General features: G+C 37.8%; 2 protein-coding genes across 6 annotated transcripts in view; one reads left to right on the plus strand and one right to left on the minus strand.

Moving 5' to 3' along the window:
• Positions 1 to 19,699: 19,699 nt before the first annotated feature.
• Positions 19,700 to 92,034, plus strand: NEK7 (NIMA related kinase 7). Of its 5 annotated transcripts, none has more exons than XM_039329548.1 (10): positions 19,707 to 19,805; positions 27,793 to 27,878; positions 35,149 to 35,289; positions 51,933 to 51,995; positions 54,686 to 54,796; positions 65,619 to 65,727; positions 66,531 to 66,638; positions 74,089 to 74,183; positions 78,765 to 78,878; positions 87,710 to 92,034. In XM_039329548.1, the coding sequence occupies exons 2-10, from the start codon at positions 27,822 to 27,824 to the stop codon at positions 87,818 to 87,820; spliced, it is 909 nt and encodes a 302-aa protein (XP_039185482.1). In that variant the 5' UTR covers positions 19,707 to 19,805; positions 27,793 to 27,821; the 3' UTR covers positions 87,821 to 92,034. The 5 variants fall into 5 exon arrangements, with proteins under 5 accessions (XP_039185486.1, XP_039185482.1, XP_039185483.1 ...); XM_039329549.1 differs by having other exon boundaries at positions 19,746 to 19,801; XM_039329550.1 differs by lacking the exon at positions 19,707 to 19,805 and adding an exon at positions 19,814 to 20,157.
• Positions 92,035 to 139,378: 47,344 nt separating this feature from the next.
• The window catches only part of LOC120301888 (arylacetamide deacetylase-like 4), a 9,922-nt gene continuing 5,121 nt past the window's right edge, over positions 139,379 to 144,179 (minus strand). The window contains exons 3-4 of the mRNA XM_039329635.1: positions 142,439 to 142,502; positions 139,379 to 140,289 (exon numbers count right to left, since the gene is read on the minus strand). Coding sequence (XP_039185569.1) covers positions 139,515 to 140,289; positions 142,439 to 142,502 — 839 coding nt within the window. The 3' untranslated portion in view covers positions 139,379 to 139,514. The remainder of the gene's footprint in view (positions 140,290 to 142,438; positions 142,503 to 144,179) is intronic.

Consider the following 144,179-nt stretch of genomic DNA (forward strand, 5'->3'; position numbering starts at 1 on the left):
TACCTAATGACTGGGATTGCCCAGGTGTTGATTGCCTTTATGGTATTTCCTCCATTGAGTTTGGACTTTAAGATCTTCTTCACTCTCTTGATGTATTCACCTCTAATCTTTTTCTTGACTTCAGTGTGCTTGATGTTGTCAGCTTGAAGGATACCCAAGTATTTGTAGTACTCTTCCTCATCCAGACTCTTAATGTTATTTTCGTGGGGCATCTTGATTCCTTCAGTTTTCACTATTTTTCCTTGTTTGATAGTAAGTGTGGCACATTTGTCCAAGCCAAACTCCATTACAATATCTTGGCTATATATACGGACAGTGTTGAGCAGCGATTCTATTTCAGATGATGTTTTTCCATACAGCTTCAGATCATCCATGTAAAGGAGGTGGGATAGTCTGCAGATGTTTTTGATGTTTGATAGCCATGTCCTGAGTTATTCAGTATTGTTGACAGAGGAAACAGTGCAATAACAAATAGTAATGGTGATAATGAATCTCCTTGAAATATTCCTCTCTTGATATTAACCTCTCCCAGCTTCTCACCATTGATCTGCAACTGTGTCTTCCATTGTGCCATCGATCTTTGCACAAATTTTCTGATGTTTCTACTGACTCCTGTTATTTCTAGGCACTTGATTATCCAGTCATGTGGCAGAGAGTCAAATGCCTTTTTGTAGTCAATCCATGCCACATTCAGGTTGGTCTTCCTTCTCTTGCAGTTTTCCAAGATCATTTTGTCTATTAGGAGTTGATCTTTTGTTCCTCTGCTATTGGGGCGGTTTCCTTTCTGCTCAGGTGGAAAGAGATTGTTTTCAACTAGATGCTGTTGTACTGCATCAGCTACCACACCAGTTAGTAATTTGAAAGTTGTTGGTAAGCAGGTAATTGGCCTGTAGTTACCTGGTGTTGCCCCTCTTGCTGGATTTTTCATTATTAGGTAGGTTTTCCCAGTTGTTAGCCACTTTTCAATTTCTCCTCCTTGTAGTATATTGTTGAATTGCTTGGCAATGAGTGGGTGTATAACAGTTAGATGTTTCAACCAAAACCCATGCAGTTCATCTTCACCTGGTGCTGACCAATTTTTGATTTTCTTTGCTCTTTTTTCTACCATTTTTGTTGTTATTACTAGTTCTTTCATTTCAACTTCTGTTTTATTTGCATCCACCTCTTTTAACCAAGCCGCATCCTTGTTGTATTTCTTTGGGTTATCCCATATCTGCTTCCAGAACTGCACTGTTTCTTCCTTGTCAGGTACTGACTGATTCCTTGCAGTTTCTCCATTGATGGATTGGTAGAAACGTTTCTGATTGGATTGAAATTGGAGGTTCTGCCTATAGTTTGCAATTCGAGCTTCATATCTACTGATTTTCCTGGCTATAGCTGTTATTTGTTGCTTTATTATTTCCAGTGCTTCCTTGATCTTCCTTGTTTCTAAGTGGTATTTCTTGATTAGGTATTCTTTGGTCTTCTTGTTCTTCAGCTTCTTTTCTTTCATCTGTTCTAGCTTGCTTGCATGTGATCTTAACTTGCTGATCTTATTTTCTAGTCTAACCTTCCATTTTTGTGGTGCACTGTTTGTTTGTTTTTCTTTTTTGTTGATTTTACATCCCAGGTATTCTGTTATAACTGCAGCTGTGCTGTACATTAATTGGTTTGTTTCTTGCAGTGAATTGGTGCTTATACTTGCTATTGCAGTATTTGCATCTTTTAATGCTTGTGCTAGCTGTTTCTTTGGAACAAGCTTCAATGCAGGCAGCCTTATTCTGTTGTTTTTGTGCTGTTCTAGATGCTCAATTATTCTTTGTTTCAATTCTTTTATTTCTTTAGTTAGAGGGTTTTGTTCTTCCTGAGGAAGAGGTGCCTGGTTTCCAAATGAGAACAGTTGTATATCTCTACTGGATTCTTTCACTGCCAACTCCCCCTGGTTTGCCTCTACATTCTGAATTACTTCTTGTAAGGCTTTGATTTCTTTGCCCTGGGTAAACCTTTGCAGTTCGTCTAATTCTGTTTCTGTAAATACTTTATTTCGTGTTATAAATCGGCGTTGATCTGCTAGTCTCTGTTCTGTTATTTCTGATTCTGGATGTTGTTCTTTCCAGAATTGGTGCATTCGTTTTAGATATCCTCGTCTTGTTGGACTTGATCTGTAGTAACAGATCATTATTTCTTTGTTTTCCATCACTGTGTATCTGCGACGGGTAAACACCTTTTCTTCCAGTAGTTCTGCAGCTGCTGGCCCTGGTTGCTCAGCCAACAGTCCTGAGTCCTGTAACCCATTTTTCACCAGATATCCAGGAACTCCAATATCTAGTGCGGACCTTGTTAACCCGGGCGACGTCCGAGCCGGTATGGCATTCTGAAATTTACGTCTCACCATATTTTTTATGGGAGAGACACTCTTTGTCTGACTCCTCTGATGAGACCTGTCCAGTATGGTTGAACCTCTGGCATAGCTCTCATCTTCCTCAGAGTACACAAGCCCCACAACCACGTCAAGGTAGTGCCTCACTGGGGGCCTCACTTTATTATTATTATTATTATTATTATCATTATTATTATTATTAGTATTATGTTGATAAAAATATAAAAATAACTCTGTCATTATTTACTTTTGATAGAAAGCATGTTTTTGAAATGATCAATGGTATTAAACCTGCTAAAACGTTTTGTAAAAAATGTGGGACATAGAAGGTTAGAGAAAACACAATTACTTCACTTAAAAGTAAATAACCATGAAACCTTTTTTTTTACTATTTTTTGTGGAAGTCAAGATATCTCTTTTTGTCCTTATGTTATTACCAAATACTTCTTTCTGAATAAATGTTCTGAATGTATTGAAAAATGCATATCCAGAACAATCTTGTCTCTTTTGTTCTAAAGTTTTCTCCTACTAGTGAAATGGATTCCAATTAAAATTCTTCTCACCAGAAATATTTTAAGATTTTTACCCACTTTTATTACATCTGTACTTCTCTGAAAGATGATCTGATATTGAACTGTAGTGATGCTCTTGCCCAAAGTGCTACTGTCAAAACATGTGCTGTGAAATAATCATTTTTGCTTTCTTAAAATAACTTTTTATGGAAGGAAAAAGATAACACAAAAAGGAAGCTTGCAAATGAAGAACATAAAGTTCTAAACCTCTCTTTAAAAACTTAGTGAATGGGGTAAACAGTGCAAGGCATGATAAAAAAGTTGTTCTAGAAGTAGACCGAATTTGACAATTTAAATTCTCACCAATATCATACCTTTCTGTCATTTATTCTACCCTCCTAATGTCCTGTCACAAGATGAAGTTCTTCATTATCCCAATAAGGAACTACAAATTAATATTTTAGGCAGTGAAGAATAGGATGTTAAAGAACTCAACATGCATACTGTTGAAAGAAAAATCTTCATCAGGGTCCAGTCCAAGTCAGGAATAATCAAAATGGAGACTGCTTTAGAAAGAAGGTTGTAGTTTATTGATGAGGAGAGCCAGACAGAAAGATGGCTCTGGAAAAACTAACTACATGGAACAGAGTAGTGGGCTTTTATACCTTCTGGGGTTCTTGAGGTTGTTTCCTGTTCCTGTTTGAGGCTTTTTATTTCCTGTGTCATGTATTTTGACCTGAGTCTGAGTGTGCCCTTTTGGTATTGGTGGATTAATCCTATTATGTCTCCTGTCCTTAGAATTTGGGTGGGGATATGTAGATTTTAGGTGTCTTTGTCTTCCTGGCTCCAACCTTCCTGAATGGATTATTGAATTTGCATTTCTAAAAGCTGGCCTCTGCCTGGGGGCTTGGGCTGATTTCTGGGGGCTGGTTTCTATCTTTTTAAAGATCTTCTCCATTATTCCTTTGGGGAAATATATTCTGCCTTTTTAATATTTTCCAAAATATTTCTTTCTCTGGATTCTTCCAACAATACCAACCAAGACGCAGACTGCAGTACATTTTAAGCATGTATTTGTGTGTGTGTGTGTGTGTGTGTATGTGTGTGTGTGTGTGTGTGTGTGTGTGTGTGAATGTGTGTTTTCATGAAATAATGATAAGGCAGAAGGAGAGATGAGGAAAAAAACCCAGAGAAATAAGGAATTTGAAGGTGGTGACTTCCATGGAAGAAATGGTGAACTGAAGACAGCTCTGCTAAAAGCAGAGCCAATGACAGTGATAAGAGTAAAGATAAATACAGGTACTTCATAATTCCTCTACAGACAAGGAGAGGACTTGAGATCACCCACAGGTGCTTCAGATAGTTATTTCTCATGAGAAGGCAATGATCTCATAGTCAGTGCTTTGAAAAGGACACTGGGTTCACATCCTTCCTTTTCTAATCACCTTAGGAAATTGCTTGTTAAATGCCTTTTTACTGTTAAAAACACTCGGTGAGCTTCCTTCAATCCTTAGTGAATGATATTTTAAATATAAATTTAAGGACTTTTTTATATATAAACAGCAAAAAAGTGATTACAACTTTGATTTTTGGAAAGTTGCTAATTGATTTAAGGTCCAAATGGATTGTCCCAAAGGTGCTTTTTTTTCAGGAGGCATGTGGACTTTCTTGTGTTTCTTTTCAAGACATTTCGCTTCTCATCCAAGAAGCTTCTTCGGCTCTGACTAGCTGGTGGGGATTGAAAAGATTTATATTGCTTGCAGACAGATGGTCATTTGCATTCCTTTAGAGAGTCATTGAAACCATTTTTGGAGGTTTGCCTGTGTCCTCAGGGTAACCTGAGAAGTGCAAATGTGTGTGGCTGCAGGATGTTTTCTGCCTGTGTCCCTTCTCTGTTGCAAATAGGCACAGGCTTTCAACGACTCTCTAAAGGAATGCAAATGACCATCTGTCTGCAAGCAATATAAATCCTTCCCACTATCTAGTCAGAGCTGAAGAAGCTTCTTGGATGAGAAGTGAAACAAACCTCTTCAAAAGAAACACAAGAAAGTCCAGTTGTCTCCTGAAAAAAGCACCATTGGGACAACCATACTTGGATGATTGAGAATCTCCATAGACCTTCAGATGGATTTCAAATACATTTTTGGAAATATAAGACTCTTCCCCCTAGGAAAATGTTTTTGTTTTGAATTTTTAAAACACACACACAATAGTATGCAATTTTGAAGGTTGGACATAGAGAGAACTAGAAGAAACCTCAATATTACAATTAAAGGAGAACATGTAAATTTGATTTATTAATAAAAAATAGAGCAAAATAGTTTAACATTGGACATACTGAAGGATATTTTTGAAAAATGGACACAGAAGTTAATCTTAAAAGTATCTGCCTTTATATGTGACTGGGTTTAAAAGATGTTATGGGATGGAATGTGCCATTCCTAGACTGTTTGCTCATGGTTACTCATATCTGGTAGGCCTATTGCAACCTGCTCTCCACGGGATTGTCCTTGAAGTTACAACTGGTCAGTATGTGCAGTGTTGTGAGCCACTTGCTTTGCCCATATTGGAAATCTGTTGTGCAAGCTGCAAAGGCTCCCGTTATCTTTCCAGATGCAATGCACTGGGTTTCATCTTTAAAGCTTACGTGGCACAGGGACAGATTATTTGAAGATTATCTCCCTGAGGGTATCTGCTTATTCCACCATGTTGGACACAGCGGGCACTTTCTATGTTATTTCCCTTGAATGTTGCCATTTAGTGAGACTGAGGAAGTATGCTTTTCAGGAGTGGCCTTTGCCCTGTGGGACATTGTTCTACCTGAGACCTGGCTGGCCGTGCCTCTCTTAAGCTTCTGGAAAGTCATAAATATGCAGCTTGCGAATGGCTGAGTTGGATGTGTCAGAGGAGGATGCCACGTTTCGTTGTTTGGTTTTTACTGTTGGTTGGTGCTTATTGCTGTTGTGATCTGCCCAGAGTTGTGCTTTCTAACATGGGCGGCCATATAAATCTTTTAAATAAGTAAGCTGATGCGATTAATTAGTAGTCTTATGTAAGCAGAGAAATTATATTCACATATCCCTTCTAAAAGTAACCGGTCTGGCTCTCTAAAAGAGTCCAAACTTCAGAAGGCATGTAGCTTGTAGCTTTGACATCTCTGAATGACATAAAATCATTTTTTGCTTGTGTTTTGCCTTGTGTACAATGTTTCTTTCCCCCCTTCCTTTGAGATGTATTTGTCAGAAAAGGGCAGAACAAGATGTGCATCTAGAAGAAATGGTTGAATTTGGAAATTAAGGCAAATTATCTTAATCTATACCTGGTTTATATTTACATCTCTATTTACATATCTGAAAAAACATTCTTTGCCTGATGCTAATTTGTTCCATAAAAATGAAAGGCATAGTATCAGTATAAGGTAACTTTTTCCAAAGAGCTAGCCCCTAGAATTTCAAAATATTTAATAGGATCAGGTTGGAGAAGGTCAACAGCATCTATGATTTTTCTCTGTGTTAAAACAGAGAAACAGGCGAGATGGTGTGCATGGCAAGGCAAACAGAAAAGGGTGGGGCTTGCATTGTAAGCTATCTGTACCATCTTGCCTGAAATAAGAGATTGATATCTAGGACCACCACCTTGCCTAATATAAGGCTGATATAAAGGATTGGAAGAAAGAATGTGACAGTCAAGAGACAATGTGCCCCCTGAATGAGCTGCCAGGATATTCAGACTCATCAAGAACAATAATCTTGTGGAAAATGGAAGGACTCTTACGAATTCCAGAGGGTTTTAGCAGAGAGATTTATTGTGCAGGTTCAGAAGCAATAGCAACCAGCAATTCTGAACCCGGAGGGCGGGTTCAGACTTCAGTTTTATACTTTCTTTTTCTCAGGAACAAAGGAATACACATTGTAATACATTAGGTTCGTTTCTCACGGGTATACAATGGAGAGTTTGCTACATATATTGTATCCAAGTGCAATGCACATTAGGTTAGTTACATACTGCTAACACAGCACTATTCCAGTAATTATGCAGACACATCATTATTCTAGTGATTGTTAACTTTTCCACATTAATAAGATTATGAAATGAATGGAAACAGTGTTTTCTTATCTGGAGAAAAGCAAACATGTTTTGTATTCAGTTTTCTGCCATTGTTAATTTCAACTATCTGTTTCTGGGCATGTTCTAGATTCAGCAGCAGGATTATCAAAACTTCACCCATAGTGTGTGCAGGAATAAATATTTTTACAATTCAATTCAACTGCACTCAGGAGCTTGTAGAAGAAGAATCAAGGACAAAGTTTGGATGGAGACGTTACTCTAATAATTCATCAATTTGCTTAAAATACTTTCAAGTTACTAATAGTAGAATACTTCTGAATATAATCAATCCTGAAACTATATCCATTTTTACAATATTTACCTTCCTCCATAATTCCTTGGATTTTTTTTACCATTTGTTTATTTCAAACTGTGACCACAGCTATCAATTCCATTTTTTTCTGAATTCATGTCCAAAATATCAATTAATAAACTGTTACTATATTATGCTTATTATTCCTTTATAAAAATTTGTGCAAGATGGACAATCAAAGGTAATATTGTCTGTTGTCTCTGTGCTAATGCTGCTATCAAAATGTTGGCATCAACATTGAACAAGGGATTTGGGAAATTGTTTGTATAATGAGCTGAATTTTTATTTGCCTTTAAAGTTGGGGTTATATAAGCCTGAGCAAGGAAATCTGGGGAAGTTTTGTTCAAAAAAGCATCATTATAAACAATGTCAGTCCTTTGAAGTAGCAAAATCAGGAAACGGATATTTCTAGTACTCTTAGAATGCACTTTAATATGGTTGGATAATGTAAATCCTGAAAGCCTGTTGAAGCCCTTCCTTACTTCAGCTTATACCTAATGCTCTAAGGCAGAGTTATGTGAGGTTTCTCACCCACATTTTGAATTTTCCCACTACTCAAATATTTTTTCTCTAATAACTCAGCCTTATCTTCCCTCCTTTGCTGAGTCAAGCCAACATTCTATCACATACACTATTGGAACAAAAAAATCAGTAAAAGTCTTATACAATAATAGGAAAACCATCTGAGCCAGAAGCCTTCATTTTTCAAAGATAATAATAATAGTAGTAGTAGTAGTAGTAGTAGTAGTAGTAGTAGTAGTAGTAGTAGTAATAATAATAATAATAATAATAATAATAATAATGAATGCCATACCTGCTCGGACGTCGCCCGGGTTAACAAGGTCCGCACTAGATATTGGAGTTCCTGGATATCTGGTGAAAAATGGGTTACAGGACTCAGGACTGTTGGCTGAGCAACCAGGGCCAGCAGCTGCAGAACTACTGGAAGAAAAGGTGTTTACCCGTCGCAGATACACAGTGATGGAAAACAAAGAAATAATGATCTGTTACTACAGATCAAGTCCAACAAGACGAGGATATCTAAAACGAATGCACCAGTTCTGGAAAGAACAACATCCAGAATCAGAAATAACAGAACAGAGACTAGCAGATCAACGCCGATTTATAACACGAAATAAAGTATTTACAGAAACAGAATTGGACGAACTGCAAAGGTTTACCCAGGGCAAAGAAATCAAAGCCTTACAAGAAGTAATTCAGAATGTAGAGGCAAACCAGGGGGAGTTGGCAGTGAAAGAATCCAGTAGAGATATACAACTGTTCTCATTTGGAAACCAGGCACCTCTTCCTCAGGAAGAACAAAACCCTCTAACTAAAGAAATAAAAGAATTGAAACAAAGAATAACTGAGCATCTAGAACAGCACAAAAACAACAGAATAAGGCTGCCTGCATTGAAGCTTGTTCCAAAGAAACAGCTAGCACAAGCATTAAAAGATGCAAATACTGCAATAGCAAGTATAAGCACCAATTCACTGCAAGAAACAAACCAACTAATGTACAGCACAGCTGCAGTTATAACAGAATACCTGGGATGTAAAATCAACAAAAAAGAAAAACAAACAAACAGTGCACCACAAAAATGGAAGGTTAGACTAGAAAATAAGATCAGCAAGTTAAGATCACATGCAAGCAAGCTAGAACAGATGAAAGAAAAGAAGCTGAAGAACAAGAAGACCAAAGAATACCTAATCAAGAAATACCACTTAGAAACAAGGAAGATCAAGGAAGCACTGGAAATAATAAAGCAACAAATAACAGCTATAGCCAGGAAAATCAGTAGATATGAAGCTCGAATTGCAAACTATAGGCAGAACCTCCAATTTCAATCCAATCAGAAACGTTTCTACCAATCCATCAATGGAGAAACTGCAAGGAATCAGTCAGTACCTGACAAGGAAGAAACAGTGCAATTCTGGAAGCAGATATGGGATAACCCAAAGAAATACAACAAGGATGCGGCTTGGTTAAAAGAGGTGGATGCAAATAAAACAGAAGTTGAAATGAAAGAACTAGTAATAACAACAAAAATGGTAGAAAAAAGAGCAAAGAAAATCAAAAATTGGTCAGCACCAGGTGAAGATGAACTGCATGGGTTTTGGTTGAAACATCTAACTGTTATACACCCACTCATTGCCAAGCAGTTCAACAATATACTACAAGGAGGAGAAATTGAAAAGTGGCTAACAACTGGGAAAACCTACCTAATAATGAAAAATCCAGCAAAAGGGGCAACACCAGATAACTACAGGCCAATTACCTGTTTACCAACAACTTTCAAATTACTAACTGGTGTGGTAGCTGATGCAGTACAACAGCATCTAGTTGAAAACAATCTCTTTCCACCTGAGCAGAAAGGAAACCGCCCCAATAGCAGAGGAACAAAAGATCAACTCCTAATAGACAAAATGATCTTGGAAAACTGCAAGAGAAGGAAGACCAACCTGAATGTGGCATGGATTGACTACAAAAAGGCATTTGACTCTCTGCCACATGATTGGATAATCAAGTGCCTAGAAATAACAGGAGTCAGTAGAAACATCAGAAAATTTGTGCAAAGATCGATGGCACAATGGAAGACACAGTTGCAGATCAATGGTGAGAAAGCTGGGAGAGGTTAATATCAAGAGAGGAATATTTCAAGGAGATTCATTATCACCATTACTATTTGTTATTGCACTGTTTCCTCTGTCAACAATACTGAATAACTCAGGACATGGCTATCAAACATCAAAAACATCTGCTAGACTATCCCACCTCCTTTACATGGATGATCTGAAGCTGTATGGAAAAACATCATCTGAAATAGAATCGCTGCTCAACACTGTCCGTATATATAGCCAAGATATTGTAATGGAGTTTGGCTTGGACAAATGTGCCACACTTACTATCAAACAAGGAAAAATAGTGAAAACTGAAGGAATCAAGATGCCCCACGAAAATAACATTAAGAGTCTGGATGAGGAAGAGTACTACAAATACTTGGGTATCCTTCAAGCTGACAACATCAAGCACACTGAAGTCAAGAAAAAGATTAGAGGTGAATACATCAAGAGAGTGAAGAAGATCTTAAAGTCCAAACTCAATGGAGGAAATACCATAAAGGCAATCAACACCTGGGCAATCCCAGTCATTAGGTACACAGCTGGAATAGTGGACTGGACTCAAGCAGAACTAAAAGCAATGGATAGGCAGACCAGAAAAATAATGACAATGAATCATGCCCTTCATCCACGCAGTGACATTGATAGACTTTATCTACCAAGGCAAATAGGTGGGCGTGGAATGCTACAAGTACATCAGATGGTTGAAGAAGAAAAAATGGCTTTGGAAGAATATCTGAAGAACAATGATGAAGATGCACTGAAATTAGTATATCAGGAAGGCTTACTAACTACTGGAGAGACCAAACTGGCCTACAAGAAAGACCAAATGAAGAACAGAATAGAGGCATGGGAAGACAAAGCACTACATGGCCAATACATGAAAAAAATAGCTGGGAAAGCAGATAATAACCTGGCAATGGCTAAGAGCAGGAAAATTGAAGAAAGAGACCGAGGGACTAATTCTGGCTGCACAAGACCAAGCCTTAAGGACAAATGCATACAAAGTCAAAATTGAGAAGACAGCAACAGACAGTAAGTGCCGCCTATGCAAAGAAGCTGAAGAAACAGTGGACCACTTGGTAAGCTGTTGCAAGAAGATTGCACAGACTGATTACAAGCAGCGGCATGACAAAGTAGCAACAATGGTGCATTGGAAGATCTGCAAAAAATATCATTTGCCTGTAAGCAAAAACTGGTGGGATCATAAAATAGAGAAAGTCATAGAAAATGATAAAATTAAACTGCTCTGGGACTTCAGAATTCAAACAGACAAGCACCTGCAACATAACACCCCAGACTTAACAATTGTCGATAAGAAAGACAAAAAAGTCTGGATAGTGGACGTGGCAGTGCCTGGAGATAGCAGAATAGAAGAGAAAGAACTAGAAGAGACCTGTGAAAAGCAAGCAAGCAATAGTAGGCTCCTTGGGTGCAATCCCAAAACAACTGGAGCACCACTTGAACACCATTGGCATTGACAAATTCGCTATTAGTCAATTGCAAAAGGCGGCCTTATTAGGAACTGCTTCCATCCTGCGACGATAGCTGTAATACCATCAAACATCCACATCTGCCTATCCCAGGTCCTGGGTAAGGACTCGATAGGTAGACAAAATGCCAAATCCAGTCTGAACATCTGGCTGACTGTGCGATGAATGATAATAATAATATACTACAAGGAGGAGAAATTGAAAAGTGGCTAACAACTGGGAAAACCTACCTAATAATGAAAAATCCAGCAAAAGAGGCAACACCAGGTAACTACAGGCCAATTACCTGCTTACCAACAACTTTCAAATTACTAACTGGTGTGGTAGCTGATGCAGTACAACAGCATCTAGTTGAAAACAATCTCTTTCCACCTGAGCAGAAAGGAAACCGCCCCAATAGCAGAGGAACAAAAGATCAACTCCTAATAGACAAAATGATCTTGGAAAACTGCAAAAGAAGGAAGACCAACCTGAATGTGGCATGGATTGACTACAAAAAGGCATTTGACTCTCTGCCACATGATTGGATAATAAAGTGCCTAGAAATAACAGGAGTCAGTAGAAACATTAGAAAATTTGTGCAAAGATCGATGGCACAATGGAAGACACAGTTGCAGATCAATGGTGAGAGGCTGGGAGAGATTAATATCAAGAGAGGAATATTTCAAGGAGATTCATTATCACCATTACTATTTGTTATTGCACTGTTTCCTCTGTCAACAATACTGAATAACTCAGGACATGGCTATCAAACATCAAAAACATCTGCCAGACTATCCCACCTCCTTTATATGGATGATCTGAAGCTGTATGGAAAAACATCATCTGAAATAGAATCGCTGCTCAACACTGTCCGTATATATAGCCAAGATATTGTAATGGAGTTTGGCTTGGACAAATGTGCCACACTTACTATCAAACAAGGAAAAATAGTGAAAACTGAAGGAATCAAGATGCCCCACGAAAATAACATTAAGAGTCTGGATGAGGAAGAGTACTACAAATACTTGGGTATCCTTCAAGCTGACAACATCAAGCACACTGAAGTCAAGAAAAAGATTAGAGGTGAATACATCAAGAGAGTGAAGAAGATCTTAAAGTCCAAACTCAATGGAGGAAATACCATAAAGGCAATCAACACCTGGGCAATCCCAGTCATTAGGTACACAGCTGGAATAGTGGACTGGACTCAAGCAGAACTAAAAGCAATGGATAGGCAGACCAGAAAAATAATGACAATGAATCATGCCCTTCATCCACGCAGTGACATTGATAGACTTTATCTACCAAGGCAAATAGGTGGGCGTGGAATGCTACAAGTACATCAGATGGTTGAAGAAGAAAAAATGGCTTTGGAAGAATATCTGAAGAACAATGATGAAGATGCACTGAAATTAGTATATCAGGAAGGCTTACTAACTACTGGAGAGACCAAACTGGCCTACAAGAAAGACCAAATGAAGAACAGAATAGAGGCATGGGAAGACAAAGCACTACATGGCCAATACATGAAAAAAATAGCTGGGAAAGCAGATAATAATAAAACCTGGCAATGGCTAAGAGCAGGAAAATTGAAGAAAGAGACCGAGGGACTAATTCTGGCTGCACAAGACCAAGCCTTAAGGACAAATGCATACAAAGTCAAAATTGAGAAGACAGCAACAGACAGTAAGTGCCGCCTATGCAAAGAAGCTGAAGAAACAGTGGACCACTTGGTAAGCTGTTGCAAGAAGATTGCACAGACTGATTACAAGCAGCGGCATGACAAAGTAGCAACAATGGTGCATTGGAAGATCTGCAAAAAATATCATTTGCCTGTAAGCAAAAACTGGTGGGATCATAAAATAGAGAAAGTCATAGAAAATGATAAAATTAAACTGCTCTGGGACTTCAGAATTCAAACAGACAAGCACCTGCAACATAACACCCCAGACTTAACAATTGTCGATAAGAAAGACAAAAAAGTCTGGATAGTGGATGTGGCAGTGCCTGGAGATAGCAGAATAGAAGAGAAAGAACTGGAGAAGATAACAAAATACAAAGACCTACAAATAGAAATAGAAAGACTGTGGCAAAAGCAAGCAAGGGTAGTACCAATAGTCATAGGTTCCTTGGGTGCAATCCCAAAACAACTGGAGCACCACTTGAACACCATTGGCATTGACAAATTCGCTATTAGTCAATTGCAAAAGGCGGCCTTATTAGGAACTGCTTCCATCCTGCGACGATATCTGTAATACCATCAAACATCCACATCTGCCTATCCCAGGTCCTGGGTAAGGACTCGATAGGTAGACAAAATGCCAAATCCAGTCTGAACATTTGGCTGACTGTGCGATGATCGATAATAATAATAATAATAATAATGTTGGAAGTTACCTTGGAGGTCATCTAGTCCAACCCCCTGCTCAGGCAGCAAACCCTATACCATATTGGACAAATGGCTGTCCAGGTTCTTCTTAAAAACTTCCAGTGTTGGAGCATTCACCGCTTCTGGAGCCAGATTGTTCCACTGGTTAATTGTTCTGTCAGGAAGTTTCTCCTTAGTTCTAGGTTGCTTCTCTCTTTGGTTAGTTTCCACCCGTTGCTTCTTGTCCTGCCTTCAGGCGCTTTGGAAAATAGCTTGACTCCCTCTTCTTTGTGGCAGCCCCTGAGATATTGGAACACTGCTATCATGTCCCCCCTCATCCCTCTCTTCATGAAACTAGACATACCCAATTCCAGCAACTGTTTTTTATATGTTTTAGCCTCCATCCCCGTATCATCTTTGTTGCTCTTCTCTGTACTCTTTCTAGAGTCTCAACATCTTAATAGTGATTATTACTTATTGAAGATACAGGAGCCATTAAAGTAACAGAACATTTAATAATGCTGTTAAAGAACAGAAGATACATTCAGTGATACATCAACTGACAGCATCCTTTAAAATCCAGTACTATACTCCATTTATTGGTGCTAATAAAACTGCACAAATGGTGAATATTGAATTTCTGTATTGAACTACAGCCAACAGATCCAACAAAATACAAAAACAAGAGTCGAATGATCTTCATAAAAATATCATATTATCTTCTGCTCAGAAACATATTTTCTTCCTCTATTCATTCAGCTGATTCATTATCTTGGTCCTGAGCAACTGTTCAAGGTCAAATGAATTTATAGTTATTGAATAGATAGAGAAGTGAAGTTGTCTGGCAACTAAACAGTTTATAATGCTATAAACATCTCAGTAGAAACAGAATAATATCTTGTTCATTTAAAAAAAGATGTTTGGAGTATATTGAAAAAGCTACCTAACTTTACCTATTGTTTTAGGTCTGTAAATAATATGCAACTTTCATAAATCTCTGGATAACAATTACGGTAAGATAGATGGCAGGTGTTGTGTCCTGGGCCTGATGAGGAAACTCAGCAGGCTCAGAATTGTTGCAAATGGTCCTGGGCATTCTAAAAGCTGCCTGGGACCAGACAGAGCAGCGCCAGCCTTGTGTGCATGCGCAAGGTGCGAAGAAAGAAGAACTCTTATTGGTTCACTCTGTCCGGGGTTCAAACCCTATAAAAAGGCCTGCATGCCTTTTGCTTTTGCTTGGAGTTGGAGTAGAAGAATAAAGCATTATTAGTTGTCACCATGTGTCTTCATCATTCGCACGCGAACGACGGACTCAACAGCAGGGATATTTATGGCCAAAATATTTCTACCCAGGAAAGCTACATGCATAGCTTAATTTCCACAAAGGGAATATGGCTGGATTCATATCTTGCATTAAGGCATAATGGGTCTCATTTTGTTTTGGCTTAACATCATTATGATTTACAAACTGTATGTTCAGAAATGGCATGTTGTATGAATTCAGCCAATTTTGATGGTTAAACAAATTATGTCTTAGAGCTAAGCTCCTGATTCCGTTCTAGACTCCAAAAGGCAGAACACTGAGGTTTCCTATTATGTAAAACTACTGTAGAGAAAAAATTATTTTACTGCTATAAATTACTCACAAGTATTTTATAGTAAAAATTAGATAAAACTCTTCCATTGACACTGCTATGATTTTGCATAAATGACTGTAACTGTAAAGTTCAAAAGGGGCTGTCCACTAGTAGTTTCATGTTCTGTATCCACTTGGAATGTCAGTTTTATTCTATTCTATTCTATTCTATTCTATTCTATTCTATTCTATTCTATTCTATTCTATTATATATTATAAATCAGCTATTACCTGAATGAAGCATGTACATATTAAAATATAATAAAATTACCTATAGAATGTGTCCATTTATTTAATGTTTTTTTCTATTATAATTTAAAAGACATTTGGTTTTATATAATCAGAAATTCAATATTGAAATGTTATAAACAATAAACCAGGCAAAGCAATAAGATCCTCAGTAATAACAACAGTCACATAACAGGAGACAGAGCTCACTCAAACTAGGAGTCATTACGGTAAAACGAATTACAGACATAGAAAGGTATTTGCCTGCTGTCAAAAAGATCATAATGCAGTGAGCAGGTGAACTTTTGAAATAGGACATCACTATTAAAAAAGTTCTTTCTTTTGTCTCTCTCTACTTTACCACATTCTCTAGGGCAGAGATCCTTGCTCTAGATAGATTTCAAGGAGGTTTATGCATTTGGATGGGGAAAAAATTATAACTTTGTTTTCACTAAGCACTAGCAGAAATTTAGCTTGCCTTGTTATTGATTTAATGCATTAATAAAACATTTATATTACTATATTATATATTGGTTATTTTAAAATATTTCAATTACTGTACTTGAACATCACTTGATTTTCTTTGTAATAAATATCTATGTATTTCATGCATTTAAATACATAAGAAGTGGCTTGAAGATTTTGTCAGATTCTCAAAGACAATCATGGAGAAATGACAAAAAATCTCACTGACCAAGTAGAAACATGTGAGAGGAGATGTCCTTTTAAGTAATCTGAGCCTCAGCCACTTAAGTCCTTATAGGATAGCACAAATATTTTCCACAGCCCTCCCCCTTCAAAATGTAACGGAAACTGGTGGGCTGCAATGTAGCACCTTGTGATTGCACTGGCCAATCCAGTTACTAGTTCATCTGCTCTGTTTTGAAGTAATTGAGGTTTTTGAAACCATTGGCAGCCACAATCTCAATTCAGCATATTGCAATAATCCAGTTAGAAGTCATTGGAGTGTTTTGCAAGGATGCCTCTATCCAGGTGGAGTTGTGGCTGGTGTAGCAGTCTAAACTGGCACACAAACACAGTCACTGAGACGACAGTGACGAGTCCAGAAATAAGTACGTAATAATAGCCTTGCTGGATCAAGTCAAGAGTCATCTTAGTTCAGTGTTTTGTTTCTTGTAATGACTAATCATCTTAAGACCAGCAGTATCTTTGGGAGAGGCAGGCAAGGGAGGGGCAGTGTAATAATAATAATAATAATAATAATAATAATAATAATAATAATAAAAAAAATAAAGTTGGAAGGGACCTTGGAGGTCATCGAATCCAACCCCTGCTCAGGCAGGAAACTCTACACCATTTTTGACAAATGGCTGTCCAATCTCTTCTTAAAAACTTCCAGTGTTGGAGCATTCACTGCTTCTGGAGGCAAGTTGTTCCACTGGTTAATTGTTCTGTCAGGAAGTTTCTCCTTAGTTCTAGGTTGCTTCTCCCCTTGATTAGTTTCCATCCGTTGCTTCTTGTCCTGCCTTCAGGCGCTTTGGAGAATAGATAGAGAATAGTGTAGATAGAATGATACTTGCATACATATGAAATGGGAGCAGCTTGCAGTGCAATGGGACATTGTTTACATCCTTTTGATGAACATAGCAAGGTCCTGTGAACACTCACATTCCAGAAGGCTAGATCTCTCCCATAAATTTATCCAATCCCCTTTTGAAAAATTCTATGAGCAAAACGTCTTGTTTTACTGTTGGGAACAAACAGCAGTTCCAACAATGTGATTTTCACCAAGGAAGCAAGCATCTTTCTGGGTGGTGATATTTACAGATGGTCCTCGGCTTACCACAATTTGTTTAGTGACCATTCAAACTTACAATGACACTGAAAAAAGTGACTTAGGACCATTTTTCACACTTACGACCTTTGCAGCATCCCCACAGTCGTGTGACCAGAATTCAGCAGCTTGGCAACTGACTCATATTTATGACGGTTGCAGTGCCCCAGAGTCAAGTGATCACCTTTGGCAACCTTCTCGCAAGCAAAGTGAATGGGGTAGCCAGATTCACTTAACAACCATGTTACTAACAGAAATGCAGTGATTCACTTAGCAACTGTGGCAAGAAAGGTTGTAAAATGGGGCAAAACCCGTTTAACAAATGTCTCACTTAGCAACATAAATTTTGGGCTCAATTGTGGTCGTAAGTCAAGGACTATCTGTATAAAAAGTTTAGTAAGAGGTTTGGGGAACTCTGCACATTTCATTGAAAAAACATCTCTGAAACTCTCATAATTGTTTGTAACATCTAATGGAAAATGGAATTCAGTATCTAGAGAATCACAGAAAAATGGATCTGGGTATTTTTATTGGTCTATAGAAGTAAGATTCCACAAGCTTGGCCACGTACGCATGTACGCATCAGGCAGGAACCTCTTTGAATCCTCTATGACAGTTCCTCACAGATGAGCCAAAAGCAAAGAAAGCTCTTCCACGGGAATGTTTTTTTTTATGTAATGTGAGAAGTACAATCATAAAGTAAGTTCTCCAATTAGCCAGGTACCCTTCTCATATCTGGTGAAATAGTGAGGAATTTAAAACACGCATCTCTTATTTATTGTATTTTTTCAGCAAAATAAATACAACAAATGAGAGATGCATGTTTCTAATATATATTTCCTTATTCCATTACTAATGAAGCTAAAATATAACAGTTGGCACATTATAAAGATATAATTCCCTTCCATAGTTGTTTAATATTAGTATTCCTGTTTAGCAGAAAAATGCAGCATTAACCTATCTCTTAAAATTATGGCTACACTGCCATTATTCAGTTTTCTGAACTGAAGTAATAAGATAAAGGCCACATTAGATTCATAGATATATACAGTTTGCAAAAGTATTTGAACTCCTCCAGTAGACAGAAATAGAGGTGTTTTTCTTGGTCTTTGTATCCTTGAACTCATCACACAAAATATTTCACAAATGTCTGAAGAGGAAGGAGATTTTATGCATTTGTATGAATGTAATTCAAAGGCTCTAGCTAGCAGTTTGGGGAAAATAGATATAATATTGTATAACTAGATGTCAGATCCATAGGGATGTAGCCTTTTCTTCTGCCTCCTTCAAGTTAAGTACTACATTTACATTTTAAGCAAAGATATGTAAGTATACCAGCAGAGGAATAAAACAGGGACAGCTGTTTTTGTCCCTTACACATAATTCTAAGAAAGACAATAAAATTCCTGAAGCAAAACAAATCAAGATGTAAAATTGGTTTTAATGTTTTGGTTTTAACCTTTTGTAACTGTAAGCTACCCAGAATTGCCCTATGATGACATGGGTGACTAATAAATTTTATAAATAAATAAATTTTACAGAAAACTAGTCATAAGGAAGTAGTCCCCATGCTTAGAAATCCTTTAAACCATTTTACTAGGCTGTGATATGCAGATAAGGATTTTAATTAGAATGATTGTAACCGATACTTGATATGTAACACCGTTGTCAATGAGCAAAATTATATGTAAACAGCATACACATGATTTTTTTGCCTAGGCTTGTGTGCTTTGTGTTTTTTTTTTTTTACCCAATCAGTTCCTTGCTATAAATCGTTTCTAAATGTGAAAGAGAGTTGTTGAAAGTCCAGGGTTTTACTGAAGACATTTCCAATTTTCATTTGTATAAAATCAAAAACTGGAAGAGGTCATATTAGGTCATCCAGCCCAAGTTCTCCGCGCAGTGGAAGCTTCCAGATTCAATCCTCTAGTGAAGCTCCGCAAACGGAACCCAGCCTCTTCCTTGATGAAGCATTCATGATAAATTCTGAATTACGTAACGATTACAAGCAATGTCAGGCTCAGAAAAGGAAATAAAACACCACTGCTGGCCCTTAAGAGGGATCTGCGGGAAAAAAAAAAAAACCGCACGGTCGGACGGCTACAATCTATGAACGCGTCTCTTTCAGATAAAAAACAAAACAAAACCCAAAGTTCAGTTCTCGACATAAGAACTTTCCGGGCTTTGAAAAAGCTTCTGCTTCCGTAGCTGCCAAGCCGGTGCCGGGGAATTTTTTTAGCCCACGGTCGCCCCTCCCCAAACGCCACTCCTGGGCCGACCCAGCGCGCGAGTCCCGGGCGTCCCGTGACGCGTGCGCTCTGCTCAGCCTCCCCGGCTCCTCCTCCGCGACTCGTCCCCGCTGGTGCTCTTCGCCGCTTTTCGGGCAGTAGGTAGTTTCTCCTCGCTTGCCTTTTCTTTGAGACGGTGGCCCAGCTTTCCTCGCTCACGTGGTGGCCGCCGGGAGGGGAGGGTCTGTTTGCTGGTTTTCTTTCTGGCTGAAAAGAGGGGGAGACCGCCTCGCGCGAGGCGAGAACCGGTGCAGCTTTCCTTTCCTCCCTTTTTCTCTTCTCTCATCCTTCCTTCAGCCCCAGATCGGCAGCACTCTCAGGAAGGACTTCCTGCGAGCGCAGCCGGCTGGGGGACGCTAGCTTGAAAAGCAAGAAAGTGCCGGGCTGGTGTTGGTTTTCGGCTTGGCAAGAGAACGAGAACAGCCAGCCAGTTAATGAGAACTATTACTAAGTAGTAAGTAGCTAGTAAGTAAACTAGTAAGTAAAGTACGCGAATGGGTATCCTCTCCAGATTTGTTGGGGACGGCATCCGCAACCGACTTCCTGGAAGCGGAGTTCGTTAGCGAGAACGTAGCCCAGCCCGAATTTGGTTCTTGCTCTCGATCTATCCTGGTTTTTAAGGCAAGGCGTAGGCCTTAGACCGGCTTCAGTATTTAACCCAGACTGATTAGGCTTAAGCTAGCAGAGAGATGAGTTTTTCCAGTGAATGTGGTGCCAGGTTTTGCAAGCCTAGATTAGTTTATCCAGGAACGAACCCCGCTGAAGTCCGTGGGAATTTGATTTCTGAGTTCTAGGCAGTTTCGAAAGTGTTGCACTGAACACACATATTGTATCTTGCAAACAATTGCCAGTGGATCCAGCATAGTTTGTGTTTGTCAAAAGTGGGGTATGGGGGAGACCGAGGAGGAGGAGATATTTTAGTTAGTTAGTTAGACCTCTTAGTTAGACCTCTTATAAAATTCTCAGGCCCTTTACTAAAGGAATGAAAAGGAGATGACGTTTGTGATAAAATTTCCTGGGGTATTAAGTTGATCCATGGGCGTAAACATGAACTACATTTGGAGAAACTTTTACTTCTAAAGGGAAAGTTAAGTTTTCAGTCCACTTAGCGGAAGCTGCTACTTATCTCCCCCTCCCCTTACAAATATATTTTTATTTAGTTTGGATTGAGATATGTCTTAGTAAATGGCTGGAGAGGTCAGTAGCATTGCTTGAAACTGCTTAAGTCAGTGATTCTCAACCTTTTTAATGCCGTGATCCCCAACCGGTCGTAAGTCGAGGACTACCCAACTGGTCGTAAGTTGAGGACTACCCAACCGGTCGTAAGTCAAGGACTTTCCCTGCCTGGGAGCACCACGCATGCGTGGTGCCGCCCCCTGCACCGGCCAAGGTGTAGCTGGCAAGCGGCAGACACGGCGCAGACCAACCACCGACTGGGCCACCAGCTGGCCCAGCCCAAGGGAGGTAAGGCACCTGCCGGGCCCCACGCACGCCAGCAACCCTCCCTGCGCCCGCCAGCCTCCCACCCCTGGCCCTCTTTTACTTACATTTTTAGTAGTTGCTCAGCAGGGAGGGGTGGAAACTTCCAGACAGCTCGCCTTCGCTGCAGACAACTTGCAGCACCGTTTGCAGACTGGGATTTTTGGCGGGCTCAGCAGGGCAGAGACAGCCTGGACAATTCCTATTGGCTTTTGAAAGCCAATAGAATTAGACTCTATTCAAGAGAGTCTATTGGCTTTCAAAAGCCAATAGAATAAAAGGGAGTAGCACAGCTAAGGAACAGGGGAAAAAAATGGCAGACTGCGTTGTTTGGCGACCCCCGTGAAATGGTCATTTGACCCCAAATGGGGTCTCGACCCACAGGTTGAGAACCGCTGGCTTAAGTGTTTAGAGCAATTAAGAAAAGAGCCTACTTGCCTGAGCCAGTATTTTGCTGATTTCTGGCTCATTAACACTGTAGAGTTTATGCAATCTGTGCCTTTCTCTTGTCTGTGCTAATTGAAGTATTTAGCTTAAACAAATTTTTGGGAGATGAATTACTACCCTAATGAGTCCTGACAGATACCAACCAGTCTTCTTGGAAGAAACAAATAATGGATGACATTGACTCCCCCCCCCCCAAATCTATGCTAAGCTTGGTTGAAACCTGGAAAGAAGTCAAGCAGAGAATTTTAGATTTTGATTTATCAAAAAAAAAAAATCATTTCTCACCTCTGCTACAATGTTAACAGAGTCCCATTTTACAATCCCCCAGTATCTGTATCATTTAGTGGTTTTATCTCACAGGAGGGCCTTTATATTGTCAGATTTGGATGCTCTTAACTCTGTGGTCCTGATGGAAAGATACAATAGTATTCCTTATGAAGAGTATTGGTGTCTCTCCTCAGACTTCGAAATTGAGACAGCAGCACACCTGCTTCTGAAATACCATATCTATCATTTTTTGGAGGGCAGAGTTAATCTCCCCTCTAATTACAACTATCCAGGCTACTCTCATATGGCAGTTGTATGCTACTTACATGTGTGTAAAATGAATGCTGATGTTTTTACCATCATTATGTCCACAAGGTGTTTCTGGACCTGATTGATATATCTTGTGCAGGCATGAATATTTTTTTCCTATTTAAAATTGGATGGAATATAATGCACTTTTAATTTCTGTTTGGTGTATAACTATATATTTTAATAAAATTTCTCTGCCTCTAAAAGTCCATATTAATAATTAAATTCTTTTAGATTGTAGAACATTCTGAAATGTAATTTTAAGAGTTGCTTTTTCAGCATATAAAATTCAAACAAGACCTCTCTCTCTCTCTCTCTCTCTCTCTCTCTCTCTCTCTCTCTCCAGAACACACATTGGTCTAAATCAGTGAAAATGAATGGGTTTTTGAAAGCACCTGTATTGAACATAGTGCAGGGAAGATGGAAAATGTTATGGATCATAATATCTAACGTTTCTAAGAAACCCTAGGATTCTTTAGTATAGCGTTTGTGTGTGATGGAGAGAGGATGGAAACACACACACACACACACACACACACTGACATGGACATGCATGAACACACTTAAATGTACAAGTTGTTATTAAGATGTGTGCTGCTTGCATCAGTTACAATTATTTTGAGATTAAAAGCAAAAGGAAATAACTACTGTGGAACAGTTTTCTGGTAATGTTTCAAACACAGTGCAAAGGGCTTAAGGACTGTTGTGTAGAGAATTACAAGGTGAAAATAAGAAATGTTGGTGAAAAATGTCTAGGAAAGATTATTTGTACTATAATTTAACTTACATTATTTATAGCACTTTAAAAAAGCTTTCAGTGTTAGAAGTGCAACTATTATGTCAGTAATATTGCTATGTGATATTCTGTTGGATAGACCTTTTTGGATTTCTGGCTTGGCTTTAATGAGGAGCTGTAGAAATGCGTTTTTGTTGTTATCATTCTTTGCAACATTTTTTTATATCCTCCATAGTGTTTTCACATTTAATGTTACTTCAGATCTACATGACCTGAGGTAATACTATTGGGGAAAAAATTATAGCTAATAAAATGTAGTCATTTTTTTTCATTTTACTCAATGCTGACTTTCAATCATAGCTTCTTCTTGAACAAATGGATAATAAAGAATTATCTTCATGGCTTTTAAAATGTGACTTTTAAAAATTGTCATTTCATGCTGCTACTGGCAGAATGTTCTTATTGTTTGAACAGAACTCTCAAATCCTTCTCCAAAAGCTTCAGATGCCCATTTGGTAACAAGACTGGCAGGATAAAAACATTGTCACTGCCTTTTTTTCTTATTTGGGAAAAATATTTCCTCTTATTGCTTCCAATGAGAAGAAATATATTTGGGCCAACTGTCAAGCTGATCTAAATGTTTAATGCCTTTGGGGCTCTGGAAATAGGAGAAACTCCACTGGGAACCCGTCCATAGGATTTAAATCTGGGCAAATCTGTATATGTACTTAACCTTTTATTATTTTATAGTCGCATGTTTCAGAAAAAAATGCATGCAAATCTACAATCCTTAGAAGGATTGGCAGTACCAACTTGCTCTTGTGGAATTTACATGAGCGTTACCAATTTACATTGGATTTACCTCAGAAAGTTTGTTACAGAATTACATGTCTGCTTACTTTTGAGAGGATCTCCTTTATTTATTTATGTATGAGAATGAGTAGACATGAATTCTTATTTCTAGTATGTTTACAGTGCTTCTCTGGCAATAACAATGTTCTCTGGGACTTTTTAAAAATTTCAATAAGATTTTTTTGTGATTAAATAGATGATAGATTACATTTACAGCTGTTTTTTTTTTTTTTTGCTTGACCCTGAGTTCTTTTGAGAAATTCATTTCCTACGGAACCTCCTATTGCTGAATAGTCCTGACCAGTAGTTCTCAACCTTTTTAATGCCCAACCGGTCGTAAGTCGAGGACTACTCAACCGGTCGTAAGTCGAGGACTACTCAACTGGTGCAGCACCGTTTGCAGAATGGGGCTTTTGGCGGGCTCAGCAGGGCAGAGGCAGCCTAGACGATTCCTATTGGCTTTTGAAAGCCAATAGAATTAGACTCTATTCAAGAGAGTCTATTCTATTGGCTTTCAAAAGCCAATAGAATAAAAGGGAGTAGCACAGCTAAGGAAAAGGGGGAAAAAAATGGCGGACTGCGTTGTTTGGTGACCCCCGTGAAATGATCGTTCGACCCCAAATGGGGTCCCGACCCACAGGTTGAGAACCACTGGTCCTGACCTCTTGGCCTTTCTTAAGGCATTAAAGAGTAGGATGTTCCCTCAGGCATTTGGGCTGGGAACTTAAGTCCATCAGTATTAGTAAATTTGTTCTGGTTTTTATCAATTGAAATGAAATGATTTTTAGAAATCAAGCACGTGTTATATTATCAGTACTATTTTAAATGAGTAGTTTTGGATGTTTTATATTTTGTGTATTGTTTATTTTTTAATCCTTCATGTGTCATCCAGAGTCATTGCTATGAAATTGGTTGCTGCATAAATTGTTTAAATAAAATCAATAAATAATTCAAGGAGTGCTTTTACTAGTGGAATGCTGTTAGTGATGATGATGGCCAGCTCTTCTTCCCCTCCTGTGCTTTAAATCCAGCATCTATTCTGAAACTTTTATGGAAAATCAAACTATTTTTCATGGGAACTGACTCCTGTGCATTTTTGTAGCTGAAAGATGCTAGTATTATGAAAGCTTTCACAAATTCTGTAATGAGTAAGAAAACCAGTAGCTCTCCAGAAATTGCTGACTACACCTAGTATCCTTCTGCATTGGCTATGCTAGCTGAAGCTGTTGGGAGTTGTAGCTCATCAGTATCTGGAGGATGGTATATTTCATGCATTTTTTAAAAGCACGATATCTTTGTTTTCTGAAACTCCAGTTTGCTTCTCATCCCTGTAATTCCCTTCTTCGGTTGCTTGAATGCAAATGAATTCTGTAGAAAAATTATGAGACAACTAGAGGAGATGCTCAATTACTATGGTGGCTTGTTCTATTGATTTTTAACATTTGGATTTGAGGAGTCATCCTATAGTTGACTGATGTTGGCTGATATGGCTGATGTTGAAAAGCCAGGCATGATTGTACCTTGTTGATACATTGATATAAAACCAAAAAGAAACACCAGGATTGTGACCAGACTGGGAAATTACAGGTAGTCCTTAATTTACACCCATTCATTTAGTGAGCATTCAAAATTGCAACAGCGCTGAAAAAAGTGACTTATGACTGTTTTTTCACACTTATGACTGTTGCAGCATTGGGTCGTGTGTGTGTGTGTCCTGTGATAAAAATTCAGCTGCCTGGCAACTGGCATGTATTTATGACGTTGCAGTGTCCTGGGTTCATGCAATCACCTTTTGCAACCTTCTGACAAGCAAAGTCAATGGGGAAGCCAGATTCATTAAACAACTGTCTTGCTTAGCAACATAAATTTTGGGCTCAGTTGTCCTAAGTCAAGGACTACCTGTAAATATTCCATGAAAAACAATGGTGATTGATGTTTGTATTCAGAGCTATCTGCTGGTGAGGGGTATGGAATTAAGGGGGCAAATGATGAAAGCAGAGTTGCTCTGTTTGACACAAACCCCACCCCCTTTGCACAGTCCATTCAGACCCCCTTCATTTTTGTCAATTTTGTTATGTTGCAGCCTGATTCTACAGTTGTTGAAATTCATTTTTTTTCTCATTAATCTATACTCAGTACCCCATAATGACAAAGCGAAAATAGAATTTTAGAACTGTCTGTGTATTAATTAAAAAGAAAAAAACCTGATATATTTATCTAAATAAATATTTAGATCCTTTGCAACAACATTGAAATTTAGTTCAGGTGCCCCCCATTTCTCTTGATCTATGCTGATACGTTTCTATACCTTGAGTGGAGTCCACCTGTGGTAAATTAAATTGATTGGACATGATTTGGAAATCAGCTGACAATGGATACTGTAGCAGAGCAAAAGCCATGTAGTCAAAGGAACTGCCTACAGAGCTCAGAGACAGGATTACTGCAAGGCACAGATCTGGGGAAGGCTACGATGAAATTTCTGCTGCACTGAAGGTTCCTAAGAGCACAGTGGCCTCCATAATTCTCAAATGGAAGAAGTTTGGCACAACCAGGACTCTTCTAAGAACTTGTTGCCCAATCAAACTGAACAATTGGGGAGAAAGGCTTTAATAAGAGAGGTGACCAAGAACCTGATGGCCACTCTTATTGAGTTCCAGAGTTCCTGTGTGGAGATGGGACAGAGTTCCAGAAGGAAAACCATCATTGCAGCAATCTGGGCTTTATGGCAGAGTGGCTAGACGGAAGCCTCTCCTCAGTGCAAAACATATGAAAGCCCCCTTGTAGTTTGGAAAAAAGCAACTGAAGGACTTCAGACTGTGAGGAACAAGATTCTCTGGTCTGATGAAACCAAGATTGAACTGTTTGGCCTCAATTCTAAATGTTATGTCTGGAGAAACCGGGCACCGCTCATCACCTGGCCAATATCATCCCAACAGTGAAGCATAGTGGTGGCAGCATCATGCTGTGGAGGTCTTTTTTAGCAGCAGGGGCAGGGAGACTGGTCAGGGTTGAGGGAAAGCTGAATGGAGCAAAGTACATGGATATCCTTAATGAAAACATGTTCCACAGCGCTCAGGACCTTAGGCTGGGCCAAAAGTTTACTTTCCTAAGCACAAAGCCAAGACAACACAAGAGTGGCTTAGGAACAACTCTGTGAATGTCCTAGAGTGGCCCAGCCAGAGCCCTGACTTGAGCCCTATTGAACATCTCTGGAGGGACCTGAAAATGACTCTCTACTGATGGTCGCCATCCAATCTGGCTGAGCTTGAGAGGATTTGCAAGGGAGAATGGCAGAAAATCCCCCAATCCAGGTGTGCAAAGCTTGTGGTGTCATACCCCAAAAGACTCTAGGCTGTAATTGCTGCCAGAGGTGCTTCAACAAAGTACTGAATGAAGGGTTTGAGTACTTACGCAATGGGATATTTCAATTTTTCCTTTTTAATAAATTTACAGACATTTCTAAAATTCTGTTTTCACTTTGTCATGGGGTACTGAGTGTGGATTACTGAGAAGAAAAATGAATTTCAACAACTGTAGAATCAGGCTGCAGCATAACAAAAGTGAAAGGGGTCTGAATACTTTCTGAATGCACTGTATATATAGTATATATAGTACTGTATGTATAGCACAATGATGGTTTAATCATTATGATGAATGCCTTGGATCCTGCAGATGTCTCTGTAGTTACAAAAAGATTATATAGATCACATTGTGAGCCACCAGCTTTCATCTGTAGAAAATGAAAAGAAAAGGGCACAGATATTTAAATATGAGCTTGGGCTAAAGGTTACATGCAAAAGATCACTTGATGTTGCTTTGGCTGACTGAACTTGTTCGTCCTGTATGTAAACACATTGACACATTGACTTCACTATTCTTTCTGTGGTTTCCTCTTTTATCACTACTGTGATTATAATCCTTTGCTCATGTTAACCCTGTAAAGTGTCTCATAAAAATGCAAGGAAAAATCTGTTTTCATTGTATCCTGTTTTAATACAGGTTATTCAAAAGGATTGTGATTCGAAATAATGGATGAACAATCACAGGGCCTCCCAGGTCCTCCTGTGTCTCAATTTCAACCACAGGTAAGCTAATCTAGATAATCTAGTACAAGTAGATAGTCAGGAGTACATTAATATTAAAAGAACTGTTATTGTATAGACTGAAAGGTCTTTTGAATGCCAATTTTATTACCGTATCTATTCCAGAATCTGATTCTGATTCCCTTTTCTGGAACCATGGAAACATGGATGGGAGAACATGGACAGGGCTAAATGGGGTAATGAAGAATACTGTCAAAAAAAAGGGGGGGGGGAGAAGAAAAGAACAATGCAAAATTGAAGCCTTTTATCAAAATTTTAATTCATCCAATAACAGAGATCCCTGGAAGCAGTGGTGGAATTCAGCCGGTTTGCACCACTATGGCAGAACTGGTAGCCCAGAATGGACTTCTGGAAGTGGCATCCACACAGAGAAATGGTTGTTCACCTATTTGAATCTCACCACTGCCTGGAAGGATTATATTACTAAAACTAATCACAATAAAAGTATCACTTTTGATACACTTTTATTTTTTTAAGCCAAATTTAAATAATTCTCCTGAAACTAGCAATTATCTTAATAGAAATTACACAAATTTTATATTTTCAAGAAGTATTTCCTTGCCTTAAAATTAAATCTCTGATGCTATTTTCTTTTATTTTTTTGTTTTGGATGAAAACTTAAGTGTGTAATCGCAGTTAACTGCTTCATTTTTTTCTTTGGATCTAGTGATCTTATCTATACCACAGCTCCAGCAACAATGTCCATAATGTGAGAGCTGTGGCTCGTGAGGTGGGAACCCATGGTTCCCAGGCAAGAGAGGAGCATTCTGTAAATATATCACAATTGTTAGTCTAAGGCAGGGGTAGGCAACCCAAAACACTCAAAAAGCCACTTGGACCCGTTTCCCACCAAAAACAAAACACTGGGAGCCGCAAAACCCTTTTGATATCTAAAATGGAAGATAACACTGCATATATCCTTTTTTACCTTTATTATAGGTGTGTGTATGTGTGTGTGTGTGTGTGTGTGTATGTGTATATGTGTGTGTGTGTGTGTGTATATATATACACATATACACATACATACACACACACACACACACACACACACACACACACACATTAAAAATAAAAGTAAAAATATGACTCTTGGGAATATCCATACTATTAAAACAATGATCACCAAGAGAATGCTTTAAGAGAATAAAATTACATACACACACAGGTAAAAAAAGGATATATGCAGTGTTATCTTCATTTTAGATGTCAAAAGGGTCTCTCTCTCCTCCCTCTCTATCTGCCCTTGGTCTGCCACTCCTCTTCCCCCACTCTCTCTCTCTCCCTCTCTCTCTCTTTCTCTCTCTCTCTTTCTCCCCCCCTCCTATCTGCTGCTCACCTGGCAAGCTTCAAGCTGTTGTCCAACAACCTCCGGGGTAGGCAACCTCATCTCTTTTATGACTCATGGACTTCAACTCCCAGAATTCCTGAGTCAGCCTAGCTGGGCTAGCTAGCTCTCTCCTGCCATTCCTGCTTCCTGCTTCCTTCAGAGACGCAGCAAAGGGAGGAGCTCCGCCCAGAAAGCTTTTCAGCTCCTCAGAGAACCCTGTGAGTGCACTCTCTTTTACACACACACACACAAAACACACACACACACACACACACACACACACACACACACACCCAGAGAGAAAGAGAGAAGCAGGGAAGTGCAATTGCCTCTCTCTGTCTCTGTCTCTCTCTGCAAAGGCAGAGGAGGCTGGGAGCCACAGGGGAAGGCTCAAAGAGCCGCATGCGGCTCCGGAGCCGCAGGTTGCCGACCTGTGGTCTAAGGCCATTAAGGGAGCTGACAAATACATTGTTGTTGTGAGCTGCCCAGATTTGTGTTCTAGGATGGATGGTCATACACAGGGTTTTTTTTTCTCATAGAACGCCCAGAACGGAGTTCCGGCACCTTTTTTGGATGGAACCTTCTAGGGTAGGCAAGGCGGGTTGTATGACGTGTGTGAGTTCCGGCACTTTTTTTTTTAGAAAAAAAAAGCACTGGCCATACAGACCTTTTAAATAAAGTAAGTTTATTTGGAAGGGCAGATGGAAAAAACTCCTTGAGAAAATACACAAGTCTCTCTGATGCCTTTACATTACTGTGGGCTTTCTATCTGTTTGGTAAGAATTCATTCTTGTCTGCAGTGAAGATTCTCATTTAGCTGAGCATTGTCTGTGAGTATTCTGCCAAATTAAGCTGAGAAATTGTAGTAAGATTACACAGCTGGAGATTGATGATTTATAGCTCAATCTGGTTGTAAAGCTAATAGTTTATCGGTGGAAGAACCAGGTTATGAAGAAAAGGGATTTTTGCCACAATGATGTTTCCAAGGAAAAATCACAATAAGAATAACCCAACCTTATTCTTTGTCTATCTTCTCTACTTCACAATTTTTTTTTTTTAGGAAAAATCCTTTAACGTATTCCTATAGCTGACTATTGCCTATCTGCTAAAGTGGATAGGAATAGATTTACTTGCATTTGTTCAAAGGTATTTTGGTTTCTAGTGATACGTTCTCATGTTAGTATTCAGCCAGGCTCCAGAATTGCTTCAAACCTTGGGAATTATTGTTGTATTTTGAGAAGAATAGAAATGCACAAGTGGGTTCAAGTTGCTCACAGTAGTGTAACAAAAACATTTTTACCTTCAGTTTGTTTTGCAAGTGAGTATTTCTGCCAGCTCCCCACCCCCATCCCTCATATTGAAAGTGACATAGAAATTTCATTTTTCAACAATCTAAGCTTCAAGAGTATATCTGAACAGGACAATTCTTTAAAGGGCTCCAGGACTGGTGAAGATAAATGCGATGAAAGAAAAACTATTTTAATATACAGTTGCAATAATAACCTCTTCAGGGGTAGAGTGTGATTAAACATCTGCAAGGGATGATGTGGCTTGTGACTTGTGCTTCAGAGCAGAATGTTAAATCATAAATTTGAAGACTGTCCTTGCTCTGTGATTTGTGACAGGGTTTGTATCAGATGTTGGCACCTCAGCTGACTGAAAAAAAACCCCTGTATCATGTTTGAATAATACCAGAGATAAAAATAAATAAATAAAGAATAAAGAATCAGAGCAACAAAATAGTGTAATTAGGAGAAAGGCAGTGTGCAAGGTGATTTTTAGATAATGTGCTATAGTGTAACTGGTATCCCTGCAGCATTTTTTCATAGTCCCAAGGGAAACTTACATGTTGGAACCCTTTTCTATTGTCCTAAAAGAGAAAATGTACTATGTTAGGTCCACAGAATGTTAAGTCAGTGTAAAATAGTGCAGCTATAAATAATTGAAAGTAATGGTTAACAAAGCAAAGTTGCCTCTTGGATTTTGGAAATCATTAGCAAGAATGTGCTTCTCTTTCTCTTTTGCAAGCATCATTTTCAAGCATTCATAAAAGTGTCGGCCCTGCTATTGTTGGAAGAATGGACCTCCATTGTGGTGGAATGCAACTGTTTAATTAAAATGTTGAAACCGGGTCTATAGCTGCAGTTCTTTAGTAAGGATTGGGAAAGGCTGTTGACAGGCACCAAATTCAACAAAGAAGTTGAATTTGGACTGAAAATACAGTTTACATAGTGGTTATGTTTCCTTCCGTATAAGTATAATGTGACAATATGTGCTTCTTGGTATGTGATGGATGCTTGTTTGATTATGCTTTGGATGGCATTTTGCAAATTTTTATCTCTTTGTATGCCGTACCAGGCAAATCATACTGTCTACTGAAAAAGGAAAGGAGGGAAGAATTGATGTCAAAAGAGGCAAAGAGAATGAGAGTTTGTCCCCCCAGTCTGTTAACTCTCATCTCATTCACAAATTATGGATTTATTTTGAATACAGGAATGAGTTAAAATAGGTCATTTTAGTTCAGTATATGAATTTCTGCTTTATTTGAAAAAAAAATCAGAATCCCCTTGTTAGATACTATAAAAAATACTGCCATTTTTTTTTAAAAAAATGCCTGGTTATAATGCAGTCTAATCATTGCTATATAATATGTTCTCTGACCAACTGATGGCCCTATTATCCATGAGTTTATTCCTTTTCCAAATTCCTTTATGTCTGGAAGGGAGTCCCGCTATATAGTTGGAGATGTGCAGCTATGTTGCTTCTCATGTCAGGTCTCTGTGTCTGAATTGTATGACAGAACAAGGGAGCAGATGAGACAAGCTGTCAGTCAGCCACACTGCCCTTTGAAGGAAGACCACTGGGGTTGGGTGGGCAGAGAAGATGCTGCAAATGGGCTGTGAAGTTTACATACAGTGCCCACTGTTAAACAGATTACCTCTAATGAAGTGTCTAATGCTCAGGCTATCTCAGTCTAATTCTCAGTGGCAGTTCATCTCTCCACTGCCAAAAAAACCCACCACCCTCTGGCCCTCTCTCGCCACTCTGACCGCCAAACACAGAGAGGTGCCCGGTCTTAATAAAGCCAGACAGTGTGTGATCTGACATGCAAATGTAGGTCATTGCATATGTAAATGTGTGATTACAAACCTGCATGCCAAAACACATTAGGGAGACTTTGCTCTCAGCATGCGGCTGTCACACTGCCTTAGTAGTTCATGCTAATGTTTGTCAAGTTGCTGTGCAGACAGAGGATGCAATTCGCTATTCCAATTTTGAAATATAAGCTGGTTAAATAACCACAGAAATACTCCAAACTTAATGAAGCTACATTCTGTTTCTCTGTAGCCTGAGCATTTGAATAATAAGAGAGAGTTTCCCCAACTTTGAATGTTTTCCTCTAACTGCTAAAGCTGAACTCATTAAGCCTGCATAGGCACTCGGAGTATATTTTTCCTGCATTGGTATACTGCCATTCCTATCTCCATATTTGGATTCTGCTTCATCTGGTGAATATTTTTGATTGTGGGGCTGACTAACCAATGAGTCAAAAGTCTAAGTTGATTTTTAGTAGCTGCTGGAATTTTAAGGAGAGTATTTCTGTTCCCAAATCATTTTGAGTTGGTATGCTGTTCAAATATAAATTCTAGAAATGAGACAGTTGTTGTCCTCCTCCAGATCTTTTTGTTGTTCTTGTTATTTCAGTTTAGACTATTGTATTTAGTGCATAAATCTGTAAAACTTTAATTTAGAAACATTGTACAGTATAACAGAGCAAAATACAGTCTGGAATATTAAATTACTCATTGTCTTGCCTTGTATATATAACATGTCAGCTGTGTATTAATCAAGTGTGAGTCTGTTTAAATAGTAAATTGTAAAAGAACATCAAGAATGGAAGTGGAGGAAAACTGTAGATTCTAATACTGTGTTCATCTTCTTGATTTTGTTTAAAGCAGTACAGTAAGGGGTGCTTAATTGATCTCTTTCGAAATGTTTTCACACAGGTTCTGATTGTGATTCAGTACATATTCTTCCCTGTATTTGCATCAGTAATGAATTAAACTTTTAGTTTTTCTCTGGAGTAATGAAATGCCATGCTGGATTCCATGTCTCCTTCATATTTTCTGCTTCATCTGCCGTAGCCCAGAGGAAGCTTTGTTTTCTCTCTAGGAGTTGTCTTCTGAATGTAACACCTATATGAACAATATTAAACTGACCGATAAACCAACGTAGAATATATATATATATGTGTTCCTCTCAATTCACACAAGTGTGTGTGTATACACAAACACAGACACATATATTATACATATATGCATATAATATAGACACGGGCCAAGGAGATTTTTAGAAGAAATATCCAAGCCAGGTATATGTCTGGCACCCTCAAATATTTTGGAGTTCATTTTCCACTAAGACCACCCTACATGGCAAATAGCAAGGAATAGTAGCTGAAAAGATTAAGAGGCACTTTTACCTTTCATTGTCCTTAAGTATAATGGGTAGTTATCAAAAATAGATTTTAATCAAATCATAGAGCTGGAAAGGACTTTAGAGGCATCTAGTCAAACCCCTTGTATAGTGCAGGAACCACTAGAACAGTTTTTAAAAACATGGTGACATAGCCTTGGTTTGAAGACCTCCAATTAATGAGAACTTACCACTTCATATGGTGCCTTGTACTGGCTAACAATTCCTACATTCTTATCAAATACTTGAGCAGCCATGTAACATAACTGGGCTGAGAGAGACTGACTTGAGGTTATCCAGTGAACTCCATGATTTATTTGGCACTTGTACTCCCTTCCCCTGCATCTGTTCAGAAACATTATCCTTGCCTCTTAACGACTTTGAAGACCAAAGCTAGTTGCTTAAACTGAACCTGGAAGTATGCTGTAAGTATCAAACCTTCCATTGGTAACATAGACCTGTTTGTCAGTTTTAAAAAGATGGATATTTAAAGTTTCTAACTTTGCAGAAATGGCAAAAATTTCTGCTTATTTGAAGGATCATACACAAGAAAGATATATTATTGTATGGAGAAGATGGATAGATTATATTCAGAAAAAATATGGGACTATAAAGTTTCATTTATTTTATGAGTAAATTTCATAGTAACTGTTGTAGAGATTTGTTTATATGACTTAATTTAAGGGGAGTTAAAGGTTAAGTATGATTTTTTTTTCTCTTTTATTTTCTTTTTTATTATTGTTAACTTTCTTAATAATAACCCTGTATTCTGCTCTGGGAAGTGAGGGGGGGAGGGTTGAGGGTGGGTGGGTGGGTGAGTGGGTGGGTAATGATAATATAGACATGGTAAATGTTTGGGCATTTCCCCTATGCTGCGTTCATGTGTGTGAGAGGGATGAGAGGGGAGGAAGGAGTAGGGAGGAAGTAGGATGGTTAGAGGAGAAGGGGAGGGGAAGGGAGTAGGAGGGGAGGAGAGAAAGAGGAGGGAAGTGGGGAAGGATTAGAGAGGGTGGACGCAGCCTGGGGGCAATGGGCAAGCGGTACCAATGGTTAGGAATTTAATTGTATTTTGTATCAATAAATGGAAAATAAAAACCTTTAAAAAAAGATGGAGGGAATTGTAGATCTTTAAGTGGGAAATTACTGGCACTTAGAATTCATTTTTAAAATTAGATATATTATCTCAAGTTTGTATAATATTCCCATTTCTCAAGTGAGCATTTCAAACTCAGAACAAACATTGCTTAATTTTTTTTCAAGCACCCACTTGAATATAGCTGCCAATAAAGAGTATTTCCTTGTTCCTGCCACTACATGCAAGTTTATCTTTCCATGGATATCTTCTCCCACATTTATTTTTCAAGAGTTAATATTCTGAACAATAGTTCTATTGGGGGTGATAAAAGAAAGTTTATTTACCGTAAATGTTTGTTTTTGTTTCCTGGACTGCAGAAAGCCTTACGACCTGATATGGGCTATAATACTTTAGCCAATTTTCGGATAGAAAAGAAGATTGGGCGTGGACAATTTAGCGAAGTCTACAGAGCTACATGCTTGTTGGATGGTGTGCCAGTAGCTTTAAAAAAAGTTCAGGTAAGCATCTTTAGGAAGTGAAAAAAAAATCTCTTGTCAATTCTAACATGGCTGCTTAAATATTATTTCATAGAATATAGAACATAGAATAAAAGAGTTGGAAGGGGCCTTGGAGGCCATCTAGCTCAATCCCCTGCTTGAGAGGAGTTTATACCGTTTCAGGCAAATGGCTGTCCAGTCTCTCCTTGAAAGCCTCCAATGATGGGGCATCCACAACTTCTGAAAGCAAGCCATTTAATTGTTCTTTCCAAATTTTATCACTTAGAGTCAGTTCTGCTTGAATTACAAATGCTTCATAAACAGTAAACAAACAAGTAAACAAACAAGTAAACAAACAAAAAAAAACCTGTTAGGTTTCCGAAACAATGTTGTGAAAAGAATAGTGGTTTCATAAAATGATTATCAGCAAAGACCTTCCGTTTTTAAGAAGCAGTTGAGTTCTCAGCATTAAATATTTTCAGTTGTAACATTCATAACATTTTATAATGGAATTAACAAAAAATTACACTTTTCTATGGAACTTTTCCAGTTCATGTGGCTTTTCTTTGCAGCTGCCACACACAAAAAAGATACAGCTGCTTTAAGAGCTATGTCTGTGCTCCTGCTGCTCAAAGCAAGAATCCAAAGCATTAGAGATGCCTAGAAATTATATCTCGGCTCAACATCATGTACAACCATTGTGAGAATTTCTACCTGCCATGAGAACATTTTATTATTCCTGTGTTCATTGTGCGGCTGTTGCAGTCTAGTAATCTTGCTTTATTCTCGCTAATATTGTTTAGAAAACGAGATCTAATGAATACTTGTAGCAGATCTGAAATAGATAGAAAAGAAGGATACAGTCTTCTTATAATAAAGCCAGGCTATGGATTAAAATAAGAAATTGACCCTTCCACACTGCTGTCTGACTTTCTGCTGATAACCATTATGTTTTGTGGTACTAAGGCATTGGTCTCAATAAAATTTTCTTCAACATATTTGCAGTTACAGACTAAAGCAAATTAAGCAAGATTTGTAGAGAATCAAGCCTAAGATTGTTAGAACAGGTCCTTGCACTACCAAATATATAGTTAAAGGTAAAGATAAAGCCTTTTCTCCTAGATAAGAAGATTGCGTGGATATGTAGGTTAAGAGGGTGAGAGAGAACAAAAGCACAATGATTCCCACCTACTTATTCCAACTTTTAGGTTGCTTTTTCCACCCTTTCTACTTAATATTTACAAAGTATTGTCAGTGTTTCTTTCTTTTGTGCTTTGTATTCATTCCCCCCCCCCAAGCCCCATGTGCTGTCATACTGTGACAGATCATGATAGAATCTAGACAGAATGTTTATATAGCTTACTCTCACTATTTTTCTAGGCCAGTTTATTTAATAAAGACTATTCACTTCTTAAATGGATTGTTAGCCCAGCGACCGCATCAGGAAATCTGTAGATCCATAGACCATTCTTAAGGCTTAATTTTAATCATTTTGGGGTAGGTTATGTTTTGAAGTCTCTTTCTCCTTTTCCTTCCTTTTTTAAAGTTTAAAGACCAACTTAAATAAACCCTTTTTATTGAGGTGTAACAGAAAATGGGAAAGAGGAGAACGCACAATACAGTAGTGTTAAATCATTCCATAAATAAGTCAAAAACCAGTGTTGTAGTTTACTAACCAATTTTTAAGTTTAGAAGCTTAGCAGGATTGTGAATTGCCCAGTAACAACAATAACAACAACAACAAAAGTTTTAGATCTGTTGCTCTCTGTACACTACGGCAGTTTTTAGTACAGTATGCTTGGTCTACCCAGGAACTTCGCCAGAAACTCTCTTGTATTTTACATCTTAGGGAATTCAGTGTTTTCTTGCATTTACTTCCATATTTTTGTCAGAAAATACCAACAAAAGGTTGCTTTTATCCTGGAGCAAAATTATTTATTTTATGTCAGGGGTGTCAAACTGCCGGCCCACGGGCCAGATGTGTCACATGGAAGCTGCGCCCACCCCATCGTTGGCAATGGCAAAAACGGAACGATACGTTGCGCGACATCATGTGACGTCACAAATTCGACATGTCTGTTTTATGTTGTTAATCAATTGCCTCTTGAGGATTGCATTGATTTTAAGAAAGATAATCTTAATTTCATAAAGTTAAATACCTCGCCATTTTATTTTAATGTTTGGCAACTATGTTATTGTTTATGTATCTCTAGCAATTCCAAGGGGTTAGCTACATCACTTTTCATTCTTATTAGATTGTGCCATCTTCCTTAAAAAAACCTAATTAATATTGTTTAATTTTAAAATTCTAATATTTACATTGTTAAAGATTGAATTGTAGCTTATATGTTTTAATAAAAAGGCCATTGCTCTTTGAATTAAATACCTGTGACTTTACAGGAGTGTTATAATTGCTTCTATGTAAGGTGTTCCAAATGATGTATATATAGATTAATTGATTTACATTCTATGTCTTCAAAGATTGAGGCTTAAATTAGTTCATTGGATTAAGAAAAGTAAATTTTGAATTTAAGAAATACTTCAGAACAGTGATTCTCAACCTTTTTATACCTGCGACCCCGGCCATAAGGACGCGCCCCATGCGCGGCGCGGTGCACATGCGCGGTGCCATCAGCTGAGGGGAAAAATGGCGGATTGCGTTGTTTGGCGACCCCTGTGAAATGGTCGTTCGACCCCAAATGGGGTCGCGACCCACAGGTTGAGAACCGCTGCTTTAGAACTACTTCTAACTACAGTACAATGTGTTGCTTCCTTGTCTAGCTAATTTACTGTATACCTAATATACGAGGGCAATTCAGAAATAAACCCCCGTTTGGTTATTAATCACAGACACTCGCAGACAGAGCGTTTATTACACACATTAGAAAACTACAACATTACATTACTTTTTGACATAATCGCCATTCAAATTGAGGCACTTGTCATAATGTCTTATGAGGTTACAAATTCCTTAGTAGTAGTCACTTGATGCCACATCTGGGCTATGGGTGGGGGGTGATCAAAAACATCCCAATGGAACTGCTTCAGAAGTTCTTGGGTGCGTGTAGCGGGGTGCAGGTGAGCATTATTGTGAACCAACACCATACCAGAAGTCAGCATGCCCTGATGTTTGTTATAACATTTCACAGTAGACATCTGAATTGATGGTCAAACCACACTCCACTAGCAGTACTCCTTTGGCATCTTCATATTTGGTAGGATTTTCTATGGCATCACTTCTGGTTGACTACTAAATGGCAATAAAGATATACAGGAAACACTTTTTACTCCAGGTTAGAGGTTGTCTGGATTTTTGTTTCTCAAATAGTGCAAACTTAGGGCCTTTTTAGATTATGAATTGATTAAATGATTAAACATGATTTTAATTTTAGTTTTTGTTTTAATCATTTTCAACTAATCAGTATTAAGCTCAGAAGTGGGACAGTAAAGCTTGTAATTAAAAAATGAAAGAGGTCATAACCACTCAATTTAGATGTTTGTCTGATTCAAAGTTCATTCATCTTTGTTTTGGACCATTACTGAAAGACTCTGGGTCTGGGGTGTCAAATTGGCCCGGGGTGGGCTAGTTGCATCATATGGAGGCTGCGCCGACCCCATCTCCTGCAATGCAAAAAAAGTTGCGATACGTCGTGACACGGCGAGTTTGACACCCATGCTCTAGGTCAGTGGTTCTCAATCTTCCTAATGCTCCGATCCTTTAATACAGTTCCTCATGTTGTGGTGACCTCCAACCATAAAATTATTTTTGTTGCTACTTCTTAACTGTAATTTTGCTACTGTTATGAATCGTAATGTAAATATCTGAGATGCAGGGTGTATTTTCACTGTTACGAATTAAACATAATTAAAGCATAGTGATTAATCACAAAAACAATATAGCAATGCTCGCTGGAGAAGCTTACTCTTCCTTGCTCAAAAATGTTGGGAGGGAGGGAAGGGGAAGGAAGGAAGGAAGATTGGAGGGGAAAGGAAGGAGATGGAGAAGGAAGGAGATTGAAGGGGAAAGGAAGGAAGGAAAGAGAAAGATTGAAGGGGAAGGAATGGAGATGGAAGGAAGGAAGGAAGGAAGGAAGGAAGGAAGGAAGGAAGGAAGATTGAAGGGGAAAGGAAGGAAGGAAGGAGAAAGATTGAAGGGGAAGGGATGGAGATGGAAGGAAAAAGAGATTGAAGGGGAAGGAATGGAGATGGATGGAAGGAAGGAAGATTGAAGGGGAAAGGAAGGAGATGGAGAAGGAAGGAGATTGAAGGGGGAAGGAAGGAAGGAGAGAGAGATTGAAGGGGAAGGGATAGAGATGGAGATGGAAGGAAGGAAGATTGAAGGGGAAATGAAGGAGATGGAGAAGGAAGGAGATTGAAGGGGAAGGAAGGAAGGAAGGGAAGGAAGGAAGGAGAGAATGAACGGGAAGGGATGGAGATGGAAGGAAGGAAGATTGAAGGGGAAGGGAAGGAGATGGATGGAAGGAAGGAAGGAGGAAAGGAAGGAAGGATGGTCACGACCCACAGGTTGAGAACCACTGCTCTAGGTGTTGAGAACTATCTTTCTAATCTCAGTAACTGCACATGTCTAGTGATATTTCTTTATAATTGTTACTTTTTCTACTGTATTTGTAATGTTAAGAGTAATATGTAAACAAAAGCTATATTAAAACTACATACGTAACTGGGCTGGCTTTAGATCCAATTTAAGTTTATATCCTACAAAAGATTCGACCCCAAGCTAAACATATAATCTAATAATTCAAAACTCCTGCTTTTAAACTATATACTTGTTTCCTTATGCATTGTATAGAAGTGTATATCTGTTGTTCATCGAACATGACAAGATTGCCACAGAACGCAAAATAAATCCCCTCTTAACTCTCTTTACTTTTCACTGCAAAAGTATTTCATTCTGACTAAGCCAAGCCTTAGAATAATTTGCTCCTTTTTCTAAGTCTTTGTTTCCTTTAGCTCGTTAACTATTTTTTTCCATACAAACCTATACTAGAATAGTTTTCCTTTCTGAATCAATCATTGTTAACAAAACACTATGAGAAAATAGTGTTATGAAAAAAAATCTGTATAATCCATCATATTTTCTTTCTCTTGAAAGTCAGGGAGGTGGGCTTATATCATCACTTCAGGAATGTAATAAGAATTAACTTTCTATTTTTCACAAATTCCTATAGTCAATTACCTAATGCTCAACGATCTTGTCATTAACGTTTTATGGACCTAGGAATTGTTATTCCACACTGGAGAGATAATGAAACAAATATTCAATTATCAGATTACATTCTTACGTCTAATTGTGTTGATCTTTACAAGCTGTCAATCCTTCGCCTCCTTCGTGGTTTTCAGAAAGTTTTAAGTTTGGCTGTTAAATTCAAGCAGAAAATTATAACAAAGGTTGATACCTATTTTAATGTTGTCAAGATTAACCTCAAAATTATTTGAAGCTCCTTTCTAGCTGATAAAGCAGCGAGGAAAGTGTATGCATTTGGCTGGCCAGTAGGTTAGGATAATTAGAATCTGTGGTGAAACCAGGAATGTAGTCTTATTAATAATGTTTAATGGGATCTTCTACAGTAAATCAATCAACTTCTTTTAAATAGTAATCTGGTCTTTGGAATTATCCCAAGGCAATCAATTTAATTGGTCCAAGCTGCTGTGAGTTGCTTGGACAAACCTGGAAAAAAATATTCTGCTCAATAGTCCTTTAATTTCCACATGTCCAATATGATCATTTTAGTTTTATTATTCAATCTCCTATTGCTAGAGTGTATCCATTTCTTACATATCACATTCCTCCTTCCTTTAAATCTGATCAGTCAAAAATACTGCAAATAGTATAAGGGAGGCAGTAAGGCTTCAGTTGCTCAGTTTTTGAAAAATAACACACCTCTGCTTCTCAGTTTAATGCACAAGACAGTGTATCTGTATTAATCATCACTAGCTTACATTCTTAAAACAGTCTGTTCACTTTGATCAAATTCCTAATATCCCAGCAACTAACACATCATATGTTCTTCACCAGAAATAGGCCTGTTCTCTGTGTGTGCTTTGGAGGCAAAACAAATTGCATTTAAGCGCAGGAAAGTAATTTATTTTTTAATAGATAAATAAAGCCACGGTGGCTTGGAAGAGGTTAATTAGAATTAAAAATGACTTGTGGTTTTGCCAGAAATAATACTTCCTCTTCCCCAGCTGCTTGTAGTATGACAGTATAAGCACTCAATGGTGTTTTTAACTGCTTTTAAATAGCTTCTACCCATGCTTGCTTTGGGGCTAATTTGCATTAGGGATCCTAAAGGATGAGGAAGTTTCTCCAACTTCGTGTGTAAGGTCCCTCAACTGCAAAAGTAAGATCTCGTAGGTTCACAAAGCTGGAAACCCGGTAAGATGTTGAAGCTGCTGGAAAAGTCAGAAGTGACCTGAAAGCAATGAAGAGGGCAAGTCCAGAGGCCAGAGCGATAGCCTAAAGTCATAATTGAAGTGACAGCTGAATATAGTCATTCTGCAACCTCTAGAGACAGCACTGGGAAATAGATCCTCAGGAGAAGTTTCAAACCTTTCCTGCACCCCAGGCTGCTCAGCTGGGGCATAAAACTTCCATGCGTGCAGCAAAGAAAAGGTAACCCCCATTATTTTCTGACAATTCTGCTGTTATGAGGCAGATGAAAGTGCTGAGTAGACAAGATTTAAACCTCTACAAAGTGCTGCTTCTGCTGCTGCTAAGGTTTCGCAAGGATAGTGATTATATCTCATTAAGATATAAATAAAACATTTTTTAAGGAGAAATAAATATGTTTTTACAGAGAAATGTTGTTTTTACATTTATTAGTTATGGTAAGGTTTTAGAAAAATGAGATTGGATCCTGCAACATTATCCTGGGACGTGTATATTTGCCTTCATTCATGCAATAATACTGTTCATAATGCAGTTGTATTTGTAAAATGATGAGTGAAAGATACAATAATGGGTTTGTCATTATAGGAACAGTCTTCTATAATAGCAATAGCATTTAGATTTATATATCGTTTCATAGTGCTTTACAGCCTTCTCTAAGCGGTTTACAAAGTCAGCATATTGCCCTCCTCATTTTACTGACCTTGGAAGGGTGGAAGGCTGGTCAACCTTGAACTGGTCAGGATTGAACTGCTGGCAATTGGCAGAATTAGCCTGCAATACTGCATTCTAACCATTGCGCCACCAAGCCTCTCATCCCTCCGAATGATTTCAAATAATCGGAGAAAGTAAACCTGTTTAGAAAGCAATTTGATTTTAGTTCTTAAGCCTAGTTTTTGATCCCAGGAAATGCTGAGTCCTTTTGCCGTAGTAATCAGTTGCATGAAAAATGACATTTCACTTTTCTGTGCTGCCGGAGGACTAGAAAAACAGAAGAGAGAAAAAGGTGGGACAAGTGCCCTCTTTTTGTGCTTCTGTTTTCTAAGGACATTTTTATTTATTTTTTATTCTGCCTTGGTTTGATCAATGAGACCATATTCAATACTTCCTATTTTCCCCTGTGATGTAGCTTGTGTTCAGAGAGAATAACTGGCTCAACATCAACCAGACAGCTATGCCTAAAAAAAGAACTAGAACAGTCTCCAAGCTTCTAATCAAGAGTTTCTAGTATCCTTCATTGACCTCAGTTGGATATAATACATATATTGATAGTACCTCATCTTGATTTTATGATTTTATGGTTAAACAGGAGTGGGGAGAGAACCAAGCATGGAATGACCCCACCAATGATTAGACTCGTCCATTCAGATAGGAGCAGAACCATGAAATAGTGCTCCCAACTCCTAGTACTGTTGAGTGGTCTATAGAATATCATGGTCAAAACATTTGAAGAACACTGAAACAGCAAGACAAGGATGGTCATGCTCTTTCCACCCAGATTCCTTCATCCAAATCTCAGGTTGTCCATGAGAACAATCAGTGTCATTTCTATCGTCCTAACCCTATGTCTGAATCCTGATGTCTCCTTGCATCCTTTTATCCTCAAAAAATTTCCCACCAAAGGGAAGATGGAGATAGGATGGTAGTTCACAAGTCAAAATGGATTTAGGCAGGTCTTTTGAACAGCAAGTGGATTAGCATAGCGGCCCCCAAGGGACCGGTTCGGTGGAGAGAGGTTTTTCCATGGACCAAAGGAGGTGTGGTTTCATGTGCTGCCTGCATCCCATGGATGAGACTTTGCTTGTTTGCGTGGACCAGTTTCTGACATGCTGCGGACTGGTGCTGGTTCAGGGCCCGGAGTTGGGCACCCTTGGACTAGCAAACATCTTCAAAGCTGCTGAAACTATCTCCTCCCTCAAAGCCATGTTGCCTATCACCTGGCTTCAGCTATCTGCCTATACTTACCATCCTAATTAAGTAGGTGAGCAGGAGTTTAGTCTACCTGTGATAGAGCTGATTTACAAAGAGACCTGTCCATCTCCTCAAATTCAAAGCTCCCTCCCCCTCAACATTGGAAGATGTCTCTATCATCTTATCAAATTCTATCTACCTAGCTTTTTAGTAATTTTCCCCATGAAGTAGTCAGGCAAACAGTTGCAAGTTACACAAATCAGGTCAACATTTCCTTAAGGATTTTACAAGAATGGATTAATAATTTTACAAAGAGGCGATTAAATTCACCCAGGACCGATAGCTTATGTGATTCCACAACCACTTCTGTAGTGAGATCAAGCAGTTGGAAAGAGAAGGTGCTGTACATATGGGGATGCACAATAGCAGCAACCCCCAACTTGTTCAGTCCCTGATCCAACCTCAAAAGTATGACCTCAACATTCAACGACTTGCAGAATAGCACTCCTTCCAATTCTTGGACTCACAGCTTGCAATTTCTACTCCTTAGGGTTATGATTTTTAAGCACCAACTCCAAGGTCATGACTTTTTAAGTACCACTTAAAACCTAGCTAAACAGATCTCGGTGAATACTACTTTCTCATTAGCTTGTCAGATATTGGTGCACACAGCAAGGCTGCCCTCTTGTGTTCAGCTTCATTGTGGATGAGATTAGATTTAATACAAAGAGACTGGGTTATGCAAAGCATCATTGTGAGCCTACAGCACTCAGTATTCTGGATATCTGATTTATAAAACAAGATAGTGGGATCTGAAGTATAGAATGATGCCAAATTTCTAACTTCTCCTACCTTGGACTGACTCACCCCCATCTTCTACTATACTCCTCTTTCATTGTTTCCATTATCCTCTTCTCACGCCCTGTCTTCCTAGCCTCCTTCATTATCCAACAGTGCCAGATACAACACCCAACTAAGATTCAGCTGCAGCTAAAAAAAGTCTTGACTATCCCACCCATTACCAATTCAATAATCTTCCTAAATCCCATCATTCACCCATCTACCATCAATCTGCAGTTGACTCTCACCCACTTAGATGGGAGGGGGAGGTGTCAGAGCCTCCCTGTCTATTCTCACACTCCAATTTGCTGACTCTCATCTCAAGAGCAAGCAAGTCTGTCTCTGCTCTCTTTGCCTTCTGTGTTCATTTAGTGTTGTTTCCTCTGTTGCTTACCCTAATAGATTATAGACACTAAAAGCTAAGGGTATGTATGCAGGAACTATTCCAATTGATAGGGATCTTAGTGCATCTAGTATATTATATGCAACAGGGTGTATGTCTGCATGGGAGCAATTCACAGACTCTTCCAGTTAGACTAGAGTGTCCTTAGCATGCCCCTTTACGACCACTATGGAAAACTTGGATAATCAAAGAAGTATTGTAAAATAAACATTGAGGGGTGTCCATTTCTGCTGACTAACAGATTTATGTACAATCATTTCTTAGAACAAAATACTTGTGATGGGCTAATAAGAACCCAATGTACATCAGTCTGATGGAAACATCACTTAGAAATGATAATTCAGATACTGATAGGATCTAATATTCATTAGATGCTATCTAAATTTTTAAAAAATCACTATTTGCCACAAGTTCTTTTTAAACTATACCCAAATTTGATTGATTCAAGCTCAAAAAAAGAAAAACCCCATCAAAACCTAGACAACTTGGTTTTTATATCTCCCTACAAGGAATGAGATAATGTTTTATTTTGGAAACATATCCAAGGCACAAAATTGAAACACACAAATATACATTTGCAAAATCTTGCTATGTCTATTGATTTCTATACTCTATTTCAACTAGACCAGTGGTTCTCAACCTTTCTAATGCCGTGACCCCATAATACAGTTCCCCATGTTGTGATGACCCCAAAGTGGGTGTAGCCACCAATAAGAGGGAGTAGGACAGCTAGGGAAAAGGGAAAAAAATGGCGGACAGCATGGTTTGGCGACCCCCGTGAAATGGTCATTCGACCCCAAATGGGGTCCCGACCCACAGGTTGAGAACCACTGAACTAGACATTTGTTCCTCATTCTATATTTTATTATGTTTTTCTTCTTTCTTAATGGGCAGTAGGTAAAGCACTGGTACCTTCCCAATGTTGGGCTTGGCTTGGCTGAGCCTCTTTATTTCCCTCCAGACTGTTCAGTCACCTGTGTGTGAGTTGGCCGGCCATATAAATTTAAGAAATAAATACCATAAGCTCCTTTTACCTGCTTTCTCTGAGTGTTGGTGCAGAACCTGCAAACCATATAGTATCTCCACCCTGTTTCATGGCTGTAGCTTTTATAAGCAATTCTTCCATGCTGGGGAGAAGGTTCAAATAAGAGAGACGGGCAGCACATATGCCTGCAGTTTTCTTAGCAGCCTGCTTTTTGCACACAATTACTTCATAGAAACATATTGAGGTTTATTGTGGGCATATTTTGAAAGATACGTTTGCCTTTTTAGCCATTTAGCTTTTATGAACCGATTGTGCATGGCTATAGCTTTAAGTTGGGAAGATGAAATTAAGATTGTTGTACTTTGCAAAGAAAAGTGACTTTTTCAGGGTTTTTTTTTCCTGTAATGCATTTGTAAAATCCATGATGTTTATTTTACACAATATGAGATTTAGGTGTTAAACCAAATAAAATAATTTATTCAGTTTTGTATTGCATCACAGTTTTGAAAGGGAGAAGAATGCTACTGGAGTAAATGCAAGTCCTCTTAGAAATCATGTATTTATTAATAGATGACAGTCAAATATTTGTTGATCTCCTGTTTTACTTTAATGTTTGATATAATTAAACACTAACAAATTAAACATTATTTGATATTGCAAAGCAGATTACTGTTTCTTTCTAACTTTCTTTGACTCTTTGGACTATTATGATTGTAAACTGATTACTTGGGTGTCCTTCCTTTAAAAAGCTGTCATGTGTCTAATTGATTTTGGATTTTAGGTAAGGTGATATGTTATGGTTACTAGTTCAAAATGAATTATGGCTTGCCACTTCTGTTTTCTTAACCAAAAGAAGAATGAGAGTAACTCTGTTTAGATCAAGACCATGGCATAGAAGAGAGTAGTTTTATATCTCATCAGTGCCATTTTCCTGCCAGGAGCTACTGAGAATTGTCATGAACTTCAGACCTTTTATTACTTAGCTTATCATTGGGGCTGTTCAGAAGTTGCCTAACAGAGAAAATAAAATTTAAATTTCAAAAAGCTGTTGGAAGCTTCTCTTACATGCTTCCTCCCATTCAGTCTTCATTGACTTTATTTGAACTAATCTGACTCATCTACCCATTTTTTAAAAGTGATGGATCAAGAAGCTAGAGAGAAAATTGTGTACAAATAAATTTGAAAGAGCCAGAATCAGATGTGAAGTGCTAGAGGTAAAGCATAGCTCAATAACTTCAGAGATTTCTTCTGGACAAATAATAGCGATGTGAGTCCATTAGATCTTCTCAGAAGCAGTCAGATCTTTGGAAGCTGGCTATCTATATGTGCCAAATCTTGGAATTTTGGTACCAAAGTATTCTAAAATAGAATATTTTGCATTCTTGTCTAAAGGTCTACAGTAAATACAGATACTGTATGTGCTCACTTGTAAACCTGAAGTTGTAAATCTATACTTCTAAGTTTTTCATCTACATTAACCTCCTTTGCAGTATGTATTAAAAAAAAACCCTGAATATATTCCCCCTTTCCATTTGTCAAGCTTTAATCTTCGCATTCCATTCTGTTGACCTATCCTACTATTGTACTGCAATATTACTCAGTCTCCTTCCTGAATCATAACTTTCAAATTAGAGGCGGTACTTTCTGCATCATAGAACTTGCAATATATGACAGTGATAAATAAAACTCAAAACTTGTTATTTTTTAACAATTAGAACGGCTTAAAATATATTTATAATTCTTTCTATTAGATACATCAGGCTATTCAGGGGAAAAAATGAAGAAAGTTGAATATTGAAAGTTGATTATGAGTCCTACATCACACAAATGCTTTTTCAATAATCAGAAATTTCCTATTTCTGAAATACAATTTGTTTAGGATTCCTGGAAATTAAAAAGAACATTCTTACTGACATGTTATGATATATTGTTAACATGAGGTGAAAGGTATTTTCAAAAAATTCCAGTAAAAGACGGTATGTCTGTTTGTGCATGTGTGTGTAGTCTATGCTGAAGCATCTCAAAATAGTTTACAATATAAAGAAAATGATGTATTATGTCATCACTGTTTCATTTATCCTGTAAATCACATTAAAACAAACCCCTAACCCAGGGGTAGGCAACCTTGGCTCTTTTATGACTCATGGACTTCCGAGCTTTCGGACACTAGCAGAGAGAGATGTTCCAACACAAATCTGAAAGTTCAGAAGACCCAGATTGGATCCTCCAAGATGGTTTGTTTCCATTAGGGCATTTGGGGGATGCAAAGGAATAAAGAAGCATGGTAAGCACCACTCAGCTAATGGTTCCCAAACTGGGATCAAGAAGATGAGCAGGGTAGAATAAAAATACTTCTACACAGCTCACCTGTTGCCTTGAACATTGTACAAGGGAGAAGAGATAGTTTGTTTAAATGTGTTCTGTGCTATAATAATAATGATGATGATGATGATGATGATGATAATAATAATAATAAAGTTGGAAGGGACCTTGGAGGTCATCGAGTCCAACCCCCTGCTCAGGCAGGAAACTCTACACCATTTCGGACAGATGACTGTCCAGTCTCTTCTTAAAAACTTCCAGTGTTGGAGCATTCACTGCTTCTGGAGGCAGGTTGTTCCATTGGTTAATTGTTCTAACTGTCAGGAAGTTTCTCCTTAGTTCTAGGCTGCTTCTCTCCTTGATTAGTTTCCATCCGTTGCTTCTTGTTCTGCCTTCAGGCGCTTTGGAGAATAGCTTGACTCCCTCTTCTTTGTGGCAGCCCCTGATATATTGGAACACTGCTATCATGTCCCCTCTCTCAGGAATTCTGGGAGTTGAAGTCCACGAGTCATAAAAGAGCCAAGGTTGCCTACCCCTTGCCTAACCCATTCCCTTTTCCTTTTATGTTAGTTTGTATTTTAATACTGATTTTTGAAATTTAATAAAGATATTTAAGGAAAAATATAAGAAGCAATACCTTAAAAATATGTGGATAAATTATATATTAGAGTTCATTACTTCTGAAAGTTAATGATTGCTCAGTACTGAATGCAGTTAGTCTGGGCTTTCGAAGTTGTATTCTTTCTATTTTACTCCTTTAGTTTTAAAAGTTTGAATGTGTACACATGGTATTCCTGATTCCTAGCAGTTAGAAAATGAAATAAAATGTAAACATATTAAGAATAGAAGAACTGGGAATGGAATCAGAAGGAGAGTTCAGTTGGAATAATACTATCCTTGATTTTTTACGGCTAGGGAGAAATCTTTGATAGAATGTAGTCTGGATTCCCAGGATGGAGGGGTGCATTCCAAAGAAAGAAGGGACTTCTTTAGATAGTGTGTGTGATAGAAAGAGGTGAAGATGACCCTCCCTAATAATTCCCAGAATATGTTTCCTGTAGGTAATAGTCTGCTTTAGTCTGGCAAGATTCTGTTTACAGGTGTGGAACAATAAACAAATCTGCTTGTAAGTATTACTATGTGTTTTTCTTGATTGTTGGAACCTGACAAGAATCTTTGTCAAGAAAAATTATGATGTAAGGGGAACACTAAATTTGTCACTGCTATTTTTTAAAAGAACTTAAGGCTTCTTATATCAGTAAATGTTCTGTGCATTATTATAATTTATGCATACACTGAAATAGTAAAATGAATTAGATGGTCCTGTGCAGAAACTAATTATGAAGATGTTTGGCTTTCTAGATCCTTGATTAAAGCAATGGGGAGGGGGAGAGAAAATATTTGGATTTTTTTTAAAGAGCTCCAGGGTCTTTTTTGCTTGTTCTGTCAGATTAAAAAATGGTATTATGAATATTTCCTAATTTTTTAAAATACTATATGAGGCAATTAAGATGAAAAGGTCTATATTTGGAATTTTCACACTAAATCAAATTAACAAATGAAAGGGTAGAAACGTTCTTCTTAATACTGTATAGATATATTTTACAAAAGAAGTAAAAAATAGTAGAGTCAGAAATTAAAATTGACTATGCAGTGCTTCGTGGTAAAATGAGTATTTTAAGCTTTGGTTTCACCCACACATTTCCTTTGTCAATTAGTGCTTCCTGTATTTCTTAAAAATATGTCCCTTTGTTTTAATGTGATGTTATTTACTGATATTTTAACATTACATTTTTCTCTGTTTTTTTTAAAATAGGAAAAATGAAACAATATTTTTAAATTAGTTCAGTTCATTTATAACAAAAATTAAATTTACTCAAAAGTAAATTCAAACAGTAGGTTTACAGTTATTATCTGAGCAAAGTGTGCTTTTTAATGTTTAAAATGAACATACGTTTACGAACAAACCAATGAAGTTAATAACTAAATGAAGTGACAATAATGCTGAAAATGAGTTGCATATTTTGCATTTCCTCTAACATTTCTAGTTTTTTTTTTCCTGGTTGCTTCACATTTATAAAAAAAAACCATTGCATTTCTAATCATAACTGTGAAACTTAGTTTTAGATCAGGAACGGATAAATTGTCCTCAGATCCCTGTCAGCAGTTGTAGTTATTGGCAGCATAATTTCTGCAAATTTGGATAAAAACAAATAAAAAAGCAGTATAAGCACTAGGTCTTAATGTAGTTTAAAAACAAACACAAGAAGGAGAAAAATTATGACTTCATACAGATGCATGAGAATTGACCCTTTCCACTTGGCATCATTATCATGTGTACGGTATCTCTTGTTTTGCTCAAAAGATTGTAGATGCGTTGGAGTCAATCTTAAAAAATTTCCTTACATAAAATAGGATCATTGAAAACTAGCTGCACAATTTTATAATCCCAAAATGCTTTTAGAACATGAATGTCATATTTCATCATTTGTACCTGACAGTGTTTCTGAAATGTCATGCCACTAAGATACGCTCATTTTCTGAATTAAAATTTAAGGCACTTCTCTTGATGATTTTTGAAAAGTTTACACCACAGGTCGGCAACCTGCGGCTCTGGAGCCGCATGTGGCTCTTTGAGCCTTCCCCTGTGGCTCCCAGCTTCCTCTGCCATTTGCAGAGAGAGACAGAGATAGAGAGAGGCACTTGTGCTTCCCTGCTTCTCTCTCTGTCCCTCTCTGTCTCTCTCTGTGTTTGTGTGTGTATGTGTGTGTAAGTGTGTAAAAGAGTGGACTCACCGTGTTCTCTGACAAGCTGAAAAGCTTTTTGGGCGGAGCTCCTCTCTTTGCTACGTCTCAGCAGGAAGCAGGAAGGGCAGGAGAAAGGTAGCTAGCCCAGCTATGCTGACTCAGGAATTCTGGGAGTTGAAGGCCATGAGTCATAAAAGAGCTGAGGTTGCCTACCCTGAGCTTGTTGGAGAACAGCTTGAAGCCAGCTTGCCAGGTGAGCAGAAGATTGGAGAGAGGGGGGGGGGAGAGAGAGAGAGAGAAAAAAGAGAGAGAAAGAGAAAGGGATAGAGAGAGAAGGAGAAAGAGAGAGGGAGGAAAGAGAAAGGGAGAAAGAAAGAGAGGGAGAAGAGGACCGGCAGATCAACAGCAGAAAGAGAGGGGGGGGGGGAGAGAGAGAGAGAGAGAGACTCTTTTGACATCTAAAATGAATTAACACTGCATATATCTTCATTTTAGATATCAAAAGGGTTTTGTGGCTCCCAGTATTTTGTTTTAGGTGGGAAACGGGACCAAGTGGCTCTTTGAGTGTTTTGGGTTGCCTACCCCTGGTTTACACTGATGTTGTATAGAACTTGTTGTGATAGAATGTAATGTGAGTTTCTGGGCATCTCTCATGAATGGGTAAAGAGATCATAGAGCACTGACTCCAGGATTTTCCTTTAAGAACACCTGTTTTTGCTGCATAACTGTGGTTGAATGATCCATTCATTCAGAAATGCTGGGCAGAATTATTCACCTCTCCTGCTGTGAAGGAGGCAGAGCTGGAACAGTAAATCATGCTGAGGTTCTACAAAGATTTGTGCTGTCTCACAAATTTGTATCTTGGGCTTCCATGAGGCTTTAATTTAACCTGTGTAATGTATATCTCATGATTCAGTACTTGAGAATTTTTTAATGCAATGGGTTGCTTTTATCTTGCACATTTTCATTTAAAGAGAAAACATTGAACACATATTTCTTGTAAATCTATTATCGCCTAATAATTTTTCCCTTTATTTTCTTTACAAGATATTTGATTTAATGGATGCAAAGGCACGTGCAGATTGTATTAAGGAAATTGATCTTCTTAAGGTAATTTTCTTTTCTTTTCTGAAATGAATGTATTCCAGCATTACTATTTTGATTATAAAAGAAGCAATAAGTTATTGGATATAGGTAATTTTGTGCCTGTGGTTATATATGAGTAGCAAGCTATCTTAGCTTAGAGTTTCACTGAATAGTCAATAGGTCAGTTTGAATTAAAATTTTATGTCAGATTCACATTCATCTGAAGCACACGAAATCTGGCCTAGTGACTTGCTTCCTGGGGGAATGAGAATAAATCCTGAAAAAGGCACCAGAGGTCTTCCAGCTATTTAAAAGTGTGAGTGAACAGGTCTCACCTACTGATCTTACTATACACCAGATGTACTTGATGAAGTGAGCCATAATTTAAGAACTTTACCCAATAATAAATTGATCCAACCTTTAAACCTAAGATCCTATATGAATTTTTATTATTTTTCTCTATAGACTAATGTGGCTTTCCATCTAGAAATTAATTTCAACATACACATTTTATAAGTTTTGCGTGTCTCTACTCCACACAGTAATGGATTATATGTCATATTTTAAGTTAGAACATAACTTAAATTTTATTTTAAGTTACCTATAATTTTAAAAAAGATCAGTGTTTGCTCATGGATTATAGTTTTTTTTTTTTTAACATGCTAACTTTCTCTACTGCCTTCCCTTACTTTGAAATAGGTTTATTATATGGGTGGTGTGATGAAGGCGCTGGCCAGGGAACATAAACATATTCACAAAAAAAAAAACGCATAGCTGAAATGATTTATATATATTGAATTACACTTGAACCAATTAGTGTATTTTTTTGTTGTCAAACCTTGTAAAGCAGGTGTCTTCAAACTTGGCCCTTTTATGACTTGTGGATTTCAACTCCCAGAATTCCTCAGCCAGGCATGCTGGCTGAGGAATTCTGGGAGTTGAAGTCCACAAGTCATAAAAGGGCCAAGTTTGAAGACCCCTGTTGTAAAGTAATTGGTTTGGTATGTAACCTATTTTTCAGTTATTATGTTTACACCTTTTATTCATAGAGATAGCTCTTAACTTATGTCTGGCCATTTAGTGACCGTGCAACGTTATGGCACACTTGCCCAGCGCTACTCACGTAGCTCATTGAAATTCTGATGGCTAAGTCACTTGCCCACAGTCACATGATCACATTTTGGGAACTCAGCAACTGACCCCACATTTATTACTAATTGCAGTATCCCAAGGTCATGTGATCACATTTTACTACATTTTTTTGCCAAAAACTGGCATTTACTTCAGTTTCAGCAAAAAATGCCAATTTTCAGACAATGGATGCGCTTAATGACTATGGTCTTTGCTTTATGACTGCCACATTTGTATAACAAGCAACCCTAAGAAAGGTTGTAAAATTGAGAAAAGTCCTGAGGTGACTCACTTAACTATCATCATGACTTATGTCCATGATTCGGGGATCAATTACAGTCATAAGTCAAAAGACTATTTGTACAATTGTACATTAATCTGTCCATAATTTTCTTCTGCAGCATGCTGAAATGATACATAAACCTTTGCACTTTGCACTGGAAAAGCTAAAGTCTTTAGGTTTTAAATTATTTTATGTATTGTTTTATGTACAATGCTATATTCCTCATTGACAAGAACAGCATTCACTAGAATTAGTGTTGGAATCAGCCACTATCAGGAAAAAAAATGGATTTTTTTTTTAAAAAAATGTCAACATTGGGCGTTGGCAGAAGATAGATCCTTGCAAGAACAGGTTTCAGCATTGAGAAAACCTATTTCCTAATTGTCACTAAGCAGTTATTTGTATTCTATTGTATAGCCAATATGTTGAATCCTAGTGACTACTTGAACAAATCCCTGCAGGTTTCTTAAGACTTCCAGAAGTGCTTTGCCATTGCCTTCTTCCTAGGTCTGAGAGAAAATGACTGGCCCAAACTCATGAAGTAGCTTCAGGCCTAAAGCAAGACTAAAACTTACTCTCTTGAGTTCTAGGCCAGTGCCTTTAACCACTATGTGAAACTATAAATAAATAAATAAATATAAATATATAAATATATAAATAAAACATAATATTTAATTTTATTATAATTGTATTATATCTTAAAAACAAAATGCATTTTATATTACAATAATAAATACTATAAATATAATTAAAATTTAAAAAATAAAATATATTTAATTTTATAATAAAAGAAGAGAAGATCCTGAAAACTTGTCTATGGAGATTTTTAGTCATCCAGGTCATGGTTTTCCCAAAGGTGATTTTTTTACAAGGCAACTGGACTTTCTTGTTTTCTTTGAAGACATTTCGTTTCTCATCCAAGAAGCTGAAAGAAGCTTCTTGGATGAGAAGTGAAATGTCTTCAAAGAAAACAAGAAAGTCCAGTTGCCTTGTAAAAAACGCACCTTTGGGACAGTCTGAAAACTTGAGTTTGGTTTACTTTCGCTGCCTTAACAAGGATTGCATTGATTTGTAAGTTGGGGGTTCTTCCAAGTATTTTTTTTTCTTTTCTAAACCTGGTGAGTATGGAAAGAATGGATATGAAATAATGTTTTAATTATAATTTTAGTTATAAAATAGGAAAAGTTATTTTCCCACTTGGGGGGGATTTAAATGGCAGAGTAGTAGTTATCATTTTTACTACTGGTGTATTGTATCTGTGAACAGTAGTCTATAGGCTGAAATATATTTGTTTTCGTAGCAACTGAACCACCCGAATGTAATCAAATATTATGCATCATTTATTGAAGACAATGAACTAAACATCGTGCTGGAATTAGCAGATGCTGGAGACCTTTCTAGGATGATCAAGGTATGTGTTTTTCTTATTAGAACGAATTACATATAGATATTTATTTTGATTAATGATAAGGAGTAAATTTCATTCAATCTAAAAAAAATAGCTAATGTTGTATTTCATATAATAGGTATATGTACATCTTATTTAGTCATTTGAGACTTTTACAATATAACCAGCTGCTAAAGATTATATTTTATTGTCAAATAAATTATATAGGATAATATAGATAAAAGAAAAACAGAATTATTCCCCAAATTTGACACATGAGCCCGAATAGTATAATTGGATTCCTATCCCCTTCAGGTTTTACCCAGAATTCAATTACAAAAACTAATTTGACTTGAATACATGATAAATAAGAATGGGTCCACCAGACATATTTATATTTGGGAGCAATTGCCCCTCAAAAGACATGTGGATATTTTCCAGCAGTCATTCTCCAGTTTATTGTTTGGAAGTTGCTTGCAAAATTCTATACAATTCTCTTTCTATTGTTTGGGAGTGGGGAAAGATGAATTAGGAGTTAGTATGGCAATTGGTAGAGGGTTTTTTTTTTTTTTAACCTATATTTGGATTCTCTAAAGCAGAACTGGAATCAATACTAAGGCAAGCAGCCTATCACGGTCCCTTCTTTCTTCACCTATATTAATCTACTTTCTTATCCCCTCCCTCTATTTTTCCTTTTTTTTTCTTTTTTGATTTGTTTCTATAACATCGTAAGTGTATTGTGTTCCAAAAAGAGCATACATTTATTTATACTTAAAAGTAGATTAATATTAGCAGGCAAAATGAAACATGTTTTGGCTAAATTTTTGTAAATCAATGCAGTACATATTTTATACAACATATAAAATAAAGAAGTACTCATCTTTCAGTATTGTTTACTGGTCTACGACCAAAATAGTTATGACTTATGCACACATACACACACATACATACATATATGTTCACACACACATTTTCAGTATTATTTTTTTATTCACATCTCTAAAAGATGTTACATTGAAGAAGAAAAGTACATAAGTATAAAATATGAGGATTCTGTGAATCCCCAAAGAAATTAATGCTAGAGAATCAATATAGAACGGACATGTCAAACACAAGGCCCGGGGGCCGGATGCAGCCCACGAAGTGGTTTCATGTGGCCCGCGAAGCCATCCTGGAAACAGTGAGGGAACGGCCCCCTCTGCCTTGGCCCTGGCCCAGGCCAGCTGGGAGCCAATGTACAATTTTGTGGTGGCCATCTATGCTGAAATGCATTCAGTCTTCGTTCCATAAGCTCCCCCCCCCGCATGGCCTGAGAGGAACAGTGAAGCTCCTCCAGTGGACCATGCTGGTCCCACCCCCTTCTGCCACTATCTATCCCTCAGATCTATCCCACTCCTGCCCAGGCCCCCAGAATGTAGAGTTGGCCACACCCACCCAGTAGGCCACATCTACTCCATCCATGCCCACCCAGTAGGCCGCACCCACCCGGCCCCCTGAGGGCAACCGCAACGCTGATGCGGCCCTCAATGAAATTAAGTTTGACACCCCTGATATAGAATATCCTTGCACTCCTCTGCTATAAATGAAAATCCTTAATATATTTTTCATATGTCATATTACATTAAATATAAAATACAAAAAATATGTAAATCCACATTTACGGCCATTTGCAGCATCCCACAATCACATGACCACAATTTAAGACATTTTTTTGTCAGATTTCTGGTGAACAATGGATTCACAACTGGGGCATTTGCTTAATGACCACCTCAGAAAAAATGTTATAAAATCAGGCCAATCATGTGATGACTTGCTTAATGACCAGCATGACTTATGAATAACAGAATAACAAGATTTGCAAGGGACCTTGGAGGTCTTCTAGTCCACCCCCTGCTCACCCCCATTTCAGACAAATGGTTGTTCAATTTCTTCTTTAAAACTTCCAGTGTTGGAGTATTCACACATGAGTGTACTCAAATACAGTTCTGAGTTGAGGAGTACCTGTATAGCAATACAAACAACATACTCTATTATCAAATATTTCAGTAACCAAATACGAAATTTAGAAATAAACATTTGGTGAACTTATAGATGGGCAACTTATTTAAATTATATTCTAAAGATATTGTTTTTTCTAATTGACATATTGTTTAAAAAGTCCAAAAGTCAAATATTTTATTTTTCCAGTTTGTATATTTAAGTAAATAACTATAAAATGAGTATGTGTAATATATATATATATATTTCATAGCTATACAATTTCTTTGTTTCATTTCATCCTAATTTTTTTTCCACCACAATAGCATTGTTCTTCAGACTATATTAGTTAACAAGTCAATACAGTGTCTCATGTTTGTTGCAGTACAATTTTATTTCATTACTACACTTTGAAAATAGAACTTTATTTTGTATGTTCCTTGGAAGAGAATACAATAAATTTATTTTTTGCTTTGAATAAGACAGTTTTAAGTAAAGCTAATTAATAGGATACATAAATGGATAATGTTTTGGTAAATTAACCAAACTGAATGCATGTGCTTAAATAATACTGTGTGTTTTTCTCTTTTAAATATGTAAGGCATATTAATATAATCTAGCTACCTATTTTTAATGTTGGCCTTTTTATTTGGCAGAAACAAGATATGAAATAGTTGTCTTCCTTTTAATTACCTTGCTTTTAATATATATTCTTTTATTTTGATTCCAGTGATATGGTTGGCAGTTTCTTTTGAAAAATTATAAACTAAAAATAATTTTATATAGTTTTCTAGATTTACAGAATTACTTATTACAGGGACCTTCCATAATATTCCACATTATGTAGAGGTGTTAGGCTTCCATTCCAATTTTTGGAGAGTATCAGAATGGGAATGCTGATTTACTTTTAATACCATTACCTCTTAGGTAGTTCTTCAGAGAAGACAGTTCTGAATGTAATCATATCTTTGTATAAATCACAGTTTGAATCTATGGTTAGTAAATTTACCAGTTAATGTTACTGTACTTGACTCTTTTCCCCCTGCTGTTTTAATCTAGATTTTGTCCATGGTCAGATTTGATTCTATTTCCCCTCCCCCCTTCTGTTCAGTGGTATTTTCAGTTGCCTCTTAACATACACATCATGTTTTATGTAGTGAATTCAGATTACCATTTGAAGTTAATGACAGCTTGATCTGGCTATGTTTAAATATGCATAAGGTGTTATGGCATAGTAACATTTTCCTAGTTCTTGTACTATGGATTTATGTTAGAAATACAGGAGGGAGGGAGTGAGGGAAGGGCAATAAATGCATTTCCAGATACTTTTGAGGTGACAGTTTGAGGAGAAATCATATGTAACACAATAGAAAAATGATAACGCCTCTAAATGTGCATTGTTTATTATGTGAATAGAGAGAATCAATAATTAAACTCAAGAAGCAGTAATTAAATTAAGGTATTAATGGGCTTCTGTCCCTACTTTCATTAGATTCTTTTGGTCTATATTTGGCATGGAATTGTAGCATTGTGTATTCTTTGAAAACAGTTGGAGGCCCTGCTGACTATAGGCATCACACCTCTTGGCTATTCATTAAAGAGTCCAATCTCTGTTAGGCTGTTGGGCAGATCTGGGAAAAAAAAAAAAAAAAAGATACTGTTTTAAGACTTGCCTGAACTGTAATGAGTGGATTTCTTAAACCAGTGGCATCTTTTTTCCAGGCTTTCATAGAAGTCTGGAAAAGATTAGATTTTTTTTTTAATGATCAGCCAAAAAGTGCTATGCTTTTTTCAGATCAGAAAGTTCCTTTAAAAATAGACATAGGAACAAAGTGCTTTAAACCATTCTAATAAATAATTATTATGTAATGTATATGTCTATTTTACTAACTATATTAGCATAAATAAGCTTATATACTTTGCACTATAGTTTAAAGAAAATCTTCTAATTTATAACTATATGGCTTTAAAAAAAAAAGAAAATTTGCACATGGCTGCCTAAAGGAGAATAAGCAAACAAAATATTTGGGAGAAAATTCCATTAAGCAAATAAAACTCTCTATATTAGAGGAAAAGGGGAAAAAGTGCAGAAATTTAGGTATGCCTATTGATTTTTTAAATATTCACAGCCCTCATATACCAAGCATCTTATCTTAATAAGCAAAACATAATGTGCTTGACTGTATTCTATTATTATCTATTGGCTAGGGCTATGAAAAATGTACAAAAGAGATGTCTTGCAAGGTGCATTATATGAATGAAACACTGCTCTTTGACGTATTAAAGCAAAGTATATGTGCTTTGAATGTTGTCCCTGGTTTTCCTTGTATGTGCGTGTGTATGCATAATACTAGGAAAAATGTTGGTGGTACACAAATGCACAAATACAGCATTTAGACAATAGCTTTTGTAACAGGCATAAAGTAAATAACTTAAGATATTCTTTTTCTGATGCATCTCTAGATTTTTATGTTTGCCACTTAATTAACCAATGCAATAAATTCTATATTTTTTTTTTGCCACAGTAACATAGGATGTCAATGGTGCGAAGGATTTTGTATCCAGTCTCATGTTCTGGTTATAAAATATTTATGAAATATGGACTTACTATGGCAGTGCTCCTTCACAAGAGCATAATAAGCTGGATCCCTTATGGATTTTGGGTAATATATGAGAACACTTTGAACGTTCCCTGTCTGCATATTTGGCTCTCCCAACAGAGTGCTGGTTTTATTATGGATTTCAGAAATGACTCAGAGTAATATATGTGATCAGTTTGACGCAGTTATTCTCACTTTATTTGACTCTTTTATATAGCAAGAGATTGTGATGTGTGGTGATGTAGTACAGTTAGCCCTTGACTTACAACTGTTCATTTAGTGACCATTCAAACTTACAATGAAAAATGTGACTTATGACCATTTTTCACAGTTATGATATTTGTAACATCCCCATGATCATGTGATCAAAATTCAGATGCTTGGCAACTGGTTCATACTTATGACCGTTGTTGTATCCCAAGGTCATGTGATCTTTTGCGACCTTCTGACAAGCAAAGTCAGTGGGGGAAGTCTTTAACAACCGGGTTACTAATTTATCAACTGCAGTGATTCACTTAACAACTGTGGCAAGAAAGGTTACAAAATGGGGCAAAACCCATTTAACAAATGGCTCACTTAACAACAGAAATTTTGGGCTCAGTTCTGGTCGTAAGCCAAGGACTATCTGTACAGGTACTCTTCAACATATTACCATTTTTTTAGCGACCATTTGAATTTACAATGGTGACTTATGACCAGTCCTTACACTTAAGACCATTGCAACATCTTTCCCAGTCACATGATCAAAATTTGGATACTTAGCAACTGGCATGTGTTTATGAGTGTTGCAGTATCGTAGAGTGATGTAATTGCCATTTCCGGCCTTCCAGCTGGTTGTTGCTGGCAAAGTTAGTGGGGCAAGCTGAATTTGCTTAATGATCACTTGTTTTACTTAACAGCCATAGTGATTTCCTTAACGACCATGGCAAAAAAAGGTGATAAAATCAGGCTTGACTTAATTAACAACAGAAATTCTGTCCCCAGTTGTGATCTTCAGTCAAGGAACACCTTTAGTAAGATAATCGTCAGAATGCAAATGGGGGAAAACTCCAGCCAAATGTGAGGAAACATAGCTTAAGAACTTAGTTTACTTCACTGTCAGTTCCAAGAAGAAATATTTTTCCAGTGCTCTTGCATTGGCACAGCACAGTACAGTAAAACTATCTTTAGTGCTTAAGGAGTTCCTTTAATTTGATCCCATGGGTTATCTTAGAGAACCTCAAATGCCCACTGCAGATATTTGCAAAGCACTTTTCAAGGTAAAATTATCCTATCACAATAATAGGATGAAAAAGTAATTCTTTTCCTTCTTTACAGTGAAGTCTATGTAAATTCTAATCCTCAAAAAGCCTGAGTAGGTTTGAAGCTAGCAGGAGCAACCAGAAAAAGTAGGCATATATTTGAATTACCTTCTTGTGTAAACCATCTTGATAATCTGAATGATTCTGTACTGATGTGAGAGTTGAATAATAGTTTGAAAAGTACTGCTGCTATAGCTATATTGTGGGTTCACTGTCAAACTAAAACCAGCTTCCTCCCCTGCCTCTTCTAATATATGTTGCTCTTTGGCAGCATTTCCAGCTAACGGTATGAAAAGAAAAAAGAAAAGAAAAGAAAAGAAGAAAACCTTATTAGAATCTACTACCTTACCTCACAGACCTTCTGACAAGCAAAGTAAATGGGGAACCCAGATTCACTTAACAACCATGTGACTAATTTAACAATGGCAGTGTTTCACTTAACAACCATGGCAAGAAAGGTTGTAAAATGGGACAACTGTTTCACTTAGCAACATAAATTTTGGGCTCAATTGTGGTCGTAAGACTTACTACCTGTAAACTCACATATCTTCAACTTTACCTTCTTCTCTGCATTTGGAAACAATTCCACAATCCTCCTCAAATCACAATTAATACAAGGTCTATGCCCTCCAAATTCACTCTCTGATCTTCTTTTTAAAATAATATTTCTTGTACTGAATTAAGCAGCTATAAAACTAGATGGCAAGACCTCAAGATGGTGATGATTTTCTTAAGGAAGATAAAAATAACTCCTTGAATTGTTTACTTGTGTATTTGTTGCTACGAGTTCTGACGCTACCTCTAATTATTGTTTGATGTCGATTTTTGTGTCTTTATTACGCCAGCTTCTTTTGTTTTGTTTTGTTTTGTTTTAAATAGCCTGTTCTTTCAAAGAGATTTGTGGGTACAGTAGATAATATACTGTTTCTATTTACTTGAATGCCAATTCTTAATTTACGTGCTAAAAGGAACATTTGCCAACCTGTTTGTGTTCTCTTAATATAATGATCTTCCTGTTTTGTTAGAATGACGACAGCAGTACTGTGATTGCCAGTTTCACCCATTTGTGCAGTGTTACAAAGAACACAAAAAGGGAGGTGCTCATGCAACAATATTGCTCCCATTTTGACCCCCTTATCTTCCCTGCACATGTTGCTAGGTTCCAACTCAAGAAAAACCCAGTTAATTTATACTAAAATGCCATATTTTTTCCATTTCTTAAGTAAATAGCATTTCTAATAATATGCTAGATCAGGCAGTAATATACCACCATCTATCCTGAATCTCTCTTAGTTTCTAGCTCTTAGTATTACAATGGAGCTATTTTACTAAATCATATTATGTTACTTTTCCTAATAACAGAGTTATATTAATTCACCAGTCATTTCCACTGTTCATCATACTATGGTTGATGGGTTTTTTTTTTTTAAAAATTGAAACATTGGAGGTTTTTAAGAACAATCTCGTAGGATCAAGAATGCATGTTGCTTTCATAATGCCTTTTCCAGCTCTGTCTGGTGATGCCAGGAATATATCTTTCGTTGTTAAAACATCTACTATAGTTCATTATGAGATCAGTCTTTGGATTTTTCTGTTGTGGTGCTGTATGCTTATTTGTTTTTATTGAGTCCAGTTGATTTTATTTTAACTAAAACAGACAAAGGAAGATTTCTCAAAGTCAGGTGGTAGTTTGTTGTAAATGGCATAGTCATTTAAATTTTGTATTGTCTCAATGAGTGAAGCTGAATTTTTTGTTGTCTCTGCTCAGTCAGTTTTGAATTCCTCTTAGCTGCATCGCTAGTAACCAGTCAAGTTCAAAGATGGAAGTACAGACGTTAACAGTAATTAGGACTGCAAACTCTGTTGCTAAGCAACATTGGCGTAGAGCAAGAAAGCACATGACTGTGTCAGTTTATGATGTCACTTCTGACAGTTTCTGTCTTTAAGTAAATTCATGTCATTAAGCACAACCATGACTTGCAATTTCCTGCCAGCTTTCCCACTGATTTTGCTTATAGAAGCTGACAGTGAATGCTGCAAATGATAATCACATGATGATGGGATACTGCAACTTCATAAATGTGCATTGGTTGCCAAGCTCTCAAAATGCAACCATTTGCCTTTGGGGATGCTGCAACAGACACAACTTCAAGGACGGGCTGTAACTCTCCTAATTCAGCGCCATCATAACTTCAAACATTTGCTGAACAGTTTGTGAATATTTGTGAGAACTACCTACAAATGCTAAGTTTGTATGCACTAATGTCCAAATTAGTTTGCATCACTAGGCTGCCCAAATTCTAGCCTCTGATTCAGGTTAGGAAAAAAAAGAATCCTTCCTCATCATGCTTTCAAGGAAGATGAAATTTCCTCTTTTGGATCAAATTAAGTTTGTCTCCCAATCCAACAGGTTCTCTTTGCAGGTTAAGGAAGTAGCCATGCAGATCTTTTTAAAACATTTTCCATTCAGGTCAGGCAAATAAAGATTTAGAAATTTGGTTTATTTGATATTTCTACGTGACTAGAGTTACCACAAAGTGAATTTACCATAGTCAATTATTTATGTTGGGATACTGCATGTGTTCCATGCAGTATCCCAACATAAATAAACACAAAGCAGAACACAGATACAAATATAGACGTACATATTATACTGTTAAAGTGAGGGATGGGATATCCAGATAGGTAAGCTTTTTGTAAATAGGGAAGTTTGTTTAGAAGTACATGCTAAAATCTTTAGGGATAATTTTTAAAACAAAGAAGTACGCTTTATATTCATATTCTTGAAGCTGTGTATTCACTTGTATATAAAAAGAATTCTGGTCTCTGTCTTCTTGTCAACATCAAACAATTCTCTGATATGCAAATTTTAGCTATAGGGACAACAGTTCACTGAATTTGTTTGGATTCAATCCAGGTCTCAGCCATGGCACCATTCAGGGAACTGGCATTTAATTGCCTCATTTGAGCTTTTAAAAATTGTAAAAGGAAATGATATAAAAATAAATATAAAATACTTTTAAATATTTTATACTGCTGTTTGTCTTAAGGAAAGCTCAGCCATAACATCACTCTCTTGCTCTCTCAAATGGCAATTGAGGGGGTAAAAAAACAAGTTACAGGATTGAATCTTCCATCTTCCTGTTTTCTATTGCATGAAACTTTCTCCCTACAATTATTTATTTTACCCACTAATAAATGTTTTGTTTGCCACAAGCCAGGCTAACAGGATTCCCTTCAAAAGCTAATTTGATCAAACTATCAGTAATACCTGTATTCAGATCTGGATTATGATCAAAGCCTAGTTTATTTAATTGGTTAAGAAAGAAATTGATGAACCTGAGTGAAAACTCCTTGGGGGTTTATTTTTTAGATTTTTTAAATTTATTATTTTTATAAATATCTCAAAGCGGCAAACGTACATCAGATTCCTTTCTCCTATTTTCCTCACAACAACAGCCCTGTGAGGTAAATTGGGCTGAGAGAGAATGACTGGCTCAAAGTCACTCAGCTGGCTTTCCTACCTAAGGCAGGATCTGAAGTCACAGTCCCCTGGTTTCTAGCCTTGGTGCCTTAACTACTAGACCAAATTGACTAGTGAAGCAAGAGGGGCCAAAATACAATCCTTAGATTGCTTATCTACCATGATCTGGCCTGTACCAGATGCAGGGACAAGCAAACTACAATGAATAAAAACAGTTGAAGGCCTTTGTGCTCTTAGGAAATGCTCTTAGAAAGCAGAGTGGAATGGCTTAAATGATGGATGGAGAGCAGTGAAAAGGCATGACCATCCAGGGGTTCCAAGCAATGAGGCATCCTCATGATTGTTAGACTCCTATAAAAGTTTTTTTAAAAAATAAATCGCTGAATACTGGAATAATCTTAAATCAATCTGTTACTGAAGATCCTTAGTAAAGCTTAGTTATGATCAGACAGTTTTAACTCCCATCTTCCACTTTCAGATTTTTCTTTGTTGGCACTTTCCAAATGGAAAATATTAGGAAAATATTTTTCAGGTGTCCTGTGTCCTTCTGAATTCTGAATCACAAAACTTCTGTAGTTTCAGTTTCAGATGAAATAGCCCTACTTTAGTTTAGCTTTTTTTTAGTTAAGTTGATCTTTCAGCATTTAGTGTCTCCCATACACTTGTTTAATATATATGTACATATATGTATGCATATACTGTGCATATATAAATGAACATACTAGGTGCTCTTTAAATATTACCTATTGAGAGTCATTTTGGTATTTCTATACGGACAGATTCATCTGCATTTTTCTTTCAGCCTAAGCTGTCCCTCCGGGGATGTTAAGAGGAAAATATTGGAGCAAACCCATGTATATTTCTTGGAGAAAGGGCAATATATATTTTAAATATATATAACAAAAAAGAATTGGGACAACACTGGCTAGACTTAAATCATAGTGTAGATTAAATCATGGTTTTTGGTGCTGTGTCAACCAATGATTATTAAGATTAATTGCAATTTAAGATTCAGAAATACTATTAAATTGTGGTTAATTAAAAAATTGAAACAGCGACTTATTTCTTGTATATAGTTGTTCTTGAAGAATGCACCAGGAAGCGAATGTGTGAGCCTATATAATTCATATTATTCTAAGCCATGATCTAATATCTAATTATATTCATTAAACTTGGAGAGAAGATAGACATAACCAAATGAGGGCTTATCACTTGTGAAAGTAAAGGTTCAGCTTAAGTTACACATAAGTTTCCGTCTCATCTTACCCTATCAGACTTTTCCTTTGATTCAAGCTGTTTTCTTGAATTCTTGTTCTTTTCATGGAAAGAGGAACCATCTTTCTCTTTGTTAAATGTGGTCCTGCCTCTTCAGTTGTGTTAATGATTTCTCGATTGAAAAGCTGAAGGCTTGTTTATTTTAATAGTTCTCTGCATCATTACTGAATAACAAATCCAGATTGCAGTATTATTTTATTATTTCAAAGCATTTTAAGAAGCAGAAGAGGCTGATCCCAGAAAGGACAGTTTGGAAATACTTTGTTCAGCTGTGCAGTGCCTTGGAACATATGCATTCCCGTCGTGTCATGCATCGAGGTAATAAGTTGCATTTCATTCCAACTACTGTTGTACAAATATAGGAACTGCAGTATATATTACATGAGCTACAAAGACAAGTGATGGTGCCTTCTATGTATCTATGTCATTTAAAAAAAAACATTGACATATTCTCTATTCTCTAGTTACATTTGTCTATTTTTTAATGAGTTTTATTGCCTGCCTCAATCAATTTTTTCATCATTTTTTTTACTACCTATAGAACTAAACAGAATTATAGAATTCAATTCATTTCTTTATAGAAGCAAGCCCTCTTGAATTCATAGCATTTATTCCCTAAAAGTGGATAAAGGATTTCACCCTAAAATTAGTTCAAAGATAAACACATTTTAATTAGTAACTTGCATGTTAAATTCAATTATGCTTGAAGTTGGAATATTACTTGGCACAGATAATAGTTCATCATTTGTTTAGATATTTTTATCCTAATTATATTATTTTTATAAATAACCCAAGGCCGCTAACATATCACCTAATATTCCTTCTTCCTCCTATTCCACCCCCAACAACAATCCTGTGTGGTGGTCTGGACTGAGAGAGAGTGATTGGCTCAAACTCAGCCACCTGATTTTCAAAGCTAAGGCGGGACTAGAATTCACACCCTCCTGGTTTCTAGCTTGGTGTCTTAACCACTAGATGAAACAAATAATTTATAGTATTTTTGTTGTATTTTTAAAAAAGGAAACGAAAATTGAACAAACAATAAAACTTAATATAATACTTAATAATGGGCTTTTCTATTAAAAGTATAGCATTATATAGTACTTTGTTTTTTCTTACAGACATTAAGCCTGCAAATGTATTCATTACTGCTACAGGAGTAGTAAAACTTGGAGATCTTGGCTTGGGAAGATTTTTCAGCTCTAAAACCACAGCTGCACATTCTCTAGGTCAGAAAGATTTCTTTGTATTTATAATTAAAAGTGGAAGTTAATGGTACACATCTAGAATACTGTATATGCAGCAGACCTTTTGTTTGATGTATTCTTAGTTAAAGAATTTAGCTGTCTATTGACATAGATTAAAATATGCTTAATTGTTAAATAAATTTCATTTGCATAGATTGAAAAACGTCCATTCAAAATTAAGCTGTTTTTGTTATGACTGATTTTGATGGCATTCTTGTTGAATGGGATTTTAATAGATTACTTCACAAAACAATGCAGTTTTTCAGATGTGTCAGTCTTTGTTTTTGGTTTGAATGCTTGTTTAATGCAGCCTATGGTAGAGACTTAATATTTCTACAAGAAATGTCTTTATTGGTGCGGTGAGATTCAAAGCAAGAGGAGATTCCTCTTGTCAAGATTTCCTACTATTACCCTATATACATTCACCATGTAAGATAACTTAAGTGGGCATGTGCTTGGATCATACATTCCTGCATTAATCGTATAGAGAGACTAGTCATGTAAACTGTTAAGGAAGACTAGAGATTCTAAAATATGGTGTACCCTAGTAAAAAGAAAACAATAATAAAACTCCATTGGTTTCACTGAGCAAAGCTAGCTTCACACTTACAATCTAGCCTAAACCCATATTACCAAACTGGCTTGATGTACACAGATGATCTTGTTGTAGAATTGAAAGACTTGAGTCAGCTCTTTCCAGGAAAGGGAAGTTTATTGCGCAGGTTCAGAGAGCCATCATGGCTAAAGAATCTGAACAAAAGCCTGGCCATTGATGACCATTTTTATAACCCTTCAAGCAGAGTTATTTCCTGAGCAGGTCACATTCCTCACATGGTTACATTCTATAGGTCCTTATTCTAACATGGGAAAACTACTAGACAGATCTATAATCGATAGCTCCTCGTTTACATTGGAATGCTTTTAGCAATCAGTAATATATCAAGTGTTAAGCAATTTAGATACACCATGTGACAAGCAGTTAGTAATATATCATGTGCAGAGCTGGGAACAGGATGTCTGGCCATCCTAAATTTAAGAGTTGTCTAGTAAGCAAAACAAACCTCCCTTTCACACACAATCTTTGGTGGGCCATCTGCTTTTTACCCACATTCGTTGTCAGACCATTAATATTTTTCCAGGTACCACTTTAATCTGGACCCTGAAGCAGTGCACTTTATTTTGGTCTTTACTGATTTTTATTGATTGATTGATTTCCTAATTGTTGCAAAGTAGATTCAGAGCCACAGGTCTTACAGCTAATCTTTGGCCCCCTACTCTGCTTAGTCATCACGCTGTATTATAATCTGGCCTTTGAGCTACTATTGCAGACTTTTTTTCTTGGTTTCATGCCCTCGTGCGCTGCTCTGCTTTTGCTTAACAGCTGATAGTTTTTATGAATCTATATGGGTCTGTCTTTGGTTGAGAAGAAAAGAAATATCTTTATTATCTTATAGACACTGCAGTATCTTTTGCTGCTTCGGAAATAAATATTAGAAATCATTATATTTTCAGCTGGTCTTCATCCACTCAAGTCCAGTAATGTGTGATGTGCACTCATTGGGATATTCTTGTCTTTTGCAGCAGTGGGTTAGTTTTTGTCAAGTGCCATTAAGCTAATTTCTTCTTCCAAAAGTGTTAGCGTGAAACCAATGATATATTGCTTTCATCCAGAAGACGATTCTGTTTCACATTAAGCTTTCCTATTCGCTTATGGTGAATTTGTATAGTGTTTTGCTCCCTTTCCTTTACAAAGTTTGTCTAAAACTATTCCTCTTAATGCGGTAGTTTTCAGTATAGTAGATCAAGGATTGGTAAAGAGATATCCATGGCCAGTACAGTGTTATAGCATCCCAAAGGATGTCCAAAACCAATTACAGATAGAACTCAACCTACTACTGTACGGACAGTCTTTAACTTACAACAGTTCATTTAATGACTGTTCCAAGTTTCAGTGTACTGAAAAAGTGATTTATGTCTGTTTTTCACACTTACAGCCACTGCAGTATCCCCGTGGTCATGTGATCAAAATTCAACTGCTTGGCAACTGGTTCATATTTCTGATAGTTGCATTGTCCTGGGGTCATATGATCCCCTTTTGTGACCTTCTGACAAGCCAAGTCAATAGGGAAACCAGATTCACTTAACAAACATATTACTAATTTAACAACTGTAGTGATTCACTTAACAACTGGGGCAAAAAAAGTCTTAAAATGGGGCAAACTCATTTAACAAATGTCTCACTTAGTCACATAAATTTTGGGCTCAATTGTGGTCGTATGTCGAGGACTACCTGTAATTGAGCCTGGAATTACATTCGTAAGTTATAAGTGGATCACCACATAACTGTACCCGATTTTACATCTTTTTTGAAGTAGTCTTTAAGTGAATCACTGTGGTTAAGCAAATCACCCTGGTTGTTAAGTTAGATTTATTGTCCACAATGAGTGTTTTATAATGGAAACTGGTAATACTGTGTTTCCCCAAAAATAAGATCCACCCAGAAAATAAGCCCTAGCATGATTTTTAGCGTGCACCTAATATAAGTCCTCCAAAAATAAGCCCTAGTTAAGAGCCCCACCCACTCCATCCCACCTGTCTGGTTGCTTGCGGTCATAATGGGCAGGAGAGCACACATCTCACTGGTGCTGTTATGACGTGAAGCAAGGCAGGTGGGGGGTTGGAGCTGCCTCATGCGCCCTGCACCCATTTATCTCAGGGCTCCTGCAACCAGGCCACTCCCTGCTTGGTGACCTCCCCCTACCTATTCAATGACCCAGCTGCCTGCCCACCTCTTCCCTTTCACTCCCCTCCTGAGCCGGATTGCCGTGCTATGGAGAATGGGTGGGGGAGACTCTGTCACCTTACCCGGTTCCCCTCCGCCGTTTCGGAGCCTGGGGGGAAGTGATGGTGAAAGGCCTGTGCCGCTGCTGCATATCAGTTGTGTCCATCGTTGGAGGGGCTTTCTTTGGTCCCTGCCGGCTCCACTTTGCCCTGCAGATCACCTGCCTGGCGGCGGCAGTCTCCTCCACCTGCCGCTTAGGTCCTGCAGAATTGCGTCACGTTGCCTGCTGCCCATTTGCTGCCTATATTGTATGGTTTCAATGATGGCAGCTCTGGAGGCCGGTGGTAGGTTCTCTACATTGTCCCTGGGCTGGAGGTAAGCGAGTGTGGGGCAGCTCTATCCCCCCAATCTGCCTCACCTCACCTCATGGCAGCACAAGTGTGATGCGAGCTTTCCTGCCCCGTTGTAACCGTGAGCAACCAGATGGTGGGATCGAGTGAATGGGCGGTCGTAAAGTCAGACATCCCCTGAAAATAAGTCCAAAAATATCCCAGTCTTATTTTTGGGGAAACACGGTAAATAACAGTTTCCAGCAAAGAAACATTGTAAACTGTGGTCACAAGATTGTGCCATTGATCAAGATTATACAGTAATGCATATTGCTTATCATGTAAATCCAAGTAATGTTTTTCTTAGCTTAAGATTTAAATACCTATCACTGGAATTTCCCAAGTCAGACCAGGTCTAATATTTTGTTCTAGAGAGGCAAAACCTAATGGGCATGTTGTTAGCAGTATTTGGTATGCATAGATATATTTTACTCTAAACAATACTTCATTTCTAGGCTTTATGGCTGATGGTCACCTCACAGTGTACTTTGTTCAATCTGTGTAAAAACAAAGTTACGCTACCATCCATCCATTACTTGTTACTATGCATTTCGTAAAAGTAAATTGCTTTTATCCATGTTTACAGAAATTATTGCTAAATATTTTAATATATCCCACCTCACCCTTTGCTTGAATGATTTTGAATGCTTTTTTGAATGCTTTTTGAATGCTCTTAAAAGACATCATTGTCTTTGGGGCTAAATTGATATGGCTTTTACAGGTAGTCCACGACTTAACGACCTCTATTGTGCCCCAAATTTATGTTACTAAGCGAGACAGTTCAGTGAATTTTGCCCCATTTTACCACCTTTCTTTCCACGGTTGTTAAGTGAATCACTACAGTTAAGTTAGTAACATGGTTGTTAAGTGAATCTGGCTTCCCCACTGACTTTGTTTGGCAGAAGGTCACAGAAGGTGATCACATGACCCAGGGACACTGCAGCCATCATAAATATGAGTCAGTTGTCAAGCATCTGAATTTTTATTACGTGACCAAAGGGATGCTGCAATGGTCGTAAGTGTGAAAGACAGTCATATGTCACTTTTTTCAGTGCCGTCTCAACTTCAAAAGGTCAGTAAATGAACTGTTGTAAGTTGAGGACAACCTGTATTTTTGAGGATTTAGTAGAAAGATAGTATTGAAAAACTTCAATTTGCATTCTAGTTAATATGGACGCTAAGCTAAGTTAAATTCTGCAAAATGCAAGCATTGATTCTCTTCTTCGTGTATTATCAGTATCTTCTCACTCCTTTAATGTAACAATAGGTTTTGGAGAATGACTGGTTAAAAGATACTTTTGCTTTTGATAAAGTATGAACCTGTAAACCTCACTGTTAGGCTGACCTTTTCCAAGTCTTTTCTCAGCAATTCTCTTCAAATTGAAACCAGAATTACTTAATTTTTCTTCTTGGGAAACAATATGCACAATCAGAAGTTTAATCAGAACACAACAGCGTAGCTGGAGGACTCATCAATAGATATGTGTTGGATTAGGTGGCCTTTTCAGAATGCTAAATCCTAAATTCTAGCAGATTGTTTAAATTTCTGAGTTCCTTCGTTGGAGAATTTTTGACTCAGCATCAAAAATATGAAAGGATTTAAAATAGCCAGGAGGCCTGTACCATTTTGATCTGCTGAATGTGGCAGCTTCTTGCCATTTAGTGTATCAAGTTTAAGCCAGAGCCTTGATTTTAGGGATTTTATTGATAAGCTTAAGCATATTGATCCCTGTTCGAGTACCTCCATACATGGGACCTTGCTAAGGAGAAAAAAGATGGTGTCTGGCTAGCTGTAACTCAGGAGAATTTTGCACTATGTTGATGAACCAGAAGAAGACATGCAGATAGACTTACTTTACACAGTGTTCATTTGTGGACAAGAATACTTATCTTGCCCACCAATCAGTGTTCCTCCGAAGAGAGTGCTTCTTTCTCAGCACATGTTATGTTGTCACTCTGCCCACAGCTTGATGTTGACTTGATGGTTAATTCCTAAGTTGAATCTGTTCTGCTTCCACTATTGGGGTCTGACCATTGAAAACAGGTTGGGCTACTCTCTTACCTTGTCTTCCAAATCTTTGGCAGCCACCTGCCCACTGCCTAGAGTTGGATGAATGCTGACCTGCAAATGCTAGTACACTTGGCTCAATCATAGAGAATCCTTCCCCTTCCTGAGTGATTCAAGCATAATTTCTACTTCACAACATTTGAGTGATATCCACCGGGAGACTAGGAATCTCAGTCTAGGAATCATTTGGGTTAGGTTTTCAATCACTAAACCAGGGGTGTCAAACTGCCGGGCCGCGGGCTGGTTACATTATGTAGAGGCTGCAGCTACCCCAGCTTGGGCAATGCAAAAAAAGTCACGATACGTCACGACATGTCACATGACGTGGTGAGTTTGACACCCGTGCACTAAACCATTCAGGAGCTGTTCTCTATATGCCTTATCCAGCCACCTGTGGTCCCTTCTTCCAAAAGCGTATGCCCATTCATTAACTGCCAGCAGTCATTGATTCATGCAGAGTGAATCACTGAATCAAGCAGAGTGTATTGGACCTGAGACTGCCTTGAGACTAGTCTTAATACACAGATAATATTAATTGGGAGATTTTTCTGGATAGCAGTTTCCTGTCCAGAGATAAGGAAATTATTTTACTTGAAACTTCTTGCTTACCTGGTAAGAAAATGTGTGGTACTTATGCTATAATGAAATCCACATAAATAACCATTAGGTAAATGTAAAAGTTTATATCTACACTATCATGCTTCACAGAAGTGCTGCTGATGTGGAAAGTTTAGATAGTAAGTTCTTAATGCAAATAATAGAGTAAACCATTTGGTATGTTTGCAATTTACATTCAGAGTATATTTTTGTATTTTGTTTTTAAAATGCATTTAAATTAAAGGTTCTACTATGGCTTATTGATCCTTCATCTGTGTATGAGGTCATGTGTAATTAAAGGTATATTTAAGAATGCAGAGACAAAATTTCATTTGTTAGGTTTTGATAAGGTAGGTTTTTTTTTCTTAATTTGTGTTTTTACTTTGTGTGAGGTTGTCACTTTTCAAAAAGGCCCTAAAACTGCAGATTCTGTTAACTTGTTATGATGATTTGCTATGAAACTGTGTGACATAAAAAAACAAGGGAAAAAAGTTTATTCCATGTTACCATATTATATCAGAATATTTAACATGTTTCAAGATGTATTCCACACAAAACGCAAGATAATGTAAATTTCAGGTTTTGTTCTGTGGCAGTGTTTGTTTTGAAATGTTTCTATACTTATTTAAAAACAAATTAATCAGTTATCAATTTGGAAATGTAAATAATTTCTAACGTTTCATCTTATATAGAAATAAAATTTATGTACATAATTATATAGGTAAATACAAAATTATTTCTGAAACTGGGATAATGAATCAGTTCAAGGTGTATAATGCTTTATAAGAGACCCTTCTCAGGTTGGTATCCCTTATGAAATACCTGTTAGAGCAAGATGACATATTCCTTGCTAAACTTTCCTGTTTTTTGGTGTTCTTCCAGTTCAGTTTCTATTAACTACAGTTGATTATTATTTTAGTTAAATTTTATGAATTGGCAAACATTAGAATGAGTTAAAAGGAGTTATAGATAGATAGACATACAGATCCACATATACATAAACTCACTGCTTTAGGAAAAAATCTTTAAAAAAAAAGATTTGCCTTAATAACATGAAGATGCCATTTCCTTTTAAAAGATTTATTGATTATCTTAGAAACAACATTTTTCTGCTTATTTTAAATAATGTAAAGATTGAATTGTATGTTGGCTATGCTTTTAAGACAGAATGTAGACATAGCAAAATATGTCTAATGAATTTCGTTCAGTGAAGGAAATAAAAATAAATGGGAAACCTCTTTAGTTATAAAACCAATATATGTTTTTATTTAATAAATGCTGTAAAAGTAAACATATCCCTATAGAATTTATCAGTTTATGATTGACAACATTAGTAAGATTAATATAACATTAAATTACTAAATTGCTAAAAAATGGTTTATTGATAATTATGGAAAACTTTGCTACTCTTTAAATTAGGTTATCATGAAATTAATTTCATAAAACAAAGCTTAAATTATTTGGAATAATTTTTCAGTTACTGAAGTTTAGTTTTTTGTATTTAAATATTGAATAGTAATTTTTCCAAAGCAAATGTTGGAAGATCATTTTTGTTAATTTAATTTTTTGTTTATTATGTATTTATATTTGTTGTAGTGGGAACACCTTATTATATGTCTCCAGAACGAATCCATGAAAATGGGTATAACTTCAAATCAGATATCTGGTCTCTAGGATGTCTGTTATATGAGGTAAGATTGATAACTTTTAATACGTGTAAGTTGGTTGATATGTTTTGTTGATCAAAATGTTTTTCTACTTGTGTTATGATTCTATTGAATTTTCATTCCATAAATTAGTACTGTCTGAAAGTAAAGAAATCTGGCATTTTACAGATATATGTGGTGAAATTTGCACATTTGCCTTAGTTCACAATATAAAAAGAACGTAATACAAATATTTGTAAAAATTTGGGGCATATACTTTGCAAAATAATCTTTTTCAAGTCTTCATCTTTCAGTATCAAGGTTAACTGCCAAGGTGACAATTTGAAATTGAAAACATTATCTTCACATGAAATGGACCTAGCAAGGGCATACTCCAGTCAATACTTGTAGTATCAGCTATTATTTCATTAATTATTAAAGTTTTGTTTTCTGAATTTTAAAGTATAACATCTTTAAACTTTCCTAAGTCTGATGATAGCTTAGGAAACTAGTATTCTGTTCTTTTTATATGGTATATCGGGCTGAATATTTGTATATAATTGACTAAACACAAGATCATTAATACTTTGATACAGAGGTAAAGGATTTATGGAAAAATAATGTCAGGAAAAGGTATTCCTTCATTTGAATTGTTTAAACTAGTCGTAATTCTAGCTTGTAAAATGTTAATTATAATGAGATCAGTAAGATAACCAAATTCTACCAAAACCTTCTGGATGTTTATAACCAGCTCTAAAAGTTTTACCCATTGGCTTGCAGTCTTTCACTCAAAAGATCTCTAGAAAAGTTTATGTAATTACATGCAAGGTGAAGTGATAGATCACTTTCATTGCAGTTCAGCAGAATTCATCAAAACTCTCTATCAAGGAAAAAAAACCCTACAATATTAGGATTTTCTGAGTATCATAACAAGTTTTTCTTTAAACAAAACAAAACAATTCAATTGTAAAATGATTACTTTCTCTCGGACTCATGTATACAGAAAGCACTATTTGGTTTAGATTACTGCTATATATAATTGCTTATCTCAACTACCACTTGATGACTGAATTATAAAGGAAATAAACATTTAATGAGAGCATTATTTTGGACATTTATTAATTATTATATCTTAAACTGGGATTTATTCAAAAATATTTTTTTTCTGTGGTGCTGCTATTTGTTACTATTAATGAAATTAGCAACTAAGATTTGTATTTACATTATTCTTTTCTTTCTCACAGTTGTCATATTACCTAATTTTTTGACAGACAATTATAATTATGTAATAAGATCATGTTTTAAAGAATTTAATTTTCTACTTTCCTTAAAATTTAGCAAACAAATTAAGGATTGGGGCACATTAATGGCATATTGTGAAGCAAAATGATAAAGCAATGTTATGTTACATTATAAGTGGCCATAATTTTATTTCACTCCTTCAGTTTTTACTCAGCCATTGTTTCTGTCAAAAACAGGAATTTGTGGATCTTTAGTTTTGTAATAAAAATTAAATAATTGTAGGGCACTTTACAAAACAGTAAGATTTTTCTCAATATAGCTCCAATAATAGGAGGATTGAAAAGCATGAATACTGCCATTTAATTATGGTACAAATTTAATATTTAAATTTATTCTTGACTTGCTCAATATATTCAACATAAAATGCATTTAAGGATTTCTAAGTTACTTATATTATTAGTTCCATTGGCTTATATTACTTTCAAATTGGCAATTATTTTTTTTTTTGCATATGCATGAGATTTTCTTAAAAGATTACATAGCTTCCCCATAAATAATTCTTCAGCCAATATTTTATTTGAATGTTAATATTAATATCTGGCAGTCTGGTTGGACTTTAGCTGAATCGAAAATTAAGTGTGCTTTCTATTCACCGCTGTTCTATGATATAGCATTTCTTCAACCTGCTGCCTTCCAGATGTGTTCAGAATGCAATGCCCAGTGTTGCGGCTTGGGAATTCTAGAAGTTGAAGTTACAACACATCTGGAAGACACCAGATTGGAGAAGGCCGGTTTTACAGTCTGTTAAAAATTGCCCTCTTTCCTTAACTACTTACCTTTTTTGTTGTTGTTGAAGGTTAATTTTAGTCAGAAAATTAGACTTTCAAATATTCTGGAAATGCTTAAAAAAAACAATTCAAAACACTCTAATCACCCTGTGTTAATTGATATGCAACAAGCTAGACTTTACTAATTAAAATCAACGTGCCATGCTTCCACTACATGGACCTTTACATGAAAAAGTAGATATTACACATTTCCTTTATTGTTCAGCACAGTAATTGCATCCTTACAGGGTCGTAGGTTGGTGGCTTACAGTTCCCCCCCCTCTCCAAAAAGAGAATGAGCGAGTGAGGTGGTGGGGGAGAGCATTGCCACCAGCCCCGAAGACAGACAGTGGGCTTTCGTCCCTCAGACACCCCTAGAATACTAATCAGGAAAGTCAGACCCTGGAGGTCAGGGAGCAAGTCAATCATTCTAGCGATCGTCTCAGTGTGGAGGATCAAATTAGCCTGAAAAATTCAGCTGCTGGGAGGAGAGGGCGAGCAGCTGTCAGGGGCAGCAGCAAGATGCACTAATGAACCAGATGAATAGTGCAAAAGCTTGAAAATAAAAACAGGACAGTTGACATTTTTCATCTGTCAAAGCAGGAGATGCATGAAAATATAGTAGTCCTGTTTTAACTCCTTAGGGGACATTCAGCTTTCTCTCTCTTCCCCCCCCCCCTTCATTTTCTCTCTCTCTCTCTCTCTCTCTCTCTCTCTCTCTCTTTTAAAACATTGCAACAGAACTACTTTTAATGCACGTGTTTTGTACCATGAGTATCTCTGTGTTTATTTTGCAATTGTGCGTGCATGCTGATTGGGTGGTGAAACTTTCTAATTCTGTATTTAATTGCACTGAAATAAAAATACACTGCATGAATTAGGTGGTTTCAAGATTTAATATTATGGCAGCAATACAATTGGAAATCATTGTTTTCCATGATAGTCTCAAACCTTTAGTTTTCATCAATTACGATATCCAGTTAATGTATGCAATTTTGATCTTCTTGCTATAAATTTAATTAGTTCTTCATTTTTTTTTCTTTATTCCCTTATGCACCACGATCAAAATGAGAATCCTTTTTTGGTCGTGAAGGAGTTAACTCTCTTGTCTCAAAGATCACAAGACAGATGAGAGCCATTTTCAGCTTGTCCTGTCCCTGCTGAAGCTCACTGAGTAGCTCAGCATGGACTAGCGTGTTTCACACACACTTTGCCTGTCTGGGGAATGTACACATTGTCCTTCCAAAATCAAACTTATTAGCACATATAGAAAAGGGTGACTGACTTTGGGGCAGTGCTGCACTTCACACAATGCTCATGCTGCTGTGGTTCAGAGATTTAAAGGCTTTCAGAGGCAATGTGAACATTTCTGTACAAATCTCTTGAAGCTTAGCAGTATGGTGCACTTTTTGTTTGCTTTTGAAAAGCCAAGCAATAACATTTTAAAATAAGCAGTGGAGACACTAATGATAATAGTTCCAACATTTTAAAAACAATTATATCAAATATGTGGAGTTTTGGGGCTAAAACCGGGATCATGTTTGCAAAATGGACCGCTCCAATAGATTAAATGCTTTATTAGAAAAATACTAGAAATATAACTTAAACAGACCTTACAGTGCATATGTTTAATTTCAGAGGGATGTAAAGCAAACAGTTCTTTGCAGGGAATTGCATTCCTTGTCTTCTGTGGACAACAAAGTGCTTCTTGATAGTTGCAAAAAATTAAGTCTTAAATTGATGGATGACTACTTACATTTTTAATATTTTTCAGTACATACCAGTTGATGGCTTTTATAGCCTTCAGAAATGTCCTTACCAGTTGAAAAGCGACCAAGACTATAGGCAAAACAGAAGAAAGTTGAGCATGCAGAAATATTGATATTTATCCCCATTCTCATTTTAAATAATAAACTTATTCATTTTACTGCTTATTATTGGTTATAGCTTGGATTAATATCTATTCATAGTTCCCATAAATTTTAAACAAGGATATCTAAATGAAACATAAAACAAATATATGATGCAGAAAACATCTTTTGGTTTTGAATATAATTCTACCTGTCGATTGAAAATTTGTAATTTAGAATATGATAGTTTTCATGCTACAAGGTATGTCACAGGGAGCATAAAATTTATGAGAGAAAAAGAAAATCAGAGCCTTTGTAAGCTAGGTGAATTCTACCAAAGCTCCTCTGATTCCTAATTAAAACTTCATGGTATATATAGGTGATTGTAAATGGTTTTTGGTTTTTTTATATAGAGAAAATACTATATTAATCAAAATTTGGGAATAATGTTCTGGGTACATAAGAAATTTCAATGAATTTATGCAACAGGAATGTTAGCTGAGTGTAATGCTATAGGAACGATCTGATCCAATATGCTGAACGTCAGATGTAAGAAGTAAGTGACTCAAACCAATATCATAGAGAGAAAATAAGTATTAGCCTCTAATTTAAACTGGGATTTTTTAAAAAATAAAGCCAAGCCTCTGTATCTGAGTCTTCTCTGCCACACCAATGTAAAAGTATATCCTTTTTATTACTCCACACAGATGGCTGCCTTGCAAAGTCCCTTCTATGGTGACAAAATGAACTTGTATTCTTTATGTAAAAAGATAGAACAATGTGATTATCCACCCCTTCCGTCAGACCACTACTCAGAAGAAGTAAGTAACTTCCTTTGTGGTGGGCTGTTTGAACTTGCTTTACTTTTTAAAAGCATCCTATTTCTCCTAGGATCTGGCATGCAGTTTCCCATAGCTGAGATGTTCTTGCACAGCTCTCATTAATTTCAATGTGAGAGGACTTGGTTTCTTCCTGAAAACCGAACTTTCTTTTTTTAAAAAAATGCTGTTTAAATATGGCTGCAAATGTGAACCTTAAATGTGCCATGGTTTTGAAAGAACTGCTGTAATGTTCTACATAGTACTTTTTATATCTTCTGCTTGTGCTTTCTTTATAGTTGCAATTCTGTGCAAGGCATTAAAATTCCAAGCTATAAGGGGAAAATTGCTTAAACTGAGTGCAGTTAACCCTGAAATCCTCTTTGCTTAGATTGGTTACACCACAGTGAGCAACATGAATTTCTGATTTTCAGCTATATAGAATATCTTCTGAATGATATATCCTGTGGTGTTCTTATTTACCCTTTTGAAAACATTGTGAAAGAATGAAACTCCCTCAGTTTACTGTGATCTAAGTGCCTACATGGATATGATGAAAAAGTAGTTACGCTCCGTTCAGGAGTAATGACTAGAACTGTGCATAGTATTTGAGTGGGGTACTTTATGAACACCATTAAATGCATTGTTGCAAGCAAGAATTCCTTGAAGCATTAAAGCAACTGTGTCATCTGAAAAGCTCAGCATGGCTGTTTCAAAGACTTACCTTGGTTATCTCAGTGGGACAACGAACAAAGCAGTGTGGCTGTGCACGCAGAGGTGTGGGAAGACAATTGAAGATACTGACTGTTTTGAAATACATTGGATGATTTAAGGTTTTGCAAAGCAACCTTTTGGAAATACCGTGTGTAGCCCTAATAATAATTTTGTTGTATGTATGATGCCCTAAGCAACAAAAAGCACACATACGAAAAAAATCTTGGAAACCTCATATTTTTTATATATCACAAATTGTATTTCAAATGCAAGGCATATCTCCAGCATGATGTACTTCTTCACGGACTGTTTACTATTCTGTTATTCTGAATGTGCATTCAGAGATGTACATGGAACTACCACATCATGCTGCAACAAAATGGGCACCAGTGGTATGCTTTCCGTTCCTTCTCTAGCAATTTTGGTTGTTTGGACAAAGGTGGCAGAGAATGGAAATGCTTTCAGTTTCTGTGACAATCAATGCAGTACTTATTTGTATATTCATACGTAACTGCAGAAGAGAAGAAAAATATGCTTATATTATTTACAGAGATTCTTGTCCATTAACATGCAGTACCCTGGCGAGGAACAGTTATGCCTCCAAAGTCATAGGATAAAAACTTTTGATACATACAGCAAAAAAAGACTTAATATTTCTGCTAAGGATGAATACGTTCATATCTCTTATAACTAATACATAGATGCCTATGTGTTTCTGTGATTCCTTTCCCATGTATGGACATATTTTTTTTGAAATTTTGAACACAGTAAAGTAGCAGAAAAAATAAATTAAGCTATGTAGAAATATATATAAAATCCTCATATTTTGTAAACAGTAAAATGTCACTGGCTTTAGGGAATTGGGAAATAATATAACTCCAAACTCCAAATCTCATTGGTTTTAAAGATTTTAGTTATTAATTAAAAACTGTGGTCCATAAAGTATGGATCTCTTTAAAAAAATCATTGTATAATATTCACACTTTTATTACATGGAGAATTTGACTGTGAAATTCTCTATGTATGCTTTTAAAGATGACTAGGAAGACGATGAAGTGGATGTGATGGTCTTTGCTGGTGTGTGCAGCATTGACTTAATGTAGCTTTTCCAATTAACTGTTTTTTTTTTCCAGTGGCCATTTTTAATTATGACAATTGTGCAGAATATAAATATGGCACTTCATATAGGCAATTTCAGAACCGGAGGCCTAGAAATATGGTAGGGTGTGAACAATAATGCAAAATGATAGCAAGAATGTCAGGGGCCGTTCTTTGTTGTGTCATTCATGCTGTCTTCCTTTTTCCACGAAGCACATGAATATTTCACGTACCTGCATCCTCATCCTCTATTCTTCTTGACTAATTTTCAGACTGTCTGAATTTGCATTTCACATAGTAGCTGATTAGGAGATGCCGCGTGCAGCAGTGAAGCCTCAGCAGGCGGTTGCCATGGTGACCTTCAGCAGGATTTTAATGATGATACCACTAGTGGTTCGTTGAAGTCAGCCTGCCTGGAGGGCTACTTCACTGCAGCTAAGTGTGAAGTTGGATATATAGATTCTCAGCCAAGGGGCAGATATCAAAGTCCAGGCCTGATGGAAGACTTGGTATTCAGAAAGGGAAGTAATAATAATAACAATAATTATTATTACATAGATAGGAGGGGGGGAATTTTAAAAATATCAGGCTGTACTTCCTCCTTATTCAGAAACAAGGACTTTATTTTCACAACCGTTGTTTTAAAACCCCTTTTCTATACAATAACATTTGGGAGAAGGAAAGCCCTGATCTATTACAAGTATGGAAATTACTTCCTGACAAAGTGGAAAATTCAGTAATAGAGGATATACTATTACTGTGAACAATTCATTGTTCCAAAATTGTACTTAGAACAAAACTGGTATTTTTTTTTAAAGGAGTATAGTTATGATCCCTGTTAACTGTACATTTTAATGTTCTGTGTTTTGCACAGGCTCTATATTACAGAAGAAGACTGTATTATATCTACCACGGCATCCAAAAGACTTCTAGAAAATGTAGGCTAAACTTTTCTGTAGACTGAAAGGTTCATCCCAGTTGAACAGAAGAATTAAGGGGTCGTAGAACAGAGAAATATGTACAAAGATGTGTTTTTGCATCAACCTCTGCCTGTTTTTGACACAAGGCTTTTAGATAAAGAAATTTTTTTTTAATTAAAATCTGTTTTAATGTATTTCCGCTTTTGGTAGATAGTTACTACAGTGCAGACTTATTCCATTTGATATTTTTCAGCCTTTGAACCACTGTGTAAGTTAGTTCTCAGTATGTAAACCAACTGATACTTCCTAAGTGAGGATCTGGTTGGATAAAACTTCGGGTGCCCATTTTTGTTTCTTATTCTCAGGTAACACTCCTCATTTCATATGGCAACATAATATGCTGTGATAATGTTGCTCCTTTCCTTATCTGAAGCCCTTTCTGTGAATAGCTCCATCGCTTCCTTAGATCCTTAGGCTGACAACTGCATTTAATTTCCATTTTTCTTTTAATGTCTGAACAGCTAGAGTGCTTCTAATTGATGAAAGGGGAGGTCTCATTTCAATATTCTGAAACTACCTAATTACGGTATTGGTTTCAAAGACGGCATGTTTTTCATTTTTTGCTGTTAAAAATATTTGATGAGGAGGAAGGAGGGAAATTGACAAACCAATGTTTTGTGTGTGTTCTGGGCAGTAATTGTATATATGCAATTTGTCTCTCTATAATTCTAGCAAGCTCACTGATGCGATCTAAGGCTGACTTTGACTGCAAATGAATAGACACCATCCAAAAACTAGTATAGGGATATGTGCTAGATCTCAAGGTCAGCTCATTAATGAGAATTTTACTAGCAGAAAAATCTGACAGCCTTGTCTTTGGAGACTTTTTTTATTTTTACATTAATGATGATATAGAAATAAAAAGATGATAGTAAGTTTGCTTCCCCAAAAGTTTGCATTTTTCCTCTTTGCTTCTTAGGCTGTTACCATAAAGGCTCCTCATTCTGGTCTTCGTGTAGCACAGGGGTAGTCAACCTTGGCTCTTTTATGACTCGTGGACTTCAACTCCCAGAATTCCTGAGCCAGCTAAGCTAAGCTGGCTCAGGAATTCTGGGAATTGAAGTCCACGAGTCATAAAAGAGCCAAGGTTGACTATCCCTGGTGTAGCACATGTTTGCAACCTAGATTATCTTCATCCTTTTTCTGGTCATGCAGGTACAAATCCAGTCAAAACATGAATTCTAACTGCCCACCATTGTTATTTGCACAGGATGGACCTAGAATTATTTAAACACCCAACAAGTTGGGGACAGGTCAAATTGTAGAGGGAGAGGAAGGGAAGTTCATAGAAAGGAAACATTTCTGTTTCTTCCAACTGTATTTACATTTATTTGTCCTTCTTGCAAATGCTCAGTTGCCCATAAGCTAAAAATGCTGGGTCTGTGCTTTCATTGTTCCAGCTTTTCTACAATTAAAATCCATTGGTCAAGAATTATGGTATCATGACAGATGAATAATATGCTTTCCCTCTACAAAAAAGATGAAGAATGGGGGAATAGAATCTGGAGAATTGCCCTTTTTGCTATCATTTCCAACTCCAAAAAGTCTGAACATATGTGGGTCAAAACTACATATATTTATACCTCTTCCAGTTTTAAGTGGAATTAATTACTATGAATTTTATTTTGAATCCTTTTTATTTTCAGTTCCTTTTTAGCATATAGTTTCCCTCTTAAGTGTTGGCTATATGAACTAGAGTGCTCATTTTTCAAAACAAAATATTATACCCCATGAAATGTGAATCACATTGGAATATATTTAATGTAAATCTATATAAAATAAGATTCTCCAAGGTATTTAATGCTTAGTAAAACTCCATCATAATGCATTGATTAAGTAGGTGAAAATTCCATTCCCTCTGAGGGCATTTTTATATTTTGACTGCAGGTATATACAGTATTTAAATACATTTCACAAATAGATGTTTATATGATATTGGCAGTTTTATTTTCTCTTTTATTTATTATATGCAAACTGAAAAGAAAAGTTGAGAGTTAATTTTTGAATTAAATAATACAGTAATTGCATACTGTTACAAGATTCATTATCTAAATATTTTAGTTAATAAAAAAGATGCATCTTTTTATTAACTAAAATATTTAGATAATCTTGTAATATTATGCAATTAATATTTAAGTTAATTTTAACAGTAACAAAATGGGAAAATAAGAATTTAAGTTGGGGGGGGGGGTTGGGGGATTGATACCTTTAAGTCAGTGTTCAATACTGGTGACTGCCTAGAGTATACCCTGCAGTTTTCCTGGCTCTCATAAATGAATATATGTAGTCCTTACAGTATTTTTAAATAGTCTTTGGAATAGAAATTGTGGAGGTAAAATACTTGTTCAAATAAAGTTAGAAATGAGAGAGATGTTTTCTATAATAAGCCTTCAGAACAGTGCATTGAATTTTCTAAAATCCAATCTAAACTACGTTATAAAATATCTGTTGCAAAACATTCACTTTAAAAATACGATTTCACTTCAATTGCTCCATTTCAATTAGGCTCCTTATATAGTAATCTGTCCAAATCTATTGATAGTACTGTATTTTTACATTTTGAATTCCGCTTATATAATCAGAGATATATATTTTAAGTACTTTCATATTGCCTCTGGATCCCATTGAAACTATAGCAAAAAATAAATAAATCTGATTTTGACAAAGCAGTAACAGTCTAAGGCATCGGTTCAAAATTATGCTAATTTCTATTATATCTAGAAAAGACTCCCAAACCATCACTAGATTCAGACTGGTTAAACCAAGGGATCACCAACAAATGATGCTTCTCCCCTGCATGTGTCCAGCCAAAAATCCTACTTCCTGACCGCACTCACTCAAACAAATTCCACAAAGGGAAAAGAGGGCAATGAAGCCATATGGGCAGGGGTAGGCAACCTCGGCGCTTTTATGACTCATAGACTTCAACTCCCAGAATTCAGCTATGCTGACTCAGGAATTCTGAGAGTTGAAGTCCATGAGTCATAAAAGCGCCGAGGTTGCCTACCCCTGCAAATGGGAATGGGAAAAGTTTAATTTGGATTATTTGAAAAAGTAAAAAAAAAAAAGTATAACCTTGGGATTTTTATTAAAAATTTAAAATTTAGGAAAGGAAAATGACAAAACTGAAATATATGTAATGGCATGAAACTTATTTTCTGTACTGCTTCTGTGCGCAGGGCTGACATTCCAAACTGTTCGCCATGCAACCTTGAGATCCCTTTCTGAGAAGCTCCTCGGTCTACTCTCCCAGTATTTGTGGGTTTTCCCATATCTGTCACTTGACAGGGCTTCTACTAAAGCCTTTGTTTACACTTTAATCACTATTTCATAGTGAGTAATACATGGAGTACACCCTGAATCCTCGCCAGAATGAGCATGCCTCTTTGTGGTTTTTTGGTACTTTAACAGGAGATTTTGGTATCTTGTTTGTTGGTGTCATGGCCAGAGTGCTTTAGTCCTCCTTTGTGAGGACATTTGTGAGGGGACATTTTCTTACTCTGTCTCCCTTTCTCTGTCTCTTGGAGACTGACAAACTTGCTGTTAATGTAAAAAATAAATTTGTCCCATCAACAGGTTAAGCTTCAGACATAATACTGTCACTGAGCAAAGTTCACAGAACAGGTTAAGGAAAATTAGCAGCCATCCTGACTTCTCTAACTCAGCCCAATTCAAATTACTGTTTTCAAAGACATCCAGATACAAATGATGCTATAAGCTCCATGTTAATAGAATAGCTTCTTGGCAGTTCTTAGAACGGTGTAGGCTTGTTCATCGTGCTACTGGACTATTGGGCAAGAAATCATGGTCTTTCAACATATCTTCTTATGCTTCAAGGTCATAGTGATGTTCATAGAGCACAGTGCAAATGGTCATATTCTGACAAGGTTTTAAGAGATACCACTTAGAAAGATTTAAATCAAACCTACAGGCCTTTCTCCCCAATCACAGCTATTAAAATGCGTGATGTCTACCTCATTCTACTCCAATTTTAAAGAAACCGATTACCCTTTTGTTTTCAAACCCAAGGTCAGTATTCAGAAAAGGAACAAAATTAGATCGTATCGTTTCTCTTCCCTCTTTTCTGCTCCAGTTAATCAGCACGGATAATATTTTGACCAGAATACAGTATTAAGAATGTGTCTGTATGCATATTCATTCCCTTCAACTTTAGCTGAAAGTTTGACTACAGCACAGGAGATGTTACTGAAATACAGTACAAGCATTTTCATTAGTGAATATTTAATAACGTACGGTACATTTTAATTATATGTTTTCTGATCTTGCACACATTCACATTCTTCTTTGATAAGGTTGCTTGACGAGGTCCACAGTATATATATCCGGTTTCTTTAAATCAGTTCTATGGAAATGCAGAAAGAATAACTGGCTTTCTGGAGCTAGTTGAACTAATTGAGGGTCTCACATTATTCTGTAACAACCTAAGCAATAAGTTGCCTCCTTTGCCTGCTTGACTTTGAGAAGTAACTGAAAAGCAGAGGTTTCTGTTAGTCATGTTAAGACTTCCAGAATCCTATGCTATCTTTGCAGTGCTTGAAGAGTTACTGCTAAGAACTCTGTGGAATGGTGGGAATGGTGTTGTGCTATGCATGTTGGTTATTGATGCACTGGCAACAGTTGCATGCTTGAACTTTCATGCTTGAACTACTGTAATTCAATCTAGATAGGGTTGCACTTGAAAGCCACTCAAAAGCTGCAGCTGCACAGTGCAGCTGTCTGTGTGTTTAATGGGTAAAAGCCTTTAAGTCTGGATAGTATCTTGATGCTGGAAATACATTGGTTCCAGGTACAAGTCAAGAGAATTGGGCAGCATATGAAATGATGATGCTAGTTATTATGTGTAAACTGTACAAGTCTTAGGTCCTACATAGGTAAATCTGGCGCATTCCAAGTGTAGACTGGCTGGGATGGTATGCTGCTGTCTTTGTGTTTACTCTCTGGAAGGTACAGGGTGGGTATCAGAAGCTAATGGCTTCCTCGTTCTGAAATCAGTCTAAAATTAGGATCACTGTCTTCTGTTGATATTCAAGAATATTATTAAATGCTCCGGTGTTATTTGGTGATTTGTTGATGTTGCCGAGGGAGATTTTCTTTTATTATTAGATCAAAATATAATTGTTCTACTGTATTTCATTATATTGTAACCCTCCTGTGATCTAGGACTGCGGTAGCCTGGAAATAGTAGCAGGTGAACAATTAGAAGAATGAATGCCCCTCTTTCTATATAATTTGTTTTAACACTGCTCTCTTTTTTTAAAAAAATATTTACCGAATATGTTTTCTAAGCATACTTCGCATACTTTCCTTGCTGCTTTATTATACTGAAAACAGAAAAGAGGGGGAAAGAGTCTATCTTGTGGAAAAAATGTGTACTAATTTTGCATATCTAAAATAAAACTCAAGATTGGATGCTATCATTACATATTAAATCAAAGAGTGAACAGTGATTTTGTTGATTTCAGTGGTTTTAGATAAATAGATTTGTAGCCTAAAATATTCATTTTATAATGTGTCTTTCCTTTCTGCATAGCAAGTCTTAGAATCCATGACAATATTTCCATTCCATGCAGGCATTCCTCAGGTCTCTGCAGAGTCACTGAAAAGAGAACCCAGTTTGTTTCCATAATAGTTTTAAGCAACTTTAAGATTAGTGAAAAGTCCGTCATGGAAACATCATTAAGCACCCTCCTGTCCAGTGTGGCCATTTTATATATCTTGTACTTATATAATAGGAGATTTGTACTATTAAATACAGCCTGGACTCCTGCAAAACTGCTGTGATTAAAAGTATGTAAATAATTATATGAAAGGAAATGCAGTAGTTTAAAGGATATTGTTTTTATTAAAAAGCACATATTTAAAAGTTACTGCCTTGCTTTTTTTTTTTTTTTTGCTTTCCCAGCATTTATAATTTGCATTGAACTTGTAGGAGAAAAGCATTCTCATAATTTTGCCTGCAGGAGTACTTTTCTTTTTAATTCTTTCTTTTTTATATGCCCTTTTTTTCTTTTCTTTTTCTAGCTGCGACAATTAGTTAACATCTGCATCAACCCAGATCCAGAGAAACGACCAGATATAACCTATGTTTATGATGTAGCAAAACGCATGCATGCCCGCACAGCTACCAGCTAAAAGACTTGCCCTGTAGGAGGAGCAGCAACAAGTTATGAACATTTAAACATTGATATGCTTTCTCCCCAATTTTTTATTATTGTCTATTGCTTTAAATTTACTTATGTGCCAATAACATAGTCACACCTTTGTTACAGAATTTACAAGTAAAGACTACTTATATTTTTAAATTTTAAAGTATTAAATAGTTTTAAACATACGTAAATTGTTACAAATTAGAGTAATTGCAAGTCATTTATATGCTATACAATTATTGAATAAAGAGGAAATGTTTTTATATAGTTTTAGCTTTTGTATAACATGTCTGAGTTGCAGGTTTTTATAGGAAGATAACTTTAATTTCTACACGCAAAATTATAAATCTTGAATGTTGTAATAATTTATGGATATGAATATGATGAAAGCATAATTACTGAATTTATTATTAATTAGTAAATTTATTGTTGGTTTTATTTCTACCCCTCTCCCAGGAATTTAAAAAAAGATTTTTTAAAAAATAATGTATAGTTTTGCTTATCAAAAAATGTATATTTATTCGACATTGAGCTTTAAGGCAGTTTCTGAAGTGAAAATGTGGCTTTTTCATCTGTTTTTTTGGCATATTGTCCCACACTGGCGAAACAAAGGAGAAGAAATCTGGTCAAATTGTTTGTTGTCTAGTCTTGTACTGTATTATAAACCCAATCCCTAACTTCGATTTCAACAACTGAGAATTTGCACAATGTCTAGGAGTTAGAATCAGTCATCAGGTTAGAAGGGATGTTGAGGATCACCTGATCCAGTTCCCTTCTTCATTTGTACTACAGGTTTTCTCTATTATCTCTCTGAAAAATGGCTTAAATAGAAAGGAGCACTTAATGATTCCCAAGTCAGCTTGTTCTACTGCCCTAAGGTTCAAGTTTGTAGCTGTAGTGTGACTATTCTCCAAATCTGTGGCTACTAAGGGTAAGCTCCAGTTATAAATTAGTTTTCATGTCAGTATTACGTTGCTAAACACATACAATTAGTACACTAGTAGAGAACTTAACTTTGGGCTGGATAGTTATGTATGTTAATTGCATTGGCATAGATGACTCCAAGAACCTAAGAGATTGGGGTTTAAAAGAAATTTGCTTTGAAGAACAGTATTTCCTACACATTGGATGAACCAAGGATACTTTCCGAGCCGTGAAATGTAGTTTCTTCATAGCAACATCCGGCCATTGCTGAAATAATAGAAAGCTGTCCACATTACTGTTACTTTGGCACTCTGATGCTTGGATGGCTATAGAAAATATTACAGAAGTCGCAAAAGGCGTTATGTGTAATAATAAATAATAATCCCAAGATATTTGAAATATGAGGGATACTTAAAATAAATGACCATCATTTGGAAGATCCTTCAAATTATTTACATAGGATAACGTTCCCATATGCTGTGACTCATAATGCTGAATGGAGGCCATTGTGTATTTTTGTTTATGCAATTGGAGCCTAATGATAAAGTTATATTATGACTGTGGTTAAGACTTGGTAATAGGTAACTGCTGGACAGGATTTGATATGAATTATCTATTTCAGTGAAGGTATCTGCTTTGAAAATCCTTTATTAATTTAAAAGACAATAATAGTTGGCTGGAACTAAAAAAAAAAGTTTTGAATTGGTGATGTTTTTGTTAGAATCACCTGAAATGAAATAGATCAATAAAGCAAATAATAGTATTCTATCATGAAAGGGAAGAATAGTAATTTATGATATCAAGAAATTATGTAGATAAAGGTTTGATTATTTAACATGTTGAAGATCATAAATAAGGCTTCCCCAAGATAGTGTCTCCCAGATGTTACACTGAAGTTCTCAAAATTTGCATCTAACACATTGCAAACATTTTGAAATTAAAGAAACATACAGAGTTGAAATCCATGATATCATAAGAAAGAGGTAATGAAAAAAGGACACTTTCAATCTTTCATTGTGAATATTAATCTTAACAGATTAGTACCAATTCATTTATTTCAGTTATGTTCATGACTATAAAATGTATGTCATTTCATGATTACAGCCAGTCCTGGTCTGTCCTTCTTGCAATGATCTAAGTAAAACATAAGATACATGCCCATCTGTCTCTTAAAAGTTTAGCAGCATTGTCCATTTCTCTGTTCCTGCTGTTCTACTTTAGCTAGGTGACTGATTTTTTTTTTAATCAGGATTTTTTTATACATGATTAGTGGGAATAATGAGGTCTGATGGTCACTAATTGGACAGATATGAAACTCATGCTTTTTGTTGCATCAGCTTATGTTAATTTGGTTTTAAATTCTATCTCCAGTAATATTTGGAGTATAGTTAAAACTTTAGTACAGCATCTAGTCACAGAAGCCATGAGGGAGAAACTTGAAATTCTGCCTTCTCCCTTAGCGCATGTTTGACTTCACAGGAAATTCAAAGAAAATGAAAAATGCTAATGTCTGTAAGATTCTTAAACTTTTTTTTGCTATGAATAAAACTAACATAATATTTGTTAAAACATTGACTAAAATAATATGCCAGTCCCTTATTCCCACCACAACATTCATGCTTTCCTATGCAAAAATACTTCAGAATTCTGTATTTTTTTCCCCATTGAAGAAGCTGTAGCATTTAAAGTAGCATAATCTTCATGTGGCCTCCTGGCATTGCATATTTGAAAAAGAGGTTTACTGAATTCACTCCAAGTACATGGCATTAATTTGTGTGTGTGTGTGTGTGCATGTATGCCCACATGCGCATATATGGCTACCTTACACAAAATACTTTGGGGAATTGCTTCTAAAAATAAATGTTGGAATAATTATGACATTAATTCCAATGAAAACCAAAGACATATTTGTAAAACTTTCTGATATTGGTCATAAAGATGTGGACTGAGGATGTAAAGTAATTGCACAAGTATGAAAAAGTTACTGGTTTCATATATCTGCTGTTATCATCAGACATAGTGGATAGGTTTAAGTCTTGTTAAAAGCTTGCCCCAATCCCACTACATACTGGCAAAGCCAAGATCAAGATGATCCTTTTATTTTTAAGGATTATCCTTAAAGCATGATCAAGATAATTCTTTCTCCTCCCTAGTACCATCCCTTTGTATAGAATCAAGTCACTGTTCGGTGGCACAGAAATCCCATTCATTCATTGCAGTAAATAATGAAGTTCCATCCAGAACATTGATATACTGAGAAGAGTTGTGTCAAAACATGTTGGACTATAACTCCCATTGTCCACAGTCAGCCATATTAGGGAATGTGAGGAGGCAAATCTTCGTAGGCTAGAAATTCAAGACTGGCAGTATAGGATCTTCCAAAGCCATCATTGGATCATAATGCTTTGCTAAGGGAAGGACCCATCAAACGGTGCTAGAGCAGTGTAAGAGCCATTAAATTTTATTACCTTGGAACTATTAATGATGCTTTGGAATATAAAACAGATTTCTTAATATCTTCATTTGATAGGGAGAGGTGTGTGTTGGGGGGGGTGGTATGTCAACCACCTGTTTGATCTCACCCAAATAATAAAAAGTAGTAACTTGCATAAGAGGCCAAAAAAGAACTCAAGTTCTTGACAATATAAGGTAGGACAGTATAAGGTAGTAGAAGCTGGGCCATTTCTGCCTCTGGACCTTCATTCTTGGCAGATCTACCCTAAGTTCTAGTCCAAGACCAATAAGGCTCCTTGGCAAGACCCAGGAAAACAACTCAATGATGATTCTCTTCATCATTGCAGTACTGCATCTGAGTTGCATATATCTGGAAATTACCAGATGGCAGCAAAGAGCATTTTTCTGTATTGTTCAGCTGCTGTCTAGTAATGTTGATTTTTTTACAGCGGAAATTGGGTGCTCAGCTCTGTCCAAGCTAAACCGTTTTACATTCTTAGCAATTGCTAGGTAACAAATGCCTTAATTTTTCTTCTGCACTATAAGAAAATACATATATTTTCAGATTCCATGTATGGGAACTGTTAATACATTTGCTGTATTTATTTTAACCAAGCTGTTTGTTTCTATTCTATATACTAAACAAAACATAACATGCATAGTTTTATATCCAGTAATGTAATATTTGTGGCTTTATGAATATTTGTGTTGTGTTTGATTTCTAAATCTGCTCTTGCACAATGATTGTACTCAGTGTTTGGAATTTTATGTTGTATCATATCATAATATAAAGAACACACATAAAATATATGGTAAAATAAACCCACCTACATTTATTTTCTGTCAAACCTGCCTGTTTATTAGAACGCTTATGTTGACATGATGATATATGTGAAAATTAAGCATTTTTGTTTGCAGTTTTTAGAGAATAGAGAATAGGTTATGTTCTCCTAAGGTTTACCCTTAATCAGATTGTAACATCCCAATACCTTGCATGTTTATATTTCTGTTTCTATAATTGTAAGAGTTATTAAATATTAATGCTATATTTCTCTAGCACAAGAAAATAATTTTTGCATGCAGTTCTGTATACTGAAAAATACATACAGTGGAACAGGAAAGCAAAGGCTGCATCATGCATATATCATCCTCTATCCATTATCCTAGTCTATGGGTTAGTGTTCCTGTTTGTGTTGTAAAGTAATCATTCAGCTTTGTAAGCTACATCAATGTATTTTTAATTGGTTATACAGTCATGTTAAGGGGTGCTATGGCTCAATGGTTAACGAGCGGGGTGGAGTCTTTTTTATAAATATTTTATTAATTTTCGAATTTTACAATCATGAGTACTTAATAAACAATGTGTTATCTGGATCCATTGGTAATTCAGTGGTACATATTAACTTTCTCAGTCTAGTTCCAATACTACACCATCCAGTGCTTCCTTGGTCCTCTCTTCTTCCGGTGGTATGCATTTTTCCACACTGGGCAAATACAATTCTTGTTACTGTTAATGCATATACAATTAAATATAGACATCTTCATCACATTTTTCTGGTATTATACATAATATTGATAGTGTCAGTTTATATATGTTTCTAGCCAGAACATATCTCAATTGTATTTGCACTTAAAATCCATTTGTTCAATCAATATCCTGTTTTTCCTGCTTTTTTAATTTCCCATCAATGTTCAAAATATCTCTTATCGCTTATAATGTTCTAATAACAAATTATATTTGGGTAACCAAAAGCTCCCCTTATTTGAACACTTTTTAAATTTTCATATTTCCCATCTCATAACGAAGTATATTCTCGTTATAAATCCTATCCCTCTATTTATAATAATACTTTTATTTCTAAAAGTTACCTATTTTCTTAACCATATTCAAACATCTGTTTAATAGTATAATATCCCATCTAATAGGTCAAAACCTATATTTTCTTCAGTCTTACTGTAGCTTTCTTCCTTTGCCAAATAACTTTCCAAGTCAGTGCATTTGAATAATCAAGTAATTCTTCCTCTGTTTTTGTATATATTGTTTGGAATGAGGAAGAGAATTTGATTGGAGTATTTTTGGAAGAATGCTCAACCCATTTATATTCATTAAACAGCCTCCATCCTTCTCCTTCAGTTTTTCTTTTCATTTCTTGTTTGTTAATATTCCTAACAGCTTTATCATCTGTTCGATCAGCTCTTCTTCCTTATCCTCAAATGTGTTCTGAGATCTTGACAAGTAAGATATCATTTTCATTTCTGGTGTTATCACTGCATCTTCTAATTTTTCATTTGTCTGTTTCTGTCTGTTAATTCCTTTAGGTCCTTCACATTTGGATCCATTTTTTTCTAATTTTATTTCTCTTTTCTGGGTTACTAGTTCCTTCTTTGTAGTCATTGTCTGGATCTGTAAGTTTAGGTTAGAAAATTATTCTTTTATCTCATTTGTGTTATTTTTAATCTTCAGGAAATAAAACAATTGTCTTTTGGATTGATTTCAACATAGAAAGAATTTCTTTGAGATTCATTAACATTTTCTTGCTGGTGTTTCAAGCTGGGAACTTCAGAAACAAGTGTTAAAGATGTTTTTTTTACCATTTGTGGCTAAGTATGGAACACCCATTTTGTTTTTGTATGTAGTCTTTATAATCCAATAGAGTCCCTAATACAGATAAGCAGCCCAAGAGGTTTTTCCCCCTTTTCCCAGCTGCAGTCTTTAAAAGTGAAAGTTTCCAGGAACAACAAAGAGTCTTATCTAAGTCTGGGCTTCAAGCCACGGTTCCTTTAAGCATAATAAATTGTTGTGCCATGATTCACCACTAGATGTCATTGACACCATTTTCCAGCTTTCCAAATCCAAGCCTATTTTACAGACTTTCAAATATCTTCTAAAAAAAAAAGTCTCAAAGGTACTTTTAGTCCCCAAATTTCAAAGCTATATATCTGTATTAATTCCAAATTGATCTTGTATTTTTCTCTATTTCCCCAATTAATTCGCCCTTTTCTTTTCCTGAGATGAACTCTCATGGAGGATGGCTTGAAATGTCTGGAAGCACCAATAGCAGTTTGTAAATGCATAATTTCCAGAATATGGACAAATAATTATTCCAGCCCCCGCTTTTAGTCCTGTCTGATTGAGTTTTAAAATGAGGGTAATAAAGTGTTGCAGTGCCCTGTTTTTGAAAAAAAAAATCCCTATGGAAGTGCAATACAATGAATTACCTTCTTTAGAAAAAAGCCACTTAAAAATATAACATAATGCTAAATTTCCAATTGCTAAATCAACATGGGCTGTAAGTATGTCTGCCTACTTTTGTAGGAAAGGAAAAAAATATTTTTTTTTCTGATATATATTTCCCAAATTTTAATCCATTAGGAACTAGAGTAACAAAACTGGCCTATGCTGCATAAAATCAAAGACTCAATCATTGTGTCTTCTAGCAGTTACTATTCTTATACCCTTGGGAAATACAGTAACAGAAAACCACAATAAACTTACATTATCATTTTTAGTATAACATGATGCTTTGAGGGTAAGTTCATAAAATTTGAGGGGACAATCACCCCCAAATTAAAGTGTGGATGTATAACATTTATAGTAAACATATTTTTTTGAGATGATCTAAGTCTAATCAATTGTCTATATATCTGTCTATTGTAAACATTCTGTGTGTCTGTGAGTGAGAAAGTAGTTTCCTTAATGGGTTTTCCAAAACACTTAATAGTCAGACTTTATGAAGAGGTTTTATCACATCTAATTATTAAGAAACAGAATTGTTCTAAAAGCAATAGCACCATACTAGTTTTCTAATATATAGTTCAATATAGTGCACTTATGTTCATTTTTTTAACTTCACCATTTGCAAATAAACATACAATTTAGAATAGAATAGCGCTGGAAGGGATCTTGGAGGTCTTTTAGTCCAGCCCCCTGCTCAAGCAGGAGAACCTATACCATCTCGGACAAGTGACTGTCTAGCCTCTTTGTAAAAAATCTCCATTGATGGAGCGCCCACGATTGTCCTCACTGTCAGGAAGTTTCTCCTTAATTCCAGGTTGCTTCTTTCTTTGGTCAGTTTTCAACATTGTTTCTTGTCCTGCCCTTTGGTGGTTTGGTGAATGACGTGACCCCCTCTTATTTCTGACAGCCCCTCAAGTACTGGAACACTACTATCATGTCTCCCCTATTTCTGGTGGTGTTTACAAGGCCCTCCACGTGACTGATATAGGCAGTGCTGCCCCGCTCCGCCCCGCCCTTGTTTCCCCAGAGCAGAATTGGGGCCGCGCCAAAGGAGCCGGCTAAAAGTGCCTTGGAGTATCCCTCTGAGGACGGCACTTTGAAGGAAGGCCGGAGCGCGGCATCCTTGCCAGAGAATTAGTCAGCCCCACTAACTAACATGTGAACCCCATGCTAAGAATGGCCCTGCCTAAACTGAGCTCAATCGGACAGTAAAGTTCCAATCCGATGGAGGCTCCTGCAAAGTCAACTGGGTCATTGGGATCACTCAGTTCAGTGGGCTTCGCACCCCCCGAGCTATTAAAACAGAACCAGGCAGCGCTTGGCTTGCAATCAGTTGGACAAAACAGGTGGATAGGATTGCAGCCAACGATAGTAGACGTTAGAGCCACCAACTCTGGTCTCTACCCGGGTGGGCGGGTGAGCGAAACTCCGAAACCTTTTGCATTCATTTGCAAAGAGAAGACACCGGTGGCGCATGGCCCGGGAGGGGAAAGAAAGCTCCGGAGGGAGGCAGCACCCAGCCAGAAGGCAGCGGTCGCAGCAGAGCGGCATGGAAAACCTACTGGTTGATGTGGGAGGCTCCAGCGTTGCCAGTGAGCAAGGCCTGGCATCTGCAGCCCAGTTCCGCACCCTGATGACCAGCTAGACCAGCTTTCACTGCTTCTTTGCAAATGAACGCAAAAGGTTTCGGAGTTTTGCTTACCTGCCCGCCCGGGTGGAGAGCCTGCGCCTCCCCTTCTCCTGCGGCCGGGGAAAGAGGGCCGGCCCTGAGCCTGTCCTGGAGGACTTTTTAGGCCTTGGATACCCCCATCCCCTCCCCCGTCAGCCCAGGGCTAGGCACTGCAGCTCCACAACAGGAGGGAACCCTCCGGACCTTCGGTTTTCCCAGCTTGCCAATGAGGCTTGCAAACTCGGCTCCTACCAGGGAAGCAGCACCTTTTGGGACGGGCTCTGAGCAATTGCATGCTTCGGGGAAGGAGCACGGAGGCCTGCAAGCAGGCAGGCAGGCAGGCAGATGCTGGGCAGCATGAACTAAGCGGCGGCAGGAGGGACGCGGGGCCTTGGCTTGTTGCTTATCAAGACTGTGCTCAGTTCGTGCTGCCCAGTGTCTTGTTCCGCCGCCGCTCAGGCCCCTTTTTTGCCGCTGGAAGCATGCCGCATTAGCTGGCACCGCAGGGGGTGGTCCCATGGCAACGCTGACAGTCGGGGCCGTACGCCACCAGTTTCTCCGGTCCCGAGCCGCGAGCCGCAGGAAATAACCAGGCCCAAGTTTCTGCTGCAAGGACACCCCGCCCACCGCAGTGCCGCCAAACTGCTTTCTATGCTGTTGGTGTCCCCGGGCTGGAGCAGTGAAAGCCGATCCAGCTGGTCGTCGGCGTGCGGAACCGGGCCGTGGAGGCCAAGCCTTGCTCACCGGCAACGCTGGAGCTTTTCACACCGACCGGTAGGTCTTTCCTGCCGCTCCGCTCGGACCGCTGGCTTCTGGTTACAGGGCTGTCTCCCTCCAGAGTTGTCTTCCCCCCTCCCATCTATGTCGAGCCCATGGCGAACAGCGTCCCACAAACCGAAGAAGTTGAACCAATCAATTCAAACTTCTTTCGTGAGAAGTTTGAATTGATTGGTTCAACTTTTTTAGTCCTATTTTTTTTGGCACTGCATGTGGCTGGGAGCCGCAGGAGACGGCTGAAAGAGCCGCATGTGGCTCTGGAGCCGCAGGTTGCCAACCCATGGACTAGCCAAACCGAAGTCCTGCAGCTGTTCTTCATATGTTTTTACATATAAAATATTACATCTCGTAGTATAAATGTTGGGCTAATATATATATTGTGTATATACTCTCACACATATGCATACAGTAAATATATCAATATATATCAGTCTTGATGGGGCTCGAAGTTGACTTGGCCTTCCATCCTTCCGAGGTCAGCAAAATGAGGACCCAGATTGTTGGGGGAAATATGCTGACTCTATAAATCAGAGAGGATTGTAAAGTACTATGAAGCGATATATAAGTCTAAGTGCTATTGCTATAAGTATTAGAATACAGGTAGTCTTCAACTTACAACAGTTCATTTAGTGACAGTTCAAAGTTACAATATCACTGAAAAACTCATTTAACAGACGACTTGCTTAGCAACTAAAATTTGGCCTCAGTTGTCATATGTTGAGGACTACTTGTATCCAGAAATTTCTTGCAGTGCTAATTAACTTCGGGTCTTCTAATGATCACTATTTTTATAGAATAAACAGCTTCAGATAACTATCACTCATAAACACACACGCACATCCACACACACACACACACACACACACACGGCTGTTCTACAGTTTGCCACTTCGTAAGTAAGTCTTAAACTGAGTATAAATGAGCTATATTATATGATTAATAAAATCAGCAGATTATAAAATTATTGGCTATGGAAAGTAAAATAAGCAGCTATATCAATTCTTGTCTTGCATTCTGTTTTGCTGTCCTTCAGATGACCTGAGAGTTTCTCCCTTAGCTTCTGCAGGTTTGATGCCCAATTGTCTTATGCACATTGTGCGATTTCTTCATAAATCTCTTTGGTAGGGAAAAAAAATGAAGCAATTATTTGGATTCAATGGTTGTTTTTATTGGAATTGGTGTTAACTTACAGCTGTTAGCAGACTTATGACACAGTCTAAGCTTCATTAAGTAGAATCCTGCTGATAGAGGCTATTGATCCAATAGCTAGCACAGGAGTACTATGCCATAATATGTTCTTCCTCCACTATCTTTTACTTCCCTCTAGGGATAACCAATCGGAGGAATTGACCCACTTGCCCAGAATGTGGAGAAACTAATGTGCAGTTTGATTTCAATTGTCAGTCTGATTGCTAACCTTGTAAATCAAATCTCAGTTCTGCAAGGATTGTGGCTTCTGTAGTTCTTTGTTACATATAACTAATATGAAAACTGGCCTAGTTAACAACTGCAGTATTCTTAACACTAAATAAGTCAAACATTCATCTGCAAATACCCTGTCTATGCCCGTTATACTATAGGAATAAGAAATATTCTGTGTGGTCTCCCTAAATAATACGAATTAGAATGACCAATAGAAAATACATAGATTTGCAATTGGGTTTTTCTAAAAATTAAAATTAAAACAAAAAATCAAATTAAAAATATCCAAAACAAGCATTTATTGCTATGCATATCTGACTAAGTAGAGCAGGAAGGAGTCAAATAAAATACATTTCTATACAGAAGTTAAGTTCTAGTGATTCCAAATAAAACATGATACCAAAAAAGGGAAAGTAAACTTAAGCTGTATAATCAAGGTTTTACTTTCAGTTTGTTGAAACCTATTAAAAAAAAAGATGTGTGGAGATAAGGCTAATGAAGCTTTATATACTGTACATCCTTCCATTTATCACTTTTTAGATCAGTGTTTCTCAACCTTGACAATTTTAAGGCATGTGGACTTCAACTCCCAGAATTCCACAGCCAGCAATGCTGGCTTTGGAATTCTGGGAGTTGAAATCCACATGCCTTAAAATTGTCAAGGTTGAGAAACACTGTTTTAGATCTATATAATGGCCTGCTAATGGCTTTGAGAGGGATTCAGCTATCCATTTTCCGTAAGTGACCTCTTCTTTATAAACGCACCCTAAGCCTTTCTAGAATAGGTTAAGGCAAAATGTTGCATGTGGAATGTCTCTATGAGTGTAACTCAATTGTATGTACACATTACAAAACAGTGAGTGAATTTAAAATGTGGGAGAGGAACTGGGCATACCTATACATTTTGCTAGCTTCAAAGTGATTCGTAAGAGGAGTTTTAGACCATAAGCACCTCTGTCTTATTTACTAAAGCATATCTTTATCCAGGTTTCTGCATGAGCAGCTTCCTTAAAGCAATATGTTTTCATGCAGAAATAAAAAGAAAAAGATGTAGCTGCTTTAGTTAGTAGCAGAGAAGTGCTGAGGCATTTTTTACCGCATTATGTTTGAAGCAAGAACAGCTTTAATATCTATAATGATTATAATGTGCACATAACCTTTGACCGAGGTGGCGCAGCAGTTAGAATGCAGTACTGCAGGCCACTTTAGCTTACTGTTCAGCAGGTCAGCGGTTCAAATCTCACCGGCTCAAGGTTGATTCAGCCTTCCATCCTTCTGGGGTAGGTAAAATGAGGACCCAGATTGTTGGGGGCAATGTAAATATATATATACATTGCTTACTGGTGTACACCGCTTAGAGAATGCTTGCACTTAAAGCGGTATATAAGTCTCATAAATAAATAAATAAATAAATAAATAGACCTGTGGCAGATGACTATTGGGGAAAGATTCTTCAATCAGTCTTCCTTATGGAATTGCATCCCCCCCAATGCCATCTGTTGAATGCATATTCTGTACTTTTTAAAACTTAGTTACTGTGTGGTACAAGTGAAGAGGGCAAGTGATCTGAAAGACAGCAATATTCCTTGCAATTATCCAAGAATTCTACATACTGATTTATTTCAAGCTCAAACCCTAAAATTAAAGTTCAATTAGTTAATATCCAGTACTTCCACATAACTCTTGAGTGTGCAATAAATATGCATATGTATTTACTTTTAATGCTGTATACAGTTCTTTCAGTAGAGCACTTAGGCTTTTTGAGATAGCAGTAAAATTGCACTTTTCAGAGATAACAATTATTGTTGTTATGCAACTTTATTATGCCAAGGCATAAACCTTGCTTTTGAAAAACAAAATAAATCACTCAAAGCAAAACACATACAACCTCTCCCGAATCAAGAGCTACATGCTAGCGTTTCTACTTTGATTTTAGTACAGCCACTTTGGGCCTATCACTCCCTGTATGAAAGTGGTTCAAGATTCCATATTATTATGTATACCATCTTGAATTGATCAATACAGATTCTCCCATCCACTACGATTGGCTATTATGAATTCAATCATTTATTTGGCCTTAAAGGCCCATTTGCCTCTAATTATATCTATCCTAAATAATTATGTCACTTGCAAATTGTTCACCCTCTGTTTCCACATCTTTAATGAGTATATTAAACAACACCATCTGTTCAGATTGTTCTTTTCCTAATTATAACTTTAAGCAAAGGATTAAGAAATCCCTTTTACAGCCAATCCTAGTTAAGATTCCCATAGTAATCATTTAGTTCTTGCAGCAGTCAGCTAAGGGTTTGTTTAAATGGCTGGACCAGATTGAAGTTTTATTTCACAGGTTTGTTTCTATTTACTATCAGTAGCAGTAAAACTAAATGGATTACAGATCTAATTTAGACATTAGTAGTCCTGAGTTCCACATCCAGTTTTAAGATGTGAACATTACTTGTGTAAGTCGATTATGAGTGACCAAAAACCCAACTTATATATAATGACTCTGCTTTCTTAAACCATGAAATGTAACCCAGAAATTTACAGCTATCATGTCTGGTCTGCAAAAATCTGTGCAATCCCAAGATAAATTCTGTCTCTCTTTGCTGCAGTCTAGTGGTTGTTCATATTTTTCTTGTCATGGAATGTTGTTGTTATTATATTGCAGGGTGTAGTGCAATTATAATTTAGAGCAGTGGTTCTCAACCTTTCTAATACCGTGACCCCATAATACAGTTCCCCATGTTGTGGTGACCCCCAAGTGGGTGTGGCCATCAATAAGAGGGAGTAGGACAGCTAGGGAAAAGGGAAAAAAATGGCGGACAGCATGGTTTGGCGACCCCCGTGAAATGGTCATTCGACCCCAAATGGGGTCCCGACCCACAGGTTGAGAACCACTGATTTAGAGTATGACATTTTGTTCTGTTGATTCCTGTTTATTTTGCTTTAAATCCTCTCACCTCTTTTTATACTGTTTATTAGGCATTTTTTAAATCTCTTCACACTCAGTTTAGATTTTCACTATATAAACATATTTCTGGTTGTTGTAGACCAAAATCGGGAAATCATGAACCTATGATTTGTTAGTCTAGAACGGAAAGTATCCCATGAGATTGGCTGAGTCCCTGAGCAAACCAACCAGTAGAATTTAGCTACTGTGTTTGGGGGCTTAGTATAGTTTGTGAACCCAACCAACTATGGTTTCATCAACAAAGCATGATCTAAAAATGGGGGCTTTTCACAATACCTGAAATCAATGAGAATGCTCACCTTCAGTCTGTTACCCTTGTGATGTGTGGCAACTGCACTCTCAGAATTCCTAGTCCATGTTTCCATGTTTCTGGCCAACTCCAGCAAGTAAGGAAGAAATCAAGACTACATGCAATATTTTGTTTTCCAGAACTTTGCAAGATGAGAAATGGTCTTGAGACATTTTTTGATAGTCACATATTCCTTTATCACTAAGCTTGTATCTCCATGTGCTATTAGGAGTCTAAGGCTTCCGTCACAGAATAGCATAAGACTTAAAAAAAAAAAAAACCCAAAGAAAATGATGGAAAATCCTGAAAAGATTCTCCTATGTTTCTCCTATGTTTCAACATTGAATTTAGTCTAAGGGGGTCAATGAAACAAATGTATTCTCCAAGGTGGTTTTATCTATGATTGCCCATTTACAGTTAATGCTGTTCTGGACTTTAACATCATAACAAATGAAGTATAGATATAAGGAAGGCTTGCTCAATGTTTACATGATAATTCTGTTTGTCATAAGCCCATTGGATCTTGCCTCACCACCTTCAGCCTCTGTAGAGGATATGTTATGGGTTACCACATTCTCCATCACAGCCACTTTGTGAAAATTCCAAGACATATTCTTAAATTCCAAATGTCCCTCCTGGCCCTTGTACTAACATAAGTTCAGGTGCCATGTGCAAATTAGAACATTATATATGAATCAAAACTAACCATCATTATAAAATGCACAGCTCTTATAAATACTGTAGAGAATTCTGAAATATTCCTGCATACCTGACCAATATTTTCCACCTTTACTTTGCAGAAGATAAAACTATATAACAGGTTAACAGGTGTAAGTCAAAAACTTCAACATCTGGAATAGATATAGCCTTCCTGTTTGATTAGCTGCTTTTCCCTCTTCTGCACATCTCTCCCAAACCCATTCTACTCCCAAATCAATGCTATCAGTCCCATATTGATAGAGGCATACATACACCACACAAAGGAAAGTGAGTTTTTTTGGTTTGTTTGTTTGTTTATTGGTATGCTGCCAATGGGCAGCTAGCCAATTACCCAAAATGTGCTAATGAAAGAAATACCCTGAGGAGTGCTGAATGTCACTGGGAGGAGAACCATTCTGTTGCGCAACATTTAGTGATGGATTCCAAGGATTTGTAATGAAGACTCAAGTAACTGGTTTGGACACATCTGTGTCCAACAGAAACTTTCCCATGTGTCCTTATCGGATAATTTCATCCTGATCATTGTAATTACACTTCTGCTGTTTACTTCTGACATCTTTTCTAACTCTTGACCTTGGGTTGGCTCTAAAATCTTTTGAACCATGAGCAATCACTTCCATCTAGGTCTTGCTAATCAGCTGTGACAAGATTTTAAGAAGTTATTATTATGTTGCACTCAGCAGGACTTCTCTGCAGAAGCAAATTTATCAATCCAGAAAGCCAATAGGCTTAGAAAACTGTCTGTGATAGCGGGCAGTTTCTGCATCAGGGAAGAGTTAGAGCTCCCCCCCCTTTTCCCTTCCTCCCTTCCCCCTCTTGAAATTGATTGCATTAGATATTTCTGGCCAACAGGTATGCTCCATTTTTCATCTGTATCCCTAAGAGATTCACCTTAGATTCCACACAGAATAAGTCTTTGATACCATAATAGCTTTCAAAAAAGAGAAAAGTATAGTAAAGGGGGAAAAAGTACTCTTTTGATGTCTGGAGCTGTGTGGAAATCTTTCTTTTGATTAAGAAACACTTACATAGATGAAAAAAATCCTATCAATGGATAAAAAGAGAGGAAAATGATTGTCAGCAGAGCTTTGCTAGACATGACTAGCAGAAGAGAGACCATGTACGCTTGTGTATATATTATTTCCATCTGCTTCTGCATGGCAATGTTCTGGGCCTGTTTCTATTATATTGATATTGATAATGATGATGATGATTGATGATATACTTAATTCTTCCATTGGAAGCTACATTGTCAGAGTTCTACAATCATAACTATGCCTATTGGCGGTTCTTTCCTGTTGAAGCTATCAATAGCTTCAATGGGAGGAGAAGGTGATTTCCATGTGGACTAAGATCCCAATTCTAACCTCTTTTCCACTGCCAGATTTATTTGGGGGGGGGGGATGGACAAAAAAGAATATTACTCAAAGCAAACTTTGCATAGAGTGATTGAGGACGTAAAGCAGAGTGTGAATCATACTGCTTTTCTTTGTTCCCATAAATCCTATATTAACATAATGTAATGTGGAAGGTCAGGATAGTGTTTTTCTCCTTTTCCTCTGGTGATACACTCACCTGTGCATGTATGTGTACATATGTGGGAAAACACTTTGAGAGTCCTCACAGTCTGAGCTTGTGCAGCCCAGAGAGTGTTTCCTCATCTTATTCTCCAGTAAGAAGGGAAAGGAATAGTCATGTTGGAGGGAGCCATTGGGCCTTTTTCTCTGGCAGTTGTTACACCGGTTTATGCCTAATATTCCAATTTTACACCAGTTGCAGAAAGGCAAGACTCAGTTCTAGTCTGGTTTTTTCTGTGTGTCTTAAATAGACTTCCCATTGTTTGATTTTGACTTAATAGTTATTTCTATTCTGCATCTTATTAGGAGTAGGGGATGTCCCAGCACTTCTTTTTTAAGGTGAAATAAAGCTCTGGGGAGTGAATAGGAGGAAAGCTGGCTAATGTTTCCATAAGTATGGTCTGATTGGGGTTTGCCCCAAGCACATTTTTCTTTGAAACACACAACATGCAGAACCGGGGGATCGAGGACTTTGAAAATGTGTATCGTTTTGAGTGATATTCTAGCAAGATTACGTTCACTTTCTTCTTTTTTTTTCCTGATGAGCAAATCTCTTGAACATTGGATTTTATTGTGAATTATTTCCTAAATCACAACTCCTTTCCTCAGCTAGACTTGGTTAGAAATGAAACTGTGGGAGAAAGATTGATTTTGGCATGATAGAATTTAGTGTAATGTAATGACCAAAATGTGAAAAGTCACTGGTTATTTTTTCTTCTTCTTTCTTTTCATTTACATATTGATTTATTTCTCTCTGGCCAAAGTCTCTCTACTGTCAATTTTCAAGTAGAACATGAACTTTTTCAATGGATTTAACTTGAAGTCAGTTGTTTGATGAGTTATTTTATTCATGTATCCCTTTATTAAAGTTCTATCTGAATTTCAGCTCTAGGCAAGGATTTATACTGAGTTCTTAAATGATTGGTGGGTGTTGACCCTGTATAGATGGGAGATTATTCATATACGTTTGACTTATGGCAGTTTATTAGTCATCCCCAAGATGTGCTTCAGTGTTTTCCAAATTATAATGTGTTGCCAAATACAATCCAGTCTGTAAATAATTATGTGGAGTTCTTATGATCAACTGAAGAAACCGTTGGGGCTCTTGATGAATATCTGTTTTGTTTCTTGTTTTATGTTAATATTGGTATATATTATATTTGTTTTTAATGTTGTAAGCCACCCAGAGTCATGCGTTTGAGATAGGTGGCTGTAGTAAATAAATTGATAAATACATAAAATAAAACTGGAATAACCAAGTAGAAGTAAATGGGAAGAAACAAATTAGAGATATATATTATCTAGAAGTGATGAGAAAATAACTTCTAGAATACACATATGTATGGTATTGGTTATTTAGGGACTCTGGTTTGTTTTCTATGAAGTCTCAAGAAGTATCAATTTTATATGGTAATGGCATTACCACTCATTTCCAAGTGTTTCAGAAATGTACAAAACTGTCTGTTACTGAATAAACCATCAAATCACATCTAGCTTGATAGTCATAGACTGGCAACAGCTTTCCTCAGAGTCAGAATGGGAATTTTTCCTAAACTTAAACGGATTTTTGTTTTTAATGAAGTACTAAGTATAACAGTTTGCAAATGGAAATAAGCATATATTATGCTTGGGTTTTTCTTCAGATGAATCATAGTAAATGTTTAATGGTATTATGTAAGTTATTCCTTATAGATGAATGATGCAAGGCAAGCTGGCACACATTTCCATGAGTTTGATAGCATCTGATTGATATACACATGTGAATGGAACTGGTATTCTTTTCTCAAATACAATTCTGGGTGCAGCCAGGCTGCAGGCTAAAAATGGTGTTGAAATCAAATTATACAGAAAACAGAACCTTTGTAAAAAAAAATCACATTGTTTTTTAACAACTAAGGGGTAGTGAAAAAGTTTTGTTGCTGTCTCTCTGATGCTTTTCTGCCAAAAACAAACATCACAAAACTCAACTCATCAAACTTAAACCATAGATGGTGGCATGATATCAATATCTCTTAAGAAAGAAAGTTCAAGCTAAAACATTGGAACCGAAGACTTATTCAGATCTGGGTCTGTGTGTTTAAGTGTGTGTGTTATAGTGTTATATACTATGGCATTCCCAGTAAAAACTGAGCAGGTGTATTAACTAACAAATTTATTGGATTTATATTTCACTATGTTTCAAATACAATTGATATAAGGTATTTTGAACCTTGTAGCTGAACTGAAATAACTTGCTTTCTGTGGTGTGCTTTTTCTCAGCTATTGCTAAATGAATCTTACCGCCCCCATTTGTGGCAAACAGAATCATGCTATTTCTCTCACAATGGAAATCTGAGAGGAATTTGCTGTGGAGACAGAACTAGAAGAAGTTCTGATGTGGCTTCCTGTAGGAGGAGATAGATCTTTTCTCAGCTGCAGCCCTGTCCTACTTTAGAGAGCAATCAGGGCCATTGGTTTCACCAAGGCCTCCTTCAGTCTTGATACAATACAACCACCCCAGAGATATACAACTTGGGATGGGGCTAAAAGAGTAGGAAATGCAGTTTTAAGGCTTCCCAATTGGTTTGAACAACAAGGGTTCTGGGTTCCTTCCCCATTTTCAGAAGCATCCTTTTTGGATTCCATTCACTCTAGAGATCAAGGCCTAAGTTGCCAGTGCAGATGGAAGACCCAGATATTCAAGCAAAGGAAATACACCTATTCCCCACTCCTTATTGTTGTAATGTAGAACTAAACAGAAAAGAAGATGATGGAGACCAACAGATAGCATCCATATCTTTCAGTCCCTCCTTTAAGAAAAAAATAGAATCAATTTTTCCACACTTCTGAGCAAACTTTTCAAGACCTGAGTCCTGAAAGAATCAGAACTATCACCACCAATGTTCCCAGAGTCTCTAACAAGCCCACAGTATCGTCTTTGGCTAGCACTCATGTCTTGTGTCTCCTTCTTTCCCAAAACATTTAACCAAGTCCTTGAAGCATTTCTTCTTGAATGCTCTGTTTCCACTGTAGAAATATGACCTTAGCTGGTAAGTCCAATATATTTTATGTTGTTTTTCTTGAGCAACTTTTCTTCTTTCCCCTCTTCTCTGAAATTCTATCAGATGTTGTGAATTACATGATTTTGCCAATGATATTGTAGTACTGTAATATGCCAAATGTTTGTCCATTTGAACAAGAAGGCAAATAACAAAACTGAAGATTTGTAAGAAAGTAAAAAAAAACCACATTCATTTATTCAGTTTCTATAGCCGCCCATATTAGTAAATGACTCTGGGCAGTTTACAACTGAGAACACATATTACAATCAGAAATGTAAAAAAAAAAATTAAATAAAAAACAATAAAACCAGTAGAATATACCAGCAGTATAAATAAATAATAAAGAAAGAAAGAATTAGGGGATAGCAGATCAAAAAGTGTCAATCACATGAAAAATGAAATTTAAAATTCCATAAACTGGATTAAAGGCAACCTAGAACTATGGACTGATGTAAGGACTAAGATTACGAGTTTGAAATAATGAGATGTCTCAGATTTGGATTGAATTAATAATTAATTGAATCTTAATTAAATAATATGACCTGTTTGTTTAGCTATGAAAATTAACTGGGTGAAATTTGAATTTTACTCAATGGATTGAAATGATTTAAGGTTTGATACTAGACTGTCAGCTCAAAGAGATCGGTTAATGGAAGGATTAGATATGTATAGAATAGATTGATTGATAAATACATACATTTAGATGTGTCTAGGATAGATCAATATTTTTGCTTAAAAATGAGATATTTTTTTATTTTATTTTTTATAATGGACTAAAGGCAATCTAGAATATTAAGAATGTTCTTTTTAGAATGTTAGGTTTACTTTTATGAAAATTATTATGTAATGGAATGAAGAAAATTGAAGAGATGTTTTAGATTTGAATTGAATTATTAATCAATTGAATTTCAATAAGATGATACAATTCTTTGATAATATGGATGTTATTAGGCATGATAATTAAATGGTGAACTTTGATTTTGGTTTAATGGATTGACATGATTCAAGATGTGATATTATCTTTTTAGCTTAAAGAGATTGATTAACCGATGGATTAGATAGGTATAGGATAGATTAATATTTTATTCTAAATAGGGGAGATTAGTGGAAGAAGAAATAAATAAGATTTTGATAAAATTAAGAAAGTAGAACATACTTGGAAGGGATATTAGAACTGAAAATATTTAAAGTTAATTTGATTCTGGTATTGTAAATTAATGAAGCTTAAAAACAGGTTCAGGTTGAATAAATTTAAGCTAGAATTGGATATTTTAAATATATTATACTATTTGAGGGAAAAAAGAGAGGGAACACTTGATGTATTGATTGTACTATGTATATATGTTTTGTTTTAGGATGTTTGATTACCACGGTGGGTCCTGAATACTTTGCTTTAAGAAATTAAAAAACCAATAAAATTTGTTTTTAAAAAAGTGTCAATCACAAAGGAGTACAAATATTAGTATGTATTTTCTCCTCTTTTCCCAACCAATTTAATTGCCTTATTTTAATATAAAAGATAGACAACAACAGCATAACTAGACCTCATAGTTCACATAATAATGCTAATCATTAGTAAAGTTTATTCTCTGCTTCAACAAGCTCTGGTTAGGATGGAAATAGTATTCAATCCATGGCATAACTTAGCCAAATCATCTGATTGCAATGAATTTGAGCGTGTCGATGTATTTTACTACTCTAGGTATTTGCAATTAGTCAATTAAAATGTTCTATTATTCAGATATTTGCAACCAAGGGGAGGAACAGGGGAGCAGGGGAGGTTTTGCTCTATCCTTTGTTGGTGGGTTTAAGACTGGATATAAAATGATGGGAGAAGGAGATGGGGAGAAAAATATTTTCTTCTCATCCATTCAAATGTTTCCTGTATTGATTGACCAAATTCCTGAGGGCCAAATCAGTAAAAAGAAGAGCAGCAAACTATATCTGGGTTCATAGGGGATTGGGACTAGTAAAGGCTGAACTGAACTGAGAGAATGAGAGTTCCCCTGGAAGCTTGCTGAATAAAAATTAGAGTTTTTAAGTTAAGCTATGCAGAGCTTTTTGGATAAATATAATTGATAGCAGAATAAAAACAACAATGACAGCACCCAACCATTAGCAGTTAATGTTTCTGCTCCCTTTTCTCATTATTGCACCTTGACATCAACGTTCCTATTTTATTTCTGGTTCTTCTGTGAGCATCCTAGATATCTTTTTGTTCCATTTTTCTGCCCCTGCGCTGACACAGCTCTCTTCCCCTTCCCCTTCCTCCTTTCCTCTGTTGTTTAAGCATGCTGTAAACTTATTCATTCCCTGAAGGCGAAAACAGCTATCTGAGCAACACTTTGTCAGCATAATACATTTACAGAATGCATATTTATGAACCTTTGAGCTTTTATTGTTCCAAAGGGCAAATAAAAAAACATGAAAAGTAGCAATATAGCATTTCAAAGGTCCCTCAAGGAAAGTAGCTGGAAATAAATCCATTTTTTGGGGGGGGGGAGGTTGTCTAGAAAATACCTGTGAATTAAAACATGTAAAATACTCATTCTCCCCCCCCCTTCTTGGAAGTCATAAATCCAAATATTAAAGAAGCGTTAAGGTTGTTAATGATTCTAAATTCTGAGGAATGTTGGGTTTGAACAGTATAATGAGAGAATAAAGAATCCCTTTCATTAGGATTCTTATTCATCTGCCTTAGGCAGATGGACCTAAGGGAAGAGAGAACATTCTTTTGCCTTATGGAAAAGGACACTTCATTTTAATAGCTTCTGATTTAGCCTTGTGAGGTGTGGGAATGGTGGGGAGGATGAAATGTTCACCTCTTTTTTCTTTGTTGAGGTTTGGGGTGATTTATCCATTATCGGCATAATTGACCAAAACAGGGCAATAGTTATGCCATGCCAAATAGCTATTTAGGTATCAGATTTTACTTGTAAACATCCTTACTCCCACCAAACGTGGTTGGAGGGATATACGTGACTCCCAGATGATGGGCTGCCTACCTTTGCTCATGAGATCTGATGTTCCTCATTTCTTTTGCACAGAAAAGATTTTTTGCCCCACTGGGTAAGAGGTGTTATGCGTTTTCTTAAAAAAATAAAATAATGGACATTAAGAATATTACCGATTAAAACATGTTGTCTTTTGCTCTGGTTGAAATAGGAATGCTTGAAATACTAACTTTGTATTTAATCTGGTTGAATTGTAATGTAAAATGTCTGGAAGGCTGCAGTTTGCCTATCTGTAGATTATAGAGTAAGCAAACTCGGGGAAACCTGGCTTCAAATCTCAATTCACCAATATTCATGGATGACATTTTTGTTTACGACAGGATTATTGTGAAGATGGGAAAGAAGCTGTTTGTCTACTGCCCTTTGCTCTTGGAACACAAAAATAATAAATGGTAATAATTTAAAAGTAGAACAAGTTCCCTACTCCATGCTTCTCCTGGAATACCAATACTGAAATTGAGTTACTGAGGCTGAATTGAGGCAGGGCGTGTGCATTTTAGGGTATGTGTGTGTTAATCCTGTTAGAGAAACTTCTGTCTAAAAACCTAGAGATTTGCCTTCAAGCAATGTAGAAGATGTGGTTCTGAACTACATGAGGCAGTGGTCCAGTTCTCTACTTTATTGTTTTCTAATGTTAAACTGCAAGTGGTCCTCAATTAGCAACTGCCTCATTTAGCAACCATGGTAACGAGGTAGCTTTGCAAGAATCCTCACATTTGCTACCTTCATATTCAATGTCTTGGGACACCTTTTTGTGTTCTAAGCCTTGACGGAGTGGCCACATTTCATTCACAAAAATACCTGTGCTTTTGTGAATGGATGGCTCCTTTGATAGGAAATTGTGAACTAAAGTGATGTCTGAACTAACAGACTGAAGTAGAATTTCTGTTGGCAAAATAAAATCCATGCAGTGGAAATGATTTGATAGTGACTACTGATCGACCAAAATACTCTAATATTACCAAATTTTATGATAAGGAGGAGCTCCCTTTCTTCCCTAAATTGGAATCCTGGGAAACATTCCCACTGCCTGTTACTTGACCAGCCCAGGTGCTATTTCCTCCTTGTGTAGAATTTCTCTCAGTCTTATTAATGCTTCAACATGGCATAGAGCTTCATTCATTATTCATAATAATCCAGTCAGAGGGCACCCCAAGACCAGATAAATTCTCACCTAGATGACAACAGCTGACAAGGCCTAGGGTTTTATAGCCCTTTTCCTGCCACAGCAAGGTGCTGTGGGCAAAGGTCCAGAATGATCTTCCACTAATGATTAACGTGATATATGAGCAGCTGCTGATTTCTTGACACAGAGTCTACTCAGTGGAGCATCTAGCCTGGTCTCAGTAAGGAACAAGGAGAGAGAGTTTGATAGGCGATACACCTTCTCTTTGTAACAGGGAGTGAATGAGTTAACTCCAAGCTGGATAATTAAAATCCCAGGAAAAGGAAGAGAATATATTGAGATAAATCCGTAAATCCTGACCGTGCTGATGGCAAACAAATATGTGATGCTCACCTCTAAAAATCAACTTACTTTTTTTATAACCTACAGCAGTGCATAATTATGACCCCAGAAGCCCGTTGACGGCTTGATAAAAATAAGTCTACAGAAACTGAACCATATTTAGAATGTCTTTTTAAATGCTATGGTAAATAAACAAAAGGACATGTTTTTCTGCATAATCACCCTTGATCTCTGTCTCCTACAAAGGAACTCTCTCTGTGTGTGTGTGTCTCTGTGTGTGTTTGTGTGTGTCACCCATATGCTTTGTTTCTAATAGGTACATAATCTGAAACCTAAAGACAACAAAAAAAAAAAAACAGAAAATGTTGAAAAAAGAAAGTTGCTGCCTCTAAATTGTTGGGGGGATGTTGGAGTCTATTTATTTATTTATTCAATTTATATAGCTACCCATCTCACATATATTGGTGGCTTAGAAAACACATACACACACACATAATACATAAATAAGCAAAATGATGACAAAAGCCTTTTAAACATTAACAGAATAAAAACTATTAAAACGATTGAAATCCTATAATATGTGGGAGAATAAAATCCATCTCATTAGGAGCACAGTGACTCATGCGGTTAGGATGCTGGGCTGACAATCAGCAGGCTAAAGTCACAGTGCCCTAGCCAAAAAATGAAGTTATCTTGTTTTATAAAATAAATCAGGTTTACAGCCTACATTTTCATTTGAACAGAGGTGGACAAATTGAGGGTGGTCATGAAAGCCCTTCTCTTTTATTCCTCCCAACATAGCAGTGTAGTAGCAGTTGCAGATAGTCTTAACAACTACATATGTTTGATGTTTGGCTCTTCCATACTAAGTAGACCTTTTAAAATTGTCCCTTGCAAGCAATTCAAGAAATTAGCTTCTTCCTACAAAATCCTGGGTTTTCTCAGAATAGAAGGCAGTTCCATGTTAAATACTGCCTTCCTTTCCCCCAAATGTTCTCCAATTTTTCACAATGGCCTGTGATCATGTACAATTTGTGCTCCTTCAAATGACCAAACTTGGAATGCAGAATTGCAGCCAGTGCTGTCCCACCCCTGACCTTACCTCAGGATTAGTTTGTGGCAAGGAAAGTTGCAAAGTTCCCCCCCTGCCTGAAGCAAGCCTCTGGTGCCATCATAGTTGAGGAAAGAGAAACCAACTTGGGTCTAGGAGGTGGATGATTAATAGGCGTTCCTTAAAATCAAGCCCCTCTGATCTCAGCATCTCAAAATCCCAATTAGAAAAGTTGTGACTTGAGGTTTGGGGCAGTTGAGCCAGAACTTTCTGCTGCCAACTAGTTTCATGGCTGATGAACTTGAAAGAAATATGGCAAAAATCAGCAGAGCCAGGCTCTAAATATATATATATATTTAGATATATATGATAGACTGGAGAAGCCCCTCTTCCCAGGTCATATATAATCAAACAATCTCTACCTGCCCCTCCTTAGCTGTATTTAAATTCTGAGCAATTCATGTTTTCCTATCAGGAAGGTACCCTCTGGGAATTTATTTCTTCATTTACCCAATTCTTAGACAACTCAACTCCCAATACAATTCCGGGTGGTTTCAGAAAAAAAAGAATATTCAATATTCTTACTACTGTAATTTTTGTTCAGTTTTTCCACTCCGGTTTCCCTTTTTCTTCCGTGACATCTTTTCTTGAGATGGATGACAAAAGCAGGACAAAGATACAACTTCTCCCCCAACTGAGAAAATAACACTTCAATCAAATGGGGTTTTTTTATATAAAATCCAGCATGTACATAACTAAAAAGCTCTTTTTTAGTATTATTGATTAGGCCAGCTATGCTGCACAGACGTATTTTCAAAGAAAAGCTGCAGCTTTTCTTAAGATAAGGCTTGTTTTTCTGATGCTGTGTTTCCCATTTTTGTTCTTTTATTCTTTTGCACTCAGAATATTGAAGCTGTTGTACTAACATAGTTGTATCAACTCTTTATGGGACTGGCCCCTTAATCTTTAATTCCTTCTTTCTCTATTTACCCATATGAAGTCAGGTAGTGCAATTTTACAGAAAGACTGATCAGAGCCATGGTCTTCCTGAATTCAGAGGAAATGGGCTGCCTATTCATGAGATGTCTCCAGTAATGTTTTTTGGGTTGTCACAGAAAATTTGGATCCCATCAAGGATTGGGAAATGAGATCAAATGGATGACTTGAAGCTGTTCATGTGGTATTAACTTGTTCAGTCTGCAAATGGGAGTCTGAACTCAGTGACTGAATTTTTCAAGCTGAACATATATGCTAATCATACAAAAGAGATTTAAGCAAATGAATGAAATATGACTAGCTAGGTATTACGGAAGGCCAAGAGGAAAATAAGTGTATCCTGCTGATAATGGTCCCTTTTTAGGAACTGTTTTCAGTTTTTTAGCTATGCCCATGAGGTCTAGCAACTTGCCTAGCAACTTTAAATGAAACCAGCTCACATAATTGTCTCAAGCTGCAGTAAACACATTGTTTCTCTGCATGTCTCTCAACAACACTTCCTGAAATGATAAGTTTCACACCTTGGGACAATTAAATTATCATATGATTAGGTGGACCCTTCTGATTATTTCAAAGAAAAAAAATATATGATTGACCGCCAATATATCAGATTTTAACTAACTTTCCTCATGGCTGTTTAGAAAATGGGATTAAATTCTTGCAACATATTTAGCTTATTTCTTGTTACCTTTGCCACAATTGGAAGAAAGTTTTGAGTCAGCTTTCAAGCCCTTAGATTATTCATCCTGCAATTGGCCTTAAAAATAGAGATCTCACAAAAATAGGACAATTTGTTAAATGTTGTGTGATGTGTAGCAATTATTTTTGCAAAATGATAAGAAAAGGCACTGATCCCATTTCCTTGTCTACTTTAGCCGATGATATATATCCCTTAAGAGCTGCTCTAGCTGTTAGAAATGGATCTGGAGAATACTTTTTGGAAAGGATATAATGGTGGTGTTTTTCTCCTTTCTTTCTCTGCTATGTTCTGTCACTTCTCCCTGAATAGGTTCAGAGTGGATATTGCCTCTATAGCCTCAAGATAACAAGTTGCCTTAAAGTTATTTTTAATTACAAGGCATTATGACCCTTCTTGTTTTGCTTCCAATCAGTGTGGTCTTAGTTACATTGTAAAGCAGACATGTCAAACTTGTGATGTCATGTGACCTTGTGCAAGGTATTGGAGTTTTTTCCCCATTGCCAGCAATGGGGTGGGCACAGTTTTCTGGTGATGTGTCTGGCCCGCAGGCCAGCAGTTTGACACCCCTGTTGTAAAGTGTCCCCAGTATTTGCTTTAAACTAATAGTTTGCAAGAACCTCAGACTCTAAAAATCAGTTTCTCAAACTTGGTAGCTTAAATATATGTGGATTTCAACTTTCAGAACACCCCTTCCCCCTGCATGCTGGTTGGAGAATTTGGGAGTTGAAATCCACACAACTTCAAGTTGCCAAAGCTGAGTGTGATGACTCCCCCCCATGCTTCCCCAGATACCTCTCCAGATATCAGCTCAGAGGAGGATGAACCAGTTCCAGGCACTTCAGGAGGGAGTTTTGTCAATAGCTTCAAGCAGCCATGTGAGAGTGATTTAGCTGAAACACAGCTGCAGCAGGACAGCCTCGAGGCTTCAGGTGGGGAAAGCACACAGCTGCAGCTTGTCAGTGATGAGGAAGAGGAAGTGCCTTCTGCATCTGATTGAAGAACATGTAAGGCAGAGAAAAGGCAGGAGCAGTGAAGGTCAGCCAGATTACTTATGAGGAGGCAGCCTTGCCCCTCTTGATGGGCTGCATCAGAAGCTGGCTATATAGCACAGCAGACAGATGGAGATGAAGCAGGGAGCAAGGTATTCATTCCCTTGCTTTGTGTTCTTGTTTTGAACTTCAGATTGTCTTCAGCTGTTGTCTTCAGCCTGTGGATTTGTCCTTGTCTTGGAACTTGCCATTTAGCCTTGGGAATTTGCTTTTTCCTAGTGAACTGGACTCACCTTTGCCTTGAGGACTAATGTTGGCTTCATTTGAGTTGCCTATGGAACTCACTGGGGTTGAGCTGGTGTCGGCACAGGGAATTGGGGAATACCAATTCAGGCTCGGAAGCCTTAATAAAGATTCCTGACACCTGTGGTGTGTGTGTGTGTGTGTGTGTGTGTGTGTGTGTGTGTGTGTGTGTGAGAGAGAGAGAGAGAGAGAGAGAGAGAGAGAGGGACAGCACACTGAGAGGCTATTCTAAACCAACATATCAGTGGCCGCGGCTGGCAGGACGAGGCTGACGGTGAGGAGAATCTTCTTTCCCTTCCCCCCCACAACACACAGACATATGCGCATTCAGTGGGCAATGTCTTCTCTGACTCAGAGCCCGAGACGTCCCTTTCTTTCTTAAACTCGTTGGTTCTGCTCTGACAGCCTCTCAAAGTTTCAGTCCTCTTCGGGATGCAGAGGACGTGTGGAAGACTTGTTTTTAACTGATGATCAACTGTACATTTCCAGACCAGCTTTCTTTTGACCTAGTTCCATTTGGAGTGGCTGATATTTTCATCTAGATTCTCTTGCAAAGCAGTATTGAGCCAGACTGGATTGGACCTTCTGTGTGGAAACATCAGACAAGTACCTACCAATGTATTCTCAAAATTAATTGAATTGTTGAATGACAATCATCATGGGAGAAGCTGTGAGTGCAGGAAAAGATAATGATTTAATTGATAACTTGAAAGAAGCACAATATATTTGCACTGAGCGAGTAGAACAAGCCTTCAGAGCTATTGATCGTAGTGATTACTATCCTGAAGGCAATAGAGACAGTGTATATAAAGACTTGGAATATATAAATGGAGAAAGAAACCTCATAAATGACATAGATGGAAATATTTGCTCCTAGTTCCTGAGTCTCAGTGGACTATGCTGATTTATCAAGCAATTATTAAAGTGGGTTTTCATCAGCTATGCATTGATTTATCTTGGTGGCCATTTGCTTTCATAAGCATGATTAAGGGTGCTCTTCAAAGGAACCTGGTTTATTAAGATGTTTAGCAATGTTATTGTCTATCTTTGAAAACCTTTTTGAAACAATAAAACAGGCTGTACATGAAGAGACGTGGGTTGTATATTTCTTAGTTGTAGTGCAGGTCTGAAATAGTTACATCATTCTGAATTTTGAAATATTTGTTAATGCTTTGAAATATCCATGATCTGTTAGGCTCTGAGTATCTCTATGAATTGTGCTTAGTTAAAGGAGACATGCTACAACCTTTTGGATAACATGCCAGCATTCAACAATACCAACAATTCTCAAAAGCAGGCCCCATTCTCATGTGATTTTTGGAGGCTGCATGAAAATGGGGTGTTCTGTTGTGTTGCCTCTGGACTTGTAGGAGGACTGTGCTTTTGAGGGGGCTCCAAAAATCATGCAAGAATGGGGCATATTTTCACATGGTTTTTGGAGCTGCAGAAGCTGTGCAAGAACATTCCCTGAAGCTGTTTCAGGAAAAAAAGCCTTCTGAAACCTGGAGCAGACTCAAGTAGGTCAAAGGATCCTATCAACAGAAATACAACACTGTCTGAGGGTAAATGGTATGCAGCAGATTCTGGGGAGTGTAGGGCTATGGGGCCAATTGCACCATTCCCTAAGGCAGGGGTCTTCAAACTTGGCCCTTTTATGACCTGTGGACTTCAACTCCCAGAATTCCTCAGCCAGCCAATATTGGACAGCGGGGCGGACCTGGCATGTATAACCGAAACCTGGCTGGGCCCTGAGGGGGGTGTTTCCCTCTCGGAGATGTGCCCGGACGGGTTTGTGGTGCTTCATCAGCCTCGACATCAGGGCAGGGGTGGGGGAGTGGCAGTCATCGCTCGGAAGTCCTTGAGTCCTCGTGGGATTCCTGCCCCGGAGGTTGTTGGGTGTGAGTCCCTCCTATTGAAGTTGGGTTCATGGGTTCAGTGGGGCTTGCTGCTGATGTACCTACCTCCCAGCTGCGTTGCAACAGCCCTGTCTGCGTTGCTGGAGTCAGTAGCCGGGTTGGCGGTGGAGTTCCCCAGACTTATAGTACTGGGGGACTTTAACCTACCATCACTCAGCGATCGCTCAGAGGTGGCGCAGGAGTTCATGGCTTCCATGGCAACCATGGACCTGATCCAGGTAATTCAGGATCTGACTCATAGGGGTGGTCACACACTCGACCTTGTGTTTCTCTCGGGGCAATGGAGACATGATCTGGAATTAAGGGGAATAGAGATCTCGCCCTTGTCATGGACAGATCATTTCCTATTGAGGCTGGACTTCGGAGCATCACTCCCCCATTGCAGGGAGAGGGAGCCGACTAGGTGGTTCCGCCCCAGGCGCCTAATGGACCCAGATCGGTTCCAGGAGTAGCTTGGGGAAATACCTGACTCCCTTGTTCACAACTCGTCCGGGCCCCTGGTTGCGGCCTGGAATGAGGCGGCGTCCGGGGCCCTGGATCGAATTGCGCCTTTGCGACCTCTCTGGGGTGGTGGTCCCCGGAGGGGGCCTTGGTTTAATGAGGAGCTTCGGGAGATGAAGTGCCACAGGAGACGTCTAGAGTGACGTTGGAGGGCCAGTAACTCTGAACCTGACCGATCACTATTAAGAGCCTATCTTAGGACTTATTTAGTGGCAATAAGGGCGGCAAAGCATGTTCACTTTTCTGCACTTATTGCGTCCGCAGAATCTCGCCCGGCCGCCTTGTTTAGGGTGACCTGCTCCCTTCTTAAAGTGGAGGAGGTGGAGGAACCCTTGCAGGGGAGAGCTGAGGAGTTTGTTCAGTTTCTTTCGGACAAAATCACTCAGATTCAGAGTGACCTGGACTCCGACTGGGCAGTGCCAGCCGAGTTGCCAGGGGCTGGTCTTAGTCATGTTATCTGGAGCGAGTTTGAGCCTGTGACCCCTGATGAAGTGGACAAGGCCGTGAGGGCAATGAATGCCGCCACCTGTATATTGGACCCGTGCCCCTCCTGGCTGGTTTCTGACAGTAGGGAGGTGACATGAGGCTGGCTCCAGGCGATAATCAATGCCTCCTTGATGGAGGGGTCTTTCCCGCAACCTTTGAAGGAAGTGGTGGTGAGGCCCCTCCTCAAGAAGCCTTCCCTGGACCCAGCTGTTTTGAAGAATTTTCGTCCCGTCTCCAACCTCCCCTTTGTGGGGAAGGTTGTAGAGAAGATGGTGGCGTCCCAACTCTTGCGATCCTTGGATGAAACTAATTATCTGGACCCTTTTCAATCTGGTTTCAGGCCCGGCTACAGCACTGAGACTGCTTTGGTCGCACTGACCGATGACCTCTGGGGAGCCCGGGATAGGGGTTATTCCTCTATCCTGGTGCTTCTTGACCTCTCAGCGGCTTTCGATACCATCGACCATGGTATCCTTCTGCTTTGTCTCGGAGAGGGGGGGTGGGCGGCACCCTATTGCGGTGGTTCTCCTACCTCTCTGACAGGTCGCAGTCAGTGTTGGCAGGCGGACAGAGATCGACCCCTAGGCGCCTCGATCATGGGGTGCCTCAGGACTCAGTCCTGTCCCCCCTCCTTTTTAACATCTACATGAAACCGCTGGGTGAGATCATTCGGCGACACGGGGTGAGGTATCATCAGTACGCGGATGATACTCAATTATATATCTCCACCCCGTGTCCTTTCAGTGAAGCAGTCGACGTGATGTGCCGGTGCCTGGAAGATGTGAGGATCTGGATGGGGGTGAACAGGCTTAGACTCAACCCTGATAAGACCGAGTGGCTCTGGGTCTTGCCTCCCAAAGGCCAACTGGATGGTCCATCATTAGTCCTGGGGGGGGGCAAATCCCTCAGTGCAGGCACGCAACCTGGGTGTCCTCCTGGACTCACAGCTAAATTTGGAACAACATCTATCGGCTGTGGCCAGGGGGACCTTTGCACAGGTTCGCCTAGTGCACTGGTTGCGGCCTTATTTGGACCGGGAGGCTTTACTCACAGTCACTCATGCCCTTGTCACCTCAAGACTGGATTACTGTAACACGCTCTACATGGGGCTACCCTTGAAGGGCGTTCGGAGGCTGCAGTTGGTTCAGAAAGCAGCCGCGAGAGCGATTGTGGGCGTGCCAAGGTACGCCCACGTGTCACCTATCCTCCACGAGCTGCACTGGCTTCCTGTGGGTCTCCGGACGCAATTCAAGGTGTTGGTTATCACCTTTAAATCCCTTCATGTCATAGGGCCAGGTTACTTACAGGACCGCATTCTGCCACATAGTTCCCAGAGACCGGTGAGGTCCCATAGATTGGGCCTCCTTCAGGTCCCGTCGGCCAGACAATGTCGGTTGGCGGGCCCTCGGGGAAGGGCCTTTTCTGTGGTGGCTCCGACCTGATGGAATCAACTTCCCCCCGAGGTTCGAACTACTCCCACCCTGCCAGCCTTTAAGAAAGCCATTAAAACTCTCCTGTTCCGGCAGGCCTGGGGCTGATGTCCCCAGGGGGCCGGGATATGATCGGACTCGCGGTATGACTGTATTATTTTATTATTTTATTGTTTTATGATTGTTTTAACTCTGTACACCGCCCTGAGTCCTTTGGGATTGGGCGGCATATTGTTGTTGTTGTTAATTGCGAAGTCGTGTCCGACCCATCGCGACCCCATGGACAACGTTCCTCCAGGTCTTCCTGTCCTCTACCATCTTCTGGAGTCCATTTAAATTCACACCTACTGCTTCAGTGACTCCATCCAGCCATCTCATTCTCTGTCATCCCCTTCTTCTATTGCCCTCAATCTTTCCCAGCATTAGGCTCTTTTCCAGTGAATCCTTCCTTCTCATTAGGTGGCCAAAGTACTTGAGTTTCAACTTCAGGATCTGGCCTTCTAAAGAGCAGTCGGGGTTGATCTCTTCTAGGACTGACCGGTTTGAACGCCTTGCAGTCCAAGGGACTCGCAGGAGTCTTCTCCAGCACCATAGTTCAAAGGCCTCAATTCTTTGCGCTCAGCCTTTCTTATGGTCCAACTTTCACAGCCATACATTGCAACTGGGAAAACCATGGCCTGGACTATACGCACTTTTGTTGGCAGGGTGATGTCTCTGCTTTTTAGAATGCTGTCTAGATTTGCCATAGCTTTCCTCCCCAGGAGCAAGCGTCTTTTAATTTCTTGGCTGCAGTCCCCATCTGAGGTGATCTTGGAGCCCAGAAAAATAAAATCTGTCACTACCTCCATTTCTTCCCCATCTATTTGCCAGAATTGAGAGGGCCGGATGCCATGATTTTGGTTTTCTTAATGTTGAGTTTCAAGCCAACTTTTGCACTCTCCTTCTTCACCCGCATCAAGAGGCTCTTTAGTTCCTCTTCACTTTCTGCCATTAGAGTGGTGTCATCTGCATATCTTAGGTTGTTGATATTTCTCCCGGCAATCTTAATTCCAGCATATAAATAAAATTAAATACAAAATACAAATACAAGTCATAAAAAGGCCAAGTTTGAAGACCCCTGTCCTCAGGCTTATGAGCCTTGGGGAATGGTGCAAGGTGCCCTTTTTGAGCAGCATGGGCGCTGCTCTAGTGCTGGCGCTGTGTTCAGGAGGGCCCAAATATTTTTTTGGTGGGGAGATAGAGAATTGTTTGTTATTTGTTGAAGGGTATGCGTGTGTGGCATACCAGCAAAGTTAAGTATTTTCTGAATTTTTGACATGCCAAGCCCTCAAAGTTCAACATCACTGCCATATGATATGTATGTATATGTATGTATTTATTCATTCATTTATATGCTGCTCATCTCTCCTATAAGGTGACTCTGGGCGGCTGAGGCAAAAACTTAACATGGTGAATGTGGGTAGTATGATAAAAATTCTGCTTGTTAAGAAGCCACACAGTTCTTTGTTACTTGTTCTTTGTCACTCTAGCACTGACCATTTTCCAGAACCTCCAAATATATGATGCTTCTATCTGACTTGACATAATATTTGTTGTAAATGATAAACACTAAATATAAATAGTGAATAGTATTACTTGCCAATTAAACATTCAGTTGACCTAAAATGAGAGTGCATTACTGAACTATACTCACAATAGGATTTAGTACTTGATAACAGGCACCTAACAGTATTAGTACAGTGATATAAAATATAAGCATATTAGTAATTGACCCGGACAGTTAACAACTTTTCATGTTTGATGGGTGCCAAACTCTAAAAGAAACAACAATGGATCTGAAGCTCCTTGAATTTTAAGACAAAATGTTCCATTAAAGATTGAGTATCCAAATGTGAGATGTCAATTACTTTAAAAAAAAAATAAATCGGTTTTCCAGATACCATATCAAAGGCTTTCAATTCTTAGGCCTCTGGTTTTATTCCTGTGAGAGTTGCCCAACTGATTATTTCATATCTGACACCTGAGAAGTGCTAACCTTGGATGAACCACATCCAGGTGAAAGGCAGGGTTATGTGCCACAGAATTAGGTGACAAAACATTCACACAAGGATTTTTACAACCACTCCCCAAGCCAAAGCATCTGCTACCAGGTGTTTTGCTTTCAATTGCAAACATTGCTGATCTCCTCTGCCCTTAAACTTTCACTTTGTACTTAGAAAACATATTTCAATACATTTCCCCAGTGTTTTTTTTTTTTTTTTTTAATTTGGAGAAACTGACCACACATGATGTCTCATCTCACTTTTTATAGCTATTCAGCCAGAGGTAACAAGCTCCCAAAGTCATTTGCAATACACAATTGGTGACAACAAAGGAAGTTGGGTTACAGGGGACTGAAAGTGACCTGCAAATCTAACCAGTGGCAATGTGGCAGGAATCACAAAACTTGTGGTTTCTGTTAATCACTTGATATGTAATGAATCTGAAACTTTGTCTTTATATCCCAATAGCTTTTGCTGTAACTGTGATTGCTTCTAGGAAGGTAGAGAAAAAGAAAAGGTAAAGACTGGGAGCAAATTTTTAGGGTTGGTAAGGATCAGGAGATTCTTGCCTCCTATTCTAAGGCTTTGTGAATTTGGGATTGTTGCTGTAATGACTAACTGGAAAAAGCACTAGAAAAGAGGAAATTACTGTTGAAATTTTGCAAACCGCTGCTTAATGGATCAGCATATACTGTAAATATGAAGCAATAGATTTTAAAATCCTGGGATTTTTTTTGTTTGTCAATTTACATGCACCTAGAAAAACTTCCTTATATACACTGGCTGAGGAATTCTGGAAGTTGAAGTCCACAAGTCATAAAAGGGCCAAGTTTGAAGATCCCTGCACTAAGATTTGTATAGAGGATACAAACTCTGAAGGGGCTTTTTACTATTTAGCCACAAACTGCCCAAACCACATGGGTGATGGATTTCTTTTGTGCAACTTGCCAATCCTTTTCCTTTTTGTCACAATGCCTTGTCACTTGAAGTCGAATAGTTTAGTCCAGTCAAAAGACCCAAGAACAAACATAACAACAACAAAAAATAGCATATTTTTTTACTTTTCATTTTGTGAAATCATTCAGGAAGTAGTTCTTTTTGCATCTAATGATGATAGCAAAGTAAAAAAAAATTGCATATACATCATTTAAACTGCTTGGTTAAAAAAAATCAGTGAAAGGGAAATAAAACTTTGTCTCAAATCAGTATATAATCCACAAATCAAAATTATCAACTCTACTTCTAAACTATTGCAAAAGCAGAGATATAACGTGGAGTCTTTCTAACACAGGGGTCTTCAAATTTGGCCCTTTTATGACTTGTGGATTTCAGCTCCCAGAATTCCTCAGCCAGGTTTTTGCAAATGTGTTTCAATAAGTACTGTGACTTAGATTGGTTAAATATGAGGCCATACACTAATGATATTAATAATAAATACTTAAATGAATTGGTGGATTGGAAGATGATTTTAAAACTGTATGAAGAAATTATCAGTAACCTGTGTTTGCTGATGATAGTACCCCGATAGCTAAAAATACAAAAGGTCTGGAAACCTAGTACTAAAAGTCAAAGAACACAGTGAAAAACTGGGACCAAAATTACAGGTAGAACAATTGTCCTTAGAACTGACAATGAAGATATTGAAGTGGTAGATAGCTTCTACCTTTTAGGAACAACCAAGAACCGCAAAGGAACAAGGAGGTCAAGAAATATGCCACAGAATAGCATTCATTAGAGCAGCTATGAAGGCATTGGAAAAGATATTCAAATACTGTGATGTGTCTGTCCCTACAAAGATCAGAATCGCATAAGCAATGGTATTCCCTATGACACTCTGGAAGTGAAGTTTGGACTTTTTGTGTTTGAGAAGAGTCCTGAGGATATAAAAATGGACAGCCAAGAAAACACACCAATGGATCATCAAACAAATCAACAAAGAGTTTTCACTTGAGGCATAAATCATCAGGCTCAAATTATCCTACTTTGGACAGATTATGTGAGACAGATTGTCTCTAGAAAATCCTCTAATATTGGAAAACATAGAGGGAAAGAGAAGAAGAGGATGATCAGTAGCAAGGTGGACGAACTCAGTTACGGTGGCAATGAATGCAACATTGGGAGACTTGAAAGAATAGGTTAAGGCTAGATCATCGTGGAGAAAATCTGTGTGGTCACTAGGAATTGAAAATGATGTGATGGCATGTAATAATTAAAAAAAGAACTGGAGAACAGTGCAAGTTAGCTTTACTAATAAGCTCCTGCCATTTTTTTTTAAATCCCGGCAAAACTGGGATAAAACTGAACAAGAAAACTTAAGTGAGTGATCTGGAAAGAAGTTAATTTGACTAATTTTCTGAGATACAATTTTAAACCAGGAACTAATAAATGGCTTGTCAACAAGATAAAGTAATTCTGAAATGTATTGGAACATATACATTTTGACTAGACTTTAGCTGTGGCTCACTTTGTCCTGGTTTCTACTGAGCTTTATCCTATTGTTAAACGGAATAAGGCATTTGGTATTCAACTAGGTAGTGTTAAGAAGGCTCTCAAAAAAGCAAGCCTGAATGTTACAGAGCCCTTGAGAGGCTTCCGGTTTGTGATCGTGGCTCTGGTGGACATGTGGAAGGAGCGCTGTCTCTGCCGCCCAGTTTTCCTTCTTTGGGAGACCCTGAAAATGGCCGAAAGTCGCCCTGGAGGGGTGATGACCATGAGGAGGACCCTCAACAGATCGAGGAAGGGCGGCAGCTCTTCCGTTTGATCCGAGGCAGCTTCTTTGGACCGATGGAGAAAAGATCGGCCATTAACAGGGCTGATCACTAAGCTGTACCAGCCGAAAGCCAAAATCACCACCAAGCACAACAAAAGCACCGCGGAGGAATTGGGTGAGACCTTACCTTACCTTTTTTGTATCCCAACTATCTTCCTGTAAAAGTCTCTTGAAATTTCTTCCCCCCCTTTAACATCGCGGTGTCTGCCTACTTCGGGAAAATAAAGCCTTGAAAAGAAAAGAAAAGAACAACTAAACTAAATAACTAAATAACTGGACTTGCACTTTTTGGATATTTGGGGTCCCAAAAAGTTCCCATTTCTACGGGGACCTGTTACCTTATTTACTTGTTAAATTGGAAAGAAGAAGATAAAAAGATGAAAAGAAGAACATATACATTTTGACCAGACTTTAGCTATGGCTCACTTTGTCCTGGCTTCTATTAAGCTTTATCCTATTTTTAAATGGAATATGGCATTTGGTATTCAACTAGGCAGTGTTAAGAAGGCTCTCAAAAAAGCAAGCATGAATGTTACAGAGCCCTTGAGAGGTGATTATTATTCACACAGAAGGCCCATATAGGAGCCATGATTGAAAGCTCTAATTGTGATCAGAATGTAGCATCTATCTTTTGGATGTAAAAAAATGCAGAAGCCCAAATAAAGTGGCACCTAAAAGCAGTGGATTTCTTATCTGCCAGGCTTGCCAATTCTTGCTTTTCTCATCTAAATAACTTGTTACCTTGAAGAAGTTTCTTCCTTGGCGGGCTACTGAGAGGGTAGCTTTGGGCTTTTCTAAAGGCAGGATAAGGCATATAGGATGAACAGTTGGAAATGTCAATCTTCCTCTTTTGGAAGTCTTCTGGTTTTGACACTTCTTGGCCATGCCTTCTTTTTTTGGTACTAGAATAACAGAATAACAGAGTTGGAAGGGACCTTGGAGGTCTTCTAGTCTACCCCCATGCTCAAGCAGGAAACCATATGCCATTTCAGACAAATGGTTGTCCAATCTCTAAAAATTTCCATTGATGAAGCACCCACAACTTTTGGAGGCACGTTGTTCCACTGATTAATTGTTCTAACTGCCAGGAAATGTCATCTTCATTCTAGGTTGCTTCTGTCCTTGATTAGTTTCCATCCATTGCTTCTTATCCTGCCTTCGGGTACTTTGGATAATAGCTTGACTCCCTCTTCTTTGTGGCAACCAATGAGGTATTGGAACACTGCTATTATGTCACCCTTAATCCTTCTTTTCATTGAACTAGAGATAATCAAATCCTGCAACCATTTTTTTATATGTTTTAGCCTCCAGTCCCTATTCAATTTTGTTGCTCTTCTCTGCACTCTTTCTAGAGTCTCAATATCATTTTATATTGTGGTGGCCAAAACTGGATGCAAGTGTGATATTACCAAAGCATTAGAAAGTGGTGTTAGCAGTTGGGTGATTACAGCTGTAAGTACCATTTTGTAAAGGTAAGCCACATAGAGGTTCCATAACCTAGGGCAGGGGTGTCAAACTGCCGGCCCGCAGGCCGGTTGCATCATACAGATGCCATGGCCACCCCAGCTCTGGCAATACAAAAAAAGTTGTGATACATTGCGACATGTCATGTGACGCGGCGAGTCTACACCCGTGGCTTAGGGCATTTCTGATACATAGGAATAGAAAAGATGACAATTAATTGTGCTGCCCTTTCTTAGGTTGCTCACCAGACATGTGACTAGGATACTCAGCCTTCTCCTCCACTGGGTGACAGATGAACTCATAAGCAATAAATAAAACTTTAGGGAGGCGAAAAGGTAAAAATGTAAACATCCTTTTTGTTACTTTAAATAATTGCAGTTTAAATGTAAAACAATTAAAATGCTGTAGGAAAAAATCACTGAAGACTTAAATGTTGTTACAAAAGGAAAGCATGCACAAAACGTTCAAATGAAATATATTTTTGTCTATCTTCTTACCTGAAGGCTGATAGAACATGGTATAAAGGAGACAAAATGTTCTTTCAAAACATTTAAAAAGGAACCTCAAACCTGGAAAAGCCTAGAAAATATTTCACTTAAACTGCTATGTGTGATGGTATTTACTCTTGAGTATTTGTTTCTATGATAGTTAAATAGTTTTATTCTGCAGATGATTAAGGATCTCTTACGATTCTTTCTTTAGCCTTATAATTTTTATCAAGTTTTATCAACTTTGCTTTGGGTTTTGCTTTAAATAGTCACATGCCAAAACAACGGAGGCTGAAAGAAATAAACATACAATATAGTGCTGCAAAAATTACAGACAGCTTCTTTTTAAAAAATAGAATGCTGCAAAAGAAAGTGGAGATTTTTGGGGAGATCACAAAATAACAATGATCCACTACCACTAAGAAGGAAATCTGATGGAAAGAGCTGTCGAACTGTATCGAACTCACAGCTACTGAGCTTAAATTAAAGATAATGTTAAGAGTTTAACTAGCAATCCTATTAAAGTAAATCAAAGAACTGATAGATTCTCAGCTAAAAATGCATTCCATTTTTTAAAGAGAAAAGCAGTTTTTGATCCTAATCCCCAGATTCCTATAGATTTGCAGCTTGCTTTGTAAGATTTGCAAAGGTGGATTCCTACTGCAGGTGACCTTCTCAGCTCTCTACTTCTTGCTCAAGAGGTCAAACTTCACAAACCTTATTTTGTTACTTTTATTTACTAGAAAAAATATATGATTAGTATTCGAAGAGAAGAGCTTATGTAGGGTGCAAATAGAACTCATTGCCCCTAAACAGTAAGACTCCAAGCACCAAAATAAAGAGGGTGGATGAAAGAAAGGAAAGAGGACTGATACATACCTTTCTTCTTTCCTGTAGCCATCATACAGCAGTGGGACCTAGATCCTACAAGGGTCTACATCCACCCTGTAGTCACCCCAGATATTCTATTCTTAGATCCTCTTATCCTAGAACTCTCCCCTGCCCAATCAGAAGCCTGCTCCTCCAGTAGTTTTCAAGTCCCTCTTATGGTATCTGCAACCATTATTGTTAGTTGCAAAGTCATGTCCAACCCATCGCGACCCCATGGACAACATTCCTACAGGCCTTCCTGTCTTCCATCTTCTGGACTCCATTTAAGCTCACGCCTACTGCTTCAGTGACTCCATCCAGCCACCTCATACTCTGTCGTCCCCTTCTTCTATTGCCCTCAATCTTTCCCAGCATTAGGCTCTTCTCCAGCAACCATTAAGGGGTAGCAAAGAGCCAAATGTTTTCTGCCTTTCTTTGCTGCCATCTAATGGTCATCTCAATTTTTGCAGCACAGATAGCGTTTACCAATTTTCTCTCTCCTTGATCCTTCACAAAAAGGAGGAAAGAGAACAAGAAAGGAAGTTTCTCAAGGAAATTGCAGGGGTTTATGGGGGCTTTGCTTCAAGTTCACGTTGCTCTTGCTGAATGACAGCTGATACAGTGGAGCAGTAGATGGGAGCAACACTAGTAGCAGCAGCTGTTTCCTTGTTTCCTCCTTCCCTTTCTTTCTGCACTATTCATCCACTCAACCTATTGGACTCTCAAACTTTGGCTATCATGTTTGGGCTATATTATCCAGAGGATGAAGGTACAATGTGAATATACAGGAATCCAGCAAATTATACCCAAATTATACCCACTGCCGGACACATATTCTGGTTACTGTATGATGCTGGCTGCAAAGCAACACTGATCTGCTATATAGAGTACGTAGATTAAACCATAGTGCTGCTGAAATGCAAAGACTTTCTCCATCTTGTGAGCATTTTGGCTGCCACATCTGTGTGTTTTAGTGCATGTTTCAGTTTTAACAAGGAAGCCAAGCCCTGTTCCCAGTTCTCTCTGTTTTCATTCACACACATATACATACACACACATCTATCTTCCCTCAGTAGTCCTTTTGCCAGAACCCAGTAAGGTTCTCTGGGAGAACTTGAGGAAAAAAAAACCAGGCTTGCTAGATTTTGACCATCTTCATTGTCATTTTTTTCCTGCCTGCTGCCAGCTGGGCTAATCAACTCTTAAACTATATATACTGCATTCTGTCCTGCCTCTCCTCACTTGACTCCGTGTGAGGAATTGAGCTGTTTTGCTTCCTGGGGAAAGGAGGAAAAAAAATGGAAGGAGCTCTGCAAATGTTTTCAGTCTGAGGCTGTAGGAGCATTGGGAAAAAACAGTGTGGTAAGAATCCAGAGAAAGAAATATTTTGGGGAATATTAAAAAGGCAGAATATATTTCCCCAAAGGAATAATGGAGAAGATCTTAAAAAAAGATAGAAACCTACCCCCAGAAATCAGCCCCAGCCCCTAGGCAGAGGCCAACTTTTAGAAATGCAAATTCAATAATCCATTCAGGAAGATTAGAGCCAGGAAGCTAGGAAGACAAAGATACTAAAATCTACAAACACTCACCCAAATTCTAAGGACAGGAGACATAATAGGATTAACCCACCAATACCAAAAGGGCACACTCAGACTCAGGTCAAAGTACATAACAAAGGAAATACAAAGCTTCAAACAGGAACAGGGAACAACCTCAAGAGCCCCAGAAGGTATAAAAACCCACCACTCCCTGCTACACGTGGTCAGTTTTTCTCAGAGCCATCTTTCTGTCTGGCTCTCCTCTTCAATAAACTAAAATCTTCTTTCTAAAGCAGTCTCCATTTTGATTATTCCCAGCTTGAACTGGACCCTGGTGAAGATTTTTCCTTCAACAGGCTCTGAAACAATGATGTACTTGAAATACTTTGCAGAAGGGCTGGGTGGTGGTGTGGCAGAGCTTTAGAATGAGCAGAAAGCAGATACTTTACAACTAAGCCTTGCCTAAAGTAGGGACAATAGCATAATCAGATACATGTTAGGGATCTTGAAGGCTTATATTTTTGAATCCCATTTTTTTAATAAATCCCTCTGCACTCCCAGGAACAATGACATCTCTGGATTGTCATTGTCTTCGCATTTTCATATTTCACATTCTTTTGGATTTTATTAACAAGATATTCAGTGGGTTTAAGATACATGCTTTACGATAAAACATACAGAAGTGCATGAATTAAGATAAGAGTGATTAAATTCAGAAATGCCTATTTAAACAACGTATGGTACACAGGTTTTTTTTCTCGCAAATCTTTTTTTTAATGTAGATATATCAATAAAGACAGGTAAAACTGAATTAGATCGATCAGTTCACTTGACAGAAGGCACTGCTGTCACTTTCCAAAGTGACAAGAGTTACAGTAATATCAAGGAAATAGTCTAATAGAATCATTAAAGAAAGGATACCGAAGGAGAGACAAAATAAAATGTGAATGACAAAAATTAAATTATTTTTTTAAATTATTTTAAATAATTAAATTGAATTGTTGAATTGTCCCATGGCAAATTGGCCATGGTGAGTTGGCTGCAGCAAGTTGTTCCATTCTGCCATGCATGTACGCACTGCAGCCACCAAGAGCTCCGAACAAGATTGACCAGCACTCCCACGGGGATGGTGAAAACAATCAATTTCAGTTGATGCACTACCCACTTGCCTGTCTTTCACTCATTATATTTGTTTATGTATTAAATTTATTTGCTGCTCATCTCATTTGACGCAAACTGAACTGGGTGGTTTACAGCATGAAAAGCATTGTTTCCCTTTGCTACAGCAAAATTAAAAACCCGAGTCCTCATCTCTTGCCGCAGCACCTTCTGCCCTACAGAAGCTGGATGCAAAAACAAACTATTATGACTAAAAGTTTATGGGAAGGGAGGAGAGTTAAAGAGTCAGGGGGAGGGAATAACAAATACCCCCCAACAATGGTAAACCTTCAGACAACTCTACCTGAATGACTGAGACTCTTCATTGACATTTTGCAACACACTTTGAAGGAGGAAAAGCTGAGGTTGGTGTGGCAGGAGTTGGTACATTCCAAAGACCCTTTGCCTTGTTCTGACTGAGGAAGCTTTCTGGATGGGCAGTGAAATGCCTCTCAAACTAACAACCAAAAATTAATCCAGTTGCAAAGGTTCAACCTTCAGACATCTTTACCTGGATGACTGAGAATCTTCATCGACATTAAAAAGGGATTGAAGTAGATTGCTCCTTCCTAGTGCACATTACATGTCGATTCATGAATAAATCCCATTAACTCTACTAATTTTAAAGGCAACAGCGTTGTGACACAAATAAATGTATTGTAGCCATTTTATCAGATGTGATTCAAGCTAGAAAGAGGCCAACAAAGGCAATTCCATAATGACTTCTTCTCCTGGAAGGTACTCTTTGACTTTGACTTGCTGAAATTGTCCTAACACAGCTAACCATCTGGAATTTGATTTATTTAAGTGAATATTATTAGGCCTTGCCCAAATCCACCAAGATATAGGAAATCAGAAACCAAAAATAATTTGGATAGTCAAAAACCTAGCTGTTGGCATGTTGAATTGCTAAAATGCTAAGAAAGAACACTACTCGTAGCCTAATTAGAATTAGAGCAAACCTCATGCAAATGCCCCAAGTACTTAAGCAGGGCTAATACGATGTACTCCATCTTTGGCTCTTTGCTACTTCAACCCAGACTGCACTTAGGATGTTTTGTGTTTTGCTGTATATTTTCTGCTCTTGTCAGAGGCCTTGGAAAATCCAAGATAATGAAAATCTCTATTCAATACTGCCTGCTGGGCATTTAACAAGGGTTCTTGTAAAAGGGCCTGGTACAAGTGCGTACATGAATGGAAAGTGCAGGGGCCAATGCAGCATCACAGGCTGCCAAGTAGCCAACTGAAAGTAGCCTGTGACAAACAAGAACAAGAAGACAATGACTTCTAGCGCCTGAAGGCATTGCTTCAAAAGGTGTCAACACCAATTAAATTGTAAAGGCACTGTCAGTTTCTGAAAACTTACCCCGACAGGGACAAGACAGAGCAGAATCAAAGTATGGTTTTGTTTATTTCACAGTACAGAAATGTTTGTGATCCAGACGAGATCTGCTAAAAACCGGAGCTGCCTTTCAGTGTCTGGGAGAAAACTTAGGCTAAATCACACGCACACAAAAGGAAGATTTTTCTAAATGGCAACATGGTAGAACTTTTCCTCAAAATTAGAAGCTTAATTGTATACCGGTCTATATCCACAAGAGGTTGCTAACCTCCCTAGGCTAAATAGTATTTTATGCTGGAAAATACTGACCAGTATTTAATGTAATCAGCATTCTTGTTACAGTTTTTAAAGAATAAAAACTTTTCAAACACTCACAAAATTCCTCCGGGATAGTTTTTAATGAATGAATGCCACTGTTCTTCACCTGCTGAATTTTTACTGTTGCCGATACTTTCTTAGACATAAAAAGAGCTACTTTGCTTTGTTTCATCATACCTTCAGTTACAGATTTTATCTGGGGGCATGTCTGCTTCCAGCTTCCTTGCCAATTACAGATCTCTTGCCCTCCATTACTATATCTTCTGCCCTGTTAAATCCGAGCACTCTTTGTAACATCTGAACATAATGGATAGCTGGTTTGCTTCATGCTAAAGTTGGCAGTCTTCTGAGCACTGGTTACCTTTCCTTTATGTGCCTGCAAAGGAAATTCATATATTTATTTACATTTAGACCCTGCCCAGCTCCTAAACACCTCTGGACCATTCTTACTATCAAAGGGAAATAATCACCTCTGAAAACTGTTTTATGTAGACAGCCACATTATACTGCCTCATGCTCCCTTTCTGGATTTTGCATGATCCAAGCTCCAGAATAAGAATGGAAAATTGATCAGATAAACATGTAACCTAAACTGATTACTTTTGGTTTTTACTGAGTCAGGTTGGTTTTAGTTTGATTTCGACTGTTATTACCAAAGTTTTATTTCATTTAAGGTATAAGTTATAAGGTATAAGTTAATGCATCAGATGAGTTTTATATGCTTTGGAAATTCATTTTAAAAAAACCTTATAACCATTTGTGGATCCCCAAATATAGAATTAAATTAAATTTTGCATTTTTATCCTACTTCAGATCATGCTCTAAATCATACTTTCAGCTTCTGAAATGGCCTGAATCAAAATAGATTCTTTTTCCATATTTTTTTCTGAGGCCTAACACAAAACAAGTCAAGTTTAAATAAATTCAGTTTCAGTTTCAGACATTTAATACACATAGTATTTTGCAACCATTTTTGATAATCCAGTTTGCTTTAGATGTTTGGGATTGTAATGCCTCAATTATAATAACTGAATATCTGAAGAGTAGAGTATAACACAGGGTTGTCAAACTCAATTTCATTGAGGGCCGCATCAGCGTTGCAGTTGCCCTTGGGGGGGGGCAGGTGGGTGTGGCCAGGGTGGGTGCAGCCTATTGGGTGGGTGTGGAGGGAGTGGGTGTGGTCTACTGGGTGGGCATGACCAGCTCTACATTGTTTGCGTCAATGGTGCATGTGGGGGCCTAGGCAGGAGTGGGACAGATCTGAGGGTCTCTGGCAGAAGGGGGTGGGACCAGGGCAACTGCCAAGGCATGGTCCACTGGAGGAGCCTCACTGTTCCTCTCTGGCCATGTGGAGGGGGCTGGATGGTGGTGTGGGCTGCCCAGAGCCCTGGGAAGCAGAGGTCAAATGCCCAGCCTGGCCCTTGAGCACACCTGGCACACCTTGAGCACACCTGGCACACCCACTTTCCCAAGGTGGCACCTAGCTGCACTTAGCTCCTCCTCAAGGCTGCTGCTGCTGTGCTTGCTTTCCTTAGCCAGGTTGTTCATGATGGGTACTAGGGCAAAGTCAGAGGGAGACTGAATGTGTTTCAGCATAGATGGCCACCACAAAATTGTACATTGGTTCCTGACCGGCCGGCCTGGGCCAGGGCCAAGGAAGTGGGGGCATTCCCTCACTGTTTCCAGGACAGCTTCGCGGGCCACATGAAACCACTTCGCGGGCTGCATCCGGCCCCTGAGCCTTGTGTTTGACATGTCTGGTATAATAGAACAGAATACTTTATTTGGCCTAGAGTGATTAGACACATAAGGAATTTGTCTTTGGTGCAGAAGCTCTCAATGTACATGCATAACAATAAATAATCATAATAATGATACCAATAAGAGGGGATAGAGAAGATGAGGATAATAATAATGACACAGCCATACCGCAGGAGTAGGACATAAGATAGAGTGATAGCACAAGGGAAAAAAACGGTCTTTGTGTCTAGTTGTTTTGGCATGCAATTCCCTATAGTGGTGTCCTGGGAGGAGGAGTTGAACAGTTTATGCCCAGAATGTGAGGATTCTGTAAATATTTTTTCAGTCCTCTTTCTGACCCATGCAGAATATAGGTCCTCTAGGGAAGGCAGGCTGGTTGCAATGGTTTCTTCTGTAGTTCTAACTATTCATTGAAGTCTGTTCCTGTCCTGTTTGGTTGCTGTATGAAACCAGACAGTTATGGAAGTACAAATGACAGACTCTATAATTGCTCTGTAGAACTGTATCAACAGCTCCTGGGGCAGTCTGAACTTTATGAATTGATGTAATCAAATAATTTTGGTTGAAGAAAACTATTTTGAAAATATTTGAAGAGTATCATTTTCTCAAACATTTACAACACCACTCTAAGAGAGATTAGCATTATAAAACTTTGAAAAGAGTCAATAATTCTACTTTTATCTAAATTTACATTTTTGGAGAATCTCAAATACGTCATCAAAGCTGTAGTTCTTACTCTGTTTATAATCTTAGTATGATTATTAAGGCATATCATAGTATGAATTATTAATACATGTATTCACCTTGGCATTAGAAGTTCTACTTTGTCGGAAAGACTGTATGTTCCTTTTATTCCACTTAATAGGTCTTTTTAAACATCTTCATTTCAAAGTAGTTTCCCTCCCTGTTAGCATTGAGATAATGTAACAAAAATTAAATCCTTCTTTTCATTTATCCATAAATGGAGATCTTCTAGAATAATATTTCATTGACTTTCTCCTTTCTCCTTTCTCCTCCCTAACAATCTCATTCCTGATCAACTACAGAAAGCATGCTATTTAATCCTGTGTTTAATATCACGTTCCATGTGTCCCTAGATGTCTAAAGAAAATGAATTTGAGATGTAAAACAAACTTGTGAGGTAATGTGTGAAATAAAAGAGAACTTGTGAAGTAAGCTCATGAAGTAAACCAAACTTGTGAAGGAACATAGCTTTTTGGAATAAAGTATCATAGTGGTTACACAGTTCAAGTGTGAATGTCTACAGGGGAAGGCTACTCACACTAAGAAATAATGCTTAACACACAATGGAGTTGGTACTTTGATTTAGGCCCTTTGTGGAAGCCTAGGCATTGACAAGCAAGTCTGTTTTAATTAAAATTAAAATAAGAGGGTGGAGAAGGCAAAATAGGAGTTTCTTTATAGAATGTATTAACTACTGATGTAGACATATTGGAAATATAAAGGTGACAACACATGATTCAGAATGTTCCAGCTAGCCTGTGAAGAACCAATCAAGAATCAGGGATATTGGCTGGAATGGATGGATTCCAGCAGCCTGGACTTCTGATGATATGAAAGGTCTGATCATTTTGTAACAGATTTTCAGAGTCTCTGGTAACTTGCTGTGATGATTTGCATTTTTGTGGTATTCAGCAAGACACTTAATTGAACTGACTATTCAATTAAGGATCTGCAGATTGGTAAACAACTTATTTTTATATAAATAAATACATTAATTTTTATTCTATGTAACAGTTATACTGTTACATCTTAATCTTTGTAGCTGCTAGCTTATCATAGTAAAAAAGAAAGTAATGTATAATTTCTCTTTATTCTGGTGATTTTCTTGATCATGAAAGCATCTAGGGCAGAGTAGGCAACCTCGGCTCTTTTATGACTCATGGACTTCAACTCCCAGAATTCCTGAGTCAGCATAGCTAGGGAACTTCCTGATACCCTTTTTAGAAAAGTTAGTCTTAAGTTGACATTTGAAAGCAAACCTTCACAGTTTTCTCCCCAATCAAATGGTCATTATGAAAAGCTGGTTTGAAGTATAAATTTGGTTTGATCCATAATAAATGGATTTGGGTCTCAAACATCTGGAATTTGGGGTGTCCATAGTGGGTGTGGAGGTACAATTTGTAAAGATACAAAAAAAAGTGGTTTCCAAACTTCTATAGAGCAATTATAAGTACAAATATAAATTACCTTTTACATTATGGTTCCAACATAATTCTCTTCTTTGTATAATCTATCTTGCCTAAACATCAAAAACATGAATCATAAGTTCATTTTTTTTTGTTTTTCACATTAAATCCATAAGGGATTTCATAAAAAAATATTGACAGTGATCAAAGAAGTCAATTCAGCCATCTCAACAATTTCCATCATCTTCCCCAACCATTACTTCATCCTTGGTCATATAAACATTTTGCTGCAATTATCATATGCATAAACAAAGTTATATGCAAAAACAAGCAAAAACAAAGTCCCATGATTTTTTTCTCCTCTTGTTCGGATCTCTGGGCCACCATGGATAGTAGTCAAATCCAGACAAGAGACAGTTTCTTCTGTGCTACCCTGCTCTTGACACCTATGGAGATGCATACTGTATCTGCAAACTGGAGCCAAGATGCATTTATTCCCTCTTCAGCAATTTATGTATAGATATGACCTCTTTGGGAACAGTCGCAGCTACAAAGCTAGAATAATAGTCTAAGTGGGATTGTTAGCACTTCTATTACTTGGCAATCCAGCCATCACTGATTATCAAGGGGTATTTCCAGGCAGAATCTGTCCTTTTAGGAATAATATGGCCTTAGCCAGTATAGGTTGAATGCCCCAACTTTGGCTTACTTGATGTAATGGCATGTGTGGATGACCTTGGGGAATCATGGGAAAAGATGCTTCCTATGAAACAATCAGTCAAAAGAAGCAGGAGCTCCCAGTGGCATAATGATCAAAGAAAGAAATTTAGGAAGAACCTGCCCTAATGAATCAAGCAGTTAAAAGTGGTGGTGGGAAATTTCTACTTTTAGACTTGCAAGATTCTGTTAATGCACTTCCTGCTTGGTTTACCTGGAAGGACTGACATTTATATGGCAAGAAGGAGAAGAGATTCTAATGGTTCATCTAGTGGTTCCAAGTAAATGTTAAACAATGCAAGACAGAAAAAGAAAACCTGCTGGATACCCTAGATCAGATAGTGAGAAGTTATTTGGTTTACACCCAGGTCTATTTTTGGCACATGAAAATCACTGCACATCAATGCTGCTAAAGCTCAGATCCATCAGGGAATCCTCTACAATGGTTGATTGTATTCAAACCTGCCAAAAACGATGAGGAGAGGTTAAAGCTACACAACACACACTTTTGCAAGCACAGTTATCAGCTTTGTTGCCTTCTTGCATTTTCCCAGGCTTGACTCCCTAATTTCTGCTGCAGGCATTATTACAGAACAGTGGTTATATCATTTACCTACTTCCAAAAGATTAATTTTTCCTTCCCAGACCTGCCCACTTTTTGCTGTTCTTTTTTTAAATTGTCCTTTGATGCTCTTTCAACATTTTTGTTATCATTTGTTATATAAAATTTTCATCCTGGCTTCACAATAGGCTTACTAACCTTTTTAAGATTACCAGGACTCTCCTGGGTAATTGGGGCTTGGAGGTTTACCTTCAAGGCTGTGCAGAAAAAAATGCTGTGATCTGGTGGGTTAAATCACTCAGATTTATTCTCAGTTGGTGACCAAGAGCTTACTTACCCAGTTATCTAGGAATAGTTTGATCCTGTCTGACCCAAGGAAGTGCATAGGGTCTTGGGCTTGGATCTAGATTCCTGCCCCTCCTGACTGATCAAGGCTGCCTGGGAATTGACATGTGGGTCGGTCCTAGTGATGGTTAATTCATCCTTGAGGGAGGGGGTGTTCCAAACATCATTTAATGTGACACAGGTTCGTCTTTTCAAGAAGCCATAGCTAGACCCCATCATTCTGGGTAATTTTTGGCTACTCTCTCATCTTTTTGAGTTGAGAAAGTGGTGGCACTGCAGTGGATCATGGATGTTACAGGTTATCTCAACCCCTTCTAGTCAGGTTTCAGGCCTTGATATGGGACAGAAATACAATAGCATTGGTTGCACTTTTGGATAATCTCTGGTGGGAGATTATCCTGACTCTTCTTGATCCCTTGTCATCCTTTGATAGCGTCAATCATACTATCCTTTTTGATAAGCTCTGAGAGTTGGGGTGGGGAGAAGAGTTTTGTGCTGATTCAGCTCCTTCCTCCAAGGTTGGTTTCAATCGTTGTTGATAGGGGCAACATGTCCAATTTATGGCTCCTGTTTTGTGGGGTGTGGCAGGGCTTGGTGCTCTCATTGCTTTCTTTCTTTTTTAAAAAAGATCTACATGAACTTGCTGAATAAGATCATCCATCAGCATGGGATGAGGCGTCATCAGTATGTAGATGATACTCAATTGCACATCTCCATCCCGGGTGAATTAAGTGATGCTGTGGATGTTTTTTGCAGTGCTTTGCAGTGGTAAGATAGAATGGCTGTGGGTGGTGGCTCTTTGGTATCTGGGCACTTACCATATTTGGTCTTGCTTAGGGTTGCATTGCTTCTGGACCCAGGACTTCTGCTCAAGGAGCAGGTGGCAATCATGGCTAGACTAACACATAACTTTGTGTTGTGCACCAGCTGCACCCTTTCCTTCATTCATGCCCTCGTCATTTGGACTATTGCAATGCACACTATGGGCAGCTACCCTGGAAAAGTATCCAGAAGCTGCAGCTTGTGAGAATGCAGCTTCACTAGAAGTCTTAGGTGCCATTAGGACAGCTGATGTAGCACCTCTGCTGAGTGAGCTACATTGGGTGGCAGTTTGCTTCTGGGTCCAATTCAAGGCATTTGTTATGACCTTTAAAGCCCTTGATGGCAAGGGCTGGGGTTAACTGAGGAATCGTTTCATTCCAATTATATTGACCTAATCTCATTCAGTCAGTGCATGTTATGGACCTTGTCGGCCAAAGAATTTAACAGGCAGGGTCTATGAGGAGAACCTTCTCTGTTGCTGCCCTGCCCTATCAAGTCTTGCCCCCAGAGATAAGGTTGGCCCCCACTCTCTTAGCCTTCCAGAAGAGCATTAAGATCTTGTCTGTCAGCTAGCATGGGTTTTCAGTAGTCGTGCACAAGCCTGGGGGTGGTTGGTGTCTTGAGGGCACTCTCTCTGCCTTTTAAACTGGTGAATGAGGCATCCAGTTCAGCAGCCCCAGATAAAATGGCTGTGGAGTGTAAGAATCAGGGAGCCAATCAACGTAATGGAGTTTGTGTTAATGGTAGTAAAATGTACCAGGCAATCTGGTCAGTATAATCCAGCATAAAATTATATTTTACAGAGTAGAAAAACACAGGGGGAGAGGTCTTTCCTTTCCTTTCCTCTCCTCTCCTCTCCTCTCCTCCCTTTCTCCTCTCCTCTCCTCTCCTCTCCTTTATCCTGCCCTACCCTGCCCTTCTTTATTTAATGACCTGCTGTGGTCAAATTTGCAATAGTCAGGTAGTTTACCTGTAGGCTCTGTTAGAAGTTTCTTAAATGTTTCAGCTGCTTCTTTTTATTTATTTAATTTCTGTAGCCTATTTTGAGTATACTTGAGCAACAGAAGACACCTTGAAATAACAATAACAATTTGAGGACAATGACTGGCATCAACATTTTCCTCAGCCTGATAAATGACAACTGTTCAAGGATCTACTATATGAAGGGAGAGAGAAAAACCAAACCAATCCAAATCAAAATAACCAGACCAATTCTTGTGGTTGAAAATAAGATAATAACTCAATTTGGACCCAATGGCAAGGAAATGTATTTTATACATTTATACATATCAAGAAGCCATCATAGAAATGAAAGATTTAAGGAATATATTTTGGTTATTCCTTATCTAAGTACAAATGGGCGACTTCAGGGTAATTTGCTGTCCTTGTTTTTATAGCCCTTTAATAAAGGAAACAATGTTTCCAATTGCTGGTTTTGTATATGAAAATTCAAAACATCTACTGTTGATAAATGTTATAAATCCATGACCTCCCTCTTTTACATGATTCCAAGTCACAGGCACTCCATTGTCTTCTAGTCGCTTTTTGTAGAGCAGTCCATCATCCCGAAGTGGGTCATATTCACAGGTCAAAATGTAGGTCTCAGGAAGTTGCTTTACAATGTCATCCTCACTGATAATGGGTGACTGCAATGTCTTATCATTCAGTCGAGATGCTTCATACAGTTCCTTTGAAAATGGAGCTGCCATTGGGCGATCATAAGCTCGGGCTTTAAATTCTCTGGGGATAAGATCCTCACTGATCCATTTCTTGAATTTCTCCTTCATGTCTTCAGGAACATGGCCATTCCTTGCTATTTTTTCTTTGTCTACATGCTCGTTCCCAATAAATTTTAAACCAAAGTTTACAACCCGCTTTCTGGTTAGAAAAGGACCGTGATGGTTTTGAAGATAAGATGGTAGCATGAGATCTATACTCTGCAGGAAAGGATATATCAAGATCTGTGCTCGGATTTTTGGCAGGTTCCCTGTTTTTACCAATTCTTCACAAATCCAAGCAACCATTGTCCCACCACTGCTATCTCCAGCAAGAACAATGTGATTTGAATTGACTCCATAGTCTTTGGAGTGTTTCATAAAATACCAGATGGTAGCTAGGGCATCTAACAACTGGGCAGGATGTTGGTGCTCAGGACCTAAACGATACCTGCAAGAATGAATAGACTTTGTCAGACTTTGAAATTTTCTAGGAAGGAATTAGGTACTCTGAGATAGTCCTTGAAAACATTGTTGGGTTCCAATAAAAAGGATGCACTTTATCAATTGTTTAACTTTAGTATATTTTTACTATTTCGATAAGGAGATGACAGTTGAACATCTTGTACTTTCACTACTGATAGGAACAGCAATTCCCTTCTCCATGGATAGATTTCTCTGCTACTTCTGCCAGTGCATAATTGCTCTGGAGATTCCTTCCACTTCTTTGTTTTGGAACAAAAGAAGGATCAGAAGGATAGAGCTACAGAGCCACATACAGGAAAATAAGGAGGAAATATTAGTCCCCCTTATTGACTACAATAAGTCCTCACTTCTTTTTATAAGGAGGAAATATTATTCCTCACTTTCTGACTACAATTGGGAGTGGCAATTTCATTCCAAAATGAAATGTCACGTAGCCGTGCCAACTTACAATGTGGGATCTGCTGCAGTTTGTTTGTTTGATTATTTGTTTGTTTGTTTATAAAATTTATTGGCCGCCCATCTTACAATAGGGTAATTCTGGGTGGCTTATAGTTACGTAAAAGCTAAACCATAGAAAGTTAAAAACCAGCATTAAAACCAAAGACATACACACTAGGAGGGCGGGGCGGAGTGGGAGTGGGAGATGGGATCTGTTATTACTCAATCAATCAACCACTTCCATTGTGCTGATCCCCCACTGGGCTCCAAGCTGACTGGCAGAGCCACATCTTCAGGCCTTTACAAAAAAGATAGCAGGGCTGGGCCCAACCTCACATCGGGTGGGGGCAAGATGTTCCAGAGGCCAGGAGCAACAGCAGAAAAATCCCTCCTCCTGGACCTCGCCAGCTGGAACAATTGGGCTGATGGGACTTGCAGACACGCCTCCTCTGCATGAGTAGGAGAGGCAATTCCATTGGGTCCCTCAAATAACATGGACCCATACCAAGGTTACTAAGTGAATCACACATAGTCAAGCAAGATATCATATGACTGCAACATGTGAATTTCTGTGGACTTCCTCATTGACTTTGTTTGTCAGAAGCCAGGTGTGAAGGTAACAAATGGTGATCACATAACTGAGTGAATGTTGTGATAGTCACAATTTGGAGGAACGGTTGTAAGTTTTTTTCAGCATTGTCATAACTTGGAACGGTTGCAAAACAAATGGTCTGTAAGTAAGGACTACCTGTATTGCATTATTATATTATTAGACCCAGGGTCCAAAATAAGCAGGAAAATGAAACAGAAGAGACTGTAATGATGATATGGTGTTTACAGCTATTTGAAATCAATTAAATACTTCCTTAATTTCTTCTCAAGGATAATGTCTCTCTGCCACCAGGGGGCAGAATAAGGGAAACTCCTGATTTCCTAACTAATTTAGGCAATACTTTCCAAAGATGTCTCTAAGATGCAGGCAAAATAAATTTGGATTGGTGAACCTGATTTGCACAAGACAAAAAGGATGTAATAATATGGCAGTTTTGGCAAAGTTACATAATGTGCAGTATTTTGTTCTGCAGATCCTTAAAGTACTTTGCATAATTTCTCTGCTTCTCTTGGAAGACAAAGTCCAAGGAAGGGTGCAGGGCACTGATCCCCTTTTACTAGCTCAGTTGGGAAAGAGAAGGAATTAGCCCATTTCCTTTTCCCTTTTACTTTTATGACTAGAGGAGTGGGAAAGAAATGAATGATGTCTCCATGGCAGAGTCTTCCTTAGGAATTTTTGGAGAATAGCAAAACTATGTCCTGTGCAAATCCAAATGTTCCTTTGATCTGCTCCTAATATGTTGCTTTGCCTTTCCTGATGTTGAAACATCATTGATGGAGACAAAAAGTCACTGATGGTTGTGTGATAGCTGGGGGGGGGGGAGAGAGAACCAAGAGACTGAATTTCTCTTTTAGGCTGAAAATATATTCTGTGGTACCTGGGACAGTCTTTTAGGGACACAGAATTTCAGCCAAACTTATTAATTAATATCTTTATTATTTTTACCCCCCTTTTCATCAAGCAGTGCCCAAACTTAACAACTATAAATACAAAATAAAATGCAAAAATATTAAAAGTTGCAATAAAAATAAGGAAGGCAAAGCATGTAAATAAAATCACTTACTCTACATATACAACCACTGAATCACTTTCTCGAGCAAGATAGCAGCATAAAGCACTATAAGTTTCTAGGGGAAAAAATAAGTATTAATGTTCAGGTACTTCTGCATTGCAAATATGTTATTGATATTGTTTTGACTTATGGCCAAATCAAGGTAACCCTATCCTCAAGTCTAAAAAAGAGTTAGAATCAGAAGAAGGTGTTTGCCATTGGTTTACATATTTACAATTGAAAGAAAGGTTTAAATTAGATAAAAAGAGTTATGGATTTGATTTTTGTGGAAAATGAATTGGATATCCTACTGCTGAAAGTAGTGCAATTTGTAGTGATGAGCATATTGTTGCTAAGATTTATAATTTGCTATTGAATTTGAATATGGAGAAGGAGGATGTAAACCATTGTATGATTCTGTAGCAAAGAATTTTGTACGTCATATAATGCTTGAACAATGGGAGAATATGGAAAGATCTTTTAGACAAAAGGTCTAACATTTACATTGAATTATAATTTTAAAATACAATTAAAAAAACATTTTATAAGATGAAATATCACTGGTATCTAACACCGGATAAATTATCAAGAATATATAAAGGTATTTCAAATGAATGTTGGAAATGGAAATGGAAAGATGGAACTTTTTACCATTTACGGTGGAGATATGATAAAACGAAGAAATATTGGAATAGGATTCACATCTTAATACCGAAGATTCTTAAAGTGAATATAAAGATAAAACCAGAGGCTTTTCTTTTAGGTCTAATGGATAAAGAACTTGAAAAAACTTTGGAACTTTGATGTTATATATGTTGACGGCAGCAAAATTACTTTATGCACAAAAATGGTATGGCAAGAGAGCATTCAGCTGTTCCCAAGCCATCACAAACAAAGCTCAATCTTGGGAAGCACTGAAGATATATCTTACCATTTTGATGTTTTTTCCTTTGCAAATGTTTCTTTTACTTTTGCTCAAAATACAATGTTCTTTTCTATGGCTATGCTCACATATTATTGGATGCTTTAATTCTTCTGATGTAACTGGACAGATGACTATTTCTGAATCAATTAACTTTTGCTTTGAAGTTCCTTTCTTGTGCCATAGAATTAAATGGAATCCATTCCATAGGAAGACCCCACTTTATCAGAGTACATTGCTTTTAAATGATCTTCTAACTCAGTGGTTCTCAACCTGTGGGTCGGGGCCCCATTTGGGGTCGAACGACCATTTCATGGGGGTCGCCAAACAATGCAGTCCGCCATTTTCCCCCCTTTTCCTTAGCTGTGCTACTCCCTTTTATTCTATTGGCTTTTGAAAGCCAATAGACTCTTTTGAATAGAGTCTAATTCTATTGGCTTTCAAAAGCCAATAGGCATTGTCCAGGCTGTCTCTGCCCTGCTGAGCCCGCCAAAAGTCCCAGTCTGCAAATGGTGCTGCACCAGTTGAGTAGTCCTCGACTTACGACCGGTTGGGGGTCGCGGCATTAAAAAGGTTGAGAACCACTGTTCTAACTCAGTTGCTTATTGGAAAAGATAAGCCGAAGTAGAACCTAGGGCCAGATTTGGCCATCATTACCAAACTAGGTATCATTAGAAATTGGGACAGCAACATCATATAGATAGAAGAGAGTGTTTGTAGCTCAGATTTGTACTGTAGGGTCCTTGGTGTTTTCTGAGCTTGGTGGTTTTCTTGCAGACATTTCATTATCAAACTAGGTAATATCTCTTCTGTCGATATGATGTTGCTGCC

This window comes from Crotalus tigris, unplaced genomic scaffold (assembly GCF_016545835.1).
Source record: "Crotalus tigris isolate CLP2741 ecotype Arizona unplaced genomic scaffold, ASM1654583v1 scf7180000024401.5802323, whole genome shotgun sequence".
Classification (NCBI taxonomy): Eukaryota; Metazoa; Chordata; class Lepidosauria; order Squamata; family Viperidae; genus Crotalus; species Crotalus tigris.

What these genes read in the sequence shown, in the direction of transcription:
- NEK7 (XM_039329548.1), top strand. Translation starts at nt 27,822, where the DNA reads ATGGATGAACAATCACAGGGCCTCCCAGGTCCTCCTGTGTCTCAATTT. An exon ending in ACCTTTCTAGGATGATCAAG is followed by an intron (nt 54,797 to 65,618) that starts GTATGTGTTTTT and finishes ATTATTTCAAAG; the next exon opens with CATTTTAAGAAGCAGAAGAG. An exon ending in CAGACCACTACTCAGAAGAA is followed by an intron (nt 78,879 to 87,709) that starts GTAAGTAACTTC and finishes TTCTTTTTCTAG; the next exon opens with CTGCGACAATTAGTTAACAT.